Source organism: Pollicipes pollicipes, unplaced genomic scaffold (assembly GCF_011947565.3).
Source record: "Pollicipes pollicipes isolate AB1234 unplaced genomic scaffold, Ppol_2.1 Scaffold_4740;HRSCAF=5597_pilon_pilon_pilon, whole genome shotgun sequence".
Lineage (NCBI taxonomy): Eukaryota > Metazoa > Arthropoda > Thecostraca > Pollicipedomorpha > Pollicipedidae > Pollicipes > Pollicipes pollicipes.
This window is the reverse complement of record NW_023596545.1, coordinates 5,404,509-5,527,224: the sequence shown is the minus strand read 5'-3', so window position 1 is coordinate 5,527,224 and position 122,716 is coordinate 5,404,509. Positions and strand designations below refer to the sequence as shown.

General features: G+C 51.4%; 3 protein-coding genes and 1 pseudogene across 8 annotated transcripts in view; 2 read left to right on the top strand and 2 right to left on the bottom strand.

The window, feature by feature from the left end:
* The first annotated feature begins 2,385 nt into the window (after nucleotides 1–2,385).
* On the top strand, nucleotides 2,386–78,267 carry LOC119099149 (potassium voltage-gated channel protein Shal-like; annotated as a pseudogene).
* Nucleotides 78,268–83,328: 5,061 nt separating this feature from the next.
* On the bottom strand, nucleotides 83,329–89,374 carry LOC119098705 (protein-tyrosine sulfotransferase). 4 transcript variants are annotated; one of them, XM_037221711.1, is made up of 7 exons: nucleotides 89,354–89,374; nucleotides 87,494–87,670; nucleotides 86,708–86,932; nucleotides 86,073–86,267; nucleotides 85,258–85,511; nucleotides 84,098–84,296; nucleotides 83,329–83,363 (listed from the first exon to the last, which is right to left on the bottom strand). In XM_037221711.1, exons 2-7 carry the CDS (start codon nucleotides 87,632–87,634, stop codon nucleotides 83,355–83,357), a joined length of 1,023 nt encoding a protein of 340 aa, XP_037077606.1. In that variant the 5' UTR covers nucleotides 87,635–87,670; nucleotides 89,354–89,374; the 3' UTR covers nucleotides 83,329–83,354. The 4 variants fall into 4 exon arrangements, with proteins under 4 accessions (XP_037077606.1, XP_037077605.1, XP_037077603.1 ...); XM_037221710.1 differs by lacking the exon at nucleotides 89,354–89,374 and adding an exon at nucleotides 89,322–89,338; XM_037221708.1 differs by lacking the exon at nucleotides 89,354–89,374 and adding an exon at nucleotides 89,291–89,336.
* Nucleotides 89,375–102,977: 13,603 nt separating this feature from the next.
* LOC119098928 (zinc finger protein 341) lies at nucleotides 102,978–115,448 on the top strand. The gene is made up of 13 exons (XM_037221974.1): nucleotides 102,978–103,067; nucleotides 105,563–105,773; nucleotides 106,232–106,427; nucleotides 107,555–107,619; nucleotides 107,840–107,876; nucleotides 108,057–108,106; nucleotides 109,508–109,535; nucleotides 111,409–111,461; nucleotides 112,382–112,409; nucleotides 112,912–112,970; nucleotides 113,961–114,299; nucleotides 114,669–115,226; nucleotides 115,368–115,448. Exons 2-13 carry the CDS (start codon nucleotides 105,579–105,581, stop codon nucleotides 115,446–115,448), a joined length of 1,689 nt encoding a protein of 562 aa, XP_037077869.1. The 5' UTR covers nucleotides 102,978–103,067; nucleotides 105,563–105,578.
* Nucleotides 115,449–116,332: 884 nt separating this feature from the next.
* The window catches only part of LOC119098481 (fibrillin-3), a 32,541-nt gene continuing 26,157 nt past the window's right edge, over nucleotides 116,333–122,716 (bottom strand). For 2 of the 3 annotated variants that reach the window (XM_037221404.1, XM_037221406.1), the window contains 5 exons: nucleotides 122,075–122,232; nucleotides 121,650–121,749; nucleotides 120,903–121,163; nucleotides 120,473–120,599; nucleotides 119,698–120,328 (listed from right to left, as the gene is read on the bottom strand). In XM_037221404.1, the coding sequence (XP_037077299.1) occupies nucleotides 119,920–120,328; nucleotides 120,473–120,599; nucleotides 120,903–121,163; nucleotides 121,650–121,749; nucleotides 122,075–122,232 (1,055 nt within the window). In that variant the 3' untranslated portion in view covers nucleotides 119,698–119,919. Of the gene's footprint in view, nucleotides 117,280–117,865; nucleotides 118,132–119,697; nucleotides 120,329–120,472; nucleotides 120,600–120,902; nucleotides 121,164–121,649; nucleotides 121,750–122,074; nucleotides 122,233–122,716 lie in introns of those variants that run through there. The other variant, XM_037221405.1, reaches the window with a different exon arrangement.

Genomic DNA, 122,716 nt, shown 5'->3' with positions numbered 1-122,716 from the left:
TTCGCCAACTGCTTATGGTAACAAATACTTTGCACGTTAATCATAAATATGGCTGTCTGGTATGTCAACGTTTCAACAAACGGATTTCGGAGTGAAATTTGCTTGTTTCTGGAAAAATACAACATCATGGCTGCTTTAAGCCCATCAAGTGGCAACCTACCTACAACCTACAAACCTACAACGCACTGATGAAACGAGCCGGAGATAATGATCACGGATGGCAGCAATGCGTCCTGTTCCGTTCTGTTCCGTATCAAACTGCGTCCGCGTTTTAAAACGCTATCATTTACCCTTCGACGTAGCGTTGTTGGAAATCCGGCTTCAGCATAACAGGGCGCACCCAAGGGACCGCGTTCGTTTTCAATGGCCTGTAATTCCGGTGTAGGCGTCTTGCACCAAAGGTGGTATGAAACACCACTATGGTAAAACTCCAGCGCAATGCCACAAACCAATGGACCTTGTTTTTGTGGGACCAAAAGTGCCCCGAGGAATGGAAAGAGATAGCCATGCATGTACAACTACCTAAATCATGACGTTTTTACCGACTTCAAGTGTCTTAGGACTTTTGTAAGAGGAGTTATATACAACCCCTAAATGTAATAGCAATTGGCATGCAAAATGCAGAACGGTAGTCAAAGTTTTGGCACCGGAGTGACGTAACTGGGCTTAAAAAATTGGCAAGGATTTGCTTCACATCAGTTGCTTTTTGTAACCCCGTAGCTGACTTTGAATATACTGGCTGTTTGGCATGTCAGTATAAAGCCTTTGACTCTGCTAGATCGCTGACAGAAATAATCCGACCAAAAAAGCAGCATCCTCAATGTGAGATCCACAACAATGCGGCGTCATCAATTCGCCGAGTACTTGTATTCATTCCCTATGTTGCTGAGCATCTGTCATTGATGCGCCTTCCACGTCCAAACCTCGTGTTGTCAAACCTGTGACGACGCCGGGCTTGACCGGTAGAGTGTAGGCATTTTGATCAGCTTGGCTCCTCAGTTGCCTCGCTGAGGGGACGTTGGTCAGATCAAATGTGAGCCTCAGGCTCAAACCTCCTGCGTTGCACCAACCGTTTCACTGTCCTGGTATCATGATATCCCATGCAAGACACTCTTTGCAAACGGTCGTTGACTGTGTCCGTGGGCTCCTGCCGTGCCTATTTTAGTCCTCGCGCTGCGCTGCCACGACAAGGGCAAATCAGCATCGCCCCCACGGGAGCGATCCTCGTCTCTGGCTCCGATGTGTAGCCCGCTGAGGCAACCGCGATCGGTCACGTGCGTGAAACAAACGATGTGCAAGATGGAAGTTGGACGAAAAGGCTTGCAATGACGTGCATAGCGTCCCGTTTACTCCACCGCTTTTGGAAATGCGCTAAATCCGGCGGTGCCCCGAGCTCACATACAGATGATTGATGCGCTGTACGTTCCTATCTAAACAGCATGCCGATAGCTTTGCCAGTGTATGTGTTGGAATTTCATGTCATAAAGCCAATGACATCTCAAACGCAGGGCAGCGCATACTAAAGTTACGCGAGTTATTCTTTGGTACACAGGCGCCGGCTGGGGTGTTCACCAGGTGCAGACGCCAGCTGTGCTAACGGTATCACTTAGATGGCGAATGCCTACCGCACGAAATTACAGGTCGGCCAGCTGGGCCAAGCACCTGTGGCCGCCGACACAGCGATGAGCAAGGCTGACCTGCACCCACTAACGAGCGAGGGCAGCTAAACGGGAGGCTTCTTATTCCGCACCGTAAGTCTTGCCGTCTTGCTCACTCCCTCTTCCCCTCTCATTCCCTTCGCCCTTCCTCATTATTTCTCTCTCTCTCTCCCTCTCTCTCTCTCTCTCTCTCTCTCTCTCTCTCTCTCTCTCTCTCTCTATCTCTCTCTCTCTCTCTCTCTCTCTCTCTCTCTCTCTCTCTCTCTCTCTTTCTCTCTCTCTCTCACTCCTCTCTTTCTCTCTTCCCCTCTCCTCTCTCTCACTCTTTATTCCCTTCTCATCGCACCTCTTTCTAATCCGAAAGCAGCATGCCGAATCCCAGCGGTTAGGGCACCTGTGTGGAGTGGCAATGCCAGACGACCACCCTTGCTCTTGCCCTTACAGGGCCATGGCTCTAAGCCTGGTTAAACGACCGCATCCGAACTCCCGCGGAGCACAATCCGCCGTGTCTGTGTCTGTGTCGCCATGGCAACTCTGGAAACAGGCGACTTCTGGCACTGCGCGGCTCCCAATCAATCGACGGGACCGGCGGGCGTCCTGCGAACATGGCCGCGTGCGCCGCGCAGCGCCGACGCCGCCGCCGCCGGCGCCGGCGCCCAGTGCGGAGGCCGACGGCGGAGGGCGCCGGTGCGTGCTGGTTATGTGAGCGGCGTTACCGATCGGCCTCATGGCGTCCGTGGCGGCGTGGCTGCCGTTCGCGCGCGCCGCGGCTATCGGCTGGGTGCCGATCGCCAACCAGCCGCTGCCGGCGCCGCCTGTGCCGCGTGACCGGCGCCGCGCCGATGACGAGAAGCTCATCATCAACGTGTCGGGCCGCCGCTTTGAGACCTGGCGTAACACGGTGGAGAAGTACCCCGACTCGCTGCTCGGCTCCAACGAGCGCGACTTTTTCTACGAGGAGGAGACGCGGGAATACTTTTTCGACCGGGACCCGGATATCTTCCGGCACATCCTCAACTACTACCGCACTGGCAAGCTGCACTATCCGAAGCACGAGTGCCTGACGAGCTATGACGAAGAGCTCTCGTTCTTCGGTATCATCCCGGACGTGATCGGCGACTGCTGCTATGAAGACTACCGCGACCGCAAACGCGAGAATGCCGAGCGTCTGCTGGACGACAAGATGTCCGAGAACGGCGAGGGCAACCTCGCTAAGCTGACCAACCTGCGGGAGAAGATGTGGCGCGCCTTCGAGAACCCGCACACGTCGACGGCGGCGCTGGTCTTCTACTACGTCACCGGCTTCTTCATTGCCGTCTCGGTACTGGCAAACGTAGTGGAGACGATGTCGTGCGGACAGCTGCCGGGCAAGGCCGAGACGCTGCCGTGCGGCGAACGGTACGAGGTGGTGTTCTTCTGCCTGGACACGGCGTGCGTGATGATCTTCACCGCCTGAGTACCTCCTGCGACTGTACGCGGCGCCCGACCGCTGCAAGTTCGTGCGCAGCGTTATGAGCATCATCGACGTGGTGGCCATCCTGCCGTACTACATCGGCCTCGGCATCACGGACAACGACGACGTCTCGGGCGCCTTCGTCACGCTCCGCGTGTTCCGCGTGTGTAGGATCTTCAAGTTCTCGCGTCATTCGCAGGGCCTGCGTATCCTGGGATATACCCTGAAGTCTTGCGCCAAGGAGCTGGGTTTCCTCGTCTTCTCCCTGGCCATGGCCATCATCATTTTTGCCACGGTCATGTTCTACGCTGAGAAGAAAGAACCGAGGTCGACCTTCACCTCGATACCGGCCTCCTTCTGGTACACCATCGTCACCATGACAACGCTCGGGTGAGTACGCTGGCATCGGCGCCGTCCTTGGCCTATTACCGTCGCTCATCTTCATTTGGGCGGTAACAGGCGCGTGGAAATGTGTGTGCAATTGAAGCTGATGCGTCACTGAGGCCTGGGTGATGGGAAGGTTGTGCGCGCGCACGTACGTTGGTGAACGCACCTGTTGACGGGTGTAAATGTAGGTGCGTGCTTCGGCACCTGCGCGAGTACGTACTTGCATGTGTTTGTGAACACGTACATGCGTGTACCGTGCGTATGAGCACGTCCTAGGTGTATGTGCGGCCTGTGTGGTATAAGTGCGTGTCTATGCCAAGCGTGCGTGCTTATTTCACACCTGGCATCATTTTGAGAACTGAGAACCTGTACTAAGAGTAGAGTTTAAAGACTTGCCATGCATAGATGGCGTTAGGCAGCCATGACAGGCTGGGTAAACACCGCAGGAGGATATTGCCATCGACCGTCTTTGGACGAGAGACCTTAGAGGATTTTCTGGAATAGCAGTCTGAATCTTGATAACTTATTGAACAGCTTCTGAATAGCTAAACGCAGAATGAGGACATTCTTGAAGTTACGCTGTCAATATATTCACATGTTCTGTGACAATTAAAAATCCTGCTTGCCGCAGGTGATGTGTGGTGATCTACTAATCGATATCGTTTCGGTTGCGTGTCCTGCTCAGGCAACCGACTTTGTGCGCCGATTGTATTATAAGTGCCCCGAATGATTTCCTACATTGATTCGCCGTTTTACCATAATTTATGCTGAGGTAATTCAACAAAATGCAGGTAGGTCAGGCCATAACGGGTCAGGCCGGATCAAAGCAAACGGAGAAATATTCATGCGACTAACTTTTCATCTGCCGTGACCTAGTCTGACCTGCCTTAGGTCACTTTAATGAATCATTGATTCAGTGTGACAAATACTATCTAGCGTTGCTTGCTTGCTGCCAAATCATGCTTCGTTGCTCAGATCATGGGGTAGGGGACTGCACCTAAATGGGCTTGATCCGCATGACCCGATTTCAGTCTTGGCATGCTTGCGTTCACGCCCAGTGATGGGCTGTCATTGCCCTGTGATTCAGTATGTCATAAACAACACAAAACTGCCGCGCCACAGGGGTGGAGAATATTGAAAAATATCCACATGTTAACGTGACAAGTAGCAAGAACTTTCCAATACGCCAATGACAGATTCGTGGTAACTACTGGAAGCTGATTTGACAGCCGTGATACCCGCCAAAGCATAGTTTGCACCGATGCAAGTGATGGCTACGAAGATGGAAGATGGAATATTGTTCTATTTTTATCACATTCGACGGGCTTAATTCACCACAAAGGTCAGCTTCGCTGATGTTCAGTGACATGTATCTCATATACCCCTACGCAAGCTATCCGATGTCGCTTTCTGGTTGACTAGCACGTTAGGTAGGTGAGTCTATGTCCAATAAGAATATTCCAATAAGTCCACGCTCATGTTACAAAACTCAGGCCGAAAAATATTCAATATATTTCGGTTCGCATCTTCTTTAGGACTCAAATACACGAGTCAATGTAATGCACAACATACCTTAAATTCAATGCAGTGTTGAAAAATGGCATAGAATTATAATTACCTGAATTGCGCATTGGCATATTTTAAGTAAAATATAGGATGGGTATGTGTATTTTCTGGCCTGGCGAAAAGGCAGGTGCGGCTAGTAATAAAAGCACGTAAGACGCAGGTAAAGGAAATGTTTCACATTTAACCCGATGCCGCCCCGTGTATTTCGGTAGCCACGGCTGTCAGAGGGGTAAAAGCGACCACCCATTTCTTCAGCTCTAACCGTTATCGGATAAATGTAAACGGCGGTTGACAGCCCTGACCTCTTCGTACGGGACTTGTAGAGTTGACGGCTTTTATTTGGATGATGACGTCACAGGCAACGCAAGATGACCCCAAAATCACAAACAAATCTCTGAACAACAAGGCTTAAGTTAAGGTGGAGTTCATGTCAGTGTTAAAAGGTGTGACGTGGGTTTTCAGCAAGGCGTTACATTTGCACAAAAAGACGGATAGATAATCAGACGAATGAAACTATGGCTAACCTTTTTGTTTCATTCTATCCACCAATTAACACACCGCGCCTTGCAAGCGCTTACTTCGTTTCTGGGGTTGAGACTCACCAGTGATCCATCTTGGTGTCCTGAAGCTCGCGTGCCAATATTACGAACACGATTCAACGCCATTGCCGTGCACGCTATACAGCAGCAGAATTTGGTGGCATTTGTGAGTTGTTGCATTTTCATGCATTTTCCCTGATAACTGTGACGTCATACAAGCAGGTTCCCGCTGTGCTGCAACCGCTATGGTCAGCAATGGACGCTTGAACGCGTGGGATGAGATGCCTTCATGGGCCTGCCTAATGCTCTTATTGGATAGGTTTGGAACCACAGCACTCATGATATTAATACTTTTCACATCGATTTCAAGATTGGTTACGAGAATTGGAAGGTTCTTCCTTCAGCATGCCAGGAGTAACAACAATTACGTGTCATGTCTTTTGCGTTTCACATTCATGTGCATGCGTGCACGTGAAATTGCACGTGCGTTTGTCGTCGAGTTTGTCGCAGAATGCATATCCCAAAGCACCTCTGTACTAAAATGTGCCTAGTTTTGTCATAACAAATGATGGCACAAATCTATTTATTAAAAATCTGTAAAATGGCTGAAAAGGCATGCCAGATCAGATGCTCAAATGCAAATGAAAATTCAAAATGCCAGATTCAGATGTGTTCTTCATGCTGTTACTGGCCATTGATATGCAACATCTTCAGTAAAGACATCGCGTGTTTCATCCCATGACACGCAAACGGATTCGGCGCCATATTAGCCCGCTACGCTGACGACGCGCAGCTGTTCGTTCCAGACCCTCTGGTCAGATTAGCGGAGATGCAGCGGTCACCGCAGTCAGTGCTGGACGTAACGTGCATGTGGTTCCTGCGGCATGGGATAATGGTGAATGCAGCCAAAACCGAAATGTGTGGCGACCGCCGACAGCTTAACAAATTTCGAGAGTATCCGTTCATGGTATTCACGGATCAGGTGTTACAGTGTTCAAAACTCCGAAATCTCGCAATCGTGATGGACCATCTCCGTCGCATGGCTATCACATAGGTCAGGTGGGAAACAAATGACTTGCCATCTTAATCCTGGCCCTGGTTCGCCGCTCTCCATATCGCGAACTGAAGGGGGGTCGATGCTTTCCCCCCGGCGTTTCCAAACTAGTAAAGACAGCGTTCAGAGCAAAACGCCCGTAGATTGTTCTCAACAAGATCTCGCGAAGATGACCAATTTGTACGTTGTTGGGTCAGTAATGGACCTTATCATGTCTGGTCACAGGTCAAATCCCCAGAAAATCGCACTTTTTCAATTTTACAACATCATACAGACGAGAATATGGCTTGTGGCGGCATGAAACCTAGGCGGTCGTGTTACTTGTTCAATTCAGAGCATAATGGTATATCTTTGTTGAGTTTTAAGCACACATTTGCGATATATGGCTCTGTTAATGTAACCATGTCGGCCGCTGCGCGCGTTCCGCGGCGTCGTCGGTTGCCGCCCGCCCGCCCACTCCGGCCGTAGCTCGCATTGTTCCTCAAAAACCGCCGCTGCTCCGGAGCGAGAAAAATAATGAACAAGTTTTTGGTGTCAAATCGCGTGCAATAGATGCCCCATAGGCTACCGAAAATTTGGGCGCGATTGCACAACATACCGGAGAGGTATCCTCACAACACTTTCGGGAGAGGGAGTCGCATCGACCCCCTGTCAGGGTGAAGGTTAACAGGCGTCCTAAATGCTAAGCATGCACTTCCTTCAACAGCATTACCTGGGATAATCAATGGCCTAGTTTTTCCCCATAAAGTCATTGTGCCCAAGTGTTTTATAGTGCGAGTCGTTCAAATATATCAAGACTGCAGAATGTCCTCGACTTCACTGCCAGACTCATCTCAGGTCGACAAAAAATCATGACATATCGATGTGATCATGATCAATTCATTGTGTGCGATCAATCAACCGGGCTGGCTGTCCGCACATGAGTTCATCTCTTACTTTAATCTCTGCCTGCTGCGCAGCGTTCTGATCACTGGGAAGCCTGCCGCGCTACGCTCTGCGCTAATGCACGATCGCGGGCGCGTGCTCTGAGACACGCGGCAGCCACGCTATCTGAACCTGTCTTGCGTGAAAACATACATCGAAAGAGACGATATATGTATTGCGCAGTGCAGCAGCCCGGCGAGAAAACTATCGCTCAAGGTCCATAGAATGCCTCAAAGGGTCGTTTCAAAATTAGGATTCGACACGTGATTCAACAAACTTGACTTTCCTCTCAATAGGTATGTGTCTTGCGCGGTGTGTGGTACCATATAAGGTGACGAGGGTCTGAGAATAGCCCAACTGTTGTTGATTGACCCGGCTGCGTGCAATACATATTCATATTATGTACATTTTGCTTTTTGAATAGTATTCTATGCAAATATATTGTTCAATATATGTTGGCAACTGCAGGGACATAAGCCATGTATCTATTGACTGCAATTTTTATGAAATAATCTGCGGGTGCCTGGCAGTTTACAATGGTTCATTCGGCCCTTTCGATAAAACGATTGAAGTCAGAGGCGTTGCCCGACTTTCTCGGGTCCAAGATTTGCATGTATATGTTCAACTCTTGCTCCCCTGAAGAAGATCAGCAGCCGTTTAAAAAAAAAATCGGCAAAAAAGGTATATACCAGTTTAAGCATGTGCGCTTTTAGCATGCCTAAGAAAAAAGGACGCCAACGCTCGGTGATGCAGTTTCTATGAGCTTAGCGGTGTCAGCCCTGCAGCTAACACTCGGCAGGCATCAGCGGGTGGCGAAAACGTCCAAGTGTGGGAAACTGGTAGTTTCGAAAGCTTTATGAAATAAATCTGTATGGATGCACAAGGCATTCCGGGCCATAGCTGATGCACAAGGCATTCCGGACCATAGCTGACACCTGTGCAGTTTTTGTGTTGATATTTTGGACAGATTGACACATTATCCCAGAGTCGTGACGCAATCGAGTAATCACGATTGCCTGTGTTGCTTCAACTATTAATTCCGTTCCGAAAATCAACCTCGCTATAGCGCAGGTGAAAATTTCTGTCGAGTAGCTGAATGACTTATCCATTTCCGCCCAGGATATCTAGCAGCTGTTTTTCTGGCGATAAGGGGACCGGGGCGGCCTGGCCGATCCGGAGGCCCGCAGAGGGATCCGTCCAGTCCCGTGACACCGGTCCCGTTCCTGATGCGGTGGACATTCTGACCAAGGCATCTGGCACAAGATCGACGCAAGGCTGTCACTGACGCAAAAGGATCCTTGGCCGGCACCGGGAGTCCAATAAATGTCACCGCGACACCAATGACACCGACACCGCGACTTATCGGCCCGCGGCGGGAACGGTGCAGAGGGGTTCTCGTTCGATGCTGGGACTTCTGACTGACGCAGGTGACTGTCTCATTGTGAGTGCGAGCCCTTGCATAGTCATTTTTTATGTCTCGTTTCATCCTCAAGAGAGTCCTGACCAACGCAAGAGACCTTCTGACTTTCCGGGTCCCGTTCCTGCACCTGTTCAGCAAATGTGTCCCTGGCAAACATGGGACCCATTGCCGGCATGAGGTCCCCTGTTACGCATGTGAGCCTCTGATCACCACAGAGACCCCTCTTTGTTTTAGAGGCTCGACCAATGAAGGAGGCTTCTGATTAACATTTGCGAGCCCGGCATACCCCTACCTAAGAAAGGGGCTCCAGGGTCCAGACCGGTGTAAAGCCGACTGTTTGGTATTGATGGTTTTAGTCAGGTGACTAATGTAGAGACCCGCACTGTCCCAGAGGGTCTCCGTGCAAGATCAGTGCAAGAGGCCCTCCGATCGACTTTTGACGGTCCGGCCTTCCGGCTGGGTTGCCTACGCATGCCCCTCACATTGGTATGCTCTCCGAACTCTGCGGCTAGTTTTTTCTGAAAAAGGTTACGATTCCTCGAAATAAAGGTTGGTGGTGCCACTTCGCTGAACAGGGAAGATCAGACGGATCAAGAATTTCGTCTGCCTTTCCATTGGCAATAAAGGTAATGGTACGTCGAAATGAATGTTTTGGTGCCCTTCGATGACAAGACTGATTCCAGAGTTTCGTTCGGAGTGGGAAGCGCAGCATTGCTGTGCCCCTGGAATTTCGTGCCGCTGAAAATGAAGGTTTTGAGCCCTTTTTGGTGCCCTATGGAATTGGTCGTCTTCTGAAAATGAACGTCATGGTGCCAGAAATGATAGTTTTTATCTTCCTTTACCGAATGGGCTAATCCAGGATTTCATTAATGGATACGGTACGGGCATTTTAGTACCCCTGAAATTCCGTGCCTCTCAAGAATACAGATTTGGGACTCTTTGCGGAGTCTCTGAAAGTTGGTACCTATTGAAAATTAGGGCTATGTAGTTCCAAGATTAAGGTTTTGATAACATCTCTCCACCATGATATTTTCGTCCTACGAAGGGTCACCCAGACTTCATGAGTAGCCCAAGGGGATGCGTGGCATGTGCCTTCCCCTCCCTCCTGGATCAAACAATGTGTGTACTACATTGTTCGATTACAAACAAAAAGGACGAAGCAATCAAATTTGGGCAGTCCTGAGGCATTGCCATCACATCCTTTAATGAAGTATCCTCTTTAACCTCAGTGGTCGGTACTTCCGGGGGGAACGTAACAGTTACTCAAAATGGCGCCTTCCCGCAGCCGTCTGGAGCCGCCTTGAAGCGGCGCCATTTGTGGGCACGTGGGGTATGGACCTATACAGGGAGATGTTGCGAGCAAATGATGTTTGGGTTTTCTCCAGCAAATAGTCCGTCTGTGAACCAAAGCAAGATGAAAAAACATTATGCCATATTTTCGACAGCTTTGAGACTCCATGAAGAAACCCTACTTAGAACTGATGCCGATCTGCTGTCCTGTGCTCATCCTCAAGAGAGGAACTCTTGAGGATGAGAACAATTCGAAATATTAAATACCGTCAAAATAATAGCTGTTAGCTCTATGACGTCGTTTAGCCAGCACCTTCCGTTATATTGAGGGTTGTCACTAAACATAAGAGTTTTGCATTCATAATGCAAAAAACCAGGTGCTAAAGATTCTTTCTTATATCAAGTCCGTCCCGTCCGTCCGTCCGTCCCGTCCGTCCCGGTCCGTCCCGGTGACTCAGTTGGTTAGAGCGCCTGCCTTCCGATCCACCCACCCGTGGCGGGGTGGGTTCGAGTCGCTTTAGGGCGCTCGCTATTTGCCCTTGACAGGTATGGCCTGCGGCCGGTGGCAGCGGTCGCGTTAAAGGTCAGTTGACGTCAGAGGACAGGACGGACCGTGCCAAGCATTGCGGCACGTTAAGCTTTCGCCACCAAATTCTGCCGTTGACATGGGATTGCGCGATCGGATGGTAGGGGTGGCGGATGGCTCACACAACAAGCACTGCTTAGCGTGAGCTCTGATCCCGGAAATCCATCCATTCAACAGGTTCGGATCAAATCTTTTAAAAAAGTCAAAATTTTGACCGCAGCCAGGGAATAAAGTGAGCGAAATTAATGAATAAATGCGTCGGGTTAAAATTATGGATGATGTTCATGGGTCTCCAAAGAAAAACACCAAGCTCCACTCCAGTTTGGATACATGTAAATATGCATATGCGCATACGTATGGCTTACAATGCCCCTAAACACACGCTCGCAGACCAGACATACCCATCCACGCACCTGCGCATCTTCACAACAATATACAACACATTTAGGGATTTGTTGAATGAAAATTTTTTCCTTCACTTCCAGCTTTCTCAATGAGACAAAAGGGGAGCACTCTTTGTAAATGATCTTTTGTTCCAGAATGTGTTTCTGTGTGTTCAAAACTTATCTCTCTTTATTGGATACTCACAAAAGCATTCAGAGTTCATGGCTTGTAATGGTCAGAACGTTCCAAATCACAGCACTCATGGTTCATAACGTCCAAAAATCGTCCGATGCCCCTGGACAGGAGAGAATCACAGCATCCAAGCTCGCAATATCCAAAGTTCATCGGGTCCAACGTTCATAAAATCCAGAGTTCATCACGTCCAAAAGCTGAGAAGCAGTTCTGCCTTCCCGCAAATCTTAAATCATTGGATTGGATATTACCTGATAACTGGATACCATGGCTCAATTGGCCCTTCTATACTGACGGGTGACATTATGAAGTACAGTGCTGCCCAATTGAACCGCCATGTATGGGCATGGATATTTTGTATGTGCACGCAAACTTCGCTGTGTCAGCACGTCTTTCGTCGCAGGCGGATTAAAGAGTCCAAAACTTTGATCTACGGTCTGTGGTCTCGAAGATCTTTGGTTACTCGATGGTAGCTGCGCGCTGGTCGTGGAAGGTTCTGGTCAGGTTACCTGCTCGCGGGCTGTGGATACAATCCTCTGCTGTGTTTGGCTCAATCATCGGCCTCACTACATTGGTGATGCTTCACCATCATGGTCTTGATGGAATCTATGACTGATGGAAAAACATTGATTTGTGAGAATCCGCCCGCCCTGATCCCATGATGATGGGACATTTTTCATTGGTCACATCTTGGTGGAATATAATACAACTTTTCGATAGTTGACGTTGGCCCAGCTGACCTAAGCTCTCAGCTGTGGCTCTCAGCTGTGCGGTAGTTTAGTTATTGTCTTGTTTTACGTCTTTATTTCGGTAATTAAATACGATGAAAAGTGTAGTGCGCAAAGGAACGGATCACGGACAGTGATGGTGACTCAGTGTTCATATACACCACCGCCGCGAGCCGGATAAACGTTACCAGGCATAAAATTGCTTTGCAGACGTGTCCATAGCAGAGTGTTGTTGCGATTGTTCTTGGGAAGTGGCGGGTGCTGTGTCCTGACGGGACGTTGTGGACGCCCTGACCCGTCCGAGCGTACCTGGCGACGATTATTGTGTAGCCTATCATTCCTACACTTCACGATTGCCCCTTTCCGTTCGTAAAACCTTTGCGGGTTTGTGTCAACTCCAAGAACACAGCCTATGCACAGCTGGCACACCGCAACATCCACCGCAGCATGCACCAGTGCCACCCTCATCGCCTGTAAAACTCGCAGCGCCATGTATCGAGTGCGTGCGGTCAGAGCGGCCAGCCACATCTTGGATCCTACGAGTCTATCACGAGCATTACGATGCCGTATGAAGATAGCTGACACATACATCCCGTAAGGATTCAAGCTTTCTGGGAGGATGACTTGCCACTTCGAGCGAATCGGTATATACATCTATTGTAGCTCAAAGCGAATGTTGCACATTTGAAGATATTGAAGCAAGCGGCAGATATGATGGAAAAGACTCACTCGTAACTAGCGGTGTGTTCTTTAGAGCGAAAAATCTCAGCAAAGGACGAGATTTCACTTATCAGTAAATATGCTCCACGTGACGTCATTGTTTGAGTACATCATCGCACCTTGCACAACATTGACTGAGAGCCAATTACCGCGCGTTATATTTGGAAATCGTGCTCACGAACGCCAGGTATGCGCGCCTCGACAATTATATTTTTCTTAGCCTCGATCGGCGCATGCCTAATAGATTGGCAGAATTTGAATGACGTTATCATGGTGTCATGGATGCCTGGGTGACCTTAAAGTAGTCTCCCATATCTCCGCGGGTGTGTAACTCGGAGAAGTTAGGTCTCAAAGAGGAGAGGGTGTGAACCGCACCGAGTGATCTTCTTGATGGTTTTTCAGTACAAAACCTCTTACAAGTGTGGAACAATCCCTTTAAACAGCAATGGCCATCGATATACCTTGGATTATTATATTAGGGGCCATATACCTGCAAAAATATATGAATCCATCGCTTTGCCGAGTTGGATGATTATAGCCCGGGCAGCACTGGGCGTTATAAGTTATTTGAAACCAGAGGTTCAGCCGTGAAGTCATTCGGGTTCCGGTTCTGCCGTCACACAACGATAGAGCTTATTTAGGCAATTTTCGACATGAAGTGTCCTAAATGTGATTCTGCATTTTAAATGAATTGATGCCAGTGAGCCATCGAATTAGGACCGCCAGCCTCCAGACATTCTAGGTGATTCGTGATAACGATATTCCACTGTACCTATCAGATGACCATGGCTTGAATGCTAGATCGACCGAGGCATTTTTGCTGGAGCAGGAGAAAAATATGGCAGTGTTGTGCCGCCTAGTGTCAGGAATCCAAAACATGATATTGTACTGGAGTTTAGCGGCAAGTCAAAACTAATCAACTGAACGTTGTGATCGTTGGATGTTATGAGCATTGCATGCCATGACTGTGAAGGTTGCGAGGTCGAATGCTATGAGTTCCGCCAATGGGCACATAATTAGACGCATTTTGGATGTTATGGACGCCAGACGACGTGAGTTTGGATAATATGAACAATGGACGCTACGAGCGTGGACGTTTTGGTGATTTCCCTAGTTATTGCAGCGAGGTACTATCTTTTTTTCTGTCAAAAATCTACTACATCGCTCCGGTAGAGGGTCCGTTACCTCGGGCGTGGGTTTGCCACTGATCGCCCAGCACTATCCTCAGATGGTAGTGATAATAGCCAACTCAGCGTCTACGAAGCATGATCTAATAATAAACTTATTGGTGACAACTTTGCTTCATCTTCAATACTGCTTATGCAGAACCATGGTTTTATACTCATAAGTTACCTGAAACGTTGCATTTCGCCTGATTCATGTTACGTCTTTCTTTTTACCAGCCATCCTTTAAAGAACCGCTGTAATATTTTTACGCAGTGTCGGCAAAACCTGGGTCTTATGGAAAAATGCTTTCCCTTGGTAGTGGTAAGGCCATAATGCCGGTAGTTAATATCGCATGAATGCCTCTATGGCACCACTCACTCAGAAAAACACCATATTTCGCAATATATCCACCGTTTCACGTCTATAGCGGGTGTATCACCTCTCTAACGGATTACAATTGTCTCCTCGTTCTAGAAGTCAAATTTAGAAAGTTCGCCTCGACACTCTCACCGAACAGACATCTCTCCAAATTTACGAATGCCGATCAATTATTCAGGCCTGATATTTTGGTTTCCATCTCGACCAGCCGTCCGCAGGCCGTCCATCAAACGCGGCACTGGCTCCGGGAGCTTGTCATGATGGAATGCTACTTAGTTTCGACTCGAATCGGGCCTGGAACAAAGCCCGCCCTGCGCCCGCCTCCGAATGGGGCCACATACCAGTGCCCGTCATTGTGGACGGCCATGTCGACAGGCGGCGGCGGACGGCACAGGAGCCGCACGGGGCCCAGTGGCCGATCGGCCTGAGCACGGCCCCGTGCTGGCGGGGCATGGGCAGCATGGCGGCCGGCCTGGGCAGCCGTGACGCCGTTCGCTGCCCGGAATAGTGCGCCGCGAATACCCGAGCTGCTGTTGACTGCGCAGCGCGCTGTGTTGAATGGAGGGGAAGGGAGGGGGAGGAGGGGTTGTGTTATGCGACAACCGCGTGCATGACTCCAGCGAATCGTGGCACAATGAAACAGCGTTGAGTCGGGCTAGAAGCACCTCTAAATGTCATTCAGTAGCGCAGAATCGGTCGAGAAGCGACAAGGCTGGAACCTGAGGTGTATGGTCAGAAATTAAGGTATGTTAGTAAATCAGGATGTATTACTGAAAAACCTATGGCGATGCGCCCATGTGACATGGGATATTTAAAATTAAGATTTTAATCAACTATCCTTTCTAACACAGACCCACGTAAGACAAGGCACAGCATTCCGGCATTCGCTGAGAAACAAGTAGTCTTGAAACAAAAAACTTCGCGTGTTTCGATTTTTAACACGTGCCCGTGTAGTGTGTCCGCTGACCTCGGCCTACGGATTTTCTGGTAAAAAGCAAGAAGGCCTTGAGATTCCGGTTTTTCGGGATTATGAGCACAGGTTCCTTACGCTCGGCTATCGGCCTTCGACACACCAGGAGGTGCTGTTTAAATGACGTTATAGAGCAAGCGTTCTTTATGTTGTCAGTGCTTCCCTGATTGAATACTCGCCTAAATATTAACAATGTGCTAACCGCTCCATAATGTCATTTAGGTATGGCAGCTCAAAACACCTGCTGGTGTTATGAGCTTCGATAGCTAAGTATATCAACTCATTTAATACACACACAACACACACACACACACACACACACACACACACACACACACACACACACACACACACACACACACACACACACACACACACACACACACACACACACACACACACACACACACACACACACACACACACACACACACACACACACACACACACACACACACACACACACACAGATATATATATATATATATATATATATATATATATTAACTATCTGTGTGTGTGCATATATATGTCTGCGTGCATGTATATATGTCACAAAATAATCATCTAATAACTAATACGGTTGTTAAGAATAACTTTCGGACGTTGCGGTGTAGCGACACCTAACTTGGTATAGCTGCAATCAATTCAGTACCCAATATTTGCGCGTACAACACAATATGCACCTATTAAGGTCGCTGACCTGTGGCAGGAAAAACTGAAGCCATATCTCTTAGCGGAACTAATTCTAAAGAAACAATTAAAACTGGTGCAGCAGTGGTCTGCTAGAAGAAGCAATATAACTTATCATGTACCAGCTGTACAAATTATGACAGGTTTTTTAATTGAATACTTGCTTTATGGGACGGTTTTGGTTGTCATTTAGATTCCAGTGATCATTTGGACGTGATCAGATTTCCTCCTTTGACTGCATGACGGCCACGGGAAGTCATTGACCCAAAATTACTTCCATAAACATTTTGCGTTAGGGAAGATCCCAGCTAAAATAGTTCTTGGCGCTGATTCTAGGCTCAGGTATAATAAATTATCTCGAAAGGTTTCGGTTATTTTGACCTTCTCAAGACTTAATGAGATCACCCACCTGATATTTTACCAATCGAACTTTTTCTTAGAAAAGGTGTCCAAGCCAAAGCTGGTTGCGCGTGGGGCTCTGAGGCCTTTTTGGATACTGGTCTCGAGTTCGATCGTATTTGACCATACTTGGCCCGCTAGACCAGGGGAGAGTATTTTACTCCGCACCTGAGCGCGTTGTATTTAACCCACTACCTGGACGCGTGTTACACACGCACGCACGCACGCACACGCACGCACACACACGCACTGTGTGCCATGGCGGCAAAAGTTGGTCTGCTTGCATACATTTTTCAGAATAAACAGGAGCAGTTTAGCATTTGAGGCGGTGGAGGGGGGGGGGGGGGCACCGAGTACATGTCCCATAAGCATTTTATACATGTATTACCCATGTGAATTAATGTGCAAACTTAAAAGAGCGAGGACAAAATGCTCATGTTGTGCCCTTTACCCATTGTGAACCCCGCGCACGGTCCTCAAGAGTCGTGCTGCTCTGTGTTAAGCGCGTACGCGCGGGTGATTGCAACGTTGCTCAGCAGTGCATTTGCATATCTGAAATCGGCTACTCGCATCTGAAGATTGAAGTGACTGAACTTTCCATACACCACGGCGACGTCTACCGCTGTAGCTGGGTGGCAACCTTGACGCAGCCCGAAGATAGCATCAGACTCTAAATGCCACCTTCACTAACGACAGTTGTCAGTTGGCAAGTCAATTTAGCGTCGGTCAAATCGCTCTTTCTCCCCGAAAGCTTCCGAAACGTCTCTAATTAGTTATTCCTGCTGCCAGACGACTCCACCCAACTTTGGTCCTACTTCAGCAAGTCTGATTGTGTTCATAAGGTCGTCTGCATATTGCGTCAGCTGGCTGCCGGGCGCTGTTCGACGTCAGCTGCTGCTACTCGCGGAGAGCGAGGCCCGGCTGGGCCCCGGTCCGCTGTTGCCAGGCCGGGTATAGTCGATCGAGGGCGAGATGTGGGCCGGGTGCCGGTCGCGGTCAGACTCAGCGATCGTGGCCAAAGGTCAGCCCTGTTCTGGTGGCCAATGCTGGTCGTCTCGCCACAGCACGTGCCGCCAGACGACGCGACCGGTGGGCTACATGGTGCACGTATGACTGTCCGGGACGACAGGCCGAACCGCACGCAAGTGTTCGACCAGTGCGGTGGCGCCAGAATCCTGCAAGAATCAGGGAGTCATCACCGTTTTGTATGAGAGGCAGGGAGGTACTTTCTAAAGCCGGTTAGGCGCAGAGGCTGAACCAATACGTGGACCTAGCCTACCCCGAAAACCTGATTTCTCCCGGGATTTCGGCCACTTTAATTTGCATCTCGAATGTTAATTTTGGGAGACAAAAATTGTTTCTGTTTAGCGAAGGAATAGCTTTTAAATTGAAAACAATGTAAAATTGCATTTTTCTGAAAAACTTAATAACTCACAGATCAGAATCATCTGAAAATAAGCCTTTGTGATCAACAAAATAGGTAGTAATCGAACGTTGGTCCAGGGCGCCAAAATGCAGTTTTATGTAGATTGGCGTGGTCTGACGCATCAGGGTGAGAGCCTATTCAAAGTACAAACATGCAGCAAGTACAAAAGTAAAGTAAAGTAAAAATAGTAAGTTTAATAAGTTCTATCATTGACATAATATTTGGTGCATAAAACATGGTACGTGCGACAAGGGCTAATTCAGTGCAAAATTTTCGCCAAATGAACCTTCCATAATTGAGTTACGCATGTATTTTGCCTGGTCTTTACACCTCATAAGATAAGATGAAGAATAAGTTGAGAGACATACCTTTAAATAAGCCAAATAAAACAAGAATGGGGAATTCCGGGAAATTTCAATGAAAATAACAACTCTCCGGATTGAGGAGCGTTTACAAATCAGTGTTTTTAATTATGATTTTACACAAGTTAGGGCAAATTCAGCCCATTACATTAAGCAATATGCGGTAACCAACCTGCATGGGAGATAGCTATAGCCTGCCCAACTCGGGCATAGCTCTGCCTCTGCGAAATTTATCAAAAATTTAACTTACAGTCCTTGAGCTGGTGACCCCGCTGACTGCAAACGGTGCAGCGCCGTTTCAAGTTGACTCCTTTGCTGGTTGCCACGCTGGTTACAGACCCTGGTCACAGTCTTGAGTTGACCACTTTTCTAAGAGCCACTCTCACTGCATGCAACCCATGACAGTTTTGAGTCGACTCCATTTTTATTGCCATCCTGAGCGCAGACGACATTGCACGTTTTCGAGCATACTTCATTCGCGACAGAGTGACTCAACCGATCAAGCTGATGGCGGCAGCAACAGCTTAGATCATTGCGCATTTTTGGAGCACACAAACCAATAGATAGCGTGCATTTTGATATGCGGAGCATGCTGAGTGTCTGTTTTTTCAGCCTTGTTAATGCCGATTGTTATAATAAGGATATGATCTAACCAGAATTAGCGAATCTCAAGGCAAGTGAGTTCTACTTGAACTATGCAAACATTTTCGGTTTAGATGGCCCGGCCGGATCGGCCTTCTCGCATTCCAAAAATGTATATATTCACAGCCAATGACTACGGTTTCATGCAGCTATCAGCAACATGCAATGCAGTTTTATGAAATTTACACTTTGTAGAATGCTAGACATTAAACTACAAGCTGTTTAACGGATGGGCTTTTTCTGCCGCACTGAAACATCAATGCGGTTCCAACCCCGTCATTCGATTGGCATGGGAAGGTAAAGTTCACGAATTGCGACAGAACTGAAGGAGATGGATCAAAGCTGGCTTAGATCTTGACCGCACAGCGTTGTAGCGGCATGAGATCACTTGAAGTAAGCAACAAAGGCCTTTAGTGCCTAGTTTCTTCGGCATTGTGAGTTCAGTTTTTATGTTGAGTTATCGACCTGCAGTTTGCTAGCGGGCACTCATTAAACATTATAAAGTAAACGTTAGTTATATTGCCAGCACTCGACAGGCTGCGGATGTGGGCACTTAACTTCTCATAACGTTGAGAGGTGTTAACATAGCTAATGTTTGCTCTATGACGTCGTTCAACCAGTACCTCGTGTCAAAATAAAGGTCGATAACCCGGTATAGGAACTCCGAACTGGCATGAAACTCACCATGTTTAGATGGAGGAAAAATATACAATTGTATTGGCAAAACTGTGGATTGACCTTTAATGACAGCCACGCGCTCCCGTGCTCAAACGACGGACGCGCTAGTTTTGGGGAGTTTTTAAAGCACTGATATCAGATGTTTTAAGTCGGGTTGGGCGCATACCTGACACCAATTGCAGAGTGCAAGAAAATGCGCCGAATACCAGCGACGAACAAAACCGAAGACAGTTCGGTCCATGTGTGCGCTGGCAAGCGATCGAAAAGTGGCCAATGTCACCGTTTCCGAAACCGACCTCGCATTCAGGTCCCTGTAGCCTAAATGACGAGATACGGGCCCATGAAATGATACTGAGGTGTGGCCCTTTTTGCTGTAATCGCTGTCCACGCAAAGTACTTGCACTTTTTTATGCTCTGGTCAAAAATACCGAGCAAATACAAAAACCGTAGAGCAATGTGTACTTAATCCGTAAGACAGCCCAAACTTTCTTGACTATATTTCACATCAGCCAGAAAGGCCCCGAGCCCCTTTTTTGCATTATGTGTTGGCAATTCTTATGCTGACAATAATCGACTTTCGGTATATCGTGGGGAGCTGGTTAAACGACGTTACTAAGCAAGACATTTTTGTGTTGGTGTAACTTGGACTTTTTAGGCTGGCGTAATAGCCACGAATGAACACGGCTCAGACAAGCATGACATTTAAGGATCAGGCAAGACCGTGCAGAAAATGCTCAGAATCTGTGCACACACTGCCATTAAAAAGGTAGCAAAGTTATCAGTCATTCAAGCTCTCACATAATAGGACAGTTAACACAGAATTACGCTATTGAGTGCACGTAGCACCTTTTTTTAACCGCCCACAAATGCTGTTTTGTTTCTTCATAACAACATGCCTTCTTGATCCGCTCACGAATGCCATGCTCGGTTTTCCACATGACTTTTTAGCATAGCTTGCAAGAAATCTTACATGATATGTTCTTTCTTTCAGCCAATTATCCTATGTGAGGCAAATCTATTCTCAGCTGGACACGCTGGCCTGCAGGGGTGATCGAACAATAAGAACTTTAAACTAGGAATACTAGCCCACGCCACCCTGAGACTGTGCAAACCGCTCGATCGTACAGCGGCGGTCATCTGTTTGCACAGGCCCTCATCCATAAACGGAGCTTCAAATATACATTGGTTGTTTCTTTCATCTTCCCACGGCCTCCTCGCGAGTCTGATCACGCGCTAAACTGAAAACGTCCTCGCTGTTTCGGGCATCCGTTCTTCGCAAAAGGAAGGAACAGAGAAGTCGTAAGAGTGAATAAATCGGCAGGTTATCTTACAATCATTATGTTTTTCTTAAAATTACTTGTTGAAGTGATACGCCCAACCTTATCCAGCACACTGAAACTGATTTGCTGCGGAGTGTGCGCGCGCGTGTCTGTGTGTTACGCCCAACCTCATCCAGTACACTGAAGCTGATTTACTGCGGAGTGTGCGCGCGCGTGTCTGTGTGTTACGCCCAGCCTTATCCAGTACACTGAAACTGATTTACTGCGGAGTGTGCGCGCGCGTGTCTGTGTGTTACGCCCAACCTTATCCAGTACACTGAAACTGATTTACTGCGGAGTGTACGCGCGCGTGTGTGAGGGGGGGGGGGGGGCTAGTGGTGGTCAATGTCTTCGTAACAAGCCATGATTAGCAATGGCTCCGATTATTATAGTGTAAGAAAACACACCCGACAAGCTGAAAATCAGCCCCACAGAAAAAAAGAGTCTATGCACTCTTAACTGGCATGGCTCTCATACGTCACACATGATTAAATAAAGGCCGATTTAAAGTAGAGGCACCCTGGGCCCTTGACCTTTTCAAGGGCTCAGAAGCCTTCTTGGAGACCGGGAAGCTTCAGGGCTCTGATATTTTCTGAGGTTGCTAAAACCCTTTTGGAGAACCCTCTGATCTTCCCAGAGCAACGCTGGTCCTATGGATTCAGGACCATTGACTGTGACACGGTCCATCTTTTGGACACCGCAGGACTAGAAAACGATTGGTTCAGTAGCTCTTTCGGAGTTTAAATTGGCCTAGAGGGTATTTCTGCAGCCATCTTTGGAGCGATCTGACATACCAATGAAATCGTATCACCCTTAGCAGTCAAGAAGTCCGATTCAAATAGTCCTCATAACGAAAGCTGAAACGCGTGCAACTAGCCCAATGGTCACTCGGACTGGTCATTAGCTGGACTTTTCTGTTTTTGACTTTTCGCAAGATTTTTCCTCGTTTTAGCTTTACGATATAAGGCATTTTATTTTTTTCCAGAAAGACAAACTTACACTCTTAGGTGCTCCTGAAAACAATGCACTTTTTCGGTATATGCTTCAATTCCAAAGGGCAGAAAAGACAAAATCGAATTCAGTTGCCATGGAACACTGCAGTTATGCTGGCAGCATTTCATTCGTGCTTTCATCATGCATAGTAATGGAATCTCTGGTGTCATTCTTTGCGAAAACTTCTTTGCGCGTCCGAGACAGGCATGATGCATCCCAGCTTGATTCTATAGCGATGTCTGCTTTAAGCCTCCGAATAAGCCGTCAAAGCGATAAACGAGGCCGATCCGCCCAACGATCCTAACTTGCCGTGATTCGAGTGTAAATCTAAGCTATGCGGACTTTGTTGAACGTTAAAAGGCATACCGTTTTTCCAAGTGTCTATAAAGCGGACTTTCAAAAAAAAGAAAGTAGGATTTTGTCATTGCATCATTTGCAACATCAGTTAACGCACATTCACAAACGCGTATGCTTATATATATGTATATATATATATATATATATATATGTATATTAATCCCAACATAATAACGTCAGTAAAATATATCATTTAAGAATTTTATAACAAACATCCGGTCTAAATCTACTAAAATCGACTCTAAGATACCAAGTATAGAACCATTTCAGCATTGCTTCGCACATTTTCTTGTACATAGATGTAAACGTAACACGTAGAACGCATTCAAATGACACGCCGGTTAATTTTCAGAAAGTATTGATTTGTGGATCTAAAAAGTTGTAAGTGGTAGGCTTCACAAACGTGTTTTGTTCACAACGGCTGCAACTGTAAGGCTGAACAATTCAAACTAAGACGCCTTTGTCATGCATTGAATCCACCACGGACCTTTCCTCCCTCACATGAAACGAAAGCAGCGGCTTGTTGCGGCGCACAACTCGCCATAACTGGGCACCATTTCACTCCCCCTTCCCGCCAGCGCCACTCCGGCAGCCGTTTTTCTGAGCCGCCACAAACCGCATACCCGTGCCGGCAACGTGACCCGACCTCGCAACGACCTCATCGGCAGTCGACCGGCGTCGGCAAGCAAACGCCGCTGCCGAGCCAGCGACGGCGGCGGAGGGACGTCTCACTGTCGCCGGCGGCGGCGCGGCGCCGCCGGGCCCGCGTGTCCGCCGCCGTGTCGATGTGTAACCCGATCGATGGCGAGCGCCGCAGCGGAGAGGACGGCGCCGGAGATGGTGCCGGCAAGTTGCATCAGGCGGCGACACGCGACCCGGTCACCGCCCGCGTCCTGTTCCGCGGCGGCGGCCGGGGGCGCGGCGCGGCTCCGGCGTGCTGTGGTGGAAGCGGACTCGCGGCTTGCAGGGGCATTCGGTGAAGACGGTCATAGGACTCGCGGGCAGTTCTGGGAGAGAAGTGTGCAAATCGAGGCAGCGTCATTGGCCGTGGTCGTTTGAACCGAAACAAGTTTTGACAACTTGCAGAACGTGCAATTCGGAGGGAGCATCAGTGAATGAGGGCACTGCAGCCGGAGGAACTCGCGTTGTAGTGGAGACGGACGCGTAGTGTGCAGAGAGTGCTAGGGGATACAGAGGCAGCAGTCGGACGGAACTCTGGCTGAGTAGGACGTAGAGATTGGATCCAGCGTCAAACGCATGAGTCGCCCCCTTCACTTCCCCGGGGGGGGGGGGGAGGGGGAGCGACAGCTGAAGCAACCACACGAGTGGGATGTGAAGCTAATGTCAGCGGATTGGTGTCTGAGTGCACACCGGCGCATGGAATGATGATGGCACGACCTGAGCACGATAGGATGCCTCAGCGAGGATAAGGCGAAATTTTTCATAGTCGGGCGCCGGAAGCAGTTCGAACTTGTCTGTGAAGGTGAGCAGTGTGACATACAGAGGACGCATTAAACGGAGCATCCCACCTGCTTTGTACCCTTCAGTTTTTGTAACATCAGACGCATATGATTTGATCAACAATGCCAGTTTTTCCAAATCCTTCTAAACAGCTCAGAATTTCGATTTGAAGATGCTGACCCTGCAGGAGAAATCTTATTTGGCTCCCTGCTCATCACTGAGAGTAATGCCTATTTCATTTGCCTTGCTTTTTCCGACGTGTTCTGTAATGGTTGCACCACACTTATGCAAGGATGAGAAAAGTGCCTTTTCTGTCACCGACGAAATTTGGAATCGTCTGAACTGTCACCTGAGGCTGAATCTTTAAGAAACCGTTGCAGTATAACTCTTAAAGCAATAAACCACAAAACGACAAATTTAATGCAATGCGACATAACCATCCAACATGCTTGTTTAGGGGGCTCATTTGCACTCAAGTATCATTTGCTAGCCATCAAGCACTGAATGATGGTTGAGACTTAGCTAATAAAATTATCAGATAAAGGCATACTTAACATAGCCAGCCTGGAGGCATGTAGTTTGCTATTCAAATAGGGGGAGAGAATTGTCCGCCTGACCATGGATGTAGTTTTCTATTTTTAGTTATCATTTTTATGCATTATTCTTCACGGCTCACAATTTTTATGGTTTAGCCCCCAAAACTTATTTCGAAAAAATGCACCCCTGCTCTCAACAGTGAACAGAAAGCGCGTCATATCTGTGGAGAAAACTGTTTTGAGTGCGTGTTGGAGGCAGACTCAGTCATTTTTTCTTTCTCCCCACCCTCCATCCTTCAGCCCTACATGTTTTGCAAAACTCCATCCCTGTAGCCCTATATTTACCAACAACATGGCTCTCCAAGAACCTGAAGACAAAATCACCTTTGGTTTTGTGACGTCACTGTGCAATCAGCTGAGCGCGCAGGCAACCTTTACTATCTCCGCATAATAATCACCTGTGCAGAACTCACACCTACTAACATGATTACAATCATTTAGAGCAAATCCATGCAACATTGGTATCAACATATGCAAACAGCATTTTTTTAACACCTCTACCACCTTCATTAAGTTTTATATGCAATATAATGAAAATAAAAAGCGTTTTATCTCACGCCTTTCCAACGATCAGTTCGTTCAGCAAGAGGTGCAACGGGCAATGTGAGAGATCTACAATAGTGATGCCCAGTTTCCCACCTCAAAGCCGCTGTTACTCTCTGCAGCAGAGAGCCCCGGATGACTCCCTGGCATGTGGCTCTCCAACGTCCTCCGTCTACCTGCGGAGCTGCAGCTCAGTATCCACAAACAACAATCTTCCGAGATCGGCAGGGGTTTTCAACGCTATTACATGAAAATGCTGACGATTAGCTACGTTCCTCTAGCCAGTCAGCTTCTCACGATATGAACACAACTAACCGCAGCCTACAGCCTTGCACAGAATCCAGCGCATCACCAAGCGGCGTGCGTTCGAGCCCATACGTCTCAATAGGCACGACGCTTTAAAATGTTGCGCAGCAGAATGATCACGTTTGTTGCAAGATGCTGCGGCCAGCTACGATTCTTACAACTAGTAATGAACCTACTTATTTGGCATTTTATGCTGTTAAGGGGAATGTTCCACATTTGAAGATATTGAGGTAGGCATCAGATATAATGGGAAAAGCTTACTTGTAACTAATGGTAAGTTTTCAAGGTTCAAAAGCGGCACAAGTGGCAAAAATTCAAAGTTTGTAAAAGTGTGTCCCATTACGTCATTGTTTGATGGCGTCATGGAATGGTTTTGTGACGACAGCAATACCTGATAGCATCGCGGGACCAATCACAAACATTATTTTCGCACCAGCAGATGAACGCACGGTGGTTGTCATAACGATGGTGGTCGTGACTGCAGGGAAGAAGCGTAGTGCTTTTGCAAAGCGTTGACGGCATAATTCGGACTCGAATTTAATTAAGATTGATACCCTTAGTATGCCTTGACAGTGCTGCAGTGGCCCTACTTTGTGTTTTTACTAGATGTAACTCGTCTTAGGTCTGAGTAGAGTATGTTTTTGAAATATGCTCCATGGGCGGGGCACACCTTTGGATCGAACGAAATTGAATAAACGAACATAAAAAATTTGACTGCAGGGGAATATCCAGAAGGAAAAGACAGGGCATGTTGATGCAAAATGAGTTGCGGGAATGGGCAGCAAGAATGATGAAACTCACTCCAAAATGCGTCAATAGGTGGTTTTCTCCTACTTTGGCCCACTCTCTTTTCAAAAGTTGTTGGTGTTAAAGCCAAGTTGGGAGGGAGGGGACTGAAGACCCCCAACTGAATGGGAAACCACACCTCTGGGAAAAGGCATGGATGCTCCTTGGTGGAAAGCAATACCCACCTATAAGAGTCGGACACAACCGCTTAGCAGAGGCAGATGGCGAGTTTCCGGACATTCAGGGACGGCAGTCCATGGGAAGATACTGTTCCGTGCGTCGCGGGATATGCCTATGGCGCTTTGTCGTTTTTCCTTCATGACATTTTCGGAATTATCCGGCAAAGATGAATAGCAGAAGCGCTGCCGGGCTCCTAAATGTCAACGGCCCCAGCGCTCGGAGGCAGCTCTGGTGGAGATGGATCTGCAGATTGGAGGCGGCTCCAGTGGTGAGTGCCCCGGAAATCGTGACAGACAGCAGAGGAAAACGAGCTATATGTTTGTCAGCTCTTTCCATCGTAACAAGCACGCCTAGGTGTGACGTAAGCCGCTTGTATTCTGCTTGTGATGTCCGCACTGATACTTGCTGACGCAGTGACCGCACCGGCAGTGAGCGATCGCAGACTTCCACGGAGGTCATTAAAATTTTACTGAGTCGGATGGCTAAGGCCAATTCGATACCACTGATGCTAAGCGGGGCTATTTCGATGCCGTGCCAGGACCGTTCTGCCCGGGTCTGAATAACTCGGCCATCTCGGCGGCCTGTCATACCATAACGCATTACATTTGACTCCTGTTTGACACCTCGGCTATCAGAGCTACCATCCGCTATTGCGTGGTTTGGTTTTGTTCTCACTGCTACAGCAGTGGGACACCACATAGCGAAGAGGGCTTCGAACACTGGGGTCGACATTGATGCGAATGATTCGGTAGCAGAGGTAGTAGGTAGCACATTTACACCGACTTTCCATCTTTAGCGTGTGTCAGGACGGCTCCTCCAAGCGAACTCTATCTCAGGTAGACGGCACACTGTCCAATACAGCTCAGCTCGAAGTGCGGTATTTGTGGTATTTAACCCGATTTTAGCATTCCACATGAGCAAATCGCTCCCTGATGCGTGTCGTCGGAGGCACTACTTGAGTAACAACGGATGGAACGTTTCCTGCTGAAACAATTAGTGGGAAAGTCCCAACTTTGGAGGTTGTCTCAGAAGCGGTCTGCAGTAAATGCATGGGAACTCACTGTATTCCACTTGAAAGTGCACCTGTGCTATCCAAAACATACTATACAGAATCCTGTCTGACCTCATTCAAGCATCAAAGAATAGCCATGGCTGTAAGCAGCATGATTTCACTTCAGGTGGGGCAACGACCACGACTCTTGCCGCATTCGGCTCGATCAGTCCCTAATGAATGCATCGCGCACGTGACGGCAGGGCTTTGTCGTCACCGACAGCTGGCGGCTGGCTGCTTTCATCTTATGTTACGGAGCCGAAACAGCCAGGTTGGCTGGCGACTTCGACTTCGGTTTAGTTTCTTGCGTTTCTAGTTCGTGTATTGTTAAACGGAATGCTCCATATTTGAAGATGTTGAGGCAGGCATCAGATGTGATGGGAAAACCTAACTCGTAACTATTGTCATTCTTTCAAGGTTCAAAAACGACGCTAAGTAGCAAAATTTCAAAGTTTATAAAAATGGGCCCAATCACGTCATTGTTTGATGGCGTCATGGAATGGTTTTGTGACGACAGCAACACCTGGCAGCATCTGGCAGCCAGACCTAAAGAATACCTTGAAACGCACGAAGGCCGACGCCAGCCGGCCATTCTCGTCGCGGGCGCTGTGTCGGGTGGCGGATTAGTGGTTGGTTTCTTTGTGGATTTTTAGTCTTTGTGCTGGCCGTAAGAAGAGTTTTGGTGGGCTGTTTGACATTCGCAGCGTAGCGATCGGCAGCCTTTATGGCAGATTATTAACATTAAGGCACGATGTGCTGTGCTGTTGCTGTTGCTGCTATGCTGTTGATGATTATTTTGTCAATAATGCATTGTCGACATATCCTTGCCTGCAGTGCTGTAGTCCTGACATTGATATCATGTGATGTGCACAGTAGTTACTTTCTTTATTGTTCGTAACTGGAAATGCGGTGGCCTGCAAAAAATAATAAATATGTAACTTTGCTATGAATGGATTGCCAAAGCGTTGTTATTGCTTGATAAAGACGGTAAGGTTCGGCTACCAAGAATGTTTTTCTTGCTTAGGATTATTCATGCAATTACTAGTTAGCCCCGATATAACTATTGTGGTGCAATGATATTCTTGCTGTTGATAGTCCTTTGGCGTTGTTAAATCAGTTGTTACCAGTCATTCATAATTTATAAGCTGCTGTCTCATCGGCTTGACATAGAGTAGTCAGTCAATGTGGTACATTGTGTAATGGCACGGGTCAACAGCGTCATTGTGGCACTACCTCAGTGCTGTACTGTGGTATGACATAATGAACAAGAATATGGTTTTTGTACTGTAATCCCTGCTGCTTTCATAACAAATTCCATCATGAAAAGATAGGCCAAGTTTGCACTCTTGTACTGACTCCCCATCTGAAATATGACTGATCGAAACACATGATGCAGTATACAAATCACTTTCAGCAAACCAGACAACCAATAAGTGATATCACTTGCTAAGTCTGTTCTGGGAATCCACAAAACGTAGGTGACAAAGATGCAAACACGTCTCCCACTTCCATAGGCATGCAACATGCTGCAGCCATCAGGCTATTTTACTAAAGTATAACAGGACACTTTTACGTGTGGTGAAATGGCATTGCAAACATGCTGACCTGGTACAAGGCTGGAGACATGGCAAGTGCAAAATTGTGGTTAGGTGGGCAAAGCAAGGAAGTGATGAAGCTGCCAATGCACACATGACTTATGATAGAAAAATATTAAGTGCTATCCAAGACACCAAAAGAAGTACTCTTCCACCTTTCCCAGCACCAAGCATCTCACGCAATTTTCAGCGACTATGACGTTGATGATTCACAAGCAACACTTGTCCGCTTACAAAATTTGTTAATGCAGTAGACTGTGCATCAATAATAAGACAGCACTATGTTTTCAGAATTTTTTAGGGAAATAAAATTTTGCCAAGCGGTATCATGTGAGCCTATACTGAGCATGTGCACTAATGAACTGCGCGCACCAGCCCCTACTAAACATTTGGAACATTTTGCCAACATTTTGCCAAGCATGCCAACATCATGAACCTTAATAGGCTCAAAATGTTGGCAAGGTCAGAATGAACTACCAAATTGTTGTTGTGCACCCCTGCAACGTAGGTGTTGGTGTTTCTGTTAGTTTGCTGGCACTTCCTTGTCATGTTCAAACACAAACATACAGGCTGAGGCAGGATTCGAATATTACATTTTGTTGGCGGTCAGTAGATTTTAAGAATACCAAAACAATGCTCTCTCTCTCTCTCTCTCTCTCTCTCTCTCTCTCTCTCTCTCTCTCTCTCTCTACTCTCTCTCCTCTCTCTCTCTCTCTCTCTCTCTCTCTCTCTCTCTCTCTCTCTCTCTTCTCCTCTCTCTCTCTCTCTCTCTCTCTCTCTCTCTTCTCTCTCTTCTCTCTCTTCTCTCTCTTCTCCTCTCTCTCTCTCTCTCTTCTCTCTCTATCTCTCTCTCTCTCTTATCTCTCCCTCTCTCTCTCTCTCTCTCTCTCTCTCTCTCTCTCCTCTCTCTCTTCTCTCTCTCTCTCTCTCTTCTCTCTCGCTCTCTCTCTCTCTCTCTATCTCTCTCTCTCTCTCTCTCTCTCTCTATCTCTCGCTCTCTCTCTCTCTCTCTCTCTCTCTCTCTCTCTCTCTCTCTCTCTCTCTCTCTCTCTCACAGGAGTACAAACCTGGCACGCACACTCGCCATCACATCAAGATCAATACAAGCCAATGGCACACACCACCAATGACCACACCCATTTCAAGCCACTGATTCACACTCTTTTGTCAAATAAGTGAAATCTCACACTTACACAGCTCGCCAGACTATGAAGTTGCAGGCTTTCTCCCAATTTCCGCACAGATTTTCGGTTATGACACTGCATTTCACCGTGAGCACTCTTCAAAACAAAGTCCCAACAGTGGTTCATGATAATGCGGCTCAGGAGGTAGTAATTCTAGAACACAATTTTTGGTGTAAGGTTTACATTTCTGGCACAATAGGTCTGAAATATTTAGTAATATATGTATATATAGGCATGTTTGATTAAAAATAACTGCTGACTCAGCATTGACGAGTTTTTTGACGCATCGCTCTTGTTTCCGGGCCTTTGACTTGGCATCGTCGCTTAGATTAAAGATGGTACGCACAAATTGCTCATATATTCATTTTTTTCACTTTCTAACGCTTCGAGACCCTATCTCATCGTCGGAGAAGCCTGAGTGGCACGAGAAACAAGTTTTGAGTTTGAGTTTGAGTTTGAGAGGACAACAAAAATGTGCACTTCTGTTGGAAAACATATTTTGGTGCGGAGAACACAACATGTTCTCCACACTCAAATGTTCACCAACTAACTAAAAAATGCTCATAAAATGTTCTTCTGCGTACCAAAAGATGTGTTACAACAGTAGCGCACAATTTTTATCTTTTAAAACTCAAAATTTATTCATTGTGCCATTTAGTCTTCTCCGACGATGAGATAGGATCTCAAGACGTTAGAATGTAGGGAGCGAAGAAGATATGAGTAATTTTGTGTGATCCATCTTTAGTCTAAGCGAGGATGCCAAGTCAAAGGCCCTGAAGCTAGAACGATGCGTCAAAAAGCTCGTTATTGGGGAGTCAGCAGTTATTTTTAATCAAACATATATCAATGAAAGAATTTTGCCAAACTATTCCAATAATTATATGCATATATATATATATATATATATATATATATATATATATATATATATATATAATTACCGTAATGTTTCCCTAATTGCATAATGCCTTGGTAACCCACAAACCTGTGCAAGGTTCTGTGCTCCGGTAAGCAAGGCGGAAGAAGCCAGCAGGGGAAAACAAGACATTTTTACTGTCGCGTCTTCTTTTTATAACATTCGGGATAGTGCCTGTTTTTTGGGTGCCATACTTTTTCTCAGACAGTGGCGTTTTTTTAGAACATTGACCTATGGCCTAGAAATAAGGAAAAATGTTCATGCCCCCCCCCCCCCCGCCCGTTCATGACGAGTGCCGCACAACCCGAAAATGTTCACGCTTGCGTTCGCGACACGCATTTAGCAGTGAAATCTCGTTGACAGCCAATCATCTCCCACGCATTGTATCATACGTGCCACACCATCGCTTTTGCGAATGTGTCAGCGACCATGCTGTTTTAACTATACGCAGAAAACAGCCTGTAGTATGACCGCGATCGTATGACGTTGCTATGACGTTATTAACACGCGCTCGGGTGGGGGAGGTCAAATTGACCCCCCAAAGGTTTTTTCCAGAATGGTTTCCGGCGCGGCCGCGCCAAATTTTGCGTAGCTGTAGACAACTGAATAGCGGATCGCTTGAAATCAAAAATTTAGATGTACCTTGTAAGGTGGCTGACCTTACAAGATATGGTAGGTCAAATTCAGGCCATGGTTTCAGCGAAGTCAATGTCTAGGGAATCGTTCAATCTGGTGCAATAACGGAGTGTTAGATGAAGCCATACATATCTGAGATGCTTTCTTAGGCATCGCAAATATTGAACGAGTAAACTTCAATGAATGAGTAAAAATTGACATAAGTTCAAGTATAAGGGTCAGGCTAAGGTCAAAACCAACCTGTTTTATTACTCCAGGGCTTGCTGTATCGGATAGTTTCTGGTGCTCATTTCAAATTTGTTGATATCAGGGACCGCATGATGCATCTTCCATTGACTTCTTAGAGGTCAGAATAGGTCATTGGCCTGAATTGACCCAGGTCAGCATTATTTTTTAAGATACATACTGCCTAGCGAAATACTTGTCGCTTATTTAAATGCGAAACCCAGAGCAGTTATGTATGATTTTGGTCGACATGACCTTCAAAAGGTTAAACAAGGTCACTGACCTTAACTGAGGATGTGATCTTTTCCTTAAAAACAGTTTAACTGGGTTCTGGGGGCATTTTACAGACCAATCTGGAATTTGACATTGTTTGACCTTATTTTACCTAAAGGTCATGACCTAGAAACCTCAAACTTTGACCTAAGCGAATTCACGTACAGGTCAATACACCCTGTAAACTTGGTGTTTCTAGCTTTCTTAGCTCCCGAGATCTCAGGGGGTCAAATTGACCCCCTGCCCCACCCGAGCGAAGGGTATCTAGCCGGCCACCCGGGCGTGTGTTAATGCCAAGGCGACTTTGAAGTAGGCTCCCAATAAACCTTTTCGCACTTTTGCGGGCATGTAACTCAGGGACCAGAGTGTGCTGGGTCTTAAAAAGGACATGACCGTAAACTGCATCACAGGGTCCTCAAGATGCTATTTCAGTTTAAAACCCCATACAAATGTCGAGCATTCCTTTTAACGTACTGATCTCAAAATACAGGCTAATACATGTCCACAGGATCAGCAGTCGCAATGTATTCAAAATGTCCACTAAACAAATGCTTGTGTGGCTGGATAAAAAACAGGCAAATCGTGTTCAAGGAACTGCAATGCTTTTATTGCAGTGAATGTGGAGTCTGCTGAAACCAATCGGCGAGCGCGCCGCTTTGCTGGCCAGCACCATGCGAAGCATGTTCATGACCACTTGAAATGGAGATCTGAGCTGTTGAGGAATTATGTGACGAAACCGGATGTTCCGTCCAAATCAAACACACCTAATCCAGTCTGGACTCAGCTGTATTCCCCATAAAAGATTGGACTTGTCATTCCCCAGGCTAATCGCATGGCAAAATGCCGCATGTATCTGTGTCACGTGCTTGGATCGCTTCAGTTCGCTGCATGCGCTCTTGCCGGGAGCCCGGCGGTCGGCGGGGGAGCCGGCAGCGTCGGTGGGTGGCGGTGTCCGCGCCAGATGGATGTGCCGCCAGAGCCGCGTCAGGAGCGTCACGCTGTCCGGGTCCGCGCCACATTGGTCACCAGACGCGGGACGGCTGCCAACTATTCAGCCTGGTGCCTCGAGATGTCCGGCCGGGGGTGAGCACGCGAACAGATGTGTGGGGTTCGCAGATGAAGGCCGGCGCGCCGCGCAAAGCTATGCCAACAATCTGTTGGGTGGATTCCCAATGTTTATCAGCCGAGCATGACGAAACAGACATGTGCCAGTTGCGTACGTTGCATTCATGCGATTGACATCACGGATAATGCATGATGTCACTAGTCATTTGCAGCCCTCTGACCGCAACTGGGTCTGATATTTCAAATTTCAAGGTCCGTGACCGTGACCCTGGTCTGATATTTCAAGGTCCGTGACCGTAACCCTTTCTTTGGTTTTGGTTAAAGCCTTTCTGCCGGCATTGGCTATTTAAGGGCTATGAGATGAATGACAGTGGGAAGTAATAGAGTAAAACTCCACGCTCTTGGGCGTGCTCCACCACCGAGACAGTACCACACGGGGACCCGCCTCCGCAGCTGGTGCGATCGCTCAGCGGGCTCTCATCAGGGGCCCCCTCATGGCTGGGGGTTCGCTCAGGATACACGGGGCGTTGAAGGGATTCTGGAGAAAGCAGCCAATGATAAAAGAAGGGCCATTATTGGTCCAATGCAGCGCCTGGAACGGGTTCAATTCAGCAGATTTGACGTGCGCATTGGGACGTTGTGAAAATGTGCTATTTCTTCCAGAACAATATGCCTGGACGATGAATTTATACCACCGGCTTTAAAATGACCATAAAGAGGCAACAAACTTATTTGAAAAAGTTGTCTATCCAGTGTATGTCAAATGGCTGGTGGAGAAGGATTATCTCTTAAGTCAAATGGCTGGTGGAGAAGGATTATCCCTAAAGTCAAATGGCTGGTGGAGAAGAAGAGAAAGAGAAGAAAAAAAGAAGAGAAGAGAAGGAGAAGAAGAGAAGAAGAGGATTATCTCTAAAGTGGCAATATTTTGTTTGGCGCTCGGTATTTCCTAAATGATTGGAAAGAAACAAACCAGGCAAAGACGAACACATCTTGCCATACAATGATGCGTCAGACACACATTTACAATTCAGATGTCTCGCCATCCTTAGCGGGGCACGGTCCACACTGCACTGCATTTCACCTAAAGATGGCAGAGCAACATTTGGTATTGCTATTTCGTTCGGAAAACACTCGATAATGGATAACAGCACAGGAAGCCCACCATTGGCTTGTGATGAACCTGCTGGTTTCAGAATCAGTCCAAAGAAAGAGTGCATGCCAGGGCAGCACCATGACACGATTCAAAGGTTGGTGAGTTTTTGATTGTTTCGTTACAATGTCACACAATCCAGAACATAGCTCTCCACTTGTGGGCCTGTAATCCAGAACATAGCTCTCTACTTGTGGGCCTGTAATCCACATATAAAACCACATATAAATAAGGGACACTCCCTTTAAACTAGCTCAAAACGGGTTCAGTGATTCCACTCGCATGGAAGATGTTGGCGCGAAGCAAATGGCGTAGAGTCCATTTCTGTTATTTGAGGTATGTGCTCGTATGAAATGGTAAAATAGAAAATGTCCAAATAAAATCATTCGATCCATCCTCTGAGGAAATAAACCCAAAGAGTTTGGAAAAATTGTTGGAAAATCGACAACAACAAAACCTCGCTTCTCGAAGCATAGCAAGTTGCACTTTGCACGTCTGGCCAGCCAACGATTAATGTTTTAACGTTGTCACTGTACATTAGCGAACACGTGTTTGTGTGTGGGAGAGCCTTTTCTTTCCCTATTCGAACGGAATGTTCCCAAGTTTTATAGGGTATTTTACCCGCGATAGCCAATTTAAAGATCATTTTGTGCAGCTCGCAGCCATGCCATTTTCAGGTCTAAAATCATCTAGTTCCTGAGCTTGACGCCCACGAACTTGTGCCAACTCATTGTCCATGTAATGCTCAGGGTCGACAAAAATATGATCGTCGTATATGGTGCACGTGAGCATGATTTCTGCCATCAACGGACAGATTTTGTTGACCCTCAACCGATGCTATGTTTCCAGTGCAAATTTCGAACACGAATTGCGTTTTGTGCTACATAATACCGGGATTTGGCCATGTATACTGGATATGACGAAAATGAGACTCAAAATCGAATGACGGAATAAAGCGCTGTGTCAACTATGTGAATGCAAGCAAAAATGAAGTAAGATCACAGACAAGAAGAAGATACAGGAACACTACTATAAATGGTCGAAATACGCGCACGTTAGGATAATTGGGTTCTACAAATATGCACCGATTTACACTACATGTCTTGGTACCTTTATCTGATTCTTGCCTCAATGCCTCCAAATGTGAAACATTACCTTTAGCTCTTAAGTATGTTCATTTGTAGAAGCAACGTGGAGAAAATGTCTAAGGAAAGCTAGCAAACACGTCACTCGACCTCGTTTGACCTGACAGGACGGATCGGCCTAGTGAGCTGTTGAAAGACAGTTAAGAAAAACCAGTACGTTACGTGTAATATATACTGTTACCCCGTTTTGAAAGCATTGCTCCAGCCCGACAACCGTGTAATCATCGAGAGTCTCGCTCTCCCCTCACTGCGAAAGGCGACGAAATGGCCGAGACTGATGCAGATTAGGTGATCTAACAAGGCGTCACGGTTATCAAATCCAAACATGCGTTGGCTTATTCACAGGTAGCCCCTTTTGTGGCTGACGATATGTATTGGTGCATTTTCCGTCCTGCGTACAGAATTTCTTCTTTCCTTCGCTGCATGAAATTGCCGCGAACCGAAAGCTTATAGGGCCCAATCTATGCTATTATTCGTACGCATTCAGTTTTCGTAGTGTTAAAAAACACGACACATTTTTGACAATTTCGTGTTGGTCTGTAGCTCCCGAACCATCAGCGTCGTGTAGACAGTGGCATAGGGGAGAAGCTTGCCTCACAATAGCCCGCAGTGAACATGACGACACCACTCAAACCACGTGTGAAGAAACCGAAACCGAATTCGATCGTAGATACACAACTCTGAAAAGCAGCACTTAGCATTGACTTCTTCAACAAACGGAAACGACAACTTCTGGGAAACCTGATGCATCCGTGGATGTTACCCATTGTGGTGGCTTGGTCCAAAAGAGGGGCTTACGAATCTGAAAAGGCGTAGGAAGTTAGGGCATTCGGTTTGATAAAACGGACGAGGTACTGCACCACTTCACTGAAGGAAATTATTTGGAAGACGTTATCAGTAATGGTTCTTTATATTACTCATGACAGCGATCATCATTTTTGAGTCGATGTTTCTGGAATGCCCAATCCGTATCGATGTTTCCAAATGCTACGCCGGTCCATCAGATTTATATGAACAGCAGTTAAAGGGAATGTTCCACACTTGAAGATATTGAGTTAGGCACCAGATATGATGAGAAATGCTTCTTTGTAACTATTAGTAAGCTATCAAAGCTCAAAAACGACGCTAAGTAGCAAAATTTCAAAGTTTATAAAAATGGGCCCAGTTACGTCATTATTTGATGGCGTCATGAAATGGGTTTGTGACGACAGCAATACCTGGCAGCATCTGGCAGCCAGACCTAAAGCATACCTCGAAACACACGAAAGCTGACGCCAACCGGCCATTCTCGTCGCGGCGGCTGTGTCGGGGAGGCGGGGGGGGGAGGGGGGCGTATTGGTGGGTGGGTTATTTGTGGATTTTTTGTATTGGTGCTGGCCGTAAGAAAAGCTTCCGTTGACTGTTGAACATGCGCAACGTAGCGATCGCCAGCTTTTGTGGCGCATTATTAATATCAAAGCACGTTATGCTGTGCTGCCGTTGTTGCTGCTTTGCTGTTGATGATTTTGTTAATACTTTATCGTCGACCCATCGTTGCGCGCAATGCTGTAGCCCTGACTTTGATATCATGTGATGTGTACAGTAGTCACTGTCCTTATTGTTTGTAACTGGAAATGGAGGGTCGTGCCAAAATTAATAAATTTGTAACATTGTCTTTACTGTTTGTAACTGTAAATATGGTGTCATGCAAAAATTGATGAATATGTAACGTTGCCATGCATTGATTGTCAAAGCATTGCTATGGTAAAGATGGTAAGGTTGGGCTACCAAAAAAAAATTTGGGCCTAGGATTGTTCATGAAATTAGTAGTTAACCCTGATATAACCTTTGTGGTGCAACGACATTCTTGCCGTAGACAGTCCTTTGGCATTGTTAAATACATGTTCACCAGTCATCCGTGAAATATAAGCTGCTATCTCAAAGGCTTGACAAAGAGTACTCAACCAATGGCGTACATTGTGTAATGGAACTCGTCAATAGCTCCATTTTGGCACCATCTCGGTGCTGTTCTGTGGCATGACATAAAAAACAACATGGTGTTTCGACTGCAATCCATGCCGCTTTCATAATAAATTCCGGCATGAAAAGATGGACCAAGCATCCACGCTCGTATTGACTTCCCATGTAACATACGACTGACAAAGAATACACGATACAATATCCAAATCACTGTAAGCTAAGCAGACAACCAATAAGTGGCATCACTTGCTCAGCCTGCCTCGGGAATCCAGAAAACCCAGGTGAGACAGATGCAAACACATCTTTCACTTCCATGGTCATGCAACATGCTGCAGTCATCAGGTTGTTTTATTAAAACATAACAGGAAAATTTTACATGTGGTGAAATGACACTGTTAACATGCTGACCTTGCACAGGGCTGGAGACATGGCAAGTGCGTGTAATTATGGTTGGATGGGCAAAATGCTAGGAAGTGATGAAGCTGCCAGTGCACACAGGGCTCATGATAAACATATTATTAAGTGCTGTCCAATACACCAACGGCAATGCTTTCCCATCTTTCTCAGCACCCAGCATCCTACGCAAGTTGCAGTGACTATGACATTGATAACTCTGGGCAATGCTCGCCTGCACACAGGATTTGTGAAGACGGTATAATTTGCATCAGTTACAATAAAGCTATATTTTCAGAATTCATTAGGGAAAGACAACTTTGCAAGGCCACAGAATGTGACCCTATACTGAGCATTTCCATTAATGAGCTGCGCACATCACCCCCTACTGCATAAATGAATTGCTGATATAATGGCATGAAATGGATTAATTACATGCTGTAATACCTCAATAGGTTTACAATGTTGGCAAGATCATAATGAAGTAGTAGTACCAGTACTTGCCTTTGTACACCCCTGTAATAAAAGTGCTAGTGTTTCTCTCAGTTTGCCAGCATCCCTTTGTCATGTTCAAACACAAACATAAAGGCAGAGGCAGGCTTCATTATCAATAAGCATCAACATATCAGGCATCAATATATCACCTTTTATTGGGAGCCATTAGACTGAAGAATACCAAACAATGTTTTCTCTCAGAAGAACAAACCTCGCATGCACACTCCTCATCACATCAATACCAATACAAGCCACTGGCACACACCACCAGTGATCATATGCATTTCGAGCCCCCGATTCACACTTTTTTGTCAAATAAATGTGATCTCACATTTGCAGAGCTCGCGGGACTATCAAAATGCAGGTTGTTTCATAATTTCCGCACAGATCTTCAGTCACAATACCGGACTTTACCGTGACCTCCCCTCGAAACAAAGTCCCAACCGGGGTTCATGGTAATGCGGCTCAGCAGCTTCTTCTTGTAAAACACAATTTGTTCGTCAATATCTAAATTTGTTGCACCATATGTGTGAAATACTTAGATAAATATATGTAGATATATGTATATATCAAATTATTGCAATTTTTCGCCACTTTCGTAATGCCTTGCTAACCCATAAACCCGTGCAAGATGCTATGCTCCGGCACACAATGCGCCAACCGAGCTGTCTGTAAGAGATACGTTGGTAGAAGAAGAAAAAAAAAACGCCAGCAGGAGAAAAAGACAGATTACCGTAGCGTCTTCTTTTTTGTAACTTCGGGAAAGTGACCATTTCTTGGGTGTCATACTTCTTTGCTCACAGTGGCGTTTTTTATATTATTGACCTACGGCCTAGAAAACATGAAAAATTGCTCGTTTACGACGAGTGTCGCACAACCCGAAATTGCTCACGCTTGTGTTCGTGACACGCATTCAGCAGTAAAATCTTACTTACAGACAAATATCTTCCACGGACTGTACCACATGTGCAGCGTCATCACCTTGGCGGACGCATCGGCGGCCATGCTGTTTTGACCATAAACAAAAAACAGCCTGTAATATCACGGGGATCTAATGATGTTTCTGCGGCGTCATCAATCAGAAGGCGATTTTGGAGTTGGCTGTAAATAAGCCTTTTCGCACTTTGCGGGCGCGTAACTCAGGAACCAGAACGCTTTGGGTCTTAAAAAGGGCATATCCGTGGACTGCATCAAAATTTCCTCAAGATGGCTATTTCAGTTCAAAACGTCATACAAATGTGGAACATTCCCTTTAAGAGAGATGACCACTCCCAGGTTCTGATGTCACGCAGCCACTCGATGATCTTGGACGAGAGAGCTTCGCCGCGCACTGGGCCCAGGACGTGTCAGCGTCTTATTGTCTGCAGGGGTGGTGGTTCCCGGGCACTCGTTTCGGGGCCGTCTTGGATCGCTGCGCAATGAAATGCAACTTCGTCTATAAATCAAACTACGACCATGACGTTCAGGCCGTTGTGATGTGTTTTACCAGGATCGAGGCTCATTTTTGTATCGAGAGCAGCGTGTTCACTTCATCGTAGACAAACAGGCCAGCCGTTCAGCTACGCAATGCGACTGGAGGGCTCGCTCTCGCACGCGTGCGTAGGCGACCACAACCGACAATAGAAGCCACTGCGCCGTCGCCCTGCGCCCCGGTATTGGACCCACCTCGCCCCTGGCGCCTGCCAGCCAGTGCTCAGCCCGTCGACCGCCCGCGCCGACGGTGGCCGCCGATTACGGGTCGCAGCTGAGTAGGGAGGAGAGGGGGAGGGAGGGGTGGGGGGGGGGGGGGTGATTGATGATGTGTGGGATTCGGAAGAGGCGGCCAGCCCTCCAGCAGCTTCTCCGGCGCGGATGGACGACCGGGCTGCGCCGCCATCTGTCTGCTGTATCCCAAAAATTGGCCGCGGGGTAAAATTTGGCCAACAGGTTGCCAATCGGTGGCCTGGCATCGCGCCAAATAGGCTTTGAATATTGAGCCTCACTATCTGCTATCGTCCTATCGGCTTGCAGTAGGTCGATTGAAGCTCCTGGCATTTTTCGCGACCATCTTTGAAGGCGAGCCGTAAATTTTGGATGTGATGGATCGTTTTGGTTAGAAATAGAGGTCGTGTAAGCACTTCATTGAAGCAGCATTTCATAACGCAGAATGGATAGCACTCCATCATACAGATAGCACTTGATAACGCGGGGATAAGTAACGCCTCATAACAAAAGGCTCTCGGCTCGGTCTTCTAAGATTCCAGTGATAGATAATAATTAGTTTGGCTCTTGGACTAAAACCAGAAACAGACCTGTTGCGCTCCATGCGACCTCGATGGACTGCAGACGGTTGTATTATTCTCCTCCAAAATAAATACTATATACTTGGACACCAATTTAAAGAGTTGTCTGGGAAACCAGAGGTGCGAGGTTTGATTTCCCGCGATGCGCGACCATCCGGCCAGGGTGAGAGGCAAGCGACACCATGTAGCCTCAGCAGCTGAGTGTATCGTTGAGCCTCAGTGACACACACACACAATCTAGAGAGTTTCATTTTGGGAGTCGACAGTCAGTCAGCACGCTTCTAGATGCATTCACTTGCATTTGTTCCGTCGTCACCATAGCGGTGTTAATGTTCCGCTCCGGACAAATTGTTAAATTTCAATATAAATTGCCTGACCTTTTAGCAGATACAGCTTATTGCGGTAATGAGTATTTACCACCATTACTAGAGCACACCTAGCAAAAACCTTACGACGCAAAAATTATCTCAGTCACATCCAGGTGGAACAGCAAATCGGTGGATCCCTGAGTGTGACGAGGATTTCAGTGAGCCTCAGGCAATTAATGAGCATTAATACCACCGTCAGGCGTGTCGTTTCGTGCCGATACTCTTCTTAGCTCTGGGAGACCCTCTCGTCCGTCCGCTGGCCATTTCCGGTCCCCAACTATTCTGTCACAACAGACCCGTTCCTTTGAGCTGCTCTTCTTTCTTTTCCGGACCGCTAAGGGTGTTCAGCTCTGCTGACAATTTGCCCTGTGTTCGCCATTTCAGCTCCCAGGGAGCTGATGCAAGTTACGCCAGCAGAATTTTGTTCTCGACTAAACGTCGGAGAATTCGTTGAGAATCACTCGGCAGACTGGCGCAGGCTGTGACTCGCAATCGGCGCAAACTCGGCCGCAGAAACTGCAATGTTCGCACTATTAGAAGACACGAGTGGGAAGAAGGAGCAAATCTCGCAGCAATGTCGCACCAGGCGTTAAGGAGACCGTTGGTTGGAGATGCCGACACGCAAGGGTCTGCGCGGGTGGGGTAAATTCATCACCGCTATAGCACTTCACGAATTGGATCAATCCATGGATTGTGGATCAATCCGCGGACTGGACTGAACCGGATCAAAAATTTTCCCCAAAACATGGATCAGCATCAGACCGAGTTTTAAAACATTCCAGGTCACGGGGATTGATTGAGTGGAAAACCTATCGAATTGAAACTCTCATTGAATGGTCCCTTAGTTGCTCAATGGAGACATAAACTCAGAAAAGTATTTTTAAACCAATAAAACACGGCAGTTTCAATTCCCAGTGGTGCGGAAACAGGGCACATAGCAAATAGCTCAGCCACGTATTTCACAAGAAAAAAGTGTTCTTGACTGATCCCGCCAGAAATCCAATCGACCGAATCCCCTGTGTGATATGGCATTTCAGATTTTAAAAAGTAGGCATTTTGCTGGCAGAAAGCAAACCACCGAGTTTTGAAATGTAACTTTTTCTGAGAAAATATGAAAATTATCGCCATGGCACCAGTATATACCCTGTTTACCTAGGTTGCCACCCAAATTAGAGCTTGACACCAGCTGTAAATAAAGTATGATGTTTCAACTGATCCATGTTGAACATCACCATTTAAATATTAATGTTGTGCCGGCCAGAACAAATATTGTTGCATCCTCACTAATGGCTTTCTTTATCCTTCTCCAAATCGGCATATCTCAATGAATGAGCATGTTGTCCTCTACAAACAGCGACCAAAGGCAACTTGCTCATCCAGCAGGTACGTGCTTGATGTGAGTTAGATCCTCTGCATGCAACAAAGATAGTTGTTCATAGGCAAGCACTTATTGATGTGTCCTATCTATTTTACTCCTGCTTTCATTACTCATGCACACATTGGATGTCAACAATGCATTTACACAACCGTGATTCTTTTGTGCTTATTTAGTAGGTCCAACACATTTTTTCACAAAGTGTCAGGAAATTAATGTGGATAAACATGCCACCCAAGACCGTCCAGCCATGCCTCAAATGAAGCTTTAGTAAGATTTGGAGCAGTTTGTGCGATCACCAGACCTCTTGCCATGTATACGACATATCAAAGTACCGGCGGTCACGAAAGACGTGTAATGACGCGGCGAAATGTACCTAACTCTCGCACCAGGTTTTGTGAATGCGAGATGATTGAATGTTTGTACATGTGGCACTCACAGCGCATGAGAAAGTTATACACTTGGACTAGATCGCTGCGCCATCTGGTAAAGTATTCATGACAGCGTGCTGAAAACAACAAGAATAGATACAAAGTGGCGTGTCATTGTTAAAACATATTGAAAAGGCTGTTTTTAACTGTGTAAATGTGACTTCATGTAGATGTGCGATGCACGATTGCAAGAAAAACGGCAATCTGGTGGCATATGATCTTTTAGCAGTGTTGTTAAAAGTGTTGTGCTTATGTAAAAGTGAAAAATGTAAAAATATAGAAATGTAAAAAATATTCAAATGCAACAATACAAAAATGTTGTTAAAAGAATAAAAAATGACGCAGCTGTTTCATTCTCCTGAATGAAAGTACATGTACCACAGCCACCTACCATTGGACAGTCGCGCACGTGGATTGTAATTTTGATTTTGCGGCTACACATGAACTATGATACATGAGGTGAGATGGTCGGTTTAATAATTCGAAAGGCGTACTAGGTGGGCGTCTTCCCACGCCTGTGAACTGACACTGTTGAGTGGCGCGTGTAGATATGGTGCACGTAACGTGGAGTCTAAAAATGTTTGGTAACGTGCTCAAGCCTTAAGGCTTATGAAATCAGAAGCGATTTGGCCCCTGCATCGTGATGGTACTTTTGAATTATTGGTCAAAATGATTGTGATATGATTAATAACATGATGAGCTCTGTTTTGTTCTCATGCTAATGCAAAATTGTATTCGCAACACGCGGCAATCCTTTAGATATCTTAGCACCCACAAGTCCATGGAAACCTATCGCACAGCTTTTTCTGTGAAAGTCAACAAAGAGCGGAAATTTAAGATACTAAAGGAACTAAATTTGCCATTTAATTTGTTAACAGTGTGTGATGTGGAAGATAATTGATACGGATGCATAGAATTACCTGTTTCGGTAAGTTGGATCGGACTGGACTGGATTGAGGAATCAGGGAAAAGCGCATCGACGGCGGATTGGATCTTGGCTAATCGGATTGGACTGGACCGGGTCCTGAAACTTTATTTCGTTAAGCGCTCTTATGGGTATCTCACATTAAATGAATAATAGGCTGGGTTGGGCACATAGATTGGGAAAATTACGGATACGGGTGCTGATAACGAGCACAATTTCTATGAAGCATCGTTAATATACTTAGGAAAATATTTCATAATGCTACTACTTCCGCGTCCTTTAGACGTAACGAGCTCCATCCACACCGCATTGCAAACATCGTCGTGCAACAATGAGGTTGAATGCAAGCCGCCTAAGCCTCTGTCTTTAGTTAGATCTAGCTGTCATGTAAACCAGCGGTTTGTTGCTGGGTAGGTACAACTAATTGCGAATAGGTCGCGACTGACTGTGGACAAAGCCCGGATCGCAGGTAGATTGAGTAAACAGAATTCCTTCCAGGAAGTCCTCTACTGATACGTGAAGTCCGTTTCTCGAGGCCATGCCATGAATGCGTATGCCCACAAAGTTGTTGGGTCAACTGTGTCAGCTGTCACACACGTGCGCCTGCAGAGCCACCGGCGGGACAGCAACTGTGACTCCAATGCCCGGAGTGCCACGCGGCCGTTCGGTCAATACATTGCTGCGGACGGTCAGCCCGGCGCTGTGAGCGCGCTACGGCCGCGAGACATGAACCCTACGACGCCGTTGCACCGCGACCCGGCGCGGCGCCGTTGGCGCCCCAGTCCGCGCCGCCCACGCAAGCCTGCCCCACCTATTGTTCAAGAGTGACAGCCAGTCTTGAGGACGAAAGGCGGCAGAGTCGACAGTGAACGCCAGCTTGAAGACGGAAGGCGGCAGAGTCGACAGTGAACGCCAGCTTGAGGACAAAAGGCGGCAGAGTCGACAGTGAACGCCAGCTTGAGGACGAAAGGCGGCAGAGCCGACAGTGAACGCCAGCTATTTGTCGGATGAACATTACCCTGGTGTCCTGCGACTGCTGCCTGTCGTGCTTGGCAGCTGTGATTAATACATGTCGCGCATAACATCTGCGATCCAGCATGTGGCCACGTTGTATTAGTACCACGCCCCTGACAGTCCTGTGCCGACAATACACTGGTGTGGCCGTCCAGTGGCACTGCTGCACTGTTCCTGTGGATATCGCGAGGAGCGTAGGCCAGCCGCTGAGAGTGGGGTCCACCCCATGTGTAAGTTAAGCCCTTCCATACGTCATTATAGAGTAAGTAGTACACTTTTGCACGAGGAGGGGGTATGACGCATCACCCCCCCCCCCCTTGTTGCTCTGCATGTCAATATATCGAAACTAAAGCACTACTCTTTTGGTGGTATTGTGCTTCATCGAAAGTCCTAGCCGTGCTACGCCAGCCCTTTTTCCATTCGCATTCCCGCTGGCACCCTGCCCCGCCCTAGTCACCTCAGCTAGCGTTCAGCACAGACCAAACTGCCCTACACTGGCGTCCTGTCCAACCCTGACCGCCGTAGTCTGGTATCTCGCTCCACCCTGACCGCCGTACTCTGGTACCTCGCTCCACCCCGACCGCGGTACTCTGGTGCCTCGCTCCACCCTGGCCGTCGTACTCTGGTGCCTCTCTCCACCCTGGCCGCCGTACTCTGGTACCTCGCCCCACCCTGGCCGCCGTACCCTGGTGCCTCGCTCCACCCTGGCCGCCGTACTCTGGTACCTCGCTCCACCCTGGCCGCCGTACCCTGGTGCCTCGCACCACCCCAGTACCGTCAGCACGCGAGCGGCCGTTGCGAGGTGTTGTCAGCTATGTGAACGATGAATGGACTCACGGGCCCAGTCAGTACCACTGGCGTGATTAAGCTGGCGCTGTTACCGCCATTAAACCGCTGCTGCCAGAAAAAATCACATTTTCCCTAATTTCCAGCGACGAGAATATGCAAACAGGCCAGAGCGAAAGGTCAAGCCTGTCAGTGATGAAGTTTTTGGTAGCCCACTCATGAACTGTGTTGTTTTTCTCGAGGGCGGGGAAATTGCTAGTTTACGACGTTGCGGACTAGCAGCAATATTTGTTGGAGGGTGTGATGACCAGCCGGCAGGGTCCGGGCAGCGTGGCAGGGTGGAGTAAGTGGGCTTCTTCGGCTTGGAAACTGTTGGATGGCACCTCTGTGGTCCGGATTTAGGGTCTGACATTTCAGGTCGCTCTGGGAGTTTGGATTTGGCATACGTGACTTGACTGTATTTCATGTAATAATCCCAGATTAATAGGTTACAAACAACGCGGTGCCGTTTAATTATGGATGCTTCTGGGTTATTGATTAGGGTTTAGGCGGCAGAGTCCACAGTTTGGATTGTTTGCACCCTGAGAATAGCCAGCTCACGTCGTGTGCTAATGTAGTTATTGCGATGTACTCAGGTCCATTGGACACACAATGTCTCAGCAGTCGGCCTGCTCTGAAGTTTCAGCGGTTACTGTATTATCCACGTGGTCTTGACAGAAAGGAAATGCGATTTCGCACGAATTTGAAGCCGTTGTTCTCTGGTACCATGGCCACTTTCCCGTCAGCCATCACAAATCATGTCCACACACATACCGTGTCACATACCATGTCCTGCTGTCCTGCTGATACCATGGCTACTTTCCCGTCAGCAATCACATACATAACCATGTCCTGCTGTCCTGCTGATACCATGGCTACTTCCCCGTCAGCAATCACATACATAACCATGTCCTGCTGTCCTGCTGATACCATGACAACTTTCCCGTCAGCAATCACATACATAACCATGTCCTGCTGTCCTGCTGATACCATGGCTACTTTCCCGTCAGCAATCACATACATAACCATGTCCTGCTGTCCTGCTGATACCATGGCCACTTGCCTGTCAGCAATCACATACCATGGCCATGTCCTGCTGTCCTGCTGATACCATGGCTACTTCCCCGTCAGCAATCACATACATAACCATGTCCTGCTGTCCTGCTGATACCATGGCTACTTTCCCGTCAGCAATCACATACATAACCATGTCCTGCTGTCCTGCTGATACCATGGCTACTTTCCCGTCAGCAATCACATACATAACCATGTCCTGCTGTCCTGCTGATACCATGGCCACTTGCCTGTCAGCAATCACATACCATGGCCATGTCCTGCTGTCACCCTTTAAACATTCTCGCCCACTCACTGTTGACCGGTCAGCAGTGGGTGCCCGGTCGGGCCCGGCATCATAACATTATAATATGTGTATTATTTAATCAACGCAGAATAGGACTCTCAGGGCAAAACCAGTACCACAACATGAAAAGTACCGTGTTAAGTCTCGCGTTCTCAATACCGTGTGTGTTGGATTGTCAGCTATGCATACTTAGTTTCAAACCGCCCTGGCACCTCTCCAAATTGACCAAGCTGTCAGAAACAGCAGCAAACACTGAATGCTGCCAAACAAACACTGGTCGTTCTTTACGGTAGGCATGGGTCGTCCTAGCTCTGTTGATTGGCGGCGTCGGTATGAAATTGTCTCCGCTGCTCGCGGCCATTGTCGGCCGGGCTCCGTGCCCTGGCGGCTTGCCAATTCACCGCTTTGAAACGGTCCCCGACGGAGGGAACTCCCAGGCTTTCCGTTCAACTCGACGCGACTCAAACCGCCAATAATCCGGTTACCCTCGTGAACAGCGCTCATAAAACGCTAAATGAAACTGGGAAGTGACTGGTTTAACTGAGTTGACCGAGCGTTCATCGCACGATCGACAGGGCCCACCTGGCAGGGCTGCGGCAGAACTGCAGAAGTCAGCCGGGCAGCCGGGGCCGCTGGGCACTGGTCTCATGCAAATGCTTTGGCCGCCGAGAGAGCGAGGAAGCCTGGTGGCGGGGTCAGGATACGACGCGTATTGATTCGACGGCAGGCCCCGTGTCGGCTGTGGGGCCGATACGAGCCTGGCTGTCCGAAAACCAGAGCCGGTGCTAGGGTCATGGCTCATCAGACGTTCCGTGTCATGCCACTCGGCAACTCGGGAACGTGTGCGGCTGCCGATAAAACCAGGTCACCTGACAATATTGTTGCTACGCTGCCCAAGAGCAAGCTTATGCAAAGATGTACATTGTGAATTCTCAGTCAACGTGTCTATGTTCCGCTTACAGTCTGAGCTCCGGCTGGTTTGTCTGTCGCCGAGAAAGTAACATTTACGGCAAACGTTGCCCACGCGTTGTCGGGCCGCAGTCACACGTTATCTGACGTTCGTCTCGCATCTTCTGACTCCTGTGTCGCACACCGAAACACAACACGCGTTGGAACGTGTCACTCTCTCGCTGGCCTTCGTCGTGCGTCTGGTGATGCGATTCACCCGTCTCTAGACGTCAGTCACATGTCTAGTGCTTTTGTCCCACCTATCGTGATCCCATTCAGCTGTCTCCAGACGTCCGTCACAGACTTAGTACGTTTGTCCCACCTATCGTGGTCCCATTCAGCTGTCTCCAGACGTCCGTCACAGGCTTACTACGTGTGTCACACCTATCGTGGTCCCATTCAGCTGTCTCCAGATGTCCGTCACAGGCTTAGTACGTGTGTCACACCTATCGCGGTGCCATTCAGCCGTCTCCAGACGTCTGCCACATGTTGAATGCGTTTGTCACACCTGTCATGATGCCCGTCAGATGTCCGTCACATGTCTCGTGCGTTTGTCACATCTGTCGTGATGCCCGTTAGATGCCTGTCACATGTCTAGTGTCTTTGTCTCACCTATCGTCATGTCATTCGCTCGATTCCAGACGTCCGTCACATGTCTTGCGTGCGCGTTATACCCATCGTGATGTCGTTCACCCGTCTCCAGGCGTCCGTCACATGCCTAGTACGTTTGTCACACCGATCGTGATGTCATTCACGTATCTCCACACGTCTGTGGCACGTCTCTTGACGTACTAACACTATTACACAACGTCGTCACTTGATGCCAGTCACATTAAACATCACCTGCCGCATACGGCAGTCCCTTAACGTTCGTCGTACATCTCTGATGGTCGGCGGCGCGTCTCCCGGGGCCGCCGGAGGTCGTTCTCGTCCCGCCCATTAGCAGTTCCCAGGCTGCCATCAACAGGTGGCCTTCGGTGCGCTTCGGTGAGCCGGGGCTGCTAAATTATCCATCGGACCCAAGGGCAACATGGAGGGGAGGAGCATGCGGGCACGGGGAGGGTGGCTGCCGCGCACCGCTCGGCCAGCTTACTGAGTGATGCGGAGGTGTAGACTGTAGTGACCTTCACGGGAAGGTTTGCAGGCTTTGCAGACAGCCTTATCCTATGTTTGACCTTGCATAAGGTTAAACGTAACATCCTGACGCTGGGAAGTAAGGCGCCTGACCACATCTCACCGGCCGCAAATATTGCATATAGATATTGTTGGTAGGTTGTTGGCAATGGTATTACCTAGCTGAGAATATTAGTGAACGGTGGCAAGCAGGTAACCGAAAAGAGAAACAACCACAGAAAAACGTACACTGCTCGCAAATGGTTGGACATGGTTATGGTTTTTCTGGTCGCTTTAAATGCAAATACAACGGGATTAGGAAAATGCAACCACATCGTTTGAACACTTTGTTTCAAATTATGCCAGTGTCGATTGAAAGGTGCCCTTCTCCCGCCCACTCACATCACACTGACATCGGGCTTCAGGAAAGTATGGCGTAGAGATCCGGAACGTCCGAAAAGACAGATTCGCTTTATGTCAGTTTCTCCATGCATGACTGCCTTACGGTTTTGTGAAACTTTAAGAATTATGCGACACCCTTACCTTTTTCTTCCTGCGTGTGCGTCTTGGAAAAAGAAAAGTCACATGATTACACCAAGGATAAAAGGGCTTCACGTCAAATTGATAGGGTCTGACTTGTTGAAATATTGAAGAAACTTGAATGCAACCGCTTCTCAAAGTCGAGTTTAGTTGCAGTCAGACATCTAACTGATGCCTCAACAAGGCAAGCAGATAAGCTAAGCCACACAAGCTATTACACATGTGGGCACTGTTTCAGATAAAGGCTGCACACAATGACGGATAAGAAGCGAGTACTTACACCTCTCAGATGCTTTATCGTTGCGGCAAAATCAGTTCTAGCACAATGTCACATGGCACAGGCTTGCTGTGCACTCCACCCGTACTAAGCGCATGACATGTTGCCGCTAGGCCCAGTATCTGGTGGGAGGAAGGTTCGATCAACAGGTGACTACATGAAGTGAACAAACCCCCTGATACTCAGGCAAAGATATGTCGATGCAATAAACCAACAACGCCCGGACTGCGTCATCTATTAAGGCATGGTGCTTGTGTATACTCCTTTTCACTGTTCTTCTGCTTTTGCGCTGTCCTGATGTTGGCTTGCCGTGTACAAGTCAAAGCGTGTTTGGGAGGCTCTGCCTACAGTGTAACTGTCATTGGCAATTCCTTGGCGCCGGCACACTTCGACGCAGGCCGATACGCTGTAAATTCCCTCCATCTTTTCTCGTAATGATCCCACTTTAGCCCAAATGACCGAACAGGCCGAAGCACGGCAATCAATCAGCTGAATTGATAACTGGCAACTTCCATCACCGTCGCCATCCAGCACATCAGCGACGTACATTTCAAAGCAGGTTTTCAGCGCCGGCCATTCCAGAATCGGTGTTAGCCAGGCTGATGCAGAGCACCGGAATTCTGCTGATCCGTGCGCCTTTCTTCCTCGACAGACGAGGATTAATAATGCTGGCTGTCCGCGAACCGACCGCCTGTTGATCGCTACAGCTTTCCGCTCCGCCAGACGCCAGACCACTCCGCTCCCTTCTTTCTTCCCCTTCTCTGTTTCCTTCTAGCACTATTCAAATAGAGTGCCTGTGGGAAACCGCCTCCCAGTGTTCATGTATTACTCCTCTCCGGTATAAATATCTCTCCGGTATCTGAAACCCAATCTCACTCGCCACGTTTTCCACTGCTCTCTCTCTCTCTCTCTCTCTCTCTCTCTCTCTCTCTCTCTCTCTCTCTCTCTCTCTCTCTCTCTCTCTCTCTCTCTCTCTCTCTCTCTCTCTCTCTCTCTCTCTCTCTCTCTCTCTCTCTCTCTCTCTCTCTCTCTCTCTCTCTCTCTCTCTCTCTCTCTCTCTCTCTTTCTACGTCTGTATTTACATTAGTGACTCTTAACTTGCTCCGCCTCCCCACTTGGTTAATCCAGCTCTTCTCTTCTTCTCCCTCTGCCTCCTCTTCGCTCTCTTCACCAGCTGCCTTCTCACTCTGCCTCCTCCTCCGCCCTCTCTCTGGCGCGGTCGGTCGGACTCCCGCGCGCCGCTCTCTCGTCATCCTCAGACTATTGATTTGTTGTCATAGCAACCGCGCAAGAACTTTGCTGGATGCATGTGCCGTAAATGGTGAAAACACGGCGACGCATGCCGACGGCGCAGACCGGCGACGACCGTTGTCGGATGGAAGCGATTTCGGACCCCAACCGGGCGCGCCAGAGGGCGGGGCCACGCCCCCAGCCTGATACGGATGGGCCGACACGGAGTGGGCCGTCACCACTGGAGCAGGGCCGGCTCAGAGCCAGGAGTAAAACATGCAGACATCTGAAAAGCCAAGTGTTGCGATGTGGCGGTGAATTTCCTGCGCCTTGACGTAAGAAAAAATGCGTGATATTTGGCATTTTGATTTTCCGCAAAACTTTTCTTAGTATAGCAAAGACAACCTCTCGCTGCGAAAATTATGCACGGTTATGCTTGCTAGTGTCTTTATTCTTGAGAGTGATAAACAGCAGGACGATAATTAGCTAGTCTTGCCTAACATTCTTGCACGTCATCAGCATTCATATGTACAAAGCAGTCTTGATAAGAAGGCCACCAAGCTCAGGGGCCTCATTCCCTTAGACTGGAGAGTGAACAATCAGCCGCCCTTCCCCACCCTGAACCTCCCTATCGGCCAGGTCAGTATGTTTGAACGTTGAAGAGATTGACTGCTTTCCTGCGCATGGTTAGAGCGCGGAGCGCTGCGTAAAGAGGGACACCAACTCCTCCGTGGCCATCTTCGAACATGCCGTAAAGGCGGCTTCCTCGGGGCCAGGCCTTCCGTCAGCGAAATGACAGGCTGGAAAATTCGTGCAATGTGAAGTAACAACATAACATACACAATGTCTTGAGAATGAAACTATATTTTCGTTGTATTCGGGAAGGAACCTGGTAAGCTCTGTAAGAAAATTTTAGGTTGGTAGACAGAGGATCCCGGTGTGAATTGCAGCAATTCCAAGCAGAAAATTAGTGTTGTCACGCTTACATGCTTAAACGATCAAAACTGTGCTGCCCTTTCAAAACTCTAAAGAGTTAAACTCCTGTCCTAACACACTAGGCCACGGCAATATTCCAAAAACCATCCCATCCGTTAAAATAATATTTGGTTTCAAACACTCCGTAGAATTGTTACCATTGTTTAGTGCATATTTGTCCCGAGTATAGCAGTCCAATCAATTAAAACGCAGTCTCTGGATCGTTAACAAATCCTGATGCGTATCCAGATGTATTGAAAGTGCTTTGCAAGTCTTGTGTATGTTTTGCACACACACACACACACACACACACACATATATATATATATATATATTATATATATATATATATATATATATATTATATATATATATATATATATATATATATGTACATGTATGCATATAAACTGTCGTGACAAAAAGCGGTGTGATTAACTTTGCCGCGCACACAAGTAGCTTATAGTTTTGTTTAAGGAGACTGCATCAGTCATGCTGAGCCCTTTCGACAAACACACCACAGACACCGTCGAGCTCCTCTGCGATTGAGCTTGTCGTCACTGTGCTGCGCACTGCCGCGTACAGTCCACTGTGCTGCGCCCTGCCGCGCACGGTCTCGCCCGGCTCCGAGCAGCGTCACAGTTCAGATGGTGACGCGTCAGCACCGGCGGTCACCGTCTGACAGCTACCGCCGGCAAACACGACGGGAATGTGGCCTCCTGGCATTCCTCTGATAAAACTAATGTTCGCAAACCGGCGACTGTCGATCAGTCAGAGCCGCCACTAGCGGAGCTCGGCTGCCTTGTTTCGTCTCGTCGGGTGGTCGGACAAACTATTCACTGTGCATAACTAATTACGACGCAATTTAAGTTGCACGCGCACGCACACACACACACACACACACACACACACACACACACACACACACACACACACACACACACACACACACACACACACACACACACACACACACACACACACACACACACACACACACACACACACACACACACACACACACACACACACACACACACACACACACACACACACACACACACACACACACACACACACACACACACACACACACACACACACACACACACACACACACACACACACACACACACACACACACACACACACACACATGTACATATATATATATATATATATATATATATATATATATATATAAAGTTTGCTCGTATCGTTATGCACACCATCACAAGTCCCGGTCAAAACCATACACAGATATTTATTAAATCAACTGGTAGCGCATTTCAAAGGACAACAGCCTCAACTTCAATTGCATTCCACTCCTCCATGCCACTCGCGTGAGTATTCTACCGACCAGCTGCTCAAACCGTGTCATCTACCCATCTTTCCTTCCCGCCACCTGGTTGGTGCCGCTCCAACCACACATACAAGCACTTTCACACAGATTCTGCCCTCCTTAAGAAGAACGTTTCATTTCTTTGCCACGACCCGCCCGGTCCAATTCTCAGGTTAGCTGAGCTGCTCTTCGCGCGAAAAAAACCTCACATGCGTGTCATTCGGCAGCCTGTTGACTGACACATGGTGGGCGCGCGCTGTAGATGTCGCCCAGACGCTGACACAACAGTGGCCAGGTAGTCATGGCCGTCACAAAAAGCGGCGTCATTTGGCCGAGTTGGTACTGACAGGACGCACCGTCTGCCTGCTGCTGTCATAAGAGCCTGTTGTACCCGCCGCTCTGCTGCCTAGTGTCCGTAAAATGTGCAGCTCATAAACTGGAAAATATTTGGTCGCCATCTCAAGGTCTGATATCTTATCATTTCCAATAAATGCACTGAATGCACACTATTAAAAAATGCATATCTAATCTCGTTCAATAAATATATATCTCATCAGTTCCAATAAATACACTTATTCATTTCCGATCAATGCACCCATTACGCATGTAAAAATGCAGCTTCCTATTCAGGTCGGGTTCCACCAGGTATCAGTGCGACCGGACCGAGATATTGCGGCTTTAACGCTGACTTGCTCTGCTCTGTTCCGCTCTTGCTAGTGTTCTGCAAGCCGTTTACGTCTGCCGATCGTGTTGCGACCTTGCTGATGTAGCTGAATGACATGCAATGTAACCACACGATCCTGGGCCAGATGACCAGCAATCCCCCCGTGTCGTGGCTGGAGTCCGGCTGGGATGCTCCGCCCGAGCGGAGGCTAGTGCTGTTAGCGCTGTTTTAGAAGATCGAGCGCCGGCTGCTCGTTAGCTGATTATCAACGGTAGATTGTCGAGATAACACAAACATTGGCGAACAAAAAACAGCCTTGGCTGCTACCCCCTAAAAGCTGCTTTTTTGCGTTATCTAAGACAAGGGAAAGTCTCGTCTCTGTTATTGGTTCGAACGGCGTAATTTCAGCTGCGCAGTCGCTGACTTGCGGTAACAAGGCATTCAGCCTTCTGCACATGGCTCCAAGAAAGAAGACTATACTGCGATAATGCGTAACAAAATATCGGACTTATAAGATATCGAATAGCGACAGCGAAGATAACAAGTGTCAAGGTTCGGCGGCCCCACTCCATAAGTTGAGACCATTCGTATGTTCCAGGCGGCTAAGATGCTGTCGGCCGTTCTGGCTTAGTCAAGTGCATTATTTTTGCTCCCGTGTTCCAATGACACCTTGGGAACGGACTAAGCGTTGCGGTGGAATCGGGCCGATGAAACCAACTGCCACCCCAACCAGCCGCCAGAGGCTCCATCGGCTGGCCCAGCCCTGTCCAACACCGTCGCAAGTCGGCGACGCCGGCCGGCCTGTGCTGAGCACCCCGGGAGTCCCAGCCACGCCGACCGTGACCCCAGCAGCCTCACATATCGACCGGCCCCGCCCTGCCGACCCTCGGCCGGGTGACGGGGGTGGATGTGATGTGGACACAGCTGACACCGACTCGTCAGCGCGTCCAAGTGCCGGCCTGATCCTGTCGGGAATTAGGGCAGCGAGTGTGTGCGTGTGTGTGTGTGTGTGTGTGTGTGTGTGTGTGTGTGTGTGTGTGTGTGTGTGTGTGTGTGTGTGTGTGTGTGTGTGTGTGTGTGTGTGTGTGTGTGTGTGTGTGTGTGTGTGTGTGTGTGTGCGCCTGTGTGGAGGGGGGCTGAGTGGGGGGAAGCCCGCGGCTGGAGGTGAGCAGCCAGAGTGTTAAGGTAAGTTCGGAGCATTCTCAGCGCATGGTGCTGCAGATCTGGGACATGTATAAATCTGGCATTCAGAGCTAGTTGCCTCCCAGCATTCCTCACCACATCGTCACTATGTCGGACCGTCATCAAAAGTTGTTTAAAAGACGACACACGTGTCCTCTGGCGTCCTGAACGGGTGCAGGATGCGACCTCGCCCTTACTCCGGTCGGCGGCGCCGACGTCGACCCCAGACAGTGAGGGCTGGCGTCCGTAAGTCCTCGCATTGATGGATTCATGGCCAGGTGGGCGCGGCGGCCTGCCAGGGTGGCGGGCGCCGCTGGCAGCGTGCGCCGGCCGCCAGCTGGGGTCGACACTGAGGAGCCGCCGCCAGCACCCGGCGGCTCTGTAGTACCGCCAGGCCGCCGCCGTCCAGCACACCCTGCTGGCGACACGCCGCGGCGCCCACACAGCATGCCGCTCACGCGATCCGGGCGTGGGAGGCGTGCGTGAGCAGAGCGCGCGCAGCACACTATGAGTGCCATCCATGGGTCCGATGATGACGATATTGGTCAGAGGTGGAATGGACGTCGGTGGGATGGCCAGAGGCTAATATCCAATCCCGTGTGCGTAGGGTGTCCTTGAACAGGACGAACGGCAAACAGTGTTCGTCATCGTTTGGTGAGCGATGATGTGTTCCTTACGTGCTTTCTATCAGGGTGCAATGCAACCACTGGCGTATGGGATAATTGCACAAGCCACCGGAGTTCCAAATAAAACAAAAGTTTTTTTGTTTTATTCTGGCGGTGTCAGTATGCAACCAGATACAAAAATAAAGATCGTGTATAGAAAAACAACGTTATTTTACTTGAAGGACCCATATTTTAAGTAGAACTATGAACATGAGTGTAGTAGTAAAGCTTTTGTTCATCCTTTTCCCACCGTCTCGCCTATACCTCATCGTTTCCTGAGAGTTTCCTGAAACCGTTCCCATATAAAGCATAAATTCACTACGTGGTGACCATGGCTGATTAGCAGGCACGAATGCGTTAGAACTACTGGTTTTGGGCGAGATGCCAGACTGGAACTGCATTTCTGCATAATGCCCGTTTCAGCGATGATGCTCATCGTCGTCCTGACGGGAAAAGTAATCAAAAATGCCCATTTTGTTGCACCTGATGGCCTGCCGTCGGTGGCCGAAGCCTCTGACGCAGTGCAGAATGCACTGCATGGTGAGGCGTTAGCAGCAGAGGCATAGGGTAAACTGGTAAGTTCGAGGATCGAGAGAGCCTTTTTATGACAGCCAACGCCAAATGGTGCCTGCAGGTGTTATAAGGTTGTGAAGGGTCATGCAGCGCATGAAGGCAGCATCTTGCAGCTGGACCGGCAGTGGCTCCAGAGAGATGAAGCCGCTACCCACACGGCCGACGCGAGAAGCTCGCTCCGAAGCTGTTTTGGAGAGGTCATGATTTCCTCAACGAAAATGTAGCCTGACCCACGCATTGGCCCGATTTTGCCAACGGAGCAAACCTCAGGGTCATTGACCGGGTGAAGCATTCCGTGTGGTTTCTAGCGTACAGGGGGTGCAAAAGGGTATGTCGCGCCGCTCGGGAAACCGCGCACCGTCGTGCTTTTCTGTGTCTGAACTCAGCAACGACCAAGCGAAACATGTGATCCGTAGCCGTGAATACAAATGTGGCAAGAGCATGTCTATAGTCTTACAAAATTGTGCCCAACATACCAGCGGTCCATACTATATTTTGCTGCTGTCACCGTGGGAATGTAGCAAAGCACAACATAAAAGTTGTAGAAAGGTGCTAAGGTTTTTTATTCTTCTGCCTGTCTTGGCTGTTACTCCCGGTAGCAAGCATGTTGTCTGTGTTCGCTCGTGCAAAAACACGCAGGCGCATCTCGCTCGCACACAATGATGCATTTGTACTATAGCTGCCATGAAACAAAACCCAAGTTGCCAGAATTGTAACATAGCTTTGTATTGAGAAACATGTTGCTTTCTTTCTTTTATCCGCCCGTGTCGCATCAGCAATGCTATGCATAATATATGTACAAGTAAATAAGGCTCTCCATTCGTAGTCATCCTCAACGGAGCATCACCAGTTTCTAATACTTATCAACGAGCTTTCTGGGTGTTTCCGAACACGTGAGCTTAATACCTACGTGCTGCTATTGGCCAATAATTTTATGATTTAATCAAGCATATTACTATGATGTATCCCCTTCCGTCCTGAGCACACCACCATACATGCCCGCTCACGTGACTAGAAGCAATGCCACGGCGACTTTGTTCTGGTCGTCACGTAATGAATTGGGCTGACGTCATCATAACAGTATGGCGGTGGCGAGCCGATCCCCGTATCGCGCCGTGAGGAAAGGGGAAGTGTGGTGTTGCGCCAAAAGGTAGCCAGCAAAGGGGATGCTACTGCGCTTGATACCTAATGGTTTGCAGTATTATTTGCAAGTGTCAGTCCCTGTGCTCATGTTTGAGTACACAACTGAATGCTGTTGCAATGACTGGCAAGAAGAACCCAGTAAACTCTTTGTAGCATCAGTCGCCACTTCCGCTATGTTGTAGGAAGTTTGCAATACAGACAGGTAAGAATGTTGCCAGTTCTTTGCCAGCTCATAAAAGAAATTAGAATATGGCTGCACAATGAAAGCGGTTATCATCTGGCGCTTTCGCTGCTTATTTTGGGGACTCAGTTACCCTAAACAGTTGGTCAGTTCTGCCGCAATGTTTGACCCCAGTTCTCACAAATTTGCCTAAATATCCTCGCCGTCTGGTGGGAACGACCATCAAGGCGTCAACAGTTGGTGGCTCGGTGCTTCGGTGGGCTGTGTCTTGAAAGCATTCATGGCATGCCCCGCCTATTATGTCTGACATCGCGGCGGACCGAGGTGAGCAGTCCGACACTGTTGCTCCACGGCAGAAGACGGATCTCAGCGAACAGAGTGCGTCTCACAACGGACATGAAACAGCAAACAGAGGCGACTGTCGCGACCAGGCTGTCGAGCGGTCATCTGTCGCGACCAGGCTGTCGAGCAGTCATCTGTCATGACCAGACTGTCGAGGAGTCATCTGTCATGACCAGACTGTCGAGCAGTCATCTGTCATGACCAGACTGTCGAGGAGTCATCTGTCATGACCAGACTGTCGAGGAGTTGTCTGTCGTGACTCGGCTGTCGAGGAGTCATCTGTCATGACCAGACTGTCGAGGAGTCATCTGTCATGACCAGACTGTCGAGGAGTTGTCTGTCGTGACTCGGCTGTCGGGGAGTCATCTGTCATGACCAGACTGTCGAGGAGTTGTCTGTCGTGACTCGGCTGTCGAGGAATCATCTGTCATGATCGGGCTGTCGAGCAGTCATCTGTCATGACTCGGCTGTCGAGGAGTTATCTGTCATGGCCAGACCGTCGAGGAGTCATCTGTCGCGACCAGGCCGTCGAGGAGTCATCTGTCGTGACGCGGCAGAACGCCGGCCATCTAACTCCCAGGGGAGCGTGCTGGTGTCAACTGACACCTCCCGACGGCGCCTGCCAAAAGAACCATCTGTCTCGGACGTCTGCCATCGAAACAACGTGCAGGACTTTGCTTAGGCTCGTGTGGACGGACCGCCCGGCTCGCTCCACACCGTTTGGGAGGGAGCTGTTAGGGTTAGAACAGGCCGGCGTGCCGCCTGGCCGGCTTCTTCGGCTAGAACAGGCCGGCGTGCCGCCTGGCCGGCTTTTCCGGCTTTGACGCTGTCTCGGTACTACCTCATGGCTGCACCTGGCCGAGTGAGTTGAAGCAGTCAGTAATGCGAGCTACCGTAACCTCTCAGATCCGTGCCAGTCAGGAGAGTACCATGCCGTACCTCTCAGGTAATTCTTCTCAGTCGGGCCAGTTCGCCTGCCCACCCATAACGATTAAATTCCAAAACTTTTGTCGATCCTGGTCAGACGGTTAGTATATGGATTGACCCTGCGGGTGGAACACCTAACTGGAAGCGTTTTACTGGCCAACGAGCAACTCACTTTATTGATCTGTCGGTACGGTTTTATTACATCACGAAAGTCATGGTTGGTTGTACCCGTTTGCTGCCCTCCGTTAACCGCCTATGCGAACATTGAACCCAATGAGGCTATTTAAACCCCACATCGCGTGGCGTAATAGAAGCGGACCGCCATACATGTAATGACGCACACGAACCCGTAGATGGGGGCATAAATTAAATTGTCCTGAGTTAAGCAGCCGGGAATCGGGCACTTAGCTGGACCGTACTTTCGGTCAGAAGCACGTTACACATTCTTTTCTGAAATGACCTGTCAGCTCAGGACTGAGCCTTCTGAACTGACCCGTCGACTCAGGACTGAGACTTCTGGACTGAGTTGGCGGTTCAGGACTGAGCCTTTTGAGCCGACCTGTCAGCTCAGGACTGAGACTTCTGGACTGACCCGTCGACTCAGGACTGAGACTTCTGAACTGAGTTGGCGGTTCAGGACTGAGCCTTTTGAGCCGACCTGTCAGCTCAGGACTGAGACTCCTAAACTGACCTGTCGGCTCAGGACTGAGACTTTTGAACTGGCCTGTCGGTCCAGTGCTAAAACTGCTGCTGGATAGAAATGCGAAACGATCCAAGGTCCCGACTTCCCTGGATAGATCCCGCGGAACCTGGTCAGGTTCATCAGGTCAGGGCGTTTCAGGAGCTCAAAACATGCATTTTGGCCTGAGTGTTCGCTGAAAGGTTGTGGTAACACCAAGATCATGTAGAAATGCGCCCCTTCGGTCTCCCTGATCCTCATATTTTTTAACTGTCTTAGACACATTTAAACCCAACGACAGCAGAAGACGTTATAAGATGAATTGCGTCTAGATACATGCTTGCGCGCGTGCGTACGAGCGTGCGTACATGCATGTGTGTGTGTGTGTGTGTGTGTGTGTGTGTGTGTGTGTGTGTGTGTGTGTGTGTGTGTGTGTGTGTGTGTGTGTGTGTGTGTGTGTGTGTGTGTGTGTGTGTGTGTTTCCGGTCGGTGCTGAGCCGGAGCCGTTGTTGTGTGCCGGCCGGTCGGCTGTCCGGTCGGTGCTGAGCCGGAGCCGTTGTTGTATGCTGGCCGGTCGGCTGTCCGGTCGGTGCTGAGCCGGAGCCGTTGTTGTGTGCCGGCCGGTCGACTGTCCGGTCGGTGCTGAGCCGGAGCTGTTGTTGTATGCTGGCCGGTCGACTGTCCGGTCGGTGCTGAGCCAGAGCCGTTGTTGTGTGCCGGCCGGTCGGCTGTCCGGTCGGTGCTGAGCCGGAGCCGTTGTTGTGTGCCGGCCGGTCGGCTGTCCGGTGCGACAGACCATCGCTTCGCCTGTCAGACCCCTGCACAAGGCCGATCTCTGACGTCGACAACAAGCGCCACCAGCCGCCGCCGCGCCAACGCCTGGGCACGATTCTTTTGGGCGCGCACGATATATGGCGGGAGAGCGGGGAAAATGGCGCGCGCAGAGCGCTCCTGGCCACGGGCGTGATAGATCTACAGATGTCGTTGAGATGGCTACGTCTGCGTGGGTATCGGCAAATGCCCCTTAGGCTCTGAGATGCTTGACAGAGATATGAGGCAGAACTCATTCTGATAGGGATTCGACCTCCTTTACCTTCCCGACATAGTTTTCGAGCGACGCAAAAATTGCAGCTTTATCTCATATTTTTCAGTTTAAAGTTGGGAAGCAATGATAATATCGCCACCTTTGCACTGCTCTGGTTAACTGACTCCACCGTAACGCTAAGCCCGCTGGAGCGTTAGAGTGTTGTGTATTGGAGAGTACCACTATTCTCCCATAGGGTTCCTTTGAAACCCGAGCATTCCAGAATTTGATGCAAGCTAAAAAAAAAGCCCTGCACGCCTGGTTTTCGGCATTATGGGTTTTGAGTTTGTAGGTGACAATAACGAAACTTAAGTATGCCTGAAGGTACCGGTCTCATGACATTATCAAGCAAACATTCATTATATTGCCAAAACTTAACGTTTCATGCTGTATTCATGGTAACCCGTGACGATGAATACAGCTTCAAACGTCAAAATGGGACAACCTAGCCAACATTTTCCAGATGACGTCGTTTAACCAGTGTCTCATGGTATATTCAGCCTCGATGATTTTGAGTATTCCATATTTATTGCGTGGTAAATAACAACTGTCTTGCAAACGTGGAAACGACTTGATACCAGGAGGAGATGCCGCTAGCTCATTTTTTGCGGTGCGTGAAGAAGACTCATTAAGCACACGCGCCCAGGTCAATTACTTGAAGCAACAGGTCGGATGGAATCTAATGGATAAATTAACAACATGCATTTCACACGTAAAATGAGTCATGCGCTGTCCATGTTGCGCTGAGTGAGCGTTTCGCCGGTAATGTCAAATCAGTGCAGGCGAAAACAAAAAGCTGAGACGGAATTGAGTTTTCCCGTAAGGCACAGACAACTTAAAAACGGATTTTTCATTGCTTTAATCCAGCATCGTGGTAGAGTGCTGGAATCCTCGCCACCAAGTCGAAAAACGACTGGGGACTTATGACTTGGTCACTGACACGTGTGCCATACACTGGTGCAATGCTGGCTTCAAAGCGACACTTATTGCGGTCGTTTGCTTGTCGGTCTCACCAATCCCGTCGTCTGTTATAAGAACGCGTGGCTTTTGCTAGCCACCATCTTATTGAATAGATTGAATAGCGGTCACCGACGTAAAAAACTGATTGGAAATGAATCAAGGCAAGGCATAATCACTGGGTCAGGACCACCATGCCTTGCAGCTCTCGGGCCTGGCTTTAAGTGTGGTTATATCTAGGTTTAGAGATTGCAGCAGTTCTTGAACAAGCCAAGTGTCATTCGCGCATGTAGTTATGCACTTATTAGCCTTTCTAACGCGAGCGTTATTAGCCAGGGACCTAATCTGGTGCCATTTGCGAAGTGTACGAGAACAGGTTAAACAGGGTCAAGCCCATCGTTTGTCGTTGCACTATCAAATTAGCCTGTAAATCTTGCGGCCCGGATATTTTCGCCGTCATGTACCTATTGACCATTGTATGTCTGCGAATCCGGTTAATTGAGACCGAATTATAAAGTGCTGCAAACGTGAAATGACGAATAGGTGCACGATGGCGAAACAAAAACTGTTCCGGTGTAACATCCACCCGCGACATTTAAGGGTGTGGTGATACTCCATGGGTCTCATTCCTGTTTATCCTGGCGTTCGTGCACTTCAAGTTTGGCACCAGATTAGGTCCCTGCATGATAGTGCTGGAATAGAACGGGCTTTCAGCCACACATACATCCAGGTGTCACATCTTGTGACACACATATATTCACACACATATTCGGGTGTCACATCTTGTGACACCTGAATATGTATGCAAGCAAGACTCTGAACTATGTATGCAAAGTAAGACAATATATAAAATATTTATGACTGTGTATCTACAACACTAAGGTCTTGGATCCGCATCGCAGCGCAGGATTGGTATATTATCCACGGCACCCGCAACACACGGGCTTGCAACATATTGGCTTGCATGACATTGCATGGTAGGACAATACATACTAACGGCTTGTCAGGCTGTTTTCAGATTATTTTCTTAGAGCAAGCCCATTAAAGAATAATGAATCACAGCGCTCGTAAGCTCGGTGCAAGGCGTAACGCCACCGTAAGCTCCGTCCATCTGTTGTCGATGGACAATGAAATGGAGGATGGCGCCAAGCATGGTGTTACTTAAACGAGGGGCCCGCCCAGAGCAAGGTTAAATACGTTAAACGTGAAACATGCAGGCATGGCGTGTTTCGTTCTTACCATAGTGACAGTTACAGACAGCAGACCATGATTGTTGTCTGTTGGTATTCAGTGAAGCCGATTCGTGTCCTCGCGTCGCTATCGTGACAGGTCACCAGCAGCGATGGAAGGCTTTCCAAGTTGGTGCGTTGGTAGTCAATTTTTAATATTCATTTCCCGTCAACGATGATATGAGCAACGTTATATGGTCGAAGAGACCTAGTGTGCGCATGCTCAGCCTCTTGACCCCCACCCCCCCCCCCCCCTCCCCTCCGCTCTCACTACTTACCATGCACATGACGGTCACCTTTGGGTGCAACTATCTAGTGTAGCAGCGCGAATGTCAGGCACCTATAAGGGCACCGGTCCGCCCCTCCCCCCCCCCCCCCTCAGCCGCCGTATGAGTGCGTTCCTCTCTACTAATGAGGACGCCAGCCCGCTCCTCCTCCTCAGCCGCCGTATGAGTGCGTTCCTCTCCACCAATGAGGGCCGCTGTGACAGCATGCCCTTCTGTATGCACCGGTGCACGCCTCCGTGCCGGTGCGTTCCCCTAGCAGTGCGTTTGGCCTGCCCGCAGGTACGGCGACATGGTGCCCACCACGGCCATGGGCAAGCTGGTGGGCGGCGTCTGCTCACTGAGTGGTGTGCTCGTCATCGCGCTGCCCGTGCCCGTCATCGTGTCCAACTTCAGCCGCATCTACCACCAGAGTCAGCGGGCCGACAAGCGCAAGGCGCAAAAGGTAAGCGGCGCAAGGCGCAGGATGTGAGCGACACAAGGCGCATGAAGTGAGCGGCGCAAGGCGCAGGAGGTGATCGGCGCAAGGCGCAGGAGGTGAGTGGCGCAATGCGCAGGAGGTGAGCGACACAAGGCGCAGGAGGTGAGCGACACGAGGCGCAGGAGGTGAGCGACACAAGGCGCAGAAGGTGAGCGACGCGAGGCGCAGAAGGTGAGCGGCGCAAAGCGCAGGAGGTGAATGACGCAAGGCGCAGAAGGTGAGCGACACGAGGCGCAGGAGGTGAGTGGCACAAGGCGCAGAAGGTGAGCGGCGCAAAGCGCAGGAGGTGAGTGGCGCAAGGCGCAGGAGGTGAACGACACAAGGCGCAGGAGGTGAGCGACACGAGGCGCAGGAGGTGAGCGACACAAGGCGCAGAAGGCGAGCGACGCGAGGCGCAGGAGGTGAGCGGCACAAGGCGCAGGAGGTGAGTGGCACAAGGCGCAGGAGGTGAGCGGCACAAGGCGCAGGAGGTGAGTGGCACAAGGCGCAGGAGGTGAGCGGCACAAGGCGCAGGAGGTGAGTGGCACAAGGCGCATAAGGTGGGCGACGCAAGGCGAAGAAGGTGAGCGGAGCAAGACACAACAGATAAGCGCTCAGGATTTGCCGCTGGCAGGCGTGGCCTCCGCATATGAGAATAACGGCCCGTGGAACGCAACCAAAGGATGTGCTAAGGGAACAAAGTGACGCAAGAGCCCATAGCCGTATGTCTTCCACTGCTCACGCTATGATACGATGCCCGGGCGGCAAACTGCGGGTCGCTGTTGTTGAGGTGTGACCAGTGAGATCACTAGGCTGAGCCAAGCGCCTTAGGGGTGACCAGTAAAAGAACTTGGCTGATCGGGACAGGTGAGTCGTCAGGAGTTTGATTGCTAGGCTGAGTCGGACAGGTGGGGCGTCAGGAGCTTGATCACTAGGCTGAGCCGGACAGGTGAGGCGTCAGGAGCTTGATCGCTCGGCTTAGCCGGGGCCTGAATTGAACAACATGGTGTGAGGGGGGGGGGGGGGGGTGGCGCACAGAACGGCCGTGTGATAACATGTCATTCTCGAATTTCTGGAGCTGTAGTTTTTGTCGTAATCGAATAGTGTTTTACGCTTCGACTGCTAGGCAGCTGAATAACCACTTTCCAAACAATTTTACATTGCCCACTTGTGCAATGATGAGATACATGCTTTGGCCACAGCCTAATGTGGTCCGGTTGAGCTTGTACCAACAACCCGGAAATATTTGATGAAATATTAATAATGCAATAAATATTGATGCAAGGGGCAACACATGTGTAACAGCTAGCCGCACGGTGCCCAAGCGCCACGCTTGGGAGCATCTGGCAGCTAGACTGTGCCGCCGTGCTGACAAAACAGGAGTAGGAGGCTGTGTCGCGTAACCTGTGGATATCCAGCTCATCATTTTGCGCTGTTCAGATGAAATTTTCTTCACGTGGACGAATGATGCATTGAACGTGATTTTACATCTCCTTGCTCATTCCCTATCTAAAGGCATTGTTTTGTTTGAAAATGGTGGTGGATAGATACGTTACGTCCACAGGCTCTTTTCCAGTAGTAATGTTCGAGGACAGCATTCGCAATCCATAATGATCGCCAGTTTGGCTATATTATGTGCCTAGTCATTGTAATCAAGGCAAGCTACCGATTTCGCTTTCTCCCTAGTTTTGTACACAGCGTGCCGGTTTACCCGGTCCGTGCCACTTTGATTCCTGCCGTGGGCTGTATCATGTTATCGCACATTGCTTACATTCTCCACACTCGGTGACCCCGCCATAGCGGCAAAATGCCACCGTATCAGTGTTCTATTTCTTGATGGGGTGCCACACTCTACAAGACTGCAACTGGATACTTGAGAATAATTTTTTACACCCAATTCATATTTGTCACTCTGAATAAGTTGTGTTTACCCCTTTTCATTACGTCGACGAAGTTTTTTGTTTTATTTTGATATTTCATGAATACCAACCATCGTGTTCAAGCATTCGTTTCTTTTCGTGCCAAGTATTCCATACCTATCCAAGCCTGGCTTGTGTTTCTCTAGACGCGTGCATGCTCTGCTTAAACGTACGTCCCCAGCTGTTCATTAAAACTATCTCGAATGTCACGTTTGTTTGCCCTACACAAAATGTTCACGGAGCAAGGACTACGAAGAACTCCTATATGCTACGTTCTTTCGTGCGCATTCATCTTTCAGCCTACTAACGCTGGTATGACGTTCTACTCCCAGCTGGACTCACTGGAGCCTCTAGAGCTGGTCAGACTATAAAAGACTTTAAACTATGGCAAGTAGTCTTCACCAACCCAAGCATACGTGAACCGCCCGATAGTGCGCATTCACCTGTTTGCGCAAGTCGTCATCTAGTAACAGGAACAGTCTTCACACAAACAAGATATGTTTGTTTTGTCCTGCTACCACTTCTTCTCGCGTATGTTTTGAAGTCGCAACAAGATAAAGCAGCAAAAGCGGCAGATAAAACTCGATGTTCCGGGCATCCGTTCTCCCAGAACAGGATGGACATTTTGGCTGCGTTCGGACACGCACACAACTGGGGACTTCAAGAAACGCGCGCTGCTCTGCATACCTATCTCCGCATATACATGCATATAAATATACAAATGTACATATATATATATATATATATATATATATATATATATATATATATATATATATATATATATATGTATATATATATATATGTATATATATATATATATATATATATATATATATGCATATCTTTGTTGCATACATGGTGAAGAGTGCCCGGGGCACCTTAGCCGGGAATACATACTTCACTCTCTATAGGTTTGACTCCGTGTAAGACAGGTGAGCCAGGATTAGCGGCAGTATTTGAATTAAAATCCCAGCGATAAACCAAAGCGGTTTGTCTATCAAGGAACTTTCCGTAGCCGTGGTGGGGTAATGTATCCGCCGGCTGTTCAATGTGTTCATTTAAATGCTGTCTGATAGCTACAATCATTCAGCGATACGTCCTCGCCCGCAGGCATGTCACCGCATAGTTACAAAAATGGCCTAGCTGCTTTACAACGTGACCAGTTGATGGCCGGCTTATAACTGTCAAGAAAGACATAACCCGAACGTACCGGTCACCCTCTGCAAAGGAAATGTTTTCTAGCACGCAACCCGGCTAGCACTGAATCACGCCTGTCAGTTGAAAAAGGTGGAATTGACATCAGCGTCAGTGGTCGTTGCACGCTCTCCGATGTCCGTAACCTACTGGTGCCGCAGGTTCACTAGTTGTACGTCACGTCCCCAGAAAGCGCGGGTGGCACGGATCAAGCTGGCTAAGGCGTCATCCGGGGCAGCGTTTGCCTCCAAGAAGAAGGCGTCGGAGGCGCGGCTGGCGGCCCAGGAGGCCGGACTCGACCTCGACTCTCACCGCGACGAGGACATCTTCGAGCTGCAGCATCACCACTTGTTACGCTGCCTCGAGAAGACGACGGTGGGTGGCGGCATCATCAGGCGCCGGTGGGGTTTGTGTGCCTGCAGATCGCCAGATATTCCAGTTAACTGCTGTATGATACTGTGCAAGAAGAAATATTCCCCAAGCGTAAGATGGTTTTTGGGCGCCACCATTTCATGGTTGAGGAATTAAAGGGATTAACATTTGCCTTTTTATCCTCTTTCTTGCTTGATTCTACATCCTCGCGACACTTCGCTTGCACGCGCCAGCCACGGGTGGTCCGAAGGGTCCTCTGGTGGAGACCCACGTCCGGATGGCAGTGGCACACCCCGCAGAGGGGTTCCGTGCGTGGGCTCAGCCGCGCCATGGCGGCCGTTGGATCCCCAGACGCGTCTAGTCCTGCTCTATCGTTATCCACTCTCCCTCATCACATAGGCCTCAGATAATCATTAATGGTCAAAAAAGCCCTAATCCAAATAACCAAATAACCAAACACGAATTAGAGACAATGCACAACATAATTTAGATAGACGGACGCATAACAGACGCGTGTTACCGGAAGTATATCAACATATTATGTGTTTACCTTTCCATCAGAAAAAAATTAAGCCTGTGACATTTTTTTAAATCATTTTATCCTTTGACATACAACAAGCATACCACCATCTCATTCTCGTCCAGATGTATCATTCTTGCAGTGATGAGTTTGCGTCAAGAAAGCATTTTTAGCTATAAATAATTGGTCAGAATAGGATTAATTTACATTCATCAAAATGTGTCGCGAACGGCATTCTACAATATTTTCAAGCCTTTAGTGCACTGGCGGCTAGTGGAACAGCTTCTGAGCTTTCGTCATCCCAAGTTTTACGTTTGCAGCTCCAATCTCCTCCGTTTCGCTCTCCAAATCGCAAGTGGCCCTATCTACTTCCGCTCGCCAGCGGCCGACAGCCCCCATCTGCCGCCGCCACGCCTGACGCCACCCCCATTCTCCAGAAGCTCCCTCGCTCATTCTTCCCGCGGTCAAATCAGGGCCCGCTGGGCTGCAGCGCCGGTGCCATGCGGTGGCTGACAGGGCCGTCCGCCGCGGCTGGGCCGCGCCCACCATCAGCCCTGCCTCGTCGAGCTCGGAGCGACCGACCGGGTGCCGTGGACGACACCAACGGCCGCCTTCCATCAAATGTTATTGGGCGCATTTGCCCTCGTTCGCCGGTGGCCCTGTCTGATTACCACCCCCTTCCCCCCTCCCCCTTCTCTCCGCCCCCGGAGCACAGCTGCCAAATGGAGTGAGTTAGCCTCGCTGATTACCGTGCGGCCGGGAAACAAATGGTGCGGCGCCGCGCCTCCACCACCGCCACCGCAGGCAAGACTTCCCGGCTCGGGCGGCGCTGCGGCTGATCCCACCATCATGGCGCCGGCGCCGCGGCCTCACGCGCAGCATCTGTCGTCCACATCCGGGGGTGTCGAGACTGGGGCAACCGGTGAACCGCGGCGGCGCCCGGCGCCGGTCGCCCTTGACTGTGCCAGCAGCGGCGGCGACGGTGGCGGCAGCGGCGGCGCACCGACGTGCCGCTGCTGCGCCGCCGCCGCCGCCGCTGCCCCAGCGCGTATCGATTGAACCGCCGGCGCAAGGCCCGCTGGCTATTTTTGGATACACGGGCCGGGGCTTGCGGCATTGTGCAAGGAGGAAAGCCGGAAAACGGACGGAGCTTAAGATCAGCCGGAGACGGAGACGGAGACGGGGATGGCGTTTGAGATCAGCTGGAGACGGAGCCAGAGATGGCGTCTGAGATCAGCGAGAGGCGGAACGGAGATGACATCTGAGATTAGCCGGAGAAGGAGACAGAGATGGCGTTTAAGATCAGCCGGAGGCGAAGACGGAGATGGGGTCTGAGATCCGCCGGAGACGGAGACGGGGATGAAGTCTGAGATCAGGCGGAGAGGGAGATGGAGATGATGTTTGAGATCAGTTAGAGACGGAGATGGAAATGACGTTTGAGATTAGCCGGAGACGGCGACGGAGACAGAGTTTGAAATTAGCTAAAGATGGAGACAAAGGCAACATTTGAGATCATCCGTAGACGGATACGGAGATGGCGTTTGACATCAGCCAGAGACGAAGACGAATATGACGTCTGAGATCAGCAGGAGACGGAGATGGAGATGACGCGAGAGCGCGCCTCAGTGCGGAGGTTGGGCGTGCCGAGGACGCCAGGTGCGCCGGGTGGTTACATGACAGGCCCGGTGGGCTGAGGCAGGCGATCAATAAACGTTTAAGGACGGCTCGATCCACTCCTATCACTCCTACTCACTTGGTTTTGGGATGAAATTGTTCTTTTCGATCAAGTTTGGCAGCATATGCTTTTTTGTGTAGTGTACGCAAACACGTTCATCCCTGCGAGGCTGAGCACTCACAAGTCGGGTCTCAACTGGTTAGAAATGTTCATATCATGTGAGGTAGGCATCCTAGGATAATCCCTGACCTGTAGCCTCCAGCTGTAATGTAGAATATGTCCTTCTTTTGTATTGCTTGTCGACTATCTCACCTTTTTGCTTTAGGTATCTAGCCTTCTCCCCGTATTGCATTTGTCCCTCCTTTTGACGTCTTCTGTCGTGTTGTCGCTCTCTTTTCTGGCAAATTCTCCAGCTAAGGTATTGCAACGGCAGCTTCCAGACAAGAAGCCCCGACGCTATCCCCCGCTAGAGTTATTTGTAAGCCGGTCAGCTTAAATAGAGCGCGGGCGGGCAGACGCACCAGAGGCCATGCCAGTCGCTGTGCGGGCTATTTCCTGTCCGTCTCGGCCGCAGAGATCCCCTGCCATGACGGACCGTTCTGTTTACTCGGCCAGTATCCAGCGCAGTGTGGCTTAGAGCGGTGCTGTCATCAGATGACGCTTGTACCAGTCAATCAGCCGCTGCCCCCGGCTATCTAATCGATGTGTTTGCGTAGCGGGCCGACTGGCAGCCCCTGCATCTGCAGGCTGTGCCGCTGGGCGCAGGTGCGTTCGCCGTAGCCGCCGCCGCCGCCCGCTAGGGGCGCTGTGTGTTTGGCTGTGTTTGCGAGGCCCGGGGCGCCGCTCGCCATACTACGTCGCTGGAAATGAGATCGAGCGCTGCAGCTCGACACAAGATACGGACCGGCACTCGGGCGTAGGGACGGGGTGTTGGCGGATGGACACGAGATACAGACCAGCACTCTGGTGTAGCGACGGAGTGTTGGTGGATGGGCGCGAGATACAGACCGGCACTCTGGTGTAGCGACGGGGTGTTGGCGGATGGACACGAGATACAGACCGGCACTCGGGTGTAGCGACGGGGTGTTGGCGGATGGACACGAGATACGAACCGTCACTCGAGACGTAGCGACGGGGTGTTGGCGGATGGACGCGAGATACGGACCGGCACTCGGGTGTAGCGACGGGGTGGACACGAGATACGGACCGGCACTCGGGCGTAGTGACGGGGTATTGGCGGGTGGACACGAGATACGGACCGGCACTCGAGACGTAGTGACGGGGTGCTGACGGGTGGACACGAGATATGGACCGGCACTCGAAGCGTAGTGACGGGGTGTTGACGGGTGGACCCGTCACACTGAGTGTAGCGACGGGATGTTGGCGGGTGGACACAAGATATGGACCGTCACTGCGGGTGTGATGGCGGGCATTGTCAGATGGACACAACATCGCGGTGAAGGCAAAATGACCTGCGTGGCAAGCGCCCACCCACTTTTTGTGAAAAACCGGCTATTATACCTTCAATGATGTATGAAGAGTGGACCTCAAAAGAGACCAAAGCCCACGCACTGACTGGAACAGGTGGACGGCCAAGATATTCTCGAGGGAAGGATCCAAAACGCGTTAAAGAAATATCACGCCGATTTTTAGCTTACTATCGGCAGCCACCCATGGTGAGAAACTGAAAATCCGTGTTCTAAAGAGGGGGCCGGGCCTCCGCGCCCCCCCCCCCCCCCCTCCCCTTGGCCGTGCCCTGATACAAGGGTCATCACAAGATGACCGCACGATAATGGGTCAATACAAGACACCCGGGCCGCCCCCACCCAGGGCGTACTGCGGTGTCTGGTGGTTCGCCAGGCGGCTGTTCCAGTTCCCACCAGAGGGCGCTCACAGCGGTACTCTGTCGTCCGTCCCCAGAACCGCAAGTTCGTGACGGACGTGCCCTTCAACGGCCAGCCGACGCGCTCGCTGGGTGAAAGCCCTGACAGGACGCCTTCACCTCCTCGGCGACGCAGCCTGCTCGCCTGCTGCTGCACATCTCGCGACAAGCGGAAAGTGCCGGCCGGCAGCCAGCAGGTATGGCTGCCGCTTCGCGGCCGTGGCGCCATCCGGTCAGCGGGCGGAGTTGGTGTTGCGGGTTTTTCCCGCCAGGGGCTGCGTGGGTGGCTGGCGGGCGTTAGGCTTGATGTAGTGTCGCTAGCGTGTGCTGGTCTAGATCGTAGTTTTTTTTAGACGAATGTTGCTCTGTTCTGCAAGCCTGCTTTGGAGTTGGCGTCGGGGTTTCAGCGCCGGTTACGGCGTTACGTGTATGTTTCCGACCCGCATTACGTGTGTGTTGGTCAGAATGTTTGCCCGTTTTGTCGCTACATCCATACTGGTCACTTCAGAGCCATGCAATCCAGGACAACAATGAGACATGATGCAATGTGCCATCTATTCAAGGCTCAGCTACACCCGGGTGTTTGTCCTCAAAATTCTCTCAAAACTATAGGCAGACGGCAATGGATGAATACCTGCTCAGATGTTGCTGGATTTAGTGATAGTAGTTTTGGTGGTGGTGGTGGTACCGGTTGACATAGCAAGCACGGGTGTCGATTTGTATGCTTTTGTAAGGGACCTGGCCCCCTCGCCTAATGCTGAGTTGGGGTCCCCAGTATTGGCTTCCCCCCCCCCCCACACACACCCACAAATAGCCTGAAATGTTACAAAAACGTAGGAAAACGTTACCCATCACACAAAGACTACTTTCTTTGATCCTTCCTGATAGTAGCAGTGGCATAGAGGGTGCAGCGGGGTAACTTAACCCCGCAACCCTCAAAGCTGTTCCTTCAAATGTGTGGTAACTTTAGACATTGGGGCTGAATCACTGCACATTTAATAAGCTTCGGTTTTGTTCGTCAGACGTAAGCCCAGATGTTGTTTTTTTTTCTTCCTACGACCCCAGCATGATTTTGACGCCACTAAGTCACCCATCTAGTGGTCTGTTTTATCCGAAACGATATAGAATCCTCTACCCATAATGGACGAGGACCCTAACATTGTTTTGCTTGAAGCTGTGACCCGCATGGCTTTGATGCGAGGACTCATGCGAAAAACGAATCGGGCAACATAATTTTCAAGTTATAAGTTCAGTTCAACTTCAAGATTCGGAACAGTACGGAAAAAATAGTGTTAAGACGAATTTTTAATCTGATTTAGCGCTGAAGACAATTTGTATCGAACACTTCGAAACCAGAAGTGTGGTGCCTTCGGCGCCCTAAGATACTCTCTGGAGAGATGACTTTACTTTCCGATCGGAAGGGACATGTTCATCCAGTGCACCCTCTCCTCTAGAGCCGCCCTACACTTCTACTGTGCTGCTTAGATTCAATATTCTGTTTGAATGATATGAAATAAAAACTGTGGATTGCCGTTCGTCAGAATAAAGTACATAAATCCGTTGAGAAAAACGGGGAGGGGCAGATTGCCCGGCCCTTGGTTCGCCCCCTCCCCCATTGTTTACAAAAATCGTCACCACTGATAGCAAGGCTGGTCTCGGCATAACTGATTCGTGATTCTGGCCTTCTGTAGCAGGTTTCTGACTACTTGCGTGACAGTTAATGCTAGTGGAGACCTCGCTCGTGCCAGTCCTTCTTGCGAGTACCAAAGAGAAATCTTGTCAGATAGGGTCCCTATTGTCTGTGCATTTGCACTCACCAACACTCACACCACAGCGTTCACGTGCACAGCCTTTCGCGTCTTTGAGTCCGGGGCGAGAAGGAGCCCGTTCAGGGTCACCAACGGTACGGCTTATGTACTGTGTCCGTCGGAAATGATTCACGGTCACGGGGTCTAGAAATGATGTGATAGTTAACCAATCAGAAGTGAGTGCGACGTTGTTCAATGGTCGGCTAAACCAATCAAAAAGTAATGTGGTACAAATGGAATGCGGCCAGAGGACTCTTTCCTACCAGGTTTAGATGTTTTCTAGTGCATTTTTCGTTCCCGAGAGTTTTGAGGATTCTGGAAGCTTTATGACCTTAGATATCTGGAGGGTTATGTAATGTGGAAGTTAGTTCCTGCTGCGAAGTTTAACTTTGTTACATCACAGCGCGAGGTCATGTCGATGAAATGTTAACAAATGTTCAAAATTTTCATCGTTTTAATTGGTCAAAGTGAGCACAATATGAGTGTAAATTGCAACACACACTATGAAAACTACACAGTCGATACACATCTACAAAGGTTACATAAAACACACAACGAGTGTTGTTCCATTAAAGTACATATCAAGATAGTATCATGAAGATGTAAGACTTGCGCTATCTTCATTAGCGGTCAAACTTCCTAAGCAGAAGGGGGCGCTTGTTGCGTTTGATGACAGACTGCGGAGAGCGCGTACCGACTGATACCGTGGAGTCAGTTTCGTAGCACATCAATGTAAAGCGTTAAAAAGTCAGTTTCTATTCCATTGTGGTAAGTCGACATGAAACACATTTACATACATATCAACGCACAAGCAGTAATGAGACATATTATCGAACGCATTCACTAATAATGCAAATGCAACATTGAGTGGTTATTTGTAATAACCGGACGCACTTTTCATCGCAGGCTTGCACCCTTGATTTCATCAGCATAGACTAAGTGTCAGTGCACAGCCTGAGCGGCAGGGCTGTGTCCGAGTACACGGTCTCTTCTGACGCCAGTCCGGGCGGGTTCACCTGGTGCCCGATGGGCCGATGAGGAATCCGGCGCGGCGCGGCGCGGTTCAAGGGGACTTGGCGGCCGGGCGGTTGAACACAGAGTGGAATGCACGACTTCTTCGTCGTTTTTAACTTTTGAGCGATGTGACCCGGCTCACTGGACACGTTTTGCCATGGAGTGTCTGGACCAGACAAACGCAAATTTTGAACGTTGACTACTTTTGTTCCGCCCGACAATCGATTTTTAATGAGCCTAAGCCTTTAAGGATTTTGCTTTGTAGGGAAATAATCCTTTGTATCTACCTTCATTGTTACTACGTCTGTCCGACCAGTATTGCCTTACCTTACCTTACCTTATGGTGATCGGGAATTGTAAAAGGCCACTAGGCCTGTAGGTCCCGGTCTCGTCAGGCTCCCGGTCCGGTAACCAAACAGTCTCAAATTATGGGAAGATTCAGTGTGGGACGTCGTACATGATGTCCGCCCAGTGCGTATCAAGCCTAGCCTTGAACTGTTCAACTGAGGTCCACGACACGACCGGGTGCGGAAGAGCGTTCCAGTCGTTGACAACCCGCGTGCTGAACGAGTTGCGACGGACGAGAGTCCTAGCTCGAGGTTTTCTGAGCTTCCATTGGTGTCCTCTCGTCACCTCCGAGTTGTGCCTTGTCAGGAACTCCTCTTCCGATAGCGACATGCCTCCATGAAATAGCTGGTACACTGTTACCATGCCTCCCCTGCGACGACGATAGTACAGTAAGGGCAGCTGAAGGAGTCTGAGCCTCTCAGGGTATGGCTGGCGCCTCACTTCATAGACAAGCCGGGTAGCTCGTCGCTGAACTCGTTCCAGCCTTTAGGTATTCAAATCGTTTTTGGCAAATATGTCCGAAGGTCAACTCAACAAGGTTTTAATCCACTGCTTTTGATAGCTGGGGATGTGAGCAAGATCAGCCTTTTGAATTTTGGTGGTAGGATCCAGAGCGGCTCTTTTATGGTCTGAGTCCTCATCTAATTCTACGCTGCGAATTTTGGCTTTTTCTAACGTTTCAGCAATGCCCATGACATGTCGTGCCGGCAAAGTATGGTCTCTGGTTGTGGTATTAGCCAGAACAGTTGGGATGCGTCCATTCCTATTCGCACACATTACAGTATTCATCAGAAAAAGACCGGGCTGTTGACTAAGATTCGAAGCGTTACTCAGGGGTTCGTAAGCTGTACACGGTTGATAAAAGCGGACAGTTCCACGTAGACTGTGCGGAATTGTTGTTTTCTGAGAAGTTCGAGCTAGAGATGTCACTGACTGACATGTCAGATGTTGAGGGCGTAAATGAACGACGTTATTATGAATGTTGAGAGCTTTTTTGGCAAAATCTAGTTTTGCATCAAAGCGACTGAGAAAATCAGTTCCCGAAGTACAGTGGTGTTTAGGACCTTCTGCGATTTGGAACTTGAAAGTTCTATGAATTTTCAGGAAAGCTATCGGAAGAAGAGCAGTTCCAAAACCTTACAGCCTATGCCCAGAAAGAGAATGAAGTGGGTTTAAGTCCTTTTAAAAGCTCATATATATTTTTGCGCGAGATTTTGTCAAAAGCTTCACGAGAAATAAGGATGATGTCGGCACCTGTATCTACAAGAGTATATGTTTTGCGATTGCCAAAGTATACCCAGCACATGGGAGTGTCTCGTTTGATAGGGGCTCGCACAATTTTGCCAGCGGAACCATTTCACGTTGGGTCCCCCTCTGGCTGGCTCCATGAACAGAGGACCAATTTAGTCCTTTTTGGTCCATTTTGAGGTATATATCCTTGGTTTTACGGGCGACCTTGACTTTTTGGTAAGTACAGATCATATATGTTTTGAAACTGACACCAGCTTTGGTGCTTTGTCTAATTTTGAGCTTAGTTATTTGAGTGGTTACTTTAACTGTTTTTAACTTTTTCAGCACCAGGTACGTTATGGACAATGTCAATATCAAGAGCTTCTCAGCGGAGCATATTCTTCTTCTACGCATTTCAAAAGCGCATTCCGTTTGCTGTTCCGCACACACAAAATTAACCGCTTCCTGAAGCGTATAAAATTGTTAACGGATTGTTTACGAAGCACGGGCTAACCTATCGTCAGTCACTCCCTTTTGGAACACTTCCGCTAGCAAAATGCTAAACCTCGAGACTAGACACATCTTCAAAAGCCTCAGGTGCTATCGCCCGAAGCCTCTCCGAAAAATATTGCACAATTTCTCCAGAATGCTGTTTGCTTTGACCCGACTTCATTTGTGCGCAATAAGGATCCTGTAGCTCACTGTGTCGCTCACGCGGTCTGTTACGGATATCTTTCCAGCCAACTTGGGGATTTTAATAAGTGAGCCCACAAGAACATTTTCCTGCAGGTCCACTCAGAGTGCAGGTTGTCAAAAGTCCTTTGCGTTCATCGTCTGTTGTGCAAAGGATGCTGTCTATATCCCTTGCCCAATCACGAAATTGGATGAGCTCTCTCCACTGAATGTTCCAACGTGTTGTGTAAGCTCATGAACCCTAATTTCGTGAACGATTTCCTGCGTGATTTGTGCAATAAGCTGTCTCTCAGTAGGTGTATGTATAGGTGTAGTCATGTTTGTCAATAAATAGCAGCACATACAAATACGACTAACACCGGCACACATTGATACAGGCTAAAGCGTTCAAGGATAGGTTGAGGATGGGTTGGCTCACGATTCCGATAATTTTCTAAGAAAACTTGCAGACTGGCAACTTGGAGATGGATATTTGTGAATCTGGGTCACGGCTTCAATTTCTATCAGATTTCTGGCTACTTGCGAGGTAGTAAATACTAGTGGAGACCTCTCTCGTGCTAGTGTTTCTCGCGAGTACCAAACAGAGAGCTTGTCAAATGGGGCCTCCATTGTCTGTGCACTTACGCTCACTAACGCTTACACCACAACGTTCGCACACACAACCGACAGCGATTTTCCGTCTTTGAGCTCAGAGAGAATAAGAGCCTCTACAATTCCACCAATTGTACGGCTCATATACTGCGTCCGTCGGAAATGATTCACGGTCACAGGGTCTGGAAATGATATGATAGTTAACCAATGAGAAGTGAGCATGACTTTGTTCAATGGTCAGCTAAACCAATCAAAAAGTAGTGCATCGCCTTGCGATCCCAGAACTGTCCGATGCAACGGGCGGGTGGTGGGGCACTGAAGGCGTTTTTTCAAGGACGTATCGGATAGCAGTTTTGAAGCTAGTCATAGTTCAGGCTCCGATGGAACAACTGGAATGCGGTCAGAGGGCTCTTTTCTGACAAAGGGCATTGCGAGGAATGTGCAGTTGCTTGGATGGACAATAGACATGTGTCGGAGTGTTCATGAATCTAAAAGTGTCGATAGCGTAAAATTGCACCGCATATCGCAAATTTCCAACACACCTTCCACGTCGCTGAATTAAGACCTCGCCGCCTGAATAGTGGCGATGCGTGACGCGTCTTGCGGGAGCTGCATGACAGAAGGCCGGAGCCTTCAAACGGCCGCCGTCAGTCCACCTGGCATCGGCCTGTCCGTGACAGACAGGCGACGGCTACCGCCAAAGCTCTGTGGCTTCTGTACTGCATCAGGGCGGCTGATGCCCGGCGCTTGCCAGGCTTGCGGCTGCCTGTGTTCACCGCCTGCGCGGCTGGCCACGCGCCTGTGACGTCTGCACCCCGCCGGCCTGCCCGCCGCTGACGCCGAGCGCCGGCCGGCCGTGACACCCGCTGTCTCTGTTTTAGGACGCCGTTACAAAGCTGGAACAGTTGGCGTAACCATGTCGACACACCATGGTAAATGAAACGCTGACACTCTGTACGCTCGTTTGGCCTCGCGGTAGATTCGGTGATGCGTCTTTGCATTGAGCTATGCATTTTAGTGCATATTTTGCATGACAGTGTTCAACCAACGCTATTCGTGACAGACATTTTTTGGTGTGTCAAAACTCATCTGGCACGCTATCTCATACCGAACCAAAATAACTTATTTTGGCTTATTCTATCGCATAACTTGCAGCGCTGCCGTAACGCTTCTGATTATTTTCAACAACCCGTCTTAATCTGAAATAAACTGCATTCACTGTATCGCTATAAAGCAGCGTGCGAGAGCAGCGCAGCCGGTAGCAGCCGTCTCTCCTTACCGGGCCTCGTCCACTCGTCCGCTCAGCTGACTCCCGGCCGGCAGACCGTGTTCCGGCTGCACGTGCACACCGGGCGCGACGACGAGCTGCGCCAGCTGCGCACGTCCGACCTGGAGCGGGGCGCGGCCGGGTCGGCGCCGCGCGTGCGCCTCAGCCCGGCCGAACAGCGCGCCAGCTCGCTGGGCAGCGCAACCGCCGACCACGAGCCGCCCAGCCCGCCGGAGTCCCGCGCCAGCGCCGCCGACGTGGACGCCATCTCGCGGGAGGAGCGGGCGGCGGCGCGTGCGCGCGTGTCCTCGCTGTAAACGGCGCGCTCGCCGCCCGCCAGCAATACGCTTATATACGGTATACATATACACAGGTTTAGACCGATGTTAGCGGTGCAGCATGTGTGGGAGTGGCGTGAGTGCGGTGGGCGGTGACGGGTGTGGGTTGAGGTGTGAGCTGTCGCGCAGGTGCGGAGACTCGACCGGACCGTGCGTAACAGAGAGGAAGGGCAGGCGTCCAATCTGACTTCCTACAGGGTGGTCGGCGCCCGAACAGATTATCACGCGTGTTGAGAGCGTCCCCGATCTGTGATTTTAGGTTTCTCAGTCCGCCGCCTGGCGGTCGTTTCCAGGAGCATCTCGCGTACGTCGGTGCTGCCGTCGACCTTTGGTGGCCGGTACCGATCAGGCGGGCGAGCACGAGCCTGTCGCGAGCCCACGCCACTCCCTCCGGCAGTAGCCGGTGCTGGCGTGTCTACAGTAGCAGTAAGGTGGCCGGAGGAGGTCGGGCGGTGCTCAGCACCACCAGCCAGCTGCACCACCGCGTGCCAGGCCCAGCACGCCCCGTGGCGCCCTCTGGGGCGCTGCCTGTCGAGTGGTGTATGAAAGTTGAGTGAAGCCCAGAAGACGCACTTGAGACCAGCTTCGATCATTTTTGACTCCCGAGACCTCCAGCCCACTTGCCGAAAGGGGCGCGTGCCGTGACACGCCAGAGTTCAGCCTTTGAATTGCATTGCGCATCACGCATCTCCAGCCATGAAATCCCTTTCGGACAGGTCCAGGTGGAGTGATCGAAGCCATTTCATAGTGAGTAGTGTCCAGGGCGGACCCAAAACGCCGGCTTGGGAGGGAGGCGACGCCGCCTTGGGAGGGAGGCGACGCCGGCTTGGGAGGGAGGCGACGCCGCCTTGGGAGGGAGGCGACGCCGCCTTGGGAGGGAGGCGACGCCGCCTTGGGAGGGAGGCGACGCCGCCTTGGGAGGGAGGCGACGTCGGCTTGGGAGGGAGGTGACGCCGGCTTGGGACCTGCGAAGTCCAAGAGTGTCCTGATTTTCAACAGCTGTCGGTATCGCTTTCTCTTTATCTCGAGAACTGTTCTAAAGCAATCTTCCCTTGGTGAAAGTTGCTCACATTTTCTTCAGCGTTAAGAATGTGGCATTTTTTGCCCCAATTTTGGCCATCTTGGAGAAGTGCATGATCCGGTTGTCCCTCGGTCTGTGTCCGCCCTTGATTGGTCCTCCCAGCACCTGGGTCTCAGAATGGTCCACGAGTTACAATACCGCCGCAGATTTCTGACTGGAGCTTTGTCTCAGGCAATTTTCTTTCTAACCTTATTGATGATCCATTCCAGTGTGGCGCTAACGAGAACTTTCATTTATAGCTGTGCCTTCAATTTGTCGACGTTTTTCGTCGTTGGCTAGGCAACAGACCATCTCATCTACTCGCCACTTTTGTATGGTATTGTCTTCGTCGTGGATAAATACTCACCGCGTTGCCGTAACACCTGATGGCATGACGTTTCCTCATCCCGTCGTATAGACGTATTCGGGTAGATATTGGAACAGCACAATATCACCGAAATACGGACAGCACAACGCAACATGGCACAGGATTGCAAACAAACTCAACCAAACTTGTATGCGTATATTTCAAAATGTCGAAGGTCCGGAACACGCTAGCGTGAAAATGTATTTAAACACAGCTTATCTATGAGCTGTTCACTCAGGAGAGCCTGTTACGTTGCCTAGTCCGCCGATGCGGTACGACGGTCTGCCGGCGATGAGACCTCACATTTGGCGGGCTGTCCAGGGACGCTTCGCCCCCGGTCCGCACATCCTGATCTCTTTTTCATGATCTAACCCCCTATCCCGCGCACATCTTGCCCACATCACTGGCAGCCGCTGACGAGCGAGCCAGGCTCGGATTCGGTGCTGGACCGGGGTTCGTTGCTGGACCGGGGTTCGGTGCTGGACCGGGGTTCGGTGCTGCGCTGACTGGCCACTTCCAGCGGCAGAGGGCGTCCTTCTTCAGTGCCGTCTAGGGCAGGGAACGCCTTCCAGTGGGTCACTCACGGTAACGGTTAACCTGGTCTTTATCATACCCCCGCACGCTAGTGTCTACAGTTATGTACGGAAGTGAGAGCACTACCGATCACACGGTAAGTGCGGAGAGAGGTCAGCAGCGAAGGGAGGTGCGAGGGCTTCACTGACGTTGCTCGTAATGCGTTCATGCTATATATGCGCATGTACTGTAACCTTCATTGTTCGCCGTCTCCGAACATGGCTATGTGCAATCTAAGTATAGATATATTAAGTAGTTTAGATTTATAACGTGGCCAATGTCCTCTATTGTCGTTATAAATATACGATGTGTTGTTTGAATATGAGCTGCCTGGGGCGGGGATAGAGCATACCATTCTATGCCATTGAGATTCTTAACACATGTCCATAACAAAACAGGTTGAATTCTCTCCAATGCTAAATTAGCCAGTATCCATTACTTAAACTTAGCAAAAGAATACATCAAATGTCTCAAAGTAACACCACAGTTTCTCTCCAAAAATGGTCTGTATCTGGGCCCCTGGTAGCTTCGGTCCACTAGGTGATACGAATTCTCGATATTCTGACCTTGAGGGGGAGGGGGGCGAGGTGACCCCGGGTCAAGTTGTATGACCGGCGTCGGTGCCACGTTGTCACTCATGCTTGCTGTCTACGTGTACGTTTTGCTCTATAAGAATAAACAGTTTTCCGATATCACGTGGCCTATATTTCATCAGCCACTTCCGCCGACACAAAAATACACCCATCGTGAAACCAAACACCATTCCGTCCAGCGCGTTTCAGCAAACATTGTACCAAGTCTATGGGAATATGAGAACTTGCCACCGTGTAACAAGAGCCACACAAGAATGGTTGTCGTTCCTTTACGTTCTTTCAAAACACAACATTCGTCGTTTGCGGTGTATTCGATGCAAGCTTACGCCTTACTATCACTAGCCGCAAAATTATCAACGTAACAAAAGTACAAAAAGGCGTCGCGCAGACGTCATTCCACTAACGCGTATAAAAACATTCCAAGTGAACGTCAGCTGATCAACGTGCGATAAAGGCCCACGCCTACTGAGAAGCGACACGCGCAGGCGCGAACAGTCATCTGGGCCAGGTACTCCACGACCTGACCCAGTATCTGCTTTGTAAAAGGCTGGAAAACGACTTTCAATACCACGCTGATTCATATGAAATACATGTTCCCATGCAGACCCTTTTCCAATTCGCAGCTTCCGCGGTTTGTACACACGGCTTGCGTATGGCTGACCAGCTAACAATATATATCTACTACATAGCGGAGCCCGGGTCTCATACAGTCTGCAAGCCGTCAGCGTGCATCATACGCGTTTGAGACACACCGAACGCACCCCCTCGCGAACGGCGCCGACGAACGCCGCCTGGCCGCCTCGGCGCTGCATTACACCGTGCCCACCGACGGCCGGCGCAAGTGGCGGGCCTCACAGCAGGTGACAGCACTGAGCGAGCGGCGCCAGACGGCGTATCTCGCCTCTGGCAGTGACGACATGGAGAGGGCCGGCGGCCGAACGGCTCGCGGTCGGCTGGCCGACGGCGGCCAGGCCGGTCTGGCACGACTTTGGGTCGGGTCGGGTTCCGCCGCGGCCCACTGCGCGAGCATCACAGCACCAAACACCAGCTGCATCCGTCACATGGCGCCCGCCAGGCCCGGCGGGGCCTCTCCAAGGGCGGCCACAAGTCGGCGTAACGGCCAGACACCGCTGCCGACCGCGGCAGGTTCGACGCTCCCTCCTCCCCCCCCCCCCCCCCTCCCCCATTCAGGGACACTCGGCGTAAGGCCACTACCAGCGGATATCATCCTATCACGGTACAGCAAACATGCTGTAGCCATTTACATTCATGGTAAAAATGGGGCATAAATTCTAGAACAGTCACTGAACACCTTTGTGATAATTTGTTACCCTTTAATGCCTCAGCACCGCAAAATTAGTGCCTCAAAAGCCATTGCTGTTGAAAAGCCTAGCTTGGTTTGTTCCCGTCAAGGCGAACAGAGCTAGTCCGGGGCATAATTAGTCAGCTTGTGAGATGCAGGAAAAATCCAACATCCCAAAAGGTGTCATACTAAAGCATTACTTCACGAAGTCATACCTGACATTTTAGAAACCCAGTAAACATGCAATCAGCGCATCTGGCTCTGCAAACTGGTCTCTGCAGCCCCAACGACAGCCGGCTGGAGCCAACATCAAGAACAGACTGCTGTTGCCAGGCGTATCGCACAGCCCCATTGGATAAATCAGTCATTCCCAACCTTCCAAAAAAAATCGACCTATCTCGATTAAAGTACAAGAATCAAACCACGGCAAACCTTGCGTTCAAACAAGAGAACCGCCATTTTTGGTTCGAGCAAGCACAGTAATCTCATCGAAAAACCCGCTTCAATAATAGAAATACCCATTTTTTGATTTCAGTAGGCGGAGTAATATCAAGTCAACGAACAACAATCCGGTACACATATCCCACTCAGCGAATCCAATGTCTCGCTCCATGCCACGGCGCGCCACGACGACAGAGCGGAGGCCGGAGGCAGCTCAGCCACGCCTCCAGGATGTCCACTCGCGCTGCTAACGACACGACCAGTCACTTCCCGTGGCCTCGCCGCTCGGACGGCTCCGTCGCTGACCCGTCCGGGCCACGGCGGCGGCTCCTAGCGGTCCACAGCCGGCTCAGACTGGCCGGAGCGGAGGCTGGAGCGCTGCGGTCCGGAGCCGCGGGACGGCAGCCGGCGTCAGCTGGCAGCGGCGGGGTCAGCTGGCAGCGGCGGGGTCAGCTGACAGCGGCGGGGTCAGCTGACAGCGGCGGGGTCAGCTGGCAGCGGAGGGGTCAGCTGGCAGCGGCGGGGTCAGCTGACGGCAGCGGGATCAGCTGCCCTGCAGACAGCCGGCCGTCAGTGAACGAATTCGGGGAGAGTCCGGCTGGAGATCGACGCGGAGCGCTCGCCCCTGCTGTGGCCAACCAGCCGAGGCACAGAGGCGCCAGCGAAGCCGGGCCCTCACACAAAACCACCAGCGAAGCCAGGCCGAGACACGGCCACCCGCGAAGCAGGGTCCAGACACGGAATCACCCGTGAAGCACGCTCGATACGCCACGATGGCGATACGGAGGACTGTTTGGAAAACAAATATTACTACTGAGGTCACCCTACGGGATTCGGCCCACCTAAACGTATATCTTGTGTTCATGTGAATGAATATGCAAACACGTATGAATGTAAATCATACGCGAAATCCACAGCACATTGTTGGCGACCGTGGCGCGAAACATCCACACCCCGCCCGTTTGTACTACGTATGAAACCATCTGGCATCGTATATTCGCCTCCATAATGTAAAAAACGCACTTGACATACACTGATCGACATCTCGCCAGCCTATCCTGCGCACCGAATCCAGGACAGCACGCGGGTTTGAGACTTTCTTGCGCGCGCCTTCACAGCGCTGCGAGGCCCCGCTCGCCTGCGGCCGCTGTTTGGGGCCGCAATCTCCACTTTCGTGCCACCAGAGCACAAGCCACATTTGGTAAAGTCACTAACCAGCCTGGCCCGGCGGCGGCGAGCCAAGCGCGAGCCGCGCGGCGCGCGTCGGTACCTGCCGGGTCCGCTCACCTCCGCCTCCTGCGCGTCGTCATCCAGGTGCAGCCGGCGGTAGTCGGGCGGATTGGCGTTCGGGTCATAGCCGAGCGCCTCCAGCATGGGCGCCAGCTCGGCCATGTCGCGCACGACGTCCTCCGGGAACTCGTCCACCCACTTGGTGAGCGCGTCCGTGTTGACGGGACGCACCACCTGGTCGGAGGACTTCTCCACCCTGCCGGGGGCGGCGCCGCCGTGGTCAGGGAAGGCGCCAGCACCGACGCACACAGGGGCGCGCGCCGGGACGGACGTACATTGGGGCGGACGGTGGGACGGACACACACTGGGGAGGTCGGCGGAAACGACGCACACCGGGGAGGAAGCCAGGACCGACACGCACTGGGGAGGGCGGCAGGGACCGACACACACTGGGGAGGACGCCAGAGACCATCACATACTAGGGTGGACGCTGGGGACCGACGCATTCAGAGGTCAGGTCAGAAAAGGCAGCTGGGGAGGGGGAAGGGGAGCCATGGTATGGTCAGGAACAGTGGAGAGGACTTCCTCCCACTGTGAGTGAATGTTTTAGTGGATGGCACGGGTATCAAAGGCCTGACTCTCCAGGGATGTGTCAAGGCTCAGCGCAGCGAAAACAGCTACTCGCCCTGGCAAGTCAGAATAGCAGGGGACATATGTCACGAAGTTCCCTGGCGGAGCCCACGGCTAAGGCCGGGGCAGATGCAGACTTCTACTCTACACGTCAGCGCGACAATAGCGATCAGAGCAGGTGGGGACAACTGACTGGTCTTGGCGCTAGCGGCGTTGACTCCCCGTCCCTGGCGGACAACAGTCAGGTAAGGTCCAGAACAAGCGGGAGCGGCGTGCTTCGGCTCCTCATGGAGAGGCGTCACACTGGCCATCCGAAAATCAGAGGTTCACTAGAATGCTAATCACATGCAGCAACTGCAGACATGAACTGTTCTCATGTGAACTCACTTCTGAGCATACCATAAGCCATCTAAGTCACTATTTGAAAACCATGACTGGTGCAAAATAACAAACAAGCAATGGCATAACACACTAAACAAAAGGTCATCTACATGAACGACTGGCCTGGATGAGTCGACCTTTTCGTGCCGGTCGGACCCCTCCCCTCCCTCCCACCATCCACAAACCCTGCCGCGCCAGCTGCTTACTTCGACAGCGACACGCCGCCCGGCTTGTTGATGGTGCGCTCGTGGTGCAGCACCGTGTCGTTCCAGGGCACCTCCAGGAAGTGGAGCAGGCGCTCCATCCAGCGGCGCGGCTCCAGCACCAGCTGCTCGTACGGCACGCGCATGCACCAGCGCCGCCCCAGCTCCTGGCACTGGCGGTCCATGGTGTCGACCACGGTGTTCCAGCGGCGCAGACACTGACGCGGGCTGGTCAGGTCGAAGCCCGTGATGGTGACCTGCGGGGGAAGCGCGCTGTCGCTGTCGGAACGATCGTGCGCTGGGACCCGGGCCAGTCTCCGCAGCATCCAGCCGGGCAAGTGGTGGGTGTGGGTCTCCGCAGCGTACAGTCGGGCAAGGGTTGTGTGGATGCGTGAACATGAAACGGTGCAGACGTGGCCGTAGAAAGCCAGGCAACGGCCGCATTTCTATCCGCCTCCAACAGCAATCACATGAAATACCAGTGAAATCTCCCTTAGACCTGGATTTACGCAATCAGTTGGGAGGGATAATAAGGGGAGCCCACAAAATAAACAACTGCTTAGTGTGGACTCTGGTTCCAGAAATCCATTCATTTAAAAGATCCTGATCAAATCTTGTAAAAAATAGCATACTTGCAAGAAGTAACCAGGTTATCACTAACAACAAGCAGCTCCAGTCAACAACCTGTGAAGAGCCAGCAGCATATAACACAGCAAAAGGGAGAAGAAACAGCCGACACTCGCCAGCCAGCGACACGCCAGGATCCGACGCCCCAGCATAAAGTGCGCCGCTCCTCCGAACTCCGCGGCGCTGCCCACCTTTCTTGAGACGATGGAGTGTACAGTGGCGCGTCCGTCCCGCACCATGAAGACGAATTTGGCGCGCGGGAACAGCTGGTGCAGGTAGGTGGCCGACTTGATGGTGAACGGGTCCTTGTTGCAGAGCCGCTGGGCCGGCTCGCCGTGTCGCACCACCACCTCCAGGATGAAGGCCGAGATGGCCGAGTCCAGCACCTGACGCGGCAGAGGTCGACGTCAGCGGGGCGGACAAGGACGGCACCACCTGGGGGGGGGGGGGGGGGTCCCCACTCATGACGGTCTCTCGGCTCCGGCCACAGTCCGTTGGAAACGGTAAAAACGAATAGCTCTTCTTTCAACCACCTTCGAGGTACAGATCGTGGCTGTCAACAGCTGATCAGCTTGCGGTTCATTCTCTGCAGCAGCCAGCGATGGTTTCTGGGGCAGGCCCCGACATATGTGTCATCATCGTGCCGTCCTCCGGCGATACCGCGAATGGCTACGTCGGGACCACCAAACGCACATACGTATTGGGTGGAAATGGCTGTTCCCTGACGGAGCTTGAACGCCACCATCGGCCACGTTTTTCACTAAGCCGCACCCAGGCCACGGCTCGCTCTGCCCGGCCGTGCGCCGCAGGCGGGCGCTGCACGTACGTCATCGTTGAGCCCGGCCTCGGAGAGTCGCAACGTCTCCTTGGCCGACTTTTTCCAGTGCGAGCGCAGGCTGAGGATGCGCGGGATGACGCGGGTCTCTTCGCCGCAGCGCACCAGCGGGTGGGCGTCCAGCATGGCGCGCGCCAGCGTGGTACCCGAGCGCGGCACGCCGCCAATGAAGATCAGCGGCATGTTGCGGTCCACCGGCGCCCCGGACATCTGCAGCTAAGGCCACTGGTCAGACAAGGACACCCAGGTCAACTTACGTCATGCCATAGGCGGATGTCGTGAGGTGGCTACATTTCACACAGAAACGACTCAAAGTTCAGGGTCGGTCGGTGGTGCACTGCCAGTTGTGTGCACCTGGCACAAACACAGATGCCAACTCACACAAGTCAGAGCAGAGCACAGCAGAACAGGAAGGTCAGGGCAGAACAGGGCAAAGCAGGGCAGGGCAGGGCAGGGCAGGGCAGGGCAGGGCAGGGCAGGGCAGGGCAGGGCAGGGCAGGGCAGGGCAGGGCAGGGCAAGACAGGACAGGGCAGGGCAGGGCAGGGCAGAGAAGGTTGGTTGTGCAGCATGAGCTGTGTGTACACACTGCAAGCACAGATGCAAACTCACATCAGTCAGAGCAGGGCAGAGTATGGCAGGGATAGCTTTGAGACATGAACAACTTCACAGCGTGGCACTTTTTAAATGACTTAAAGACACTGAGATTGAAACATACCCACACTGAATTGTGAAACAACAATTAGTGACCTCAGTGATAATTTACAACATTTGTATACCTCTTTGAGTAGTTCAGCCTTGGTGTCTATCACTGCACTGGTTTTGCAGTAGTGACCACCAGTGTTGAGCTGATAGAGCACCAGTAGAGCCAGAGCCAGGCAACAGACGACCAGCAGTCCCCTGCGAGATGCTCGGCTCATGGTCACCGCACGGGGCCTCAAGTGTTATGAAAAAACCTGCCAACATGAAGTATGGGTTAAAACATAACCCTCCTGTGTGCACTGCATAACATAGGCATACAAGTGTGAGCATATAACCAAAGTCATGGATGGTGAGGTTGCAACTGGTGCAGGTGCAGTTGGTGTTCAAGAGAAGTATGCCATGCAAGTGGCATGCTGATCTTCACAAAAGTTGTCTCGGATTAGGTCACATCTGCCTGTAATGGGGCTCAGAGAAAATATAATACTTATCACACCATATATTACTCACAGCCTAATTATGTAGCTACATATTACAAGCTATGATATAGTGTGGTTTGATTGCTTAAGATGTGAATAATTTATATACTGTGCACACCAAAATAAGCCCAATATTGTGATATTTCACCACTTATCAACTATCCAAGCTATTTAAAAGTTGAAAAGAGGTCAGAAGCTAGACTTTAGATAAGCAAGCAAGATTACAAAAGCAAATTTACACCTATGCTTTGTGACTTTCAAGACATGCAGTATGCAGGCAATTTTGTTATTCCTCTAAACTTCAGAGCATTTTGAAACATATCAGGTATTACTCTCATAAGTAAATTGATGCATTGTGCAAGAAAATTGTGCATATGCTATGCCTATCCAGCATTTTATTTCCAATATTTCCAATTACATCCTGTACTGTTGTGTTAGAGCAGTCAAATGGGTCTTCCATCCTCATATAGAAGTCATTGCTGATAAAATATTCCCCAAAAGTGTTATATATGCATGTATATCTGCAGCAGGCATTTCAACATTTTGGAACACTGATCAAAATTTGCAGATTCAGTTACAGGCTGGTGTATACACTATTTTGAATAGTTCCTGCCAGCTTTGGTTGATCCCACAGTGTCAGACCATGAACCTGCTTGGTGCATGAGGCCAGAACCAGCAATAGTTATGGCAGGGCTGCACACTGCTAAGTGCCTCACATATACTTCAAGGGATATCAACTGCTACGCATGCTTGGAGGGCATGAGCTACAAGCTCAACCAGCTATTCCTGAATGTGTTATTGCATAGACTTAGCATGGTTTATGATAAATAATGGTAATTTATGAGCTTTATTTTATTATCTTATATCAAATGGCCCTTTCTTTGAGGACTATTGTAGTTATAACTATAAAACAATACCCAAACAAGAGTATTCATAATATTCAATTTTTTTCTTGTCATTTTCTCACAAAAACATAACAGGGCTGAAACCAACATTTGGGAGGAGGGGCAGGGGGCAGAGCCTTAGCAAAACAACACATGCTGACATTGCTGCAGTTTCTTGATTCTAACTTCTGAACTGTTCCAGGTCATTGACCCTAGACTTTAAGTCAAAAATCGCTACATCCAATCACTCAATACATACCACCAATCTTCACTAAGTGAAGATATATAATCATCAAGGGTAGATTTAAGGGAACAAATGGGCTCTGCCAAGGTTGAAAAAACATATTTCTGGTATGAAAAGAAAACCTATGGAACTAGGTAGCAATGTATACCATGAACCATAATATATTGATGGACCTGCATTGCATATTCCCTATACACGCTGTTTAAGGCAAGTTGAAATTAGTGTCAAAATGACACCACAAAACGGCAACGCCCGCAATACCACACCCACCTACACCCCATTCCCCCAGGGCACATAATACCACACTCGACAACCCCCCCAACCATTGCTCACGGTCCTTGGCTCTACCGGATTTCGCCTCGCGCGCCATCTTTAGTAGACATTGGACGTCGGATGGCGATAAGTGCTGCCCGAACGGAATTGTCCAGTGAAGTCATTGGTTATTGTTATGGTCGGCTTTAGATGACACAATAGTAAGTGTTATTCCTCGGAGAAAAACTAGGACAATAGCGATGTAGACTGGATGATATTTCGGCAACACGTTCGTCAAACCCCTCCTAGGACGCGGTAAGGTCGGTCGGTTGGTGGTCAGTGGGGAGCGTGGTGGAAGTGGTTAGGAAACGTGCGTGGAGAAACTCTTGCACGTAAGTTACAGAAGAGTGTAACCTACCGACTGAGTACGATATTGATATGTCCTGGACTGTAGGGCCTTGGGAAAGATATTGTCATCCGGGTGGTGCAAAGAATGGGATACTAGTCTCGAGATGTCCCCGCAGGGGCACTGGCTTCCGCCGGTGAAGGGGACTAGAGCCCCCTTGCGCCCCAGCTCCGGTAACAGGTGGACAGCGCAAACTGTTTCTTTCAGGGCGTAGCGATCGTGCCGGTACGTGAGCTCCCGCTCCTGGTCCCGCCCGCTTTCTTCCCACTACCCGCTTTCCTGCATCCGGTCCACTCATCACTCCTAATCCTCGTTTGATCGGGGTCACCGTGCCCCCTCGCCTGCGTACCCGGGTTGATCGGATCCAGGTGGCTGAGGGGAGCGTCATGCGTGCCAGTCACGGCGCGTCCCAAAACTCCACTTTGGCCAGGATATCCGGGGGCGTGGGGTCCGTGGGGCCCCACACGGGTCCAGCGGCTTGTCGCTCGCGCTGCGGCTGAGTGCTCCGTGTGGGTCTCCGCTCGAGGTGCCTGGCCGTGAGGAGAGGCTTACGGGGTAAAGGGGCAGCGGCGCTGAACCACGGTGAGGATGGGGAGGGGTCTCGACGGTTACACCTGGCCGTGTGCGAGGCGTCGTTCGCCCCTATAGCACCGAGGTAGCACTGGCGGTGATCCCCCCCCCCCCCCCCCCCCCCCAGGGAGTATTAGGCCGTCCCCCAGTTGAGCTCCGTGATGGGTGGGGAGCCCCGGTGCCGAAAGAAAACCTACTTCATATGACATCCTCTAACTCTAAAAACATTCGCCCTCCGAAAGGGAATCGGACCACGATAACCTAACGGTGCAGAAAAAACTATGTTACCCCCCGGTCCACGGATCCTCGTCTTCGAAACTGATGAGATCAGGTTGGCGTCCCTGTCACCGCTTCAGAGACGAGCTGGCTGCGACAGATTTGGAAAAATTATCAGATGTGACAAGCTCCGGGATGGAAAAATATCAGTTGAATTTGCTAGTGGCTTGGAGGCGAGTCGGGCTATGGAAGCAACTGAATTTTTGTACAGTGTTCGAGATGGGGCTAATAAGCGGGAAAAAGCAGGGTCAATGTCAGCGACACTACACAACACAACAAATTCTCCCAGGGGCGTGGTCAACTGTTTTGATCCGCGTGACGTTGACGACGAGGAGATCGTGGAGGAGTTGTCGGAGTTTGGAGTGACCGCCGCTCGGCGGATCCTTGTCAGAACGGGAGGAGAGTTGGTGCCCACCAACAACCTCATATTCACGTTCAGTCGCCTTGACTTACCATCCGAGATGCGTGTGGGATACGTCCGCGTGATAGTTTGTCAGTTTGTGCCCAACCCCATGCCGTGCTACCAGTGCCAGCGATTTGGTTATACCAAACCCAATTGTCGGAACAGCGCAGCGTGTGGCAAATGTGTGTCTCCCAAGCACATGAGCGAAGTCTGTACTTCTGACAAATCCCACTGTGTCAACTGCGGCAAGGATCAGGTTCCGCATACGTTGTACGACCGTGCATGCCCAGCCTACGCCAAGGAAAAGGAAATCATATCAAGTAGAACTTCTAGAAGCGTTTCTTTCCATGACGCTCGAGAACTTTATAACAAAACCCGCCCGAAAATAACGCATGCATCGAAAGTGAAAGCTTCGTTGCCGCGCACTAATGTGATTGAGGAAATGACGGCTGCTCAGTTTCTGGAACTTCTGAGGTCATTTGGCCTATCAGTTGTACCCGCAGGACGCGCGCTGGACTCGCAGCCAGCCCCAAGTTCCCTCCCCACCAACCGAGCAGTCGGTGGCCGCCGTGCCGCCGGCCTCCCCGGCACCGGTTGGATCGCCAGCGAATGATGGTTGGACGACGGTTCGGCGTGGCTGCAGTCCTTGCGCGTCGTCGGGCATTCCTTCGTCTGAGACTCCACCGGTCTCCATATCGCAGACGCTCCTCGCCAGTGCCTGTGAGCGTGTAGCAGGGACGATGGAGCGTCAGGAAGCTGACAGGTGCGCCTGCGAGGCCAAGCGGGTGCGCTTGGCCGAACGAGAAAGGGCAAAGACGGCGAACCGTATGTCCGGGGCGGACAAGAAGTCCGTCCCCCCGCAGCAGCACTCTATTGCCCAAAAGACCTGTGGAGCCCCCCGCTGGTCCTCAGATGTCTGGCGGGGCCCATCCATGGGTCCTTTCCCTCCGCCACCCAGGATTGGGCACGCTGGCATTAAGCGCCCCTCACCCGGTCCTCCGTCTCTATCTGACGGAGGAAGCCCAAGGATTAGGCCCAGAGTGGGGCACAGCCCTACGGAATCGAGCCGTAATTCTCAGACTGAGGTGTTCGGTCCTGCAACAGGCGCAGCCCAGTTCTTTTGAACCGTGTCGCGTCTTTAAGTGTGACTTTGACCGCTTTTTTAGTACGCCCCCTTACAGGCGAATTGATCGTGATATTCTGCGTGCTGTGCTGGTGAGCTAGGTGCGTAGTGGCTACCCTCACTTCATAGCTCTACGACGGGTATCTTACAGTGGACTGCAGGGGCGTGCGAACTAGTCTACACGATTTCAGAATCGGCGCTGTCTTGCCATCGCCTGCCTGCAGGAGACCAAACTGGCACCTGGCTCTCAGTTTAGTATTCCGAGCGACACCGTAATGCGTCGGGATATGCCAGCTGATTCAATTGCACACGGCGGAGTTCTTTTGACTGTGCACTACAGTGCCTCGATCCAACGCGTCGTCTTACACTTTGACCTGCAAGCTGTTGCATCTAAGGTACTTTTCGGGCGTCGGGCGATAACCGTCTGCTCGCTTTACTTACCTCCTGGTACTCCATTTCCGACGGCAGAAATGAGACTTCTGATGTTCGAGCTTACCCCGCCTCTTATTTTGCTGGGTGACTTTTGTGCTCGCCACACATCTTGGGGTTGCGTTCAGACCAGCACTCGCGGCAGTCATTGCGAAACTTTTTTACATGATGGATCTCTCTGTCTTTTAAACACCGGGATCCGAACTCACATAATGCTGCCGTCAGGTCAGACATCGGCGCTTGACTCGAGTTTTTCAAACACCCAACTGGTGGTACACCTGACAAGGTCCGTTGAAAACGACTTTTTTGGTAGTGATCACTGTCCCATCTGGTTGCGTTACCAGAACGGAGCAGCTCTCGGTTCCAGGCCACAACGGTGGAATCTTAGAAAGGCTGACGGGATGAATTTCAGGCACGGGTGGAAACCAGCTTGGCTTCCGTTTCAGTGGATATGCCTACATCGATATAGGAGTTTACCTCCACAATCTTGCGATCGGCAGAAGAAAGCGTACCACGTACATCCGGTGCCCCACGTCGTACCCTGTTCCGTGGTGGACGGACCAGTGCCGAGACGTTACACGTGCGCGTAAAAAAGCCCCGCGAGACTTTGATCGGCGCAGCACTACGGACAACTTAATCGCTTTTCGACGAGCACGAGCGGCAGCCCGACGTACTATTTTGGAGGCCAAGCGCACGTCTTGGCGTTTGTATGTGGGCAAGCTTAATTGCCAAACGCCGGCTTCGGTGCTTTGGGCGCGGGTGAAACGTAAAGCAGGCCAACACTCGTCAGTGCCGCACCCCGTGCTTCGTATGAATGGTCAGGACATACTGGGCCCACGTATTGTGGCGAATGAAATGGCTCCTGCGTTTGCGGAGTGTCGTGGGCCAACATCTGCCGCTCCCGATTTCATGCGCCATCGTGCTCGTTGCGAAGCAGCTCAGATAAACCTGCACACAGCCGAAGAGCTTTCATATAACAAACCTGTCACCATGCTTAAACTGATGTCTGCCATTAACTCTCCGGCGCAGCGCGGCGGAAGACCCGGATTTCCTGCAAAATGATATGCTCCGGCGACTTCCACCAACAGCAACACAAGCTATATTGGTGGCATTCAATTAGTTGTGGGAGACAGGAGGGTTCTCAACGTCTTGGCGAGAGTCGCTTATAGTTCCGCTGCTAAGGCCTGGTAAGAATGTGACGGATTCGTCGGACTACCGCCCAATTGCGCTGACCTCTATGTGCAAACGTCTGGAGCGGGTGGTTCTGACACGATTATCTTGGTATTTAGAAAGCAACAATATCTTCTGGAACGCCCAGTGTGGTTTCAGGAAAAACCGTAGCATCATTGATAATCTTTGAGCCTTGGACTGAACTGTGCGCATTTGTTTTAAGGAAGGCGGCACGTAGGAGTTGTGTTCTTCGACATCGAAAGGGCTTACGACACCGCCTGGCGATATGGCATCTTACGGAATCCGTTCCAGTATGGCATACGCGGGGCTATGAGCACCTTTGTTGCAAACTTTCTTGCTGACCGTTTCTTCCGAGTCTGTGTTGGTTCAATATGCTTGAAGAGATTCACCTAAGAAAACGGCATGCCCCAGGGCAGCGTCCTAAGTGTTGCGTTGTTTGCTGTCGTGATAAATAATGTCGGGGATAGTCTTTCCCAGGCGATTGGTCGCTCGCATTTTGTTGACGACATCCTCATTTGGAGCAGCTCTGCCACGGCAGCGTCCATGTCGCGTCAGTTGCAGTTGGCTGTGGCTTGCTTAGAAAGATGGAGCATACTCAACGGGTTACGGTTTTCCACCTCGAAGACAGTCTCCGTCCACTTTTGTCGACGCCGGCGTCAGTGTCCCGAGATATTGCTTAAGCTTTATGGACAGCCGATGCCCTGCAATACGGCGGCACGGTTTTTGGGCTTACATGTTGATAAACATTTGACCTACAAGGAGCATCTTATCATTCTGCGTGGCAAGTGTTTTAAGACACCGATAATATTGAAATGCGTGGCACGAACATCCTACGGAGCAGATCCCTTTCGGCATTAAGGCGTTTTAATCCGGTAAATCCCCTTATAAAGGATATTTTGCTGCGTCTCGACACTCTGTCCGAGCTGGTAAGACCACAGTACTTTGCTGGATTCCGAACCACGTTGGCATTGCGGGAAATGGGCTGGCTGACGCTGCCGCAAAGCGTGCTTGTCTTCGTCCCTGTCGCAGAGCGTTTCCAATACCCGCTACAGACATATACTCAGCCATCTCAATCTGTTTGCGCGGGGAATGGCATAGCACATGGCATGCGATGGACACCAGTAAACTGAAAAAAAACATTAAACCGATTGTTCAGGAATGGCAGTCATCCTGTCCAAAGTCTACACTGGAGATAGTTATCCTCTGTCGCTTGCGGATTGGCCATGCTTATGATACACATCCATACCTACTATGTCCCGGCGAACTACCACGGTGTCGCCACAGCAACGCCATGCTCACAGTGGAACATGTGCTCGTAAGCTGTCCCATACTATGCGTCAAGCGTCTGAGGTACTTTAGCCCGGCGGCGCCGTCCCCGACGCTCTCCGAATTACTATGTGACAGATAACCATTTATCGGACACACCCTCAGGTTCGTATCGCATGTTAAGTTCTGTACTTCATATACACCTGCCTGAATAGTTCATACCGCGTGGAGGAAGTTTTTAAGCTGTTTAAAAATTTCATATCAATATGCAATTATGGGTTCGCGTAATCGGACATCATTGGCGACGCGTTCCTGTCACGACTCAGCCGTTTTTCATTTCTCACATATATATTTGAATATTGTTCAAGTAATTTATCTTTTTAGAATAAAAAAATATCCACCGTGAACGTTCTATGCACAGTACGAAACGGGCATAATCGGCTCGCGTTAGCAGAATTGCCCAACTTTGAAATCGTACAACCCAAACGATGTCTTTAGCACCAAAAAGAATGAGGCGGCAATTGTCATCATTCATTTCGTGGTTTTGACAATTGCTTCTCACAATGTTCGTTAGATTGCCTATTGTTGTATCGTAGCCTCGACGTCGTGGTTGTAGTTCATGGGCGCACCGCGAGTGGCGCCACCGTCGGGCATTGGGAGGCAGTCGGCCCGGAGCCGCCGTGCGGTGCGTTTGCTTGTTCGTACTTTGTAACTGGAACTCACGTTAACATCAATAAACAGTTGGGAGATACAACAACTTGGCGACGGGCAAAGGGATTTTAAAGTTGGGACAGGTGCAAGTGACGCGCGGACCGGCAGGACATGTGGGGCTGCGAGGACTGGCAGGGCACGTGAAGCTGAGGACCGGCAGGACGTGTGGGACTGCGAGGACTGGCGGGGCACGTGGAGCTGAGGACCGGCAGGAGGTGTGGGACTGCGAGGACTGGCAGGGCACGTGGAGCCGATGGCAGCAGCGTTTGAAAACGCAGGTGATCAATCGACGGGCTTCGGGAGTTTTCTGACTCGGCCGACGGGACAGGGCAGTGTCGTGTCATCCATTTATTGTCACAGTGTGTCAGGGGCAGGACAGTGACGGGGTCAATAGCCCTGGGACAGGCTCAGGGGCATCAGTTGCCACGAAGGCCCCAGAACGCACGTGGTTTTGCCGTCGCGGCGTGCCGCCATTTTGGTCGTTTGTTCAGCGGGGGCCCGGCAGAGGCGCCGCGTCGTCGGGTCAACGACTTCCGGAAGCGCAGTTCGGCAGCTCGCCGACAGAGGCGCTGTAATAGCCAGCGGTGGCGTGACTCGCGAGTCAGCACGGCATCAGCTGATCGACCGGAGAGGAGTCGGGCCGGCCGGCTGGGCGGCCGGGCGCGAGCCAGCTGATCGGAGCGTGGGAAACGACGGAGCGCCGTGCGCGAGACAGAACAGCTGGATCGGACCGTGGGAAAACAGCTGAGATTCAGTGCGACGGATCGAACAGCTGATCGGGACGTGGTAAAGCTGAAGGGATGGCGCTGCCGGGAATGCATCTGCCCACTGTGGTACTCTACCACGCAGGGGAAGACTTTGAAAAGTGGGTGAGAAGCCTAGAGCGGTATTTGGTGGCCGTGAACATAACTGATACCGATCAGAGGTGTGCAGTGCTTCTCCATCTGGTTGGGCCGGACGTCGCAGATCTCAGTGAGACGCTGCCGGACGAAGACGCGATGGGAGATAACTTTGAAAAACTTAAGAAGAAGCTCACGGCGTACCTGGCGCCGGTCAAAAGTACTGTGACTGAGCGGGCTGCATACCACCAAATGAAAATGCAAGCGGGTGAGGAATTCGAACAGTTCCTCGGGCGACTCCGGATTTAAGCACAGAAATGCGGCTATACAGCGGCTGAGATGGACAGGGAACTCCGGGACCGGTGTGTCGTCGGAAGCAGCCCCGGGCTGAGAGAAAAGCTACTGCAGAAAAGCTACTAAGGCGACCAAAGGAGACGGGCTGACGCTCGCGAACGTCCGGCAGACAGCGCGGGCGTACCGAGACATGCGTCAGCTGAGCGCCCAGCTGAGAGAGAGTCAGCCGGCAGTCACTGGAGTCGACTGTGGGGGGACGGCCGTGAACGCAGTGCGGCCGGACCGGCCACAACGGCCACAGCGAGGCCAGTGTTTCCGATGCGGATCCAGACAGCATTGGAAGAGGGACTGCCCGGTCGGGGTGCAGGAGCGTGGCGCTGCCGACCTGCCATCGTCCGGGGATAATGGACGGCGTGAGGAGCGGCGGCAGCAGGGACAGACTGCCGTCCCCCGCCCGTCCGACGCTGTTTCCGGTGTGGGTCGGACGCCCACCTACAGCGCAGCTGTCCGCAGCGCCGCACAGTGGACCGTGTGACTGAGACTGAAGGAGGTGTGCCACAGCGCATCGAGGACATTCTCCTGCAAATCGACATCCCGAGCGAGAGGGATGGCCTGCCACTCATCACAGTGAGGATCAACGGTCAGGACATCACGATGATGATAGACACCGGCTCGCCGGTGACAATCGTCGGCAGGGATGTCAAGATCCCGGGACTGCGCATGCGGGCATCGGAGCTACGTCTGCAGTCCTACACCGGCCAGACGGTGCCCTTCTGCGGAGAGGCAACGGTGGGGGTGGAACACGCAGGCCAGGCCCGGTCACCGCGACTGGTGATATGTGACCGACAGGGGAGCGCGCCGTTGCTGGGACGAGACTGGCTGCGCCAGCTCCGACTGAACTGGCGAGCGGTTAGCATGGTCGGCCGGCCGGGGGACGCTGACGGGAGAACCACGCCGGAGTCAGGCGCGAAGACGACGCTGGAGTCGGTCGTCAAGGCGCACGAGACAGTGTTCAGCGACGGACTGGGGAAGATGTCGATGAAGGCCCATCTCACGCTGAAGCCTGACGCGCGTCCGGTGTACAGGAAGGCTAGGCCTGTACCGTACGCCCTCATGCCTCTAATTGACAAGGAATTAGAGCGCTGGATCACGGAGGGAGTCGTAGAGAAGGCTGACCCAGAACAGAGACCGTCAGGCTGGGGGACCCCGCTGGTCCCAGTGCTGAAGCCCAACGGTCAGGTCAGGTTGTGCGCAAACTACAGCCTGACAGTGAATCCACAGCTCCGGGTGGATCCGTACCCACTACCTGCGCCAGAGGACCTATTCGCGAACATACGAGGTCGAGTGTTCGCAAAGCTGGACATCCGGCGGGCATACGAGCACATGGAGCTGGACGAGACGTCACGGGACCTCACCACGGTGACAACGCACCGCGGCTCGTTCCGTATGCCGTATGATCCGTATGCCGTATGGCATCGCCAGCTGCGGCTTCCTGTTCCAGCAGGCAATGGACAAGGTGCTGGAGGGACTGCCGGGCTGCGTGTGCTACATTGATGACGTTCTCATGGCAGCGGAAGACGAGGCAGAGCTGGTGACACGGCTGGACCGGGTCCTGACTCGGCTGGAGCGTCACGGCCTCCGGCTAGAACGCTCAAAATGCACTCTCGGGGCGAGCGAGGTGTCTTACCTGAGATGGCGGATCACCGCGGACAGCGTCAAGCCGGAGGAAGACGGGACAGCCGCACTGCTGGAGGCGCCAGAACCACGTGACGTTCACCAGCTCAGATCCCTGTTGGGCTCGGTGAACTACTACAGTCGTCTCCTGCCCGGGCTCGCGACAACGCTAGTCCCACTGTACGCGTTGCTGAAGCGCGGCTCGCCGTGGAACTGGACGCCGAGATGTTCGGCCGCAGTAGATGAAGTAAAGCGGCTGCTGGCGAGCGGCTGTGTGTTGGTGCGGTATGACCCCGCCCTGGCACTCAAACTGGTAACAGACGCCAGCGCCACTGGAGTCGGCGCGGCTCTGATACACCGCATGCCGGACGGCACAGAACGACCAATCATGTTCGCGTCGAGGACGCTGACACCGACAGAAAGACGTTACGCACAGGTCGAGCGGGAAGCCACCGCTGTGCAGTTTGGGCTCCGGAGGTTCAGCAGGCTCCTGTTCGGCCGGAAGTTCACTCTCACCGCGGACAATCGGGCTCTGTCCCGGATCCTGAGCCCCGAGCGCGACCTCCCCGGTCTGACCGCGGCACGTCTGCAGCGGATCGCCATGGAACTGGCAGCATACCAGTACAGCGTAGAGCTACGCAGAACGGCAGACATGGCGCTCGCGGACAGTCTGTCGCGGATGGCGCTACCGTGCAGCGGAAACGTGCGGGCGGAGGCGGACAGAGAGGTGGCGGGAGTCCATTTGTTGTTCATGGACGGCGCGGGAGCGTCGCTGACAGCCCGCGAGATCGAAAACGCCACCCGGCGCGACCCGCTGCTAGCGAAGGTGCTTATGTATATAAGACACGGATGGCCGACAGAAACGAAGCCGGAGTTGGCGCCGTTCCGACACCGGGAGGCGGAGCTGTCCACAGACCACGGCGTGGTACTGTAGGGAGGCAGAGCGGTAATACCCCAGAGGCTGCGGTCGCGAGTACGGCAGGAGCTGCACACCGGACACCTCGGCAGCGTCAAGACGAAAGGAGTGGCGCGCCGGTACGTGTGGTGGGCGGGAATGGACACAGAACTGGAGGCACTGGCGCGGGATGGTACCGCATGTGTAGAAAAGCGAGGAGCCCCGCCACGGAGCGCGCTGCACACCTGGGAGCCGGCTGGAGGCCCGTGGGAGCGAATCCATGTGGATTTTGCCGGGCCGTTTCAGGGCTCCTGTTTCCTCGTGGTACATGACAGTTTCAGCAAATGGCTGGGGGTGTGTCCGATGAGAGACACGGGCACAGAGAGCACGGTCCGGGAGCTGCGAGCCATGTTCGCTCGTTTCGGTATACCACGGCAGCTTGTCTCCGATAACGGACCTCAGTTCACAGCGTCACAGTTCGCGGAATTCTTGAGTGGGAACGGTGTACGACACGTCAGAGTAGCACCATACCACCCGAGCAGCAATGGGGCTGCCGAACGAGCGGTCCATACCGTTAAGAACGGCCTCAAGGCGGCGCTGAGGGACGGGGGCTCCCTGTCTCGCCGGCTGTGCACGTTTCTGATGGCATACCGCGCGGCGCCGCACTCGACGACAGGTCGGACGCCGGCGGAAGTGATGTTCGGGCGCCCGATGCGCACCAGGCTCGACCTCGTGCACCCAAACATCACACGAGATGTACAAGAGAAACAGCAAGACCAGAGGGAGGCGGCGGGAGGAAGGTCGCGCCAGTTCAGGGTAGGCCAGACCGTGTGGGCGCGGGCATATGGCGGCCCCCGACGGTGGCGGCGCGGCGAAGTGGTAGGCATCACGGGCCCCGTCTCGTATCAAGTAGACGTCGGCGAGGCCGTCTGGGCCCGCCATGCGGACCAGCTCCTGCCAACAGCAATACGGGAAGAGCAGCAGCCGACCGAGTCGGCTCCGCTGGAGCCGTCGCAGCAGCATCCAACCGACCCTGCTCCCGGCCGGCAGCAGCATCAGATCCCGGAGGCTCACAGCTCTCTCGGGGAGAGAGAAGAGGAGGAGGAACAGCGACCGGCACCGACCAGGGAGGAGGCAGGTGGTCGCGACCAGACCAACGCGGAGCCGGAATCAGCTCAACAGAACCGAGCTCCTGACGGGCCGGACGCCGAGTACCAGCAGACGGGGCAGCCGCGCGCCGCCAGCGCGCCGCCCCCGCGGACGAGGCAGGCGCACACGGCCAGCGCGCCGCGTCACGAGACGCAGCCGCGCCGATCAGCGCGCACCATCCGACCTCGGCTGCGTTTCAGGCTGTAGGGAAGCTCCAGTATGGGGACGGAGGGTGTTGTATCGTAGCCTCGACATCGTGGTTGTGGTTTATGGGCGCACCGCGAGTGGCGCCACTGTCGGGCGTTGGGAGGCAGTCGGCCCGGAGCCGCCGTGCCGTGCGCTTGCTTGTTCATACTTTGTAACTGGAACTCACGTTAACATCAATAAACAGTTGGGAGATTCAACACCTATCATCTTCAAAAATTGCCATCTGATGATGGTATAATTTCGGCGACGAACCAGTAATGTAATTTTTAACATGCGGACAGCAGGCGATTTATAACATGTACTAAGATGGCAATATGATCACCACACCACGGACATGCGAGAAACCAAGAAAAGTATCCCAGTTCTTCACATTCGTGTCTCAAATTCCCTTTTCGTGCGCTTAATCTTTGTACATACGTGCCCGGGCCATATATGTCCACTTGCCTGGTCAATGTGATTGCCAAGTAACCTTCCACTTTACCCTTGATCTCTTAGCATTTTTTTCTAATTTTCGTACATGATCTTATTGCTGCTGTTGATACACTGTCTGCATCCATCCCTGGCACTCTTGATCGATCAGGGGCCCTCCACCGATTATTCCCACTCGCTCGCAGGGCTCTACACGCCTTTTCCAGGGCCCCATATGTCAGGGTGCACTCAGCTGCTCAGGAGCCGTTCGTATCAGTCACGGGCCCTTTACACTTGCTCGGAGGGCCTTGTGCTGTTGCTGGGGCCAACATAAGGTAAGGCACCGAAACACCCGATGATCAGGGTCCCTCTCCTTTGAGCGAGGGCTCTTTTCCTTCGATCTCATTAGCGAAGGACTCTTCATTTCTATTGGGCTCTTTTTGTTAACCTGCCCGGGCACTTGTTATGGCACAGGGGTATCAATTTATGGGCTTGCATAATTCCGGTTTACTCAGATGGTCTTGTGCTCTGGACGTGGCCTTATATTTCAGCCTGCCGGGCACTACTGATCGTTTAGAGGCCCACCACGTCGGTCTCGGGTTCTTTTCACTTGTTCCGGGGATCGTATACTTGTTAACTGGAGCATCTTTGCTAGCATCGCGGGGCACCCAGGATCGGTCAGGTTCCGCCCCTTTTAACCTGGGTGCGTCAGCCCCAAAGCAGCAGTCGTACATGCGCCGATAAATTTTTACGCGCAGTTGTCGAAGATAATTTGCGTGCCTCCGACGTCGCATGTGTCATTCCCTTGGCGATTGAGTGTGTGACTTTTAGCAAACTCGTGCATCACGTTATTAGCGTATTTTGAATGCCAGAATATTTTGTACTTGTTTTTAACAAGCATAATTTTTACATTAGTAACCAGTCGTCAGTTGATTACGTCGCCCAGCCGGATAGTGGTAAATAAGCTAGGAATCGAGTCCATGCGTAATTTAAATGGAATTTAGCAGCCAGCTTGAGGCTATTTTGCCTGTTTTTCCGAAACACTTAGCCCCAGAGCCACAGGATTTAACGTGATCTGGGGAATATGAATTAACTGCATGTATGTGCATACACAACATGCCCAGCTTTAGCACAGTAAGATGGGTTCCCATATGTACTATATATATATATATATATATATATATATATATATATATATATATATATATATATATATATATATATACGATATACGAACGGAGGCGGATCCAGGTTTCCGTCAAGGGGGAAGCGCCACGCAACGTTGTGGAGCCCCTAGAGTTCGGGCCCCCTCCTAAAGGATGTGCCCACATTTCGGCCATTAAATGTCGAAAATAGCATATATATATATATATATATATATATATATATATATATATATATATATATATATATATATACGCAACCACGCAACCGACATTTAATGGCCGAAATGTGGGCACATCCTTTAGGAGGGGGCCCGAACTCTAGGGGCTCCACAACGTTGCGTGGCGCTTCCCCCTTGACGGAAACCTGGATCCGCCTCCGTTCGTCCATATATATATATATATATATATATATATATATATATATATATATATATATATATATATATATATATGCTATTTTCGACATTTAATGGCCGAAATGTGGGCATGTCCTTTAGGAGGGGGCCCGAACTCTAGGGGCTCCACAACGTTGCGTGGCGCTTCCGCCTTGACGGAAACCTGGATCCGCCTCCGTTCGTCCAGGGATTTTTTGGAAAGTGTATACCACTGACGTCATTTCACTTTCCCGTCTTCACGTATATCACTTCCTTCGTCATTCTGGCTACTGCATCACGAGCCTTGCGCGGTAAGTTCGCGGTGCTCGTTTCGGTGGTGGTGCTCATTATGCTTATATGAATTTTGTGATTATGGCGGTGATTGAAATACGTGGGTTCCAGCGTACATAAGTGGTGAGATATGTAACGATATTTCAAAATTATGTTTTTTTATGAATCTGATGCTCGTGGTGATTGGTCGTGTATCACGGCGTGGTGTCGGTGTGTGTTGGCATTCGTGCAGCGATAAAAACCCGCTTGATCAGTTTTTCTGTTTTGTTATATCTGCTCCCCGTCACCAAATGCTCATTTTGAGATCAAACAGTGAACTTTTATGCTGACAGGTATCAGGTATTTATGCTCATGTGCTATAGATTTAAACCAGATCTCATAGAATACACATTGCCTCAAACATGTTGGGTGTATGAGCAATACACTAGGAACAATCTCAGTGTATGAGTGCGGTGAGGCTCAGAGCACATATTTAGTGCATGGTCACCATCTATTTTAGTGGATAGATAGACAATGGTCCAGGTAATTATGATGTTGCTGTTGTGAGAATATTGCTCAGCCAAAAATCATGTGAAAGTTGACAGAATTGGTTCAGGCCAGAGTTAAAGGCATGCATACTTAAGCTTCACCACACTGATGCTGTGTAAGTGTAGGATGCATGGTAGATGTTTTTGCAGACTGGAATATAATTGCAGTCATGTGTTTATTATCTGTGTTCTGATTGGGTATACCAGGTTAAGGGTGTGGAATAAGCCCTCAATTAGATGGGCTTGGAATTTTGGAGCATTAGTCTAATGTTTCAAAATCTGCCTAAAGCAACTCAGTCATATGTGATATGAAGTAGCCACATGTCCAATGTATGATATTTGCTGGCATGTGCACCTTAGCACACAATATGATTTCTGTACAACTGCTGAAAAGATGCAGTTTAGCACTGTTAGCAAGACGATAATAGATGTATCTGATTCAAGAACCTCACATGGGACACATTGCTTTTCTTCCGCCACTGAACAATTGATACATGATGATGTTAGGATGCATACCTATCGCATAAATTACAGAAAATGGATACCTGACTTACATAGGTATGATGGATATTGGGATGTCTATATCACAGACACAGCTTCTGTGTGGCCATGCATGATAAGCTGGTTCAAAGACCTCATGTTAACATGATGATGTCATGATAGACATCATTTTGGTGAAGATTTTAAGAAAGTCTGGCATTTACATTTCACAATTACAGATGGCTTTGGAGACATCCATCTAAGCCTACTAATTTGAACATCATTTTGAATGGCTTGTTTGTAAGTTTGTTGAAGTTGTATGTACTGAAGAATTAGTTCATTAAATGTAAATCAAGTAATCCAGTTTTAAACCAGATGTGGCTGCAATGACAAGTGCCTGCATGCTTGCTTGGACCCCACAAAGGTCACCTGATATCACTAAACTCACTTTTTTGTTTCCTTTTTCTGCAGCAAATGTCCCAAACCCAATTTATTAGTGAAGTATTTAACAGCATTCCAGTCCATTCTGAGATTGGAGACATCTGTGTTACTACATTGTCACTTGCTCATACAAAGGCCACTATGTTGACATTATAGTACTGAATTAAAGGATATGTCTGTATGATACAGCAAGTAATGCCTGGTCTCAACTGCATTTTGATGCATTATGTTGCATTTACATATTCTAAGATAACTTGTCCGTGGCAATAATGACATGTGTGACCACTCCAGCATGCATGGTATGCCTTCAATTTGTCAAACAAACTAGGAAGAGGGGAGAAAGCAGGTCAACCTGCCAAGCTTTAACAGTATTGTGATGACATAATGTGGTACTGTGTACAACTGGACAGGACTGAAACAAGTAACGCAGGTTCCCTGAGATCGTGCTACCACTGACCTGACACACACTGGGCATGGCACTGCATGATGGCCAGATGTTTGTAAACTGTGATTATACTGTAAAATGCTCATTTCTGTCTCACAAGTATCTAACTTACCAGACTTCTATGTCATCAGTATTTTAAGGGCTGTCACGAGTTTGGCAGCATACCAAGCAAATGTTGATATCTACTAGCTATACCCTTTGTGGGTTGGTGGTTCAGCCCAGCCAGTCAGAATGTGCCATGAAAATAAACAGATATGCACACCAGTTTTTGTGATGAATATCTACCTGATATGCTGGTGTTTTCCAATATCTTCACCACAGTTGCCTAAAACATAAACCACTCCAAATAAACTCACCCCATCATTGAATACTGTCAGGCTTTGGCAGGCCCAAAGTCAGCTAATATGCCATCTATTCTGTCTAGTGTGCACATGCTAAGCAGTAGTTCAACTCTGGCTCCTCCTCTGAAACTCAAAAGTTAAGGTACTCCAATGCATGGATAGCTCCTATCCATATGAGTTATCAACAGTGACTGACTCCATTCACTTATATCAATGTATTGCTGCTGTGATGCATGCCATTGCTGTTATCAGCTTCCTCTTCCCATGCCACAGAGGCATCTTACTGAGTTTTACTTTCTCCTGAAATCCTCTGGCACTGTATTCATGTGTTTACCTCTGAAGGCATTTGCATGGTTGTATTCATCTTCATATGTATTGTTGCAGAGTCTCCTGACATGTGATGGTCTTCAGCCACAACACCAGGCCAAGACCAGCAATGCCAGGCACTCAGAAGATGTCTTCAGACAGTGTGTGTTTAGTTTGTTGCGGTACCCTCAAGAAGGCAGTTCCAGGAAACATATCTGTGTTTGAGCAGCAGCTCTCGTTCACTCAGAGACGTGCCATTGATCTTCTGGTGGAGGTCCTCAACACCAAGGTTGGTGTGCCCAAGTCATGATGTTGAAAAATTATGTGGATTATGCCTCATTGTTTACATAGGGGGGGGGGGGGACCATTGTTATGACAGGAAGATCTGATGTGACAGATCTTACCTTTTGAATTTCACATTGCCTTTTTAAGTATGCTTGGTCTTAAACTACTGTGCAATATTTCACATTTTATTTTCAAGCCACTTGAATATGTAGATACTTCGTCGCACGTGGTAGGTATTCCGTGAAAAGCGAACACAAATGTTATGTGTTGGTATGCCATATGCTCGAGACAGTGTTCCAGGCTGGTGCTCTGATGTACCCACTGGATCGCATGTACCCACTGTGACCAAATCCCATGCTCCAGAACCACCCTGACCTGGTCGTGGTGGACCAGCGTTACCTGGCCGTGGTGGACCAGCGTTCCCGGCAGTGACTGTGACCCCCCCCCCCCCCATCTTTACAGGAGTCGGCGCTGACCCGGTCGCGCTGGATGTGCGCCCACTGCTACGCCCAGTTGGAGCTGCTGGACAAATACGAGCGCGACCGGCGGCTGCTGGAGCAGAAGGCGGCCGCCGTGCAGGCCGAGCTGGTGGGCGCGCACCGGAAGGAGAGCGGCGGCGACCCGGCGCCTGACGGCGACGGCGTCACGGGCCGGCGCGGTGAGGCGGGGACGGCCGGCGGCAGCCCGGCCACCACCGGCCGGCGCTGCTGCGGCTGTGCTGTGCTCCTGCTGGCGATGACGCCGTGTGGTCACAGCCGCTGTGGTGTTCTCAGTGAATGGTGGCGGTCGTGGGTGCGTGCAGGATGTCGTGCTGTGTATGTGTTACGTGAGCTGTGGATGTGGAATCAGGTGCTGTGTGTGACAACAGACTTATGTGCTGTGGAATGGGCACAATGGTCTTGATCACGGCATTCTAAATGCCGACATCTGTCTATGCTCGTTAAATTTTGACTGAGGGCACCAGAAGACGTCTGTCAGTAATTATATGTGATATGTGTATGCACATGGACCATATCTTCCTTCAAAATTGTTCATTTTACGACCATTCCCCAGTGTTCCCTGCATGAGTAGTGTGGCCTCAGTGGCTGCAGGGTCACTTACCCTTGCCTGCACCAGGTGGCCACTGGGTATGGAATGTGGTAGTTACTCCCTCCCTATGTGTTTAGTAACTACGCTACTGGTCACATGGTTCTCGTATGAGTGTTGTGGTACATCAGTATCAATTGTAAGCTGTGTTACATGGGGTTGTTTGAGATCAAGGATTGTATGCACATTTTCTCTTTCATCCATAATGTCCATTTTTTCAACACAAAAGGAATACATTAGTTTTGATGCACATTGTTTCATGAAGTAAGACTCATGCACCGATTTGCGCCATTTTATTGAAACGATTGACGATGTTCTTTATTTTCAAAGCTTGGAAGACTTTGCAGAGGTGGCTTTGAAATCGAAGTCTTTACTGATCAATGATTGTTGTAAAGACTGGCTTCATTACCACAGAAGAGCAAATCCTAGCCAAGTTTGTGCCGAAATATTAATTGCGTCATATAATGCGTCAACACGGCCGCCCCACCCGAGCCCCTCTTACAGTCTTGTCCAGTTGCTGATTTCCCATCACCGAATAGCAGAACGCGTTTTTTTTAGACGCCAGCCCGCCTGTTCACCCATGGAGAGAGGTCAGTTGTCCGACGCTGTACCTCTGAACAATGGCGACGGTAACGGTGACGTCACTGGCGCAGATGACGATACTGCACAATATGGCCTGATGTGGTGGCTCTGTTGCAGGCATGGACGATGTTGTGGAGGAGTTGAAAAATGGCAACGAATCCGACACGTCTGAATATGTCGAAGTGAGCTGATAGAATTAGCATGGTTGTATGCCTCCGTTATCACATATTGTAGCCATTTGTCTGTTTTAAGAAGGTTGTTCTGTGTGCACGAGCTGCGTAAAAATGAAGTGTTGCAATCATGACGATTGGAGACGCTGATAGGGTAGTGGGACAGTCACTGCTGCGGATGATTGCTGCGTTTTCCGTGCACCTTCTCACTGCGTTTTGTCTTGTTCGGCAGGTCAAGGCCGAACACATGGCCACTAGCTCATTACAAGGTGAGTACTCGTGTCGGCAAGATCCTGTTTGGTGACTACGACCACCACGCCCATCATTTTGGGCAATTCTAGGTTAGCATAGCAAGAGTACTGATTAACGCAGGCAAGCGTTCACGTCTGGTAGTTGCAGCATTGTGCGCCACGGCGGTGCCAGATGTTCACCGCACCGACCTTTCCCAGATGGCTCGGAAAACGGTGACGACGACGATGCAGGTGATGCTGTGTGTGAGGTGAGCGCCTGGGTGTTATTGATGCTGTATGTGAGGTAAGCGCGTGGGTGTTATTGATGCTGTGTGTGAGGTGGGCGCGTGGGTGTTGTTAAACGCCTCAATTACGTGCAATTGCTGTCAGCTGGACAGTGCTGGCTGCACAATTTGAACACCCAAAAATTGCATCCCGCATGCGATCTTTGAAGATTAGCGTAGTTAAAACGCTACTTGTTTGAACTGTTGGCGAGGATGAACCACTCGCATGCGTAACGCACACCTACCATTCGTGTCTTGAACCACCGCTCAGAACTGCTGAAGCTCAAAACACTTTCCGAAATGAGATTGAACCAATCTGCGTAATTTCTTAAAGCTGTTTGTGCTTAACACGCGCTCGGGTGGGTGTCAAGTTGACCCCTTAAGGTTTTCCCAGAATGGTTTCCAAATGGCGTGGCGTAGCCGCGCCAACTTTGCATTGCTCTAGACAATTGGATGGCAGATCGTCTGGCATAAAAAATTTAGATGTGCCTTCTAAGGTCGTGGACCTATGGCAGGTCAAAGTCAGGCCATGGTTTCAGCGAAGTCAGTTACCAGGGAATCGTTCCTTCTGGTGCAACAACGGAGTGTTAGACGAAGTCATACACCTTTGAGATACTGTATAAGGCAACACAATTGAATAAGCAAATTTCATTGATAAAGGGTCAGGCATGATGCTCAGACCAGCCTCAAAACCAACCTGTTTTATTACTCTAGGGCTTGCGGCATGGGGTGTTGTCTGGTGCTCATTTCGAATTTATTGATAACAGGGACCGCATTATACACCTTCCGTGAACTTCTTAAAGGTCAGAATAGGTCACTGACCTAAGAAGACCCACGTCAACGTTTTGTTTTTAGGAACACTGCCGAACGTAATCTCTGTCGCTTATTCAAATACAAAACTCAGAGCGGTCTTGTATGATTTTGGTCACCATAACTATCGAAAGGTCAGAAAAGTTCACGGACCTTAAATGAGCATGTGACCTTTTGCTTAGAAGAGTTATGTAGGGTCTGGGAGCCCTTTGGAGACCACCCTGCATTGACCTTCTTCGACCTTATGTAACCCGAAGGTTATGACCTAGGAACCTCAAATTCTTACCTAAGTGAGTTCACGTTCAGGTCAACACTTCCTGTGAATTTTATCTCTAGCTCTCTTGGTTCCTGAGATCTCAGGGGGTCAAATTGACCCTCCCCCGAGCGAAGGATATCCAACCGGCCACCCGGGCGCGTGTTAAGGGACCTCATCGGATGATCGAAAGTCGGAAACTGCAGGATTGATAAGGCGATGACGTCACAGCAGCGAACCCCCACATTAACTGTTGGAGCACCTCGCTTCCGACCGCGGTGCTCATGTCCGGCTGTCAGCGCTCACAGCACCACTTGTTTCAGAACGAGACGGACCAGGACCCGCTGGCAGGTGAGGGGCGAGAGCCGTCTGAACTGAGTCGTGACAGCGGCCGCCCGGGCCCGGTGGCTACTGTACCGGGGCCGGCTGACCGCTAGGCCGGGCCTGGTGGTTACTGTACCGGGGCCGGCTGGCCGCTAGGCCGGGCCCGGTGGTTACTTTACCGGGGCCGGCTGGCGGCCAGGCCGGGCCCGGTGGCCACTGTGCCGGGGCCGGCTGGCCGCTAGGCCGGGCCCGGTGGCTGCTGTGCCGGCGTCGGCTGGCGGCTGGGCCGGGCCCTGTGGTTACTATACCGGGACCGGCTGGCGGCTAGGCCGGGCCCTGCGGTTACTGTGCCGGGGTCGGCTGGCCGCTAGGCCGGGCCCGGTGGTCCCTGTGCCGGGGTCGGCTGGCAGACACGGGCACTCTCCGGGAACGTCTATCGGACACCAACACCCCGGAAGTAGGCTGCGTACACGGGCACTCTCCGGGAGCGGCCAGCGGATGCGGACACTCTGAGAGCGTCTGATGGACACGGGCAGTCCCGGGAGTGTCTGGCGGATGCGGACACTCTGGGAGCGTCTGACGGACACGGGCAGTCCCGGGAGTGTCTGGCGGATGCGGACACTCTGGGAGCGGCTGACGGACACGGACACTCTGGGAGCGTCTGGCGGACACGGGCAGTCCCGGGAGTGTCTGGCGGATGCGGACACTCTGGGAGCGTCTGACGGACATGGACACTCTGGGAGCGTCTGACGGACACGGGCAGTCCCGGGAGTGTCTGACGGACACGGACACTCTGGGAGCGTCTGACAGACACGGACACTCTGGGAGCGTCTGGCGGACACGGGCAGTCCCGGGAGTGTGTGGCGGATACGGACACTCTGGGAGCGTCTGACGGACACGGACAGTCCCGGGAGTGTCTGGAGGACGCGGACACTCTGGGAGTGTCTGGCGCCACTGCGTGGGTTCCACAGTGACGCGGATGCTCGTCCGCCCACCGTGACGCCAAGGACGGAGCACGGCTGCCCGGTGACCGCGGCCAGGCTGTCTTGCTAGGAGCGGCCATGCTGGCAGCACAAACGACGGACGCAAAGAGCTGGCCCGTACGGAGTCCGGCCCGGCAGAGCCTCGGCATAACCTGCCGCCGCACTCAAGCGACCATCACGGAGAGTTGGCAGTGTGTCGGGTCTACAGAGTGCCATCAAGGTCGTTTTCGGTGGGCCTGTGGAAGTTGTACCGGACTGGCCTCCGTGCGTGCTCTTTCCCTTTGCTCGTCCTGTGCGGTGTCAGCATGGCCGTCCATTGCATGAGCAGGGCCACGAGTCGGCCACATGCTGTCCTTGGTGGCGCGTAGATGGAAGAGTCATGCCCACTGGGTCACTCACCTCGTAAAGATGTTTATTGCGGTCGCTTACCTTGGGCCGTGCTGTGTTCGATGTAGACTATTGCCCGGATGCTGTTCTTTTCAGATATTCCAGATAGGTAATGTCGGAACGGCGCCTGTCAGATTGCCAATTGAAAGTGTTCTGCCCTATGTAGGCAACAAGCCACGGGCACCAATTGCTGTTTGACATGTTCACGTTCATCGAGATATCGCACATACGGCTAACGCATGCAGCAACCATGACTGGCATCCAGATAGGCCAACTGTGCTTTGCTGGTAACATGTGCCGTGATTTGCTGGGCGCCTCTGGTGAACAGCACATGGGACGCGGCCGATTGTGACACCGGTACCGGCCCCAACGCGGCTGCCGCTCCTCATCTGATGGTGCGTGGCGTTTAGCAAGCTGTGGCCAGCGTGGCGCACGTTTCCGGCCATGGACAGGGAGGGGAGGCACGCGTCCCGCGGGTGCCGCGCGCGTCACGCAGTCACTGTCACTCATTGGTGTGTTTCCGTTCACAGATATGATTCCTGTGACTGAAGAGGTGGATTCTGAGCCTGATGATCTTAACGAGGTTAGCATTCACTGACCTCTGCTGCAAGGACAGCCTTGACCTGGGTCTGCAGTATTATGTTTTTCCCAAGTCATAGTTGTTTTAGCCCATGACCCAGTTTAAATGCTGAGATGTATGAATAAGTGAATTGGCCACGCGCATGCAACACACGGCCACCTCTTGCGCCGTGAGGATAGATCTCAATGTGACAGATGCAGTGCGGCACTGACTGTTCGCCACATGCTCCACTTTCGTCCGCATTTCGTGGAAGAGCGTCTGCCTGCGTGGATTCGGACGACAAGCTTAGACTAACCTATCCAGACATCTCGGGGAACGACTGTTGTTGGACTCAGGCCAGGTGTTTTTACTTCTTGCGGACGTTAAGTTGTCAGCATTTTTCCACATTTTAATTGGAAAATGTCGCACTTCCCAACTCTAGTTATGGGCGCAAAATGACCCCCGAAGTCGGCGCGCCCTAAAACTCCAACCATCATCATTATCAGTTTAAATTGCATTCGCTGAGGTTTCTCGCACATAGCTGTGACCATCTACCCCTGAGTATTGTTTGGATTATCGAAACCCGCCTAAACACAGCCGTTCATCACGCTGTCCGGCTCTCGGAGTTAGCTGGGCGTCATATTAGTGCAAGTGCTTTGTTACAGCTATTCTCTGCACCATTTCTTCATGCAAAACATGGTGGGTGTAGTCTCACACCGAGGTATTGAAGGTAGCAGCGGACGACTGCCGGTTGCGACGACTGCCGGACGACTGCCGGCTGCATTCCCGTGGTTTAGTGCAGATTCTGGCACGTTGTGGGTTAGGCTTCGTTTCCACTTTTACATCTTCTGACGATGGTATGAGGAGAATCCAAAGCACTAAGTTGTATTATCACCGGGGGAAATCGCCAGCTGCTCAGAAATATCACGCGTCTTTTATTCCAGGACGTTCCGGTTAAGGATCCTTTGGCCGGTAAGACATTTTCTGCTGTTTTATCGAAGGCCAACCGTGAAACGAATTGAAAATGTACCTTGGCGAACACTTGGGTGTTGCTGACTGTGTCATGTTACCGCTGAGGTAAGACGGCAGATCACCTTGGGTGTGGCTGGCTGTGTCATGTTACCGCTGAGGTAAGACGACAGATCACCTTGGGTGTGGCTGATTGTGTCATGTGTCCGCTGAGGGAAGACGGCAGATCACCTCGGGTGTGGCTGATTGTGTCATGTTACCGCTGAGGTAAGACGGCAGATCGCCTCATGGATATGGCATTCCCTTTGGTGCTTGCCAAAACTTACGATTCCGTGGTAGATCCTCCAATGGACACTAGGTAAGTTTCTAAGCAGACAGCAGGCCGTTGTTCGTCGACCTGACGCCCAGACGTCCGTGTTAAGTGTCACAGCCTACACGTGGCCGTTCTCACACTCCTAGCGTGTGCGCGCATGGTGGCGGCCTGACGCTGACTCGTCTGCCGCAGATGGTGACGAGCAGGGGAGCGACGGCGAGTCGTCAGCGCCGGTGGTGGATGTGGCGGCGGTAAGGACGGTCCCGGCCCGGTGGCGGTTAGGACGGCCCCGGCGCCGGTGGTGCCAGTGTGGTGCGCCAGGGCGGCGTTTAGGACGGCCCCGGTGCCGATGGTGCCAGTCTGGTGCGCCTGGGCAGCGGTTAGGACAGCCCCGGCGCCGGTGGTACGGGTCTGGTGCGCCTGGGCAGCGGTTAGGACGGCCCCGGCGCCGGTGGTGCGGGTCTGGTGCGCCAGGGTGACCTGAGAGTGCGAGCTGTCTGGGGCGCGGGGACCCGGTGCCGGCCGGCGACGCTACAGCGCCGTCGGCCGTACTGAGCGATGTCTGTCGTTGGCGGGATATTGCTGGCGCCACAAAGTGTAGTTCCGTGGTGAATGCATGCAAACTGCGGGTTTTGCTGGCAAACAGGTATTGCCGACTGTAGAGCATGCATTTAGGTTGGCGTGCATGGCTTTGTGACCAGACTGCAAATCCACGCCTAAGTTTTTGGCCCCTGGGCTTGATGTTAGGGCTCAAGATTTTGGCCCCTGGCCAATTGGCTGATGAGGTAGGGGTCTCCAACCTCCACAACTGAAGATGCAACAATGCCCATTGCTTCCCCTTCTTTTCCTGAAGTCTTGCAGTCACCCCGATTCTTTTGGCGCAGGTACGCTTCCTATCTCTGTTCCTTTAAACATGTGTCGTCTGTTGCAATGTCGGGTTTCACTATATAACCCCGCGTTCATTGACATCTTCGTCCTATACGATATTAACCTGGCGTCCTTTTTCACGCGACCGTTTGCGCACGGTCCCTTGTGGTACGATCTGTATCATATAATATTCTGCCCCGTGTGGTTTTTGTCACACGATGCTTTGTTTACAATGTTTCCCGTACATTCACATACGGTCTTTTATCCTGTAATCCGCCCCGTCTTCTCGTTCCGTCTCACCTTTGTCCCCCCCCCCCCCCCCCTCCGGATGTGGTCGACGTAGTCCGCCTGACCAGCTGCGCCATCTGTTCCAGCTGCAGAACTCTCTGCGGACGCGTCTGCGGAGTCACCTGCGCTCAGGCAGCGCGCCGCCTCCGCCGCCTCCGCTCCGTCTGATGGCCAAGCGGCCCGCCTCGCCGCCCGCTACCGACTCGTCGTCGCCGCCGCCGCCTCCCAAGATGTCCATCAGCATGGTGCCGACGCCGCGCCCAGGCCTCAAGACGCTGCTGCCGAAGCCAACGCCGCCGGCGCCGGCGCCCACTCCGGTGGTGACGCAGGCGGCCTCGGCGGCCGGTGGCCAGCTGCCGCTGCTGCTGCAGAGCGTCGACGGCAAACTCTACATGCTGCCAACGGGCTCCCAGGCGGCGGCGGCGGCCGGTGCGGCGCCGCCCGGCGCGCCCGTCACGCTGCTCCGACTGCCGGACGGCCGGCTGGTGGTGTCCGGCAATAACCCGGGGCAGGGACGGCCGCCGCCGCCGCCGCCGCCGCCGCCGCCGCCGCCGCCACTGCCGCTGCCGGCGCCCATCCGACCGCGCGTCGGCCGTGGCGGCTCCGGCCCCGGCTCTGCTCCAAGCACCGGAGCCAGCCCCGGCTCCGGCCCTGGCTGTGGCTCTGGCTCTGGCTCTGGCGCTGGCTCCGGCTCTGGCTCTGGCTCTGTGTCTGGCTCCGGCCCTGGCTCTGGCTCTGGCGCCGGCTCTGGCGCCGGTTCCCCCACGCTCAAGAACCTTCTGTTGGGCGGACAGCCGGCATCGGCGGTGGCGGCCGCGGCCAGCCGCGGCGTCACGGTACGCCCCGACAGCCAGCTGTTCGCGCCGCGCGCCCCCGGCGGTCCGATCCTTGAGTCGATCTTGCAGAAGCGACCGGGCGGCGAACCGTGCCCGCTTTGCTCGCTCATCTTCGGCAGCCGGACTGAGGTCGACCTGCACCTGCGCAGCCACTCGATGGTCTGTGTCGGTTGCGACCACCTGTTCGCGTCGCGCGTCGGCCTCTTCGAGCACCGACAGGCGTGCGTGCCGTCGCGCACGTGTGCCGGCGTTGCGGCGCCGCTGCCGTCTCCGCCGGCCGAGTCGTCGCGCGCCTCACTCCTCTGCGGCGTCTGCACGGCGCCCGCCAGCGACGTGATGGCGCTCAACGAGCACGCGGCGCGCCTGCACAGTTTGCTGTACCGCTGCCCTAAGTGCGACTGCCGCACGGCAGAGCTGCGCCAGTACGAGAGCCACGTGCGCGTCGAACACGCGCTCGACACGCCGCACCCGTGCAACTTGTGCCAGACGAGCTTCCTGAAGCGCGAGCAGCTGTTGGCGCATGCGCACCAGCGGCACGCGCCGCCTACTGAGCTGCGGCCGCACGCCAAAGACCGGACGATCGACGGCGTGCGCCTGTCGCTGCCGCCGGGCGAGCCAAAGCCCGGACCGCCGCCGCCGCCGCCGCCGTCTGACGAGCCGGCCGCCCCGCCGCGCGACGAGGACGAGCTGGCCAGCGGCATGATCATTGTGAAGGAGGAGGAGGACGTGTTGTTGTGAGGCGTCGGCCGTCGCGACAGCCAGCTTTAAGTGGGATGATATTTATTGTCGCGACCGGATGGACGCCCCCCCCCCCCCCCCCGCCAGGCTGTGTCGCCCCGGGAGGTGTAGTTGTTGACGTGCGCTGTGTTTTTATCAGCTTGGTTACGCTGAGTTCCCCGTGGACCTGTGCGCGCGTCACACATGTAAGTGGATCTGTTTGGATCCGGGCGTGCGTATGTGTCGCCACGTCCGAGGGTTTGCCGGCTTCTAAAGCACGCGGACCACATGCGAAAGTGCGAACGCCTTTGCTACGGCCTTGTACCCCCCGCTCAACAACGTTCAACACCCGAGTACAAAGAGGCGGGGGGCACAGCTTATTGCCGCATCCGCGCCGTCCTTTTAAAATATTCAGCTTACCTCTCGTGCTGTCATCATAGGCCACATGGGCTGGTCAAAAGTATGTTCGAATCAAGTGTTGGATTTGCTATGCCGCCTCGTTTTACAAAAGAGGCAACTGCTAGGCTGGTCCAGAATGTTCGTTACATGCATTTGACATCGAACTTGCCGAGGCGAAAAGCTCCCGACAGCCGCAAGCCCACAAGTCTCATGTCGTTTGCATGCCGCCGGTCCGTGTGAGCTCCGGAGTTGTGCTGACTTGTGTTTCAGGTACCGCGCTTGTTAATGTTTTCCGGATCTCACGTTTTATGCTGTTTTACGGTGTCGGTTTTTGCACGGGATGCCATAACTGACGAGGAGGGGAATACAGTGGTATTCGTCGGCAAGATAGTTTGGCTGAAGTGTCTTCGACCGAGATAGACTATGTGAGGAGGTGATTGCCGAACCCGTCGTAACCAAATCGGCTATCGGAACCCTTGACTTCCTCAAGAGCCAGTTTAGGAAGGATTACTCTGTTTGTGGTGTATTTTTAACTTAACATTCAATACGTCACATGCTTGCTCATTATGCGGTTTTTATAAGTTGCCCAGTAAACCTGGGGAAGAAATCTGCAACGGAAGCAATTGGGCGCACACTGGTGCCACAGCGACTTAAAACTATTTTAGAAATGGGTGATAGCACGTTTTAACAATACAATGTGCTTTGCAGTCACATGCACACTACCCAGTGACCTGCGCGGTACGGGCCTATTGGATGTAGTGTTGCTGCCTACCCGATCACGCCACTGCGTCACTATCTGCAGATCAGCGCGATGGAACGGAACCACACACTAGGCTCTTAATGAGCCATCAGCAACGCATGCGTGCATACCCGATCGCGTTATCTGTTTTTTTCGACTCCCGCAGCCCAGCAGAGTCCAGCGGCTATATGCGACAAGTACACTTCGAGTCACCAGCAGCAGATCCGTCGGAGCCGGACGACCACGCACTGCGCGGCTCACCAGTCCGCTACAGGCCGCCTGGTCCAATCGATCGGAGCGAGGCAGGTCAAGCAGCGTTCTCGAGCGGCGCGGCGGGAGCGGGCGGCGACAGCCTCTGTACTCCGCCCGGCCCGCGGGGGCCGCGCCGGCGCTGAGCCTGCTCCGCCCCCGCCCCCGCCCCTGCCTGCATGGCACTGCCTCTCTGCCGCGCTCCGCTGATGGCCGCGCACGTCGGTCTGCCATCACGGCGAGTCGGGTGGGCCGCCAATCCGAGCCAGCCACTCGGTCCGGAGCGGCCCGCTCGAGAGCCGCACCCCGGCATCGGGCCCGACGCTCAGAACTCGTACCTGCCGACGTCCACCTCGACGACGGCCACGTGCTCGGTGTGCAGCTGGCCCCGCCGGGACACGGTCATGGTGAGGGTGACACGCAGCGTCAGAGGCCCGGTCACGGGCCGAACCAGCAGCAGCGTACCTGTGCAGCGGCGCGTCCGGACACTGTCAGCACCGCGCGCGCCGAACGGCTCCCACCGCCGCCTGCAGCAGCGTGGGGCGGGAATGGCACAGCTCATTCGGTAACCATTCGTAGATCGCGTTCATCGCTCCTAGCGACGTCAGGCTGTGACACCAGCCCTTGGCCGAGTGCCTGCCGACATCCGAAACCAATTTCTCCACAACTGCGATCTTGTCTCTCAAAACTCCTTGCGCATCCATCCAGCGATCCTCCCCATGCCCCTGCTGTTACGTGATTAATTTAGTGCTTGTTTGTCACGTATTCATGGCAGTGTTTCAAGAACTAGTTATGTCTCACCGTCGCCAAATGTGTCTATTCTGTTCCCGCACGTTTACCGTCTGTTCGATATGACGTTCTCCTCCCTTATGTTCAGTTCTGAATATAGACAGACGTGACCTGCGCCCGGTATTGATATGATGGTGATTTAAGAAGGGAACGAAACACCTGCTAGCCACACACCCGGGCCCAACGCGGCCAGGCCGTTCGTTACGAGCACACCGCAACAGCTTCCGTCATACGTTCCCGCCCCCTCCCCCACTCCGCTGACCTGTGCGCGGCCCCATCAGGTTCTCCTGCAGCTGCAGATAGTTCTCCTCGTTGCCACTGGCGAGGTGGAAGCGCGTGGTGAAGAGGCCGCCGTGGCTGCCGAGCGCGCCGAGCGTGGTCAGCGGCCGCGGCCTCAGCACCACCGGCTGGCTGGCCAGCGCCACGAACTGGTAACTATGCGTCAGCGTGCGGCTGCGCTGGCAGGCGGCATCACCGGGCCGACACACCTTGCGGCACACGTACGAGCCGTCCTCCTCCACCTGCCGGCTGACGGCGGACGGGCCGGGCCACGCCGGGTCACCGACGGTCACCAAGCTTCACACAGGATCGCAGACAGTTCAAGAGGGTCACGGAGGTGCAAATGACCAATGTGGTTGACGCACCGCAAAATCACACGGTCACGAAGAATTGCAGAGTTACAGAGGGCCACGGAAGGTCACAGAGCCAGGAAGTGTTACAGCGGGCTACAGAGGGTCTCACACAGTCACGAAGGATTGCAGGGGATCATGGCGGGTCATAGAGGGTTACAGAGGGCTACGGGGGGGTCATAAATGGTCACAGGAGGTTACGGAGGATTATAAAGAGTCACGGAGGGTCGCAGCGGAGCTGAGGTCACGGAGGATCACGGCGTGGCTGGCGAGCCCTGACAGAGCTGGGGTCAGGGGTCGGGAGAGTCACAACAGATCCAAGTGAGACTGTGGGAGGGTCATGGTGGAGCTGGAGTCGGGGGGGGGGGGGGGTCACGGCGAGTCACAACAGGACTAGGGACAAGGGTCGCGACGGAGTGGTGAGGAGAGTCACGACGGTTTGCCGTTGGACGGGGGCCATGTGGGGTCACGACGGGCTGGAGAGGGGCACGACGGGGGGAGGGGGAGGCTGGCAGGGACACGGAGATGGAGGGTGGGGGTAACGACACGCCCGAGTCGGCCGGTTCAACGCCGAGTAATAATATCGCGTAATGCACAGCCAACTCTGGGTAAAACTGTCAAAGAAAGAACTGAGAACAATATAACCTCTCGCATCACAGTCACTGCCCATCTCGGTCCACGGTCCATCTCGGTCCACGGTCCATATCGGTCCCCGGTCCATCTCGGTCCACGGTCCATCTCGGTCCACGGTCCATCTCGGTCCACGGTCAGAAGGTAGAAGTATCATACAGCGCGCGTGATGGAAAGACTATGCAAGCTATTGTTGAACACGCACCAGAGCACGACTGCTTGAACTCACCTGGTATCCGTGATTATGCAGCAGGCGTGCCGAAACACGGCGAACCGGACTCAAAACAGCCTAGGACGATGTCGCAGTGGACCCGCGGGCAGCCTCCCTCCCTAAGTATGCGCATATTACTTTGTAAAAGGTGATGGTTAGGCACATGACAGCCAGCCTCCCCCCCCCCCCCCCATCCTCACCCTGGATAGCTTGGTCATGTGCATGGCCGAACGAGCAACGGTGTTGTCGCTTTGTCCAACTCCAATATAAAGATAATCGCCCCCAAATGTGAAGTTTTTCAAAGCTTGTGGTGGAACATTGATGCGCTTGAGGCCCGAGCACCGCATCTGTCTTGGACTAAATCGTTCTAATCATCCAGTAGCGTACATAGAACTGCGAATCATTTCATCATAAAGCCTACATAATTTCACGCCGCCGGGGTAAACCGTCAGGACTCCACTGACGACATACCACTCTAATTAGCCAGTACCTGTGGTGGCCCACTCATTTACTAATCATCTGCTCCAATAAAGTGAAAAGCTCCTCGGATAAATCGGATCGACACCAAAGGATTTACATTCAGGCCCAGTGGGCCTTGGTCGCGTCAAAACATCCCCAACGATATGTCATGGCAGCGAGCATGTATTACGCTTTCGAGCACAGTCGAACTGGGCCTATATCGCCCACGCTAATTGCAATGGCACTTCAGAGCTTCCTACGCAGAAGCCTCACCAGCGGACGGGCTAGCTAAATACCCTCAGACACACACGGCCGTGCGCCTCCCCAGCGGTCGGCCGGGTGGGCCGGACACCACCCCGCGCCGCCCGCTCTCGCACCACGGCCGCGCTAGAACTCGTACTGCGTGACAAACACAAACAGCTTGGCGACGGCTTTGCCGCTGAAGCGCGCCCCCTGGTACAGGTTCATGGTGAGCTCGAGCTCGACCTCCTGCGGGCCTTCGATTGAGCGCACCAGCGACACCACCGCCTGGTTACTCTGCAGCCGGCGCAGCTGAAAGTATGAGTCGCTGGCGCGCGCCACGCCCACGGGCGCGCGCGCCTCCTTCAAGCGCAGCTGGAAGCGCACGGTGGTCTGCGACCAGAGCGGGCCGCGCATGGTGAAGAGGTCGATGCGACCGCTGGGCGGCACGGGCAGCTTGGAGACGAACGTCAGGAAGTTGTAGGAGAAGCTGAGCGGCCGCTGCTGACAGGCGGCGTCCCCATCCCGGCAGAACAGCGACTGGCGCTTGCAGCGGCTGCGGCACACCGCGCACAGAGTCAGTCGGGCGCGGTGGCGGCCCACGCTCCCCGCCACCCCCCTCCCTGAAGAGGCCGAGCCTGCGCGCGGTCTGCCGCGGCGCCGCTGCCGGTGCCAGCGCCGCCCGCCTGCGCCCACTCACTTGCGATGAGCGTCGTCGCGCTCGTAGTTGGGTGGACAGTCGATCCGGTTGCAGCGGAAGCCGCCACGCGTGTTGAGGCACACCTCGTCGGCGCGGCACACGCTGCCGCTCGAGCACTCGTTGATGTCTGCGGCGGCGGAGGGGAGGGACTCAGCGGAGCGGCACGGCGAGGGAGCGCCATGCCATTGACTGAACTGTGGTGTTCAGCCATGACCACAGCGGCACCCGCGGAAACTCAGTGCAGCGCGGAGGTACCGTTAGGCAGAGCGGGCCCGACAAGCTGTGAGCATACTACACACGCCCCACGTCTCAGCACGAATGTTGCGGGCGCCGGTCCGGACGGCGTGGGTCCAGCCCGGATCTGAAGCCTGCCGCACTCGTGCCGCCCGTCAGCGTCGACACACACAGGTGAGGCGCGGCGCCCACTCACCCTGACACTGCCGCGACTCCGGCCCGAGCACATAGCCTTGCGGACACTCGCAGCGGAAGCTGCCGGGTTCGTTGACGCAAAGACCGATGCAGAGGCTACCGTAGCTGAGCTGTCGCGCCTCCTCGCACTCGTCCACGTCCACACAGTTCCGCTTGTCCGTGTGCAGCCGGTAGCCATCGTTGCAGGCGCACTTGTACGAGCCCCATGTGTTGTGGCACTTTTGGTGGCAAATACCCGGCCGCTCCTCGCACTCGTCCATGTCTGCGGCAGTGGCGCATCACGGCTGCTGGGTCAGCGCTGCCGGCACTCGGCTGAATGCCCGCCGGCGGTGATGGCTACAGCAGCGGAGGGCACAGGCACTGGCCGCGTGAATGCTACCGACCCTGGTCGCTTCCAAAGACGGCTGCATCCACTACTAGACGTCTTGGTCAGTTTTACCGCGCTGCGAGGAACCCGTGAAAAAAGCACATGAGACGTGCTGTGCTATTTTAGACTCCATACTCTCTTATTCTCTCGTATGCTCTAATCTTGGGTCAAGCCCCCCCCCCCCCCCGCTCTCCCATTCCGTCCCCTGTGGCACCTCGTATTGCATTTTATGAAAAGTGGTGCCATTGCAGGGGTGCTGCGGAGTACACCTTTAATTCTCAAATGGGGAGCTCTTCCACGTGCATGTGCCTTCGATGCTGGGTTGGACCGCGCTAGCACGAGCCCATACCGCCCCGTCGTTAAGCACCACGCGTAACTTACCAACGCATATGCGGGGATTCGGTCCCTGCTTGTAGCCCTCCGAGCAGCGGCAGAGGTACGATCCGGGCGTGTTCACACACTGGCTGCTGCCTCCACACACCTGTAATGTCCAGCACGCCACTGCACTGGCTGAGTGTTTGGGTGCAGCCAACATGTGGGCCACGCCCAGCCAAAGGGTGGACGTGAAACTACCTAAAATGAGTATAAGAAGACGCACTGGTGAATACGACACAACGCCAAGGAAAAGACACAACTGAATTGCAAGGGAAAGGTAGAACACCCCGGGACTGGTGCAAGATAATTTGACCCCACAATAAGAACACAAACACTAGCGGAGGGGATGTCGCGCTAGGAGCCGCTCTCAGAGGCGAACCAGATTCCGCCGGACATGGCTGACAACTTTCAAATCGTGGGCGCGTGCCAACCTTGTCACCGTAGGTGAGACACTCGTTGACGTCCTCGCACTGGTTGAAGCGGTTGATGATGTAGCCCGTCTGGCATGAGCACTCGTACCCGCCTGGCTTGTTGGTGCAGGTCTGGTCAGCCGTGCACGTGCTGCGAGCCTCGCTGCACTCGTCGATGTCTGCCGAGCGGGCGGGCAGGCGTCCCACGGACGTCAGACCCGGCAGACGAAGGACACAGGCAGACCGCCGGATGGAGGACACAGGCAGACCGGGGAACGGGGGACACGGGCAGATCGGGGGACGGAGGACACGGACAGACCGGGGGACGGAGGTCACGGGCAGATCGGGGCACGGAGAACACGGGCAGACCGGGAGACGAGTTGTGCGGCCAAGTGGGTCCAGAGTAGACGGCGCAGCGGGTGTGGAGCCGAGGCTCTGTGCTAGCGGGGACGTCAGCATGGCAACACCGTACCCTTCACGGATAGCATTGAAGAATAAAGCAAAACAAACAGATAGACAAATGGGCTACACACGGCAGACGGACTTGCAGCCGAAACAGTCAACAACATCCCTGCAGTGCACATAACAATGACCGATAGAGTGTACCAGCCTCCTGACCACTGACCGACACAGATTATACCAGCCTCCTGACCACTGACCAAC

Coding starts and splice junctions, on each gene's coding strand:
- LOC119098928 (XM_037221974.1), top strand. CDS start 105,579: ATGGTCTTCAGCCACAACACCAGGCCAAGACCAGCAATGCCAGGCACT. Junction 107,620..107,839: donor ACACGTCTGAATATGTCGAA/GTGAGCTGATAG, acceptor CTTGTTCGGCAG/GTCAAGGCCGAACACATGGC. Junction 115,227..115,367: donor TGAAGCGCGAGCAGCTGTTG/GCGCATGCGCAC, acceptor CCGTCTGACGAG/CCGGCCGCCCCGCCGCGCGA.
- LOC119098705 (XM_037221711.1), bottom strand. CDS start 87,634: ATGAGCCGAGCATCTCGCAGGGGACTGCTGGTCGTCTGTTGCCTGGCT. Junction 86,268..86,707: donor AGGCCGGGCTCAACGATGAC/GTACGTGCAGCG, acceptor CTGCCGCGTCAG/GTGCTGGACTCGGCCATCTC. Junction 85,512..86,072: donor ACTCCATCGTCTCAAGAAAG/GTGGGCAGCGCC, acceptor CTTCCCCCGCAG/GTCACCATCACGGGCTTCGA.